This window comes from Idiotropiscis lumnitzeri, chromosome 9 (assembly GCF_059441095.1).
Source record: "Idiotropiscis lumnitzeri isolate Australia: NSW breed Sydney's pygmy pipehorse chromosome 9, RoL_Ilum_1.0, whole genome shotgun sequence".
Lineage (NCBI taxonomy): Eukaryota > Metazoa > Chordata > Actinopteri > Syngnathiformes > Syngnathidae > Idiotropiscis > Idiotropiscis lumnitzeri.
The window spans coordinates 2,217,122-2,358,375 of record NC_142399.1 but is presented as its reverse complement, the minus strand read 5'-3'; the positions used below and the strand labels follow the sequence as shown (position 1 = coordinate 2,358,375).

At 41.2% G+C, this 141,254-nt stretch overlaps 9 protein-coding genes across 13 annotated transcripts; 3 read left to right on the top strand and 6 right to left on the bottom strand.

Moving 5' to 3' along the window:
- Positions 1-2,359: 2,359 nt before the first annotated feature.
- Positions 2,360-8,355, bottom strand: kcnk1b (potassium channel, subfamily K, member 1b). Its single transcript, XM_088305544.1, has 3 exons — positions 7,880-8,355; positions 5,012-5,407; positions 2,360-3,912 (listed from the first exon to the last, which is right to left on the bottom strand). Exons 1-3 carry the CDS (start codon positions 8,232-8,234, stop codon positions 3,662-3,664), a joined length of 1,002 nt encoding a protein of 333 aa, XP_088161670.1. The 5' UTR covers positions 8,235-8,355; the 3' UTR covers positions 2,360-3,661.
- Positions 8,356-11,488: 3,133 nt separating this feature from the next.
- map3k4 (mitogen-activated protein kinase kinase kinase 4) lies at positions 11,489-31,284 on the top strand. 2 transcript variants are annotated; one of them, XM_088305295.1, is made up of 27 exons: positions 11,489-11,660; positions 17,305-17,492; positions 17,573-18,972; positions 20,676-20,936; positions 21,224-21,376; positions 21,468-21,625; positions 21,938-22,054; positions 22,376-22,475; positions 22,579-22,662; positions 22,744-23,013; positions 23,089-23,238; positions 23,382-23,543; positions 23,718-23,851; positions 24,425-24,503; positions 24,570-24,648; positions 25,463-25,556; positions 25,771-25,893; positions 27,434-27,534; positions 27,610-27,690; positions 28,123-28,314; positions 29,037-29,107; positions 29,371-29,487; positions 29,577-29,736; positions 29,807-29,929; positions 30,431-30,537; positions 30,726-30,905; positions 30,990-31,284. In XM_088305295.1, the coding sequence occupies exons 1-27, from the start codon at positions 11,629-11,631 to the stop codon at positions 31,008-31,010; spliced, it is 4,737 nt and encodes a 1,578-aa protein (XP_088161421.1). In that variant the 5' UTR covers positions 11,489-11,628; the 3' UTR covers positions 31,011-31,284. The 2 variants fall into 2 exon arrangements, with proteins under 2 accessions (XP_088161421.1, XP_088161422.1); XM_088305296.1 differs by lacking the exon at positions 25,771-25,893.
- Positions 31,285-32,284: 1,000 nt separating this feature from the next.
- Positions 32,285-35,517, bottom strand: LOC148329808 (lymphoid enhancer-binding factor 1-like). Its single transcript, XM_088305088.1, has 7 exons — positions 35,182-35,517; positions 33,957-34,022; positions 33,620-33,684; positions 33,269-33,316; positions 33,030-33,186; positions 32,736-32,843; positions 32,285-32,652 (listed from the first exon to the last, which is right to left on the bottom strand). Exons 1-7 carry the CDS (start codon positions 35,494-35,496, stop codon positions 32,587-32,589), a joined length of 825 nt encoding a protein of 274 aa, XP_088161214.1. The 5' UTR covers positions 35,497-35,517; the 3' UTR covers positions 32,285-32,586.
- Positions 35,518-37,969: 2,452 nt separating this feature from the next.
- On the bottom strand, positions 37,970-42,742 carry agpat4 (1-acylglycerol-3-phosphate O-acyltransferase 4 (lysophosphatidic acid acyltransferase, delta)). The gene is made up of 10 exons (XM_088305595.1): positions 42,375-42,742; positions 42,185-42,253; positions 41,688-41,869; positions 41,435-41,604; positions 40,839-41,000; positions 40,610-40,763; positions 40,420-40,522; positions 40,249-40,324; positions 39,559-39,757; positions 37,970-38,141 (listed from the first exon to the last, which is right to left on the bottom strand). The coding sequence occupies exons 3-10, from the start codon at positions 41,863-41,865 to the stop codon at positions 38,050-38,052; spliced, it is 1,134 nt and encodes a 377-aa protein (XP_088161721.1). The 5' UTR covers positions 41,866-41,869; positions 42,185-42,253; positions 42,375-42,742; the 3' UTR covers positions 37,970-38,049.
- Positions 42,743-51,336: 8,594 nt separating this feature from the next.
- Positions 51,337-66,568, bottom strand: thbs2a (thrombospondin 2a). Of its 3 annotated transcripts, XM_088304749.1 has the most exons (23): positions 66,441-66,568; positions 66,204-66,266; positions 65,574-66,127; positions 64,432-64,516; positions 62,340-62,539; positions 61,425-61,565; positions 60,878-60,971; positions 59,718-59,885; positions 58,937-59,113; positions 58,577-58,750; positions 58,328-58,455; positions 58,064-58,216; positions 57,234-57,452; positions 57,043-57,150; positions 56,795-56,954; positions 56,592-56,710; positions 56,288-56,522; positions 54,736-54,963; positions 54,371-54,642; positions 54,194-54,291; positions 53,957-54,096; positions 52,778-52,808; positions 51,337-52,411 (listed from the first exon to the last, which is right to left on the bottom strand). In XM_088304749.1, the coding sequence occupies exons 2-23, from the start codon at positions 66,259-66,261 to the stop codon at positions 52,408-52,410; spliced, it is 3,546 nt and encodes a 1,181-aa protein (XP_088160875.1). In that variant the 5' UTR covers positions 66,262-66,266; positions 66,441-66,568; the 3' UTR covers positions 51,337-52,407. The 3 variants fall into 3 exon arrangements, with proteins under 3 accessions (XP_088160875.1, XP_088160877.1, XP_088160876.1); XM_088304751.1 differs by lacking the exon at positions 52,778-52,808; XM_088304750.1 differs by lacking the exon at positions 51,337-52,411 and having other exon boundaries at positions 52,774-52,808.
- A 9,240-nt stretch (positions 66,569-75,808) lies between these two features.
- wdr27 (WD repeat domain 27) lies at positions 75,809-105,909 on the bottom strand. Of its 2 annotated transcripts, none has more exons than XM_088305642.1 (24): positions 105,563-105,909; positions 104,558-104,699; positions 104,199-104,323; positions 103,970-104,083; positions 103,838-103,889; positions 103,692-103,762; positions 103,513-103,600; positions 103,337-103,433; positions 101,804-101,895; positions 101,532-101,596; positions 101,044-101,156; positions 100,468-100,541; positions 97,344-97,413; positions 97,108-97,176; positions 96,913-97,016; positions 96,706-96,795; positions 96,003-96,124; positions 95,452-95,585; positions 95,052-95,149; positions 94,539-94,660; positions 91,937-92,034; positions 87,728-87,830; positions 85,474-85,572; positions 75,809-77,398 (listed from the first exon to the last, which is right to left on the bottom strand). In XM_088305642.1, exons 1-24 carry the CDS (start codon positions 105,725-105,727, stop codon positions 77,285-77,287), a joined length of 2,421 nt encoding a protein of 806 aa, XP_088161768.1. In that variant the 5' UTR covers positions 105,728-105,909; the 3' UTR covers positions 75,809-77,284. The 2 variants fall into 2 exon arrangements, with proteins under 2 accessions (XP_088161768.1, XP_088161769.1); XM_088305643.1 differs by lacking the exon at positions 105,563-105,909 and adding an exon at positions 104,900-105,027.
- A 766-nt stretch (positions 105,910-106,675) lies between these two features.
- Positions 106,676-126,087, top strand: psme4a (proteasome activator subunit 4a). Its single transcript, XM_088304479.1, has 47 exons — positions 106,676-107,279; positions 108,226-108,366; positions 108,439-108,555; positions 111,398-111,442; positions 112,523-112,672; positions 113,084-113,147; positions 113,236-113,310; positions 113,650-113,772; positions 113,858-113,950; positions 114,927-115,192; positions 115,340-115,526; positions 115,606-115,695; positions 115,783-115,847; positions 115,987-116,137; positions 116,229-116,327; positions 116,559-116,628; positions 116,732-116,799; positions 116,895-117,110; positions 117,471-117,628; positions 117,730-117,825; positions 118,018-118,073; positions 118,166-118,222; positions 118,302-118,357; positions 118,610-118,708; positions 118,823-118,885; positions 118,970-119,065; positions 119,189-119,320; positions 119,426-119,635; positions 119,734-119,870; positions 119,956-120,009; positions 120,081-120,210; positions 120,312-120,393; positions 120,483-120,639; positions 120,734-120,803; positions 120,895-121,020; positions 121,097-121,249; positions 121,344-121,448; positions 121,531-121,622; positions 121,730-121,861; positions 121,959-122,167; positions 122,241-122,326; positions 122,406-122,534; positions 122,758-122,913; positions 123,697-123,859; positions 124,247-124,380; positions 124,459-124,599; positions 124,748-126,087. The coding sequence occupies exons 1-46, from the start codon at positions 107,083-107,085 to the stop codon at positions 124,591-124,593; spliced, it is 5,490 nt and encodes a 1,829-aa protein (XP_088160605.1). The 5' UTR covers positions 106,676-107,082; the 3' UTR covers positions 124,594-124,599; positions 124,748-126,087.
- Positions 126,088-126,240: 153 nt separating this feature from the next.
- gpr75 (G protein-coupled receptor 75) lies at positions 126,241-129,784 on the top strand. Its single transcript, XM_088304480.1, has 2 exons — positions 126,241-126,823; positions 126,979-129,784. The coding sequence occupies exon 2, from the start codon at positions 127,057-127,059 to the stop codon at positions 128,692-128,694; it is 1,638 nt and encodes a 545-aa protein (XP_088160606.1). The 5' UTR covers positions 126,241-126,823; positions 126,979-127,056; the 3' UTR covers positions 128,695-129,784.
- Positions 129,785-131,066: 1,282 nt separating this feature from the next.
- erlec1 (endoplasmic reticulum lectin 1) lies at positions 131,067-135,839 on the bottom strand. Its single transcript, XM_088303923.1, has 14 exons — positions 135,507-135,839; positions 135,325-135,429; positions 134,864-134,944; positions 134,682-134,759; positions 134,509-134,572; positions 133,996-134,042; positions 133,696-133,919; positions 133,459-133,600; positions 132,904-133,065; positions 132,769-132,828; positions 132,297-132,421; positions 132,139-132,216; positions 131,976-132,051; positions 131,067-131,630 (listed from the first exon to the last, which is right to left on the bottom strand). Exons 1-14 carry the CDS (start codon positions 135,645-135,647, stop codon positions 131,559-131,561), a joined length of 1,455 nt encoding a protein of 484 aa, XP_088160049.1. The 5' UTR covers positions 135,648-135,839; the 3' UTR covers positions 131,067-131,558.
- Positions 135,840-141,254: the final 5,415 nt, after the last annotated feature.

Here is a 141,254-nt window from a genome sequence, read left to right as displayed (position 1 = left end):
TGCGGAGAGAGACAAGCGCCTACAGTATGTCTGCAGCAGCCAATCAGCATCCACCCTCCCCCTCCCCACCACTTTCTCTCCATCCCTCCAATCCTGTCAGTTTGTCTAACATTTACACATTCAACTGAGAACTTGGTGGGCCACTGTCTTGGTGTGTGTTTGTCTCAGCATATATGATACATATAGCAGAGACCACCTATTTTGAAATATATGCACTTTATTCCACGTATTGCAGTGATATTGCACCTTGTTATGCCGTTCATCTTGTCTTTGTTTTCCAATAGGTTACAAGTTTTCTTTTATTCAGACAAAAAATCTGACTTTGTCTGGATTAAAGAAAACGGGCATTCTGATTGTTTTAGTCCAAATGTGTGGGACTCCTTCCAAGACTAACAACCCATAATTGATCAATTGATAAATTCATTTTACATAAACTCACATGCATCAACACTCTCTGACTGTTACATCCTATTTTCTTTTCTTTTTTCTGCAGGAGCAGCAGAGAACTGAGAGCGTTGGCAGTGGCAACATTTTTGCTTCGGGCCTCTTTTGTATTTCCATCATCATCGAGTGTGTGACTGAATATAAATAGAGTTGCTTCAGCATCAGAAAGCATTGTAAGCAGCCTATAGGGTACATGTCAAACCCTGGGTGACCTCCGAGCCTCGGGGGTCGTGAGGAGTTAAAGTTGCGTGTGTGTGGCCATCATGTCACCAAAACACGCAACACTCGCGGAGAAACATATCCTCTATCATTGTGGAAAAGTGCAACTATACAACATTGCTCATTTTACTTTTAGTCTTTCAGAGATAAAAAGTATTAAAGATCTATGAACTGAATTCTTTTAATGTTCATAGCCGAAGCTCACGCAGGTGGTTCTCTGAGTGCGAATAAAAGCAGCACTGAGATCAAACAGCAATATTCATGACAGAAAGCAGCAGAGGGTTCGTTTCAGCCCAGCACATCCAGTACAGCCAAGCCTTCAGGGCCTAGTTTGAGTTCTGCTTTATATGTGACATACAACTCGAATGACTTGATTATCAGCCAATCTTTGGGGGATTTTAAACTATTTTTAAAAAGGGGGGGAAACTACACAAATTGCGCATAACATTGGAGATGCCTTTGGGAAATATAAAAGATGCATAAAAAAAATCAACCTTAACAAAAACGTAATGTTCGGTTTTAGTTGAAAGGTTCTTTTTTCTTTTATCAATGTGTTTATTATTGTGTCCGTAGTGGCGTACAACTGTGAAAGTTGGGTTTTTAATATTTTATTTTGAAATGAATTTACAATCAAATAAAGTGGGTGGGTGTGATTCACTCACAAATTCCAAAACAAGATTGTTTTACTTGATTTAAAATATTTTCAAAGGACAAGGTGTCAACTCTTGAGAAATCAACAATAAGGGTGGCACTTTTAGGAGAGAATGTCGCCCCCTACAGGCAACCAGAACGTGTTTCTGCTCCTTATTTAATTGTCCATTTTATCCATTAATAAATAATTCGCCTCGTATTCTGTCCTACCAACCAAATATTTTAATGAGATTATTTATAATTTCTCATGACTACATTTTGCAAATGAACTTTTATTTCATTTATATGTGTACTGCTGCGTCTGAATGTTTCCCAGTTATTTCCAATTAGTGCAGATCCTCGGGTAATTGTGGTCTCATGATGTGCAATAAATATTTCGCCAGTGGCTCAAAATGATTCATTTAACTTCAGTTGCTACGAAGCGAGGGAGGCCTGTAATTGCACCGCTGATATTTCAAATAAAACACAAGACCTTCAACACTATGCAGAAGAATTGCATCTCTTTTTTTGGATAATGTGTCTCCTAGGGACATAAAACACGACATAAAAAGACAGATCAGAACATTACAAACTAAAAGGAGAGTTGTATTTCAACAGATTCTGTAAATCGGAACGATTTGGGTCATAATCATGAGGATACAAATAAACCGGTCTTTCAGCACTTCATGTGCTAGCTTACTTTAAAAAAAAACAGGCTCATTTAATTAGTTTGGATGGGAAAATATTTTTTCTATGAAAGACTTTCGGCTCTAAATGTAATCCTCGTTTGCCCTGGATAAAATTAAAGAGGCTACGAAACAAAGAGAAAATGTGTTTTCAAGAAATGACTAATGAAAATAATGCATTCAAGTACCACCGTTTGTTTAAAAAGGATTCCTAAAATCATGCTATTAAGGCCGTCATTGCTTTTCGACCGACCTTATTTCAGTTTCAACCACACACCATTTTAACCATTCCCATTTCGCTACATACAGTAAACCTGTAGCTATAATAATGAAAGTACACCCCAAGCAGGTTATAAACCTTTAAAACACACACACACAAATAAAAAACAGCACTTTATTTTAGTGACACAAAAGTCAATCAGCAAATTGTACCTTAGAATGAAATGATTTCAACACACGTGAACCAGAATCTACATTTGCTGCTGACTTGTCTCGTCAACATCAGGAAATTGGTTCCATTCGTAATCCTGTTCACTAATGTATTCACTCTGTGCATCTACATTTTACGGCACCGATGAAAACAACATTTAACGTTTCCTTTCTCCTCCAGCAGACACATTAAAAGAGTTTAGAAATAAATGAAATGTCCGATACAAATACACGAGTAACTTCCATGATGGTAAAATTGTCGCAGTCAACATTACCCTTGTGAGCTTCGTTAGCTGAGTTGTAAACTACAAACAGAACAGAATATCCAGGTGAACTTGGCTAATCTCTAATCTCGTTGCACACTTGAGTACAATGACAATAAAGGGATTTCTAATTCTAAATCTAAAGGCGTTAACCGAACATTGATTTCAACATCAATATGTCTGCCATATCAATTAATACCCGGCTAGAAATCCCTTTAAAAATACACTTACAAGTGTGTTGTCATAGAAACTTAGTTGCTTTTGGTGCCGTGTTTTTTTTCTGACTTCAGCTGTAAGAGGACTAACGTTACAGCTGCTACCTGTCCAACATATTTCATAATACAGCTGAGATATTTACAACCACGTCTAGCATTAGGGCTGTTACCTGTACATGTGCAAACGATGTCCCTTACGCTGACTAAAGGTGAACCTCACATCCCTTTTCTCCTAAATGGTGTCGACATCAGACAAGGCAATAAATTAAAGTGTGGACAAACACACACAGACAACGTAAATAATCACAAGCGCATGAGCGCAACACATTTGTCCTTGAATGACGTGAAATTTGACACCTTCATTAAAGATAAAGTAGCACTGACATCGAACCACCGTTCTTAAATTACATTTTTAACAGCTGCTGTCCGTTTCTTACAACGGATAAAAAGATACAACTAAACTGTCAACTAGGTAACCAAAGCAGTACAGAAGTCAATACGAGCATTATAGAGCAACCGTCAATGAAAAACTCGGATAATCACAAGACCTGTTTTGAAATCAGTGATGTGCGTCTTAATTCCCAAAGGACCCGATCTGTACACGTTGAAGCAAAGTCCACCGAAGTAGGACTTGTTTAGGTTGGTTATAAGAAGACTTCCTAAAATGTTTCAACATACACTTTAACGAACGGGCAGCTCATAATAAAGCTTTGCTCCCATGAGCTACAACTACAGCAGAGATTTGCGATTTTCTCCATATTCCCTCGGTCTGACACTACTGGATCATGAAGTCGTCGGTTCGGGAGGACAGACTTGAGACACTCATGAACATGTGGGCCTTGTCGTCGCCGTGCGCCCTGTCTGTGGCGGAGGTGTAGGACAGGTGGTCGTGCTCAAGGATGGCCAGGCGGTCCAGCGTCTTCTCCTTTTTCAGGTAGAACATCTTCCTCAGCTGCTTCAGCTGCTGCAGCTCGCAAAATGTCTCCAGGACCACCAGCATGACGATCAAGCCCAGGATCAAGTACACTAAAAACACAGGCCAGGAAAACGACTCAATGGAGGCGTCAAAACGAAGGGGGGAAAAAAGAACTCATCACTTGTGTGAATTTGATTACAAAAACAATAACGACGCAAGCTGTAGTTTATACATTCAGACACAAGGGGGCGGTGTCCCCACACAATGCACTTATGTATTATTTTGTGGCGAATTAGAACCAGAAAAACTGTGTGTTCATATTTTAAAATTATAAGTGAAAATAAGAATAAACCTTATAATAATTGTGGCCTAAGATATTTTCACACTATTGTAAATCAAAAGAAAGTCACCATACGAAGAGGCCCCCTCATCTAGCAGCTTCCAGCCCGTTCGTGAAGTCTGCTCTATAAATACACAAAACGTTTTTTACACACCCGCTGACGTCACAACATGCATAAATTTACACAGTGGCAGTTGTGCACCCTGCAAACTGAATCACTGAATGACGTGCACACACTCTTTTCTATCCCTTTTTGAATGACGTGCACACACTCTTTTCTATCCCTTTTGTCGAGGTTGGATCTTAAAAGAACCATTCAAGGGTGATTCATTGACAATGGTACTTATCTTTTGAAGAAAAATAGCTTAACCATACTTGGAATGTGAGTGTAAATGAATGCAACACGGTTTATTTTAAGGTTACAATAAAAAAAAAAGATCATTTAATATAATCGAGTTGATTAATGTTCACGTAATGAATGTACAGTTTCCATAATTACAACGATTACTCACGTAAACAGGTTTTAAAATATGTCCTGAGTTTGAAAAGCAACATGTTGAACCTTGAGCAGATGTCATTTTCATTCTCCTGGTTGTAATCTGATTAAGGTATTTCCCAAAAAAATCTTTCAATACTGTCAGACACAGACCAATGAAATAGATTAGATTTATGGCTCAAAGGAAGTGTAAATTGTTCCAGTACTGAAAGTAACATCCTTCTTCTTGGAACAGGAAGTTATGTGATATAATTATGAGTGGTTACGTTGACCTCATTTTACACCACACTGTCAAGTACATGTCATACATTTACAAGTTGCTAACGATAAAATGGACCAGGATTTATTGTTACAATGTTAGCCTATTACTCACAAGTGATTCCCAGCTTGTAGAACTCCCTGAACCGCTGGTTAGCCGCCTCTCCTGGCACGTAATCTCCCAATCCAATGGTGCTGAGCGAGATGAAGCAGAAGTAGAAAGACTCCAGGAAGTTCCAGTTGTCCTCCAGGGCTGAGAAGATGGCCGCAGGGATGAGGAAGAAGCAGGAGATGGCCAACAATGCGAGAAGGCAAGAGTGGACGATGGCCACCAGAGGTTTGGACAAGCCCCAGCGTGTGTGGACGTACAAAATGGGCTTCCTTGTGCTGTAAACCATGATCCTTTGCACCACGGCGGTGAAGAAGAGGAGGGTGAACGGGATGCCGAATGCAGAGTAGATGATGCAGAAAGCCTTGCCGCCCTTTGACAGTGGTGCTGTGTGACCATAACCTGAAGACAAAAGCCAGATAATGCTTGTGAAAATCTGGTGCCTTGCAAAATTGATACACATCATATTAACAGGAAGATAAACACCATTTTTTTTTGGGGGGGGGGAGTTGTTATTTCATGCAATGTGCCTTGACCACTTCCTCTCTGAATATGGTGCAAGTCGTCAGGAAGCACTGACTGACTTCTCCCCTTGTCGAAAAAGGCGTTCCTTTCGGAAATGTTTCTGGTACTGCGGTTTGGTAGAAGAATGATAAAAAAAAAATATTAAAAAAAAGTCTGTGGGAGAGATAAAACTAAAGTACACATTTTGCCTAAATGAATCTGTTTCACTGTAAACTGCAGAGATGGCGGGCCACTAGTCGGCTATGTCACTTCTTAAAAAGACTCAAGGATATGAGTGAGCACTCAGTAATACTTTGAGAGTAATGTGTATGACTATTACAGTTTTGGTTATGATTTAGAGTACTTACGCATTCCCAGGCTGAACATGTTTCAATTTCTTCCTTTTTAACACTGAAAGCGAAATACTATACCACCAGAATTTAACGGCTTACCCTTCAAGACCCGTTCGGGCTCCAAAATGACTGTTATTGTGTAAACAATAGGGCCTACATGCACACGCAGGTGAATGACAACTCCACAAACTGCCCCTTGACAAATATATCATAATCATAGTTTTTCTTAATCAAAAGCTGAAGAAGGCGTTGCCCAGCTAAAGTACTTGAAGCGACATGTAAACGTGTAACAAATCAAACTGTGGTGTGTGTTTAAAGTAAAAATAGAACAAATGGAACGTTATGCTCAAGCTATATATGCTTCACAACATTAAAACGTCACGCTTTCTAGTTAACCTCGCATTAGTGTGTGTTACCTTGGCCCACTCGCAAGAATGTTGTAATTATCAGGAAAAGGCATTTGTTTGTCTTGGTGTATATTTGTCACGCCACACTTTTAACATTGAGCGTTCTGAATGTTGAATCTACAAATCACCATGGTGACTATTATGTAATGTCGCATATATTTGATGGATTGTCTCTCTCGCTCTTTGGGTGTGTTTTGCCAGCAAACATAAGATCGCTGAGGACTTCAACACGAATTACGTGCAGTATGTCTGTTGAAACGTCCGAGATAACTTCTGCTGCCATGTTGGCAGACTAAAGTTCCTTCAGGAAGTCTCAATGCATATGCATACACTCGCTTTCGTTTTTTCTTTTCTTTTTTTTTTTTAGATAACATTGAATGACAATGTGCTAAACTGACTTCTTGCTTCCAAAAAAACATCTCTATTTGTATAAAAGGTTTACTTTAACAAATGCTATCATTTGACTAAGTAAAGAGAGATGTTTTTCGATGTGGAAAGAAGTTTGGTAGGTTTACTCTCAGGAAATATTCATTGTTAATCATGATGTTATGAACGTATTCTTACTCTATTACTTTTTATTCTCATTGCATTTTTATGTTTTTTATTTGTGAATAGACTGTATAATTTTGTTTTTGAATACTGTAAATATTTACAGTTGCTTTTAACTCATTCTCAAACTTTGAAACATTATTTATAGAATTTTTTTTAACAATATTTCAATGCAATTTCAGGTCATATGCTCTCAACTTTGTAAAGATATTTTTTAAACAATCTAATTAAGTGTGGCACATCAGCCTTTTGAGGATGGGGGTTCGAATCTCGGGTTGTCAAACGGTGCCCGGGTTTCTTCGATTTGAAATGGCATAAATGGATTAAGAGAAGTTGGTGGTGGAGTGGAGCAACTCCCAAACTATGCTCCCGTGGGGGCACAGTGTGGGATATGGAAAAAAAAAACACCTCTAAACATAGCGACATAAAAACAAATCAACAGATCAACAAAACGACAGTTCTCAAAGACTTGTACATGTGGTAGGAAGGTTGCTGTCGGGGAAGCGGAGTTACAACGTAGGGCCGACAGTGGCTGCCACACTAGGCACTTATATAAATATAATTATCATACAGAATTACATTAAATAAGTTGATTAAAAAGAGAAAATGCAAACAAATTTGCACATGCCTGTTGTACTGCTCTGTAACTATGCTAATGGAAACAGATCATAGAGTGGACCTGAGGAGTAGTATCTCATATTGTGTGCAGGTGTAATAAATGGCTAATTACATAAGCACTGACTGATAAACCAACATGTGTTTGCACACCAGTCAGTGAACTGTAAAATATGCCGGTTCCCGTTTTTTTTAGTGAGGCTAATGAGGTCTAGCAGCATGGCAAGCCTAACAACTGATTATTTTCCTACACAAATGAATGAAATATGGCGTCTCTTAAACTGTAGGGTGTGTCTGATAGACCACAATTAATAACAAGACTTTTTTAAAGGTACGGGAGATAATTGTGTGACATATGGCTAGGAGATCAGATAAACAACAAAGAATTATAAATTGAAAATAATGCATGGAAAAGGTAGTGCAATTTTCTTTGTGAGCTATCTCACCTGTGGTGGAGAGCACAGTGCTAGCAAAAAAGAGAGCAGAGGTGAAGTCCCAGTTCCAGTTAGTGGCAGTGTTATTGAGGATGGAGACGCCGTAATTGCTGGCGTCGAGCGCTTCCCTGAGAAAGTGCTCCAGACTCTCCTCGGTGATGCACTGGTTATCCTGCAGGAACTGCTTTTTCATGGCCATCAGGTCCTGGCGAAGGGCGGCTTCGTAAGGCAGCTCGACGGACGAAAAGACGATCGCTCCAAAGATCAAATAAAGGATGTAGCCCAGCACCAGAAATACAAAATACCACGTCGATTTGTGGTTCTGGATGAGCCGCACGCACGAACTACTTGAAACGGACTGGAGCATCTTAAAAATGTGGGAAGGTAACGGAAACCCTGTAAAATAAAGAAAGGGATGTTTGTATCGCGGCCACGCTGAAATGTTAATTCTCTTCCCTCTCTACGAAACCTGCAGCCGTGACGTGTAACGTTCAATGACATCACGGTGTTAATAACGTTCATGATGCGTATACGGAAGTAACATGTAACGCAGCAGTTACTATTCAAATTATAATAATTATCTTACAAATTATCATGTTTATTATATATTAATAGTGCATTCGAACGGAATTATTCAATTAAACTGAAAAAGAATCAATGGAAGTTTTACAATTATCAATTGTCGCACTGCTCTTGAAGGCAACATAAACGAGTCCGAGACAATGGCCGTGTGACGTCACACGTTCTTGTTCTCCTTTCAGGTATGTCAGTCGGAAAAAAAAAATTAAATAAATGAATAAACGTATACCTATCGGACATCCACAAATGTATTCCACACCGCTATCCAAATTATTTTTGATAGCGTTTGATGATTATTTTACATTTTTTGATCTAATAACAAAAAAAACAAAAAAAAATGATTAACAACAAACAGAAAATGTAGTTCAATAATTAATATACATTCAGAAATTTTTAAAGAGCAGCTCATGGATATCCTTGTTTTGAAAGCTGAATTTCTTAATAATTTTCTTTTTTTTTTTTAATTATCACAGTTTTGGTTATATATTTCACTATATATCTCACATTTTTTTCAATCAATAACAGATATTAAAATATATTTCCCTATCGGGGATTATCATTGGTGATATCAACAAATTAATTTTTTTCTTGTTTTTTTTATTTATTTATTTTTTATATAAATTTGTTTTCAATTTAACTATCACTAGTCGAAATGACAGAATGAGCTCTTGAATGATTTTTTTTTTGTTTTTGTCCAGTAAAAATGAATTAAACGTCATTTCGCCCACGACATCACATTTGCCACTCATTTATTTGGGCTTTTTTCAAGAAATCTGCTGTTCAGTTGCAGGAAGCTGCAGCTGAAATACCGAATGCAACTGAATTGTAGATTTCTGTAACCACCGTTTGAATTTCCTTAGACTCTGGTTTGTCAAAATTGTATTTGCAGATATCTATATTCTCTCATATATATATATCACGCATGCCTGCAACACTCTTGTAACTCAAATGTTAAAATGGCTTGCCTTGCACTTTAGGATTGAATTCACCTCTGGACTGTCCTTTCCGCTTCTGTTATTTTACAACTGATGTAGGTGGTGGGGCGAGGGTTTTACACACTGAGACGTGGGACATTCATGTACTGTAGATAAACACCGTAATTTGTTAAACCTTGTATGTTGTTAATTTGTGCACATAGTACGGTATATTCTTCTACTATCCACTTACTATAGCCGAACAGCATTTCTTTCTGTTTCATGGCCGTCATTTCTGTGCAAATGTCTTTCCAACAGTACAGCAAATCTCACTGGCAACAACTATTATGAATCATCAGCGCATCACAAAATTCTTATGTGACATACTCATCTGACACTTTCATTTGGAATGAGAAGTACTCGTTTGGTGGTAGGTTGGGTCAGCTGGCGTCATCCACGCTGAAGTGGCATGGTTTTCGACTACTGGAATGTAAAAACATGGCAGATGATGTAAGGTGATTTATTTTTTCACAATTTTTTTTTTTTACCATGTGAGTAGGCTTGTAGCTGCCCGTTGTGGAAATCCAGAACGGAAGTTGTTTGAGCAGCAGCCAGTACACCACGTGGCACATTCAGAATGAATGAGAGATGTGGGTGTATGCAACGTTGAGGAAGTCAAACACTGCTACATGGGCATCGTTTCTTTATTAGAATTACAAAACAAATCACTTTGGGGTTTCACCTAATGATTTATCTGTCATTACTTAAAAAGAAACCAACATTATTATTCCGCAACCTTTCGGACCATGAGCCATACTGGGCCCAAAATAGCATTTGATGTAGAATAAAACCGCAGAAGGAACGGTTCTAAAATGCCCATTTTTTTTATTTTTTTTTTATCAACTGTAACAAATTTTGACATGGTCATTCACTTGTTCCTGGGTGATTTAGGTGTTGCGTCATTTTATGATTTTTGCTGATTTGTGCCGATATATAACCTGATAAATTGTATTTTATTGTATTTTTTTTATTAAAATAGCATGCAAATTTGTTGCATTTATTGGTTGAGATGAGTTCTGATCAGTTGATACGTGAATTTATCAACCACAGATTGCACACACGGTTGCGTTCTTACTAAGCTCTCCCCCCAATCACTCCCTCTCCCTCTACGCCATTCAAACAGGCCTGTTCCACAACATCAGAATGATTAATTTGGTCTACCACATAACAGCCCGGAGCTAAAGTATTCCAGAAATAAAGTAGTCAAAGTAAATAATGCAGTTCTTTCTGCTTGACACATGCACACACTGGCGAGACAAATATGGCTAATTGTTGTTGATTTATTATATGGAGGATTTTAAATACCTCATGCAATTCATAAATTACAAGTGAGGAACAATTTATCTTCCACTGATCACTCCTTAAGACATCACATGTTTGAAAACATGAAAAACATACATAACTATTTCTTTTTAGGCTTTGCAGGCTACTCATTACAGCATACACTAAAGCTCCTTTGTATGAAAGCACTGCACACAACCAGTGGGTGTATTCAAGTGAAGTGAATTAAATACATGCTCTGTTTTAAATGGGATTTAAGGAGGGGTGGGAAGGATTAATATTTATTATTATTATTATTGAAGGCCGCATTAGACCAACAACCATTCACACCTACGAACAGTCAACATGCCTTTTGGAGGAATGTGGGATGAGGCTGGAGTAGATTCAAGACCTGAACATTAGAATTGAGTTGTTCTGTCCAGTTCCAGGACATGATGATTTTAACGCAAAAAAAAAATATTGAAAAAAAACGATTAAATTGAAAAGCCATTATTTTTTTTTATTTGGGATGTACAAAGGAAGGTTTTTTATTTATTTATAACTAATATTGTTATTGTTAATATCATTAGTATAACTTTGATAGTGGTTTGAGAGCGAGAAAGAGAGAGAGAGAGAGGGTGAGAGGGGGATGAGAACGTGACAGAGCGTGAAAGAGTGGGGGAGAGCGACAGTGAATGAGCCATCCCGGCTGCCGTAGCTCAGCAATCGCCTTGTGAGCTGTGAGGCACTCCTCTCGTCAATGAACGTTGGAAAGATGGCGACGGCATATGCACAAGCGAAAGTCCACCTTGCCGGCGGATCGAAAGTGCTTCAAAGAGACTCTTAACTGTCTTTTGTGCAAAAAACAAACGGTGCAAAGTCCGTTCGGCGTTGCCTGGACATGGTTTAGTCCATGCACGACGAAGAATAGAACGCCGCTTTCTCGCCATGGAGCCGCCGGATCGCTCCAAGCCCAGCAGGTATGCGAGATTTGTCCAACGGACCACCACACCACCAGCGTTCGGCGCTTGCCAAATAGAGAGCCGAGCGTGACGCTGCACTCGCATTGCGCACAAACTCGCTTCCTGTCAAATTGTGAGACGCGTGCATTCACTCGTTGCTTTTGCAACTAAAGAGTTGCAAACTTTTTTTGTGCAATATTCAATCGCCGGAAGATATTAGCACGCCACTGCCTAAAAAAAATCAGCGACAATGCATGCCGAGTGAGAAGGTAATTGTACGAATGGCTGCAGCATGTTAGGGAGTTGCTAGCCTGCCACCACTGTTAGCGTTGTTTTATTGTTCACAAGTTTACGCACGGTCTCTGACAAAGTACAGTAGTTCTATTATATTTAATACACGGACGTGTTCTTAGTCACGTGTGATTACTGAAAATAAGGCACAAACTTCCTTGCCTTTAGCTAGCATTTGCTCCACTGTTTTCTATTGTTAATCCCTCAACTGGATTTAGCGCTTGTGTTGTTGTCCTGTGTCGCATTTTTGCAAAGTGTGCACGTCCACTTGGTAGTTTAACAGGACATGCATGATCCTTTCTATTTCTGTTGCGTGTCTAACTCGGCTGACCCTCGAAAACGTGCAGCAACAAATACCCCAGTGGTGGTGAAGGTTACCGAGCGACTTATTTCGTGCACGAAAATGCACATCAGCAGGTTGTAAGATGTTATTGTGCTATGCAATCGACATGGCGCAGTTTGCCCCTGACTGTAGGCGACAGGGCGTCAGGAATCTGCTGTTATGTCTTCTCCTCGCTTGTTTTGCACTTTGCCAGAAAGTGGGGGAAATCACGCTTTATGTAAAAACTAGAATTTGCCTTTTGTCTTTAATGCGTGCTGTGTTGCAGCCAGTCCGAAGTGAAGTCGATGATTGTGCAACAGTCGCCTTATTAACGTTGCATAAGGACAATGCACAACTTGATGTGACCATAGTGCATATCCTGACTGGAAGTTGACAAGACATTCCCCCCCCCACCATCCCATGTTTGTTTAGTGCGTGGGTGGAGGGTAACACATGCTATAATGAGCGCAAATCTACACTATGCCCACACAAAACTTCACAGTGCTTCCATGTCTTTGATCAAGTCTCACAACTGCTCTTTGTTTTCTTGAAATGTTCTGCGTGACCCCCCCCCCTCCCCCTCACTTAAATACAACCTGTTTCTGGGTAGCTTTGATTTGTTAATGTTTCAAAACCAAATATAAGGTAATGTGCATGAATTTGGGAATGTTTAAAGTAACATTTGAAATGTGGTGTTCAGGGGGGATGAAATAGAAGTGCTGTCATTCTAGTATTCAGAGAATTTTGTAAAATAAAGTGAACCCACACGCTTTCACTGACATAATGGAGATGGGACCGTAAGGATGCTGTCATCTACTTGCACTATATTTTATGTTGGGGATAATGTCATCTTTTGCAGCAACACTTTTTTCATTCCATTTTCTGTTTAATGTTTCCTCATAAAAGCGGGGACAAAAATGTGCATGACGATTGTTTGAACTGAAACATTTTGGATTTAAGGCCCATTGTTCCAGAATGTGTTCCATTGTATTTACATTTAAGCGGCCTAGAATCGCAGTTTCCATGAACACCACGTTGTGTGCGTGCATGTGTCGTTGCGTTCTGCCTGCATTGCTGCGCAATTAAATGGAAATGAAGGCAGACGTTACAGACCTTAATCTTCATAACAGAGGGAGCAGTGTACGCTGCTCATGTTTGCACTTAATATTGTTGAGCAAAATGAATGCTATCATTGCGCCGACAGAGCTTCTTTTGTGCAAAATGTCTTGTTCCCCAAGAAGACATGGTCACTAGCGAGAATTCCTGAGATTTCAGGATGTGGTTTAGCAGTGCGCGCGTTACTGCGCTGCAGACGCTCGTGGCTACCGGGCTCATTAAAAGGCTGCGTTTGCCGGGAGCACAGGCGGTGTGAGGAGTGCAGATGGAGCCTCCTCGTCTTATTTCCTAACTACATCCGCTCTGTGCCTACACCTGCTGTGCTTTTGCTGTCATCTGATGCTTCAATTGAAACAATTGATCTTTGCACGGAGTAAAGGAGAGGAGGGGAAGCTTTTTGAAAAAAATGTGATGCAACCTATCCAATCATCTTTATTATCTTTTGGTAGCAGTATCTCTGAGGTTGTGTTTTTAGAATTGCATGGCAGGCCAGGTCAAATGCTCGTGCAAGGCCGTATATGGCACGCAGGCAGTCGGCAGAGTACTGCCATCGTTCTATTTTAACAGAGCAGCACATGCATGCATTGGCCCGCTGACGGTTTCTCTCCTGACCGTCAGATATTCTTTCAAGTTGGAAGAGAAAATTGCTCACTTTGCATTCATGGCGCGAGGCTAAGACGTCATTACACGATTTCTCTGGGTTGCCGTGTGTAAACAGTGGCTACTTTTAGATCCATTTCATCATGTGACCTTTTTGCTACACTGAGAGCTCTTTCATTGACTCTCGTATGCTTTGTGCATTTGCATACAGGAGAGTCTGGGAGGTCCACTCTTGGCTGCGTGCTACATAAAGAGAAGGGTGTGGTCAGGTTCTTTGTGTTTGTTGTTTTTCCCCCAACTTTGTGAGCTTACAGTACCAAAGTCAGGTGACTATATCTGTGCAGCGAGTTTCGACAAGGGTAAAGGCAAGTAGACCAAGATTCCTGCCGCAGTATGTATATGTTGGAATTTCCGAGTGATTTGTACACAGGTAGGTAGATCGTCAGCAGTAAACCAAACAAACGCACAAGTTGAGTTTATCCGAATATTTTTAGACTCGTGGTGAAGCATAGAACTTATTACTGTGAAGAAAATTTGTGACTTGACTTTCCCTTTAAGTTTAGGGCGTTAAAGTAAGCCCCAAAAGTGCAACTTGTCAATCTCATAAAACTTGTATTGCTTTGTCCATTTTGGTCGCCGAGCATTATTGGGTGCTCCGGTGGAATGTGTTTTATTTTCTTTCCGCCTTATTTGATAACTTGGTTACTTAAATGAGAAGCCAGGAGCGCCTGTGTGGCCTGCCGGGGCTCAATTATGCCAGTCCTAATTAGGAGAAAGTGTGCTCTTTCCAAACAGGCTGACTTCTCCTCCTTTCATCCCCTCAATCGCACTGCACCCCCCCCCCCCCAAAAAAAAAAGAAAAAAAGGCCCCTTTAGTTTGGTCTTTGTGAGCAAGCGTGCTCACTAAACAGCTGTGTGCTATTCAGTGGTGGGCCTCACGGGCCACGTGTCAGGACTATACAATAGAGTGCCCCTTCCTGATACAATAGTGTGGAAGGTTGGGTGTCAAAGGTCAGCCCCTGCCCCTCCCTTCAGCTGAATGTGGCTGGCCTTGGTATCTGTGCTTCAGTCGCTCCGCAGAAAAGGCTGCGTTTTGTGCTGTTTATTATGCATGCAGTGTTCCTGCCCAGGGGCTGCAGCATTCCACTGGCCTTTATGGGGGGGGGGGGGGCGCGGCGCCCAGTGCGCCATCAGATGAGCCATTGAGAGCAGCCAGACACCATCTGCAGTGATCATTTACCCCCGGCAGCCAGGCGGGCACAGCTTGCAGACAGTGGGCCACACCGGGCCCGTGACCCTCTTCGTGACCCCGCCCCATGCAAAAAAAAAAAAAAAAAAAAAGGATCCAGAAGATGAATTTCAGCACGTGGGGGTGGGCGAGCAAACATGACGGCCGTCGCGGCGTCATCGGTGTTGCTGTCATTCCTGAGCTATTCTGTCATGCTGTTGTCTTAAGAAGAAAAAAAAGATCCGGTCGCCTCTCACATGCTTGGAGTCTTGATGTGCCCTCGCTCTGTTGCACGCCGTTTTGCACACTGCAGAACAGTTCTTTTGAATTGTTTACATTTCTCCCAGGCACCTGCTTCTTTTTATGTGCATTTCTCTCCCGTGCATTCCTAATCAACGCTTTCATTGTCACTCCGGACATTTCTTACTGTGCCTTCTTGTGCAGGCGTACAGAAAAGATGGCTGTCATTTCCTGCTCCTGCAGAACAAGCCCCTCCACAGTTCCACCGGCGTACAATGCGCTCATAAAGGCGCCACTGTTCTTCTTGGATGCATGCAAGACTCACTGTTATGTCATTTGAGGACTGGCTGCAGTGTTGATGCTGCGCTTGCACTTGCAATATTTCATGCACGCTTACAAGGTTTGCAGCTGGTGTCTGTCGGCCATATTGTGGTTCCATAGCAGCTCTCAGGGGATCGGGATTGTGATGCAGGGCAGATGGGCTGTACAAGTCTGCACTCCTGCTGGCAAGTGATTTCCAGATAACCCCTCCACGTCCACCGTCCCCCGCCCTCGTTCCTCTTAAACACTCACTCAGCGAAAGTGAGCCAGCGACGCCCCTCTCCACACAAACAGGCACGTGTTGCGTCAAGACCATTCAATCCCATGATGGATGAAGGCACACATGGTGAGGAGCAGGCAGGTTTCATGCCCACCACCACTATCTCCCCTTCCTGCTCTTTTTGTCTTTGCCGGCGGGGTCACGCGATCCAATCTTCCCCACTAATCCTTTTAAAAAAAAAAAAAAAAAACTTCAGAAAGGGATCAGGTGACAAAGGGTGGACACTGTTGTCTCATGACGTATTGCCCGCTTACACTTGCGTTCTTGCTGCTTGTTTGAAAAATCCGATGTCCGTTTGCGCACGCTGTGAGATAGAAGCGACATTGACCTCATGCATTGCGCTTTTTCGCATTCATATTCCAAATGTGAAAAATAAAACCACGACGACTATATAACGTGAAAACATAAAAGCCTCAAGTACGAGCCTTCAACTTGCATAAAGATCAATCTTTGCTGTTGACAGTTTGTCATTATTATTCTTTGATTATCCAGTAATTGTCGACTAAGCGAAATTGTACTGAACAGCCGGGACAGAGCTGTCCGTCCCACTTTCGTTCAAAGCTATTTCCAGGTTTCATTTCCTAGTGTATGATAATTTTTTCTTCTTCAGAATACGGCAGTGGAGGCGTCACAAAAACTTGGAAAACATTTAGACGAGTGATGTCATGCATGGTGGCACTTTTGACCTGTAAAGTTTGGCGTGACTTTGGAGTTGCGTTTCTTCCGGACTTTTTGATGTGTAACATCAGAGCCAGTCAACTTGAGAGTTTCCACTCTTCTCCTGAACATCTCCTTCTCTTAATGTGCTTTTTTTTTTTTATGTCGCTCAAGAGAGAACTCAGAACTGTGCGTCTGCAGGCCTGCGGTTGTGCACATGCATGGCTGCTCTGCAGCGGGAGAGACAGCCAGTCCGACTCCAAAGGAGGCACCACTAGTCGGATGTCAGTCTGTTTCGGGGAGGCGTGCGCATGACGAGTACGCTCATTTTTTTTGCAACTGTGGCATTGCAACTCATTTGTTGCACACTTTCGACTGACTGAAGACATTCCTGCACTCTCCGACCTTGATAAGTCTCTGTGGTTTGACACGGTGGAAGTTGCTTTTAAAAAAAAAAAATAAATAAAAAAAGGCCAAAGAGCTTCTTTGTCGTTCGTGTCGGCCTGCGGGCTGCTCTGCTTATTATAAAGCTGCCAGCATGAATAACTCCTTGTGAATAGTTTGACTATTTTTTTTGGCCACTAAATTGAATCATAAATGTTAACAGGCCGAGCAACCCAGTGGGAGATGAATCCCGGCAGAACTCTAAGACGGCGGAATCCTGGGATTCGCCCAGCGAGGAAGAGGAACCTCTGTACGCTACGTCACCCCCTTACACCCACCGTCAGATGAAACGAATGTCCAGCAAACAGAAAAGCAGCCAATCGAGGAGTGGAGGACGTTCTCCCAGCAAACGTGAGAGAAATGAACTCATCCTCGTATACGATCATCGTGTTGGCGTTTTTCCCCATTAAGCGCTTCGGTGTGTGTTTCAGCCGACGTCAGTCCTTCGGTCCAGAAAGAAATCCCCCGGCCGGCGGAGACGCCCGAGGAGCACAGCTACAAGCAGGGCAAGAAGCAGAGGGCCACCCTGCGCTCCACCGAGAGAGACCACAAGAAGACCTTTGAGGGCTCCTTCATGCTGGACCCGCTTTCCAAATCGGGGCCCTTCAGCGCCCTCAACATGGACCCCAGGAAGCATTACCTGAGCTTGGGCTGCAGCAGTTGCAAACTCCCCGTGTCCATGCCCCACATGGCCCGCACCCACCGCCAAACCTCTCGGACGGACTGTCCCGCGGACCGCCTCAAGTTCTTTGAGACGCTGCGGCTGCTGCTCAAGCTCACGTCCATGTCGTCCAAGCGCAAGGAGAAGGAGCAGCGGGGCCAGGAGAACATGGCCTACATGGGGCACAACAACGAAGTCATCTGGCTGGAGCTGCAGGCGTGGCACGCGCGCCGCTCCATCAGCGACCAGGATTTCTTCCTTTTCACGGCGCGCCAGGCCATCCCCGACCTCATCAGCGAGGTGCTACATTTCAAGGTGAACTACGACAAACTGAGACAGGCACCGTGTCCGGGGTCTCCCACACTTCACGCCGACTGCCGGACTATTAGGACCGACCCGAATTTTGACTCAAAAGACAAATGCGAGGCCGCTGCGGTGGAGCGCAACCACTGCGGAGCGGATCCCCGGGCCTTTAGCGCCGGCGCCTCGGCTGCCGTGAATTCGGCCGAGCCTCTGGGCTCGGGCGCCGACTGCAGGGATCACCTACAGAGGCAGCGGCTGGCCTTTGAGCAGGTCAAGCACGTGATGGAACTGCTGGAGTACGTCGAAGCGCTGTACCCCTCGTTGCAGGCCCTGCAACGGGACTATGAGAAATACGCGGCGCGAGACTTCCAAGGCAGAGTGCAGGCACTCTGTTTGTGGCTCAACATCACCCAGGACCTCAACCAGAAGCTGCGCATCATGGCCACCGTCCTGGGCCTGCGGGACCTGTCTCGCATCGGCTGGCCCGTCTTTGAGATCCCATCGCCTCGTTGCTCTCGTGGCAACGAGGAAGACGACAACGAGGAGGAGGAGGAGAATGACTCGACGGCCACGTTCACGGCGGAAAGTGATGCGGAGGAGGAGACGGTGAGATGTATCCTAGCTGAGGCGGAACTTTCTCCCACTTTGACTTCCAAGTTTTCCCAGCTTTTGTCCGAGGAAGAGTTTCTTCCCGAAGCGGCGGGAGGAGAGGACGTGTTCTGCCCCACGGCCATCTACAGGCCCTTTGTGGATAAAGCACTGAAGCAGATGGGACTGCGCAAACTCATTCTGAGATTGCACAAACTGATGGACCGTTCTCTCCAAAGGTCCCGGGCGGCCTTGCTGCGCCACACGCCCGCATCGGAGGTGAGGACCTCATCGTTTCCTTCACGTTGCACAGACACATACGGTACACACAACAAGACGAGGTTCTATTGATTCAGTCTCGACTAGTTTGCTGTCTAAAGAAGTTGTCTATTATGGGAAATTGAGGTAGAGCCATGCAGACCTTTTGCTATGGCAACAAGTTCTCCACGCAGCATTATTCTGCAACACTGGACGCGGGAGTTCAGAGGATTCACAGAGAAATTCTCCCATCACATCAAAAATGATTCATTTTAAAGGATTTTTCGGGAACGGTCAAGTTTTTCTCAGATTTTTTTTTACTATGCAAACAGTATTTTTTAACATCATTTTCCTTTCATCAATTGTTAGAGAATAATTTGAATGTTTTTAAACCAAAAACTATACACTATACTTGCAAGAATACTATGAAAGAAAGACCACAAATGGACACCAATATTTTTTTTTCATGTTGAAGGTAGTGAAATCATATGAGTAAAATTAGGAAAATGCACCGCGATATAGAAAACAAAATATTAAAACTCTTGAATTGATTTTTTTATTTTTTTTAGCTTTATATTACGTTACATTGAAAATGTGGTACGTACCTGATGTTAAAACTAAAAATCCTTTAAAAATTAGGAGAAAGGTATTTTATTTTTTTATATTTTAAATGCATATTTTAAGCAGTTTAAATCAGTGAAACGGTTGAAAAAAAATATTTCAAGCAGTTTGCCAGTCAACAAAAGATATTTCGGATTATGTCGGCTGTGATTTGTTGGCTGTCATTTTTAGGCGGCACAATGAGGTTGGCTTTGACCACTGTGACTCTCAGAAAGATTAGCAGGCATCAGCAGCCAGTCTTTGTACAATTCTTGCCATGCTCCAAACTTAATTTTCTGCGTTGTGCAACACAAAACAGATGAATCTTTTCATTTCTCTTTTGGGAGCAATTGTTTTCGCTGCACAGAATGTATTTTTGAAATGGGTTTGAACTATGATGGCATTCACTGGAGTGCAAGAAAAGGCCACCAAAGAACAATTTTAACCAGAATGCACCGCTTCCGACATTTCCACCACTTTCATGTCTGAATTTTATCCTTAGGCTTCCTGATGGCACAATGAGTGGATATAAAAAGTCTACACAGCCTCATTCAAATACCACATTTTTCTGTCATCTGAAAAAAAATTAAACCGAGATCAAATATTTCAAAAGTATGTCCACCATTGCAACCTATAACCCGAACAACTCAAAACCAACATCTTAAATAATGTGCTTTCACATGTGTGTGTGTGCACCTCTTCTACCCATTGTCTTTGCCTAGTCACACGCCAACCACATTAAAGCGCTCCCGGTTAAACCCAAATAAATTGCTGATCTTCTATTAGTCCTTTCCTGGAGTTTTGCTTTTTTTTTTTTTGCTAGCAGAATCGTTTTTTTTCCTGACTTGGCCTATTTTGAACTTGTTCATAATTCTTACCATCCTACGGCCTTCCCCTAACATGAAGTGGGTCTTCAGACAAGGTGGAAGGAATTGAAAACGGTGCAATTTAAAAAAAGAAAAAAAAAACTCGAGGCAACATGACTTGCGGGGCCAAACCCAGCAGTCCCCCAATACTGAGAATAGTAATGAAAAAGAAACTAAAAATAAATTCTGGTTGCCGTGTGCTTCAATCATCCTTTTCCTCGGTAGGTTGAAGTATTAACCCGTGTTGCCTCGATGCAGATTGCAGACTTCCCAGACCCCATGCTGTACAACGACTACCTACCGGAGCTGTCCCGCCACGGCTCTTGCGCTGGTTCGGTTGACCCCGAACTAGGAGCGGACCAGGTGTCCTGGGAGGATCTGCTGGACATGGACCTCCCATCCTTCCGGCCTGCCTTCCTCGTGCTCTGCAGAGTCCTCCTCAATGTCATCCACGAGTGCCTAAAGCTGCGACTGGAGCAGAGACCTGCTGGCGAACCTTCTCTACTCAGTATCAACCAGGCAAGAAGATAGGGAAACCCGAGTCCGTCCATGCAGCCAGAATCTTATTGCTAGTCGATAAAAGGGCATGTACTCTGCGCACTTATTTTTCCTACAATGAGGGGACCGTTGTTGACATATATTATCACTTCATGTACTTGTCAGGGTCATGTTTTTCAATATTTTTGACTTTACAGATATGATCAATCGTAGTATAAAATAATTCCTGGCCACTATAGATTAAAAAAAAAAAACACAAAATCAGTGTGCTTCATTTCTTTTGGTATGGTTGTGTTTACGCATTGCAGTTGGTGCGTGAGTGTAAGGAGGTTCTCAAAGGTGGTCTCCTGATGAAGCAATATTATCAGTTCATGCTGCGCGGCGTGGTCACGGATGCTCAGGGCTTGCAGACCAACACCAACATTGATGAGTTTGAGGAGGAACTGCACAAGATGCTTGTGGTAAGAGGCGCCACCTCCCTCCCTTACTTCTTTGAGAACGTATGTATGCATGATTGTCAGTGTTCTGACCACTCCAGCGTATGTTTTTCAGGTTTACTTTGACTACATGCACAGTTGGATCCAGATGTTGCAGCAGCTACCTCAGGCGTCTCACAGCTTGAAGAACCTACTGGAGAAGGAGTGGCACTTCACCAAAGATATCACCCCCTATATCCGTGGAGGGGAGGCCCAGTCCGGGAAGCTTTTCTGGTTAGCGTCCTTGCGTGGCTATTTCACTGACGTACTCAAAGCATCTTTGTCATGCACGTGGAATTGGTGGAATGGAGTTAAATAAAGAAAGAAAGAAATTCATATTTAAAAAATATGTATTTATTGATTTATTTAATAAACATGTATTTATAAATATTTATTTATTTAATAATATTTATTTTTAAATATTTATTTATGTATTTGTTTAGGCAAATATGTTTTATAAAATAAATGAAGTCCAAGTTTTTTTTTTTTTCAATCTGAAAAATCGTTGATTCGAACCGTGACTTATAAGTTATTTTTGCTTTGAAGTGACATCGCTGGGATGCTGCTCAAATCCACTGGAGAGTTCCTTGACGCTGGCCTGCAAAAGAGTGGCAATGAGTTCTGGGAAAGCGCCGACGACAGCACGGCCTCAGATGAGATCAGGTGAGGGCTCATCACCTCAGAATCGCAGCAATTGACCGTGAAACTATCTCCACTGAGCTTCTGTTTAGAATTCGATACCTGCAGGAATTGTTGGTTAGCTGAATGTAGGCATGGAGCATCTTCGAGAAGTAAGGCAAAGATTTGACTGTTGCTCTCGTAGCAACGTTTACATGCTGTGCAAAATTGTTGATGGATTAGAGAAGGAAGAGGAACGTCACTTAAGTCTGCACTGAGCTATATGATTTTTTTTTATTGAATTATCTTTGTAAAAGCGAGTTCTTCTAGTAGACTACTCATGTTTTGCTTTTCAAATCCTCCAAGGCGCTCGGTGATCGAGACCAGTCGGTCACTTAAAGAGCTGTTTCATGAAGCCAGAGAACGAGCATCCAAGGCTTTGGGCTTTGCCAAAATGCTGCGCAAGGTAAGATGTGATGTCACCCTAAAAAGGGGACGGTGACTGTGCAGAATTTGTGAGCGTGTGTGACGCTGTGTGTGTTCTGACTCCGCGTTTTTTTTTTGCACAGGATTTGGAGGTTGCCGCAGATTTTAACATCACAAACGGAGTGGCGTCTCTCCTTGAGGCTCTGAAGAAAAGAAACTATGTGAAGGTCGGTTTGGCTTCACTTACGTCACTTTGAATCGCCGTCATGAAAGGGAAAGCATGTTCCTCTGCGTGTTTTGTCCCTCAGGTCCAGATTCCTGGCCTGGAGGAGCTGCAGGTGTTCGTTCCCTTTAGCCTGCTGGCTCAGCGGCCACTCATCCTGCAGCTGCTCAACGCTGCCGCGGGAAAAGACTGCTCCAAAGAGCCCGATGAAATGGCGGAGGATGAGGCCTTCCTGCTCATGAGCAAGCACCGCACCGGGGACCCCACGGCCGATTCAGACTGGACCCGGTGGGACGGAGAGCTGGTGAAAGTGGTTCCCACGATGGAAATCGTCGACACTCTGCAGGCCATGAAAGTATGCCAAGCATTTTTGAGCGTAGAGGAGCGCGACCTCATCGAGCCCCCCACTCCCCCCCGACTGTGACCTCAGGTGGAGAACATGCTCATGATCGTGATGCAATCGGCTCACCTGGTGGCTCAGCGGAAGGCCGTCCAGCAGTCCATGGAGGATGTGCTCACTCTCAGCCGCGAGCAAACGTCCAGCCAGCCTCTTATCGCCAGCGCTTTGGAGGAGCTCAAGGTGCTTACATAACCACGACCTTTGGAACACACATATCTGCGCGCATCTTTGAAAATCAAAGCACCGCGTGTAAACATCTCATATAGACTATATAAATGAATATTAGTCGTCATTTTTTCTGATTTTTGTGCATGTTCACGCAGGATGAAGCCCTGCAGCTCTGCATTAAGATCAGCTCAGCTATCGACCGAGTGGAGTACATGTTCACGTCGGAATTTGAGGCGGAGGCGGAGGAGTCCGAGTCATCCACTTTGCAGCAGTACTACCGAGAGGCCATGATCCAGGGCTACAACTTTGCCTTTGAGGTGAAAAGCAAAAGGGGCTGATCTGTGTCGTAACACGAGCGTAAACATAAATATGCAGCGGGGATTGGAAAATTATAATTGAGGAAATGAGTTTGCATCTTTTTGTGAGCCCATTGATGCGTTATTTTGTGTCAGTGATGCGTTACGTGAAATATAATGTGTTGTTTTTCACAGTACCACAAGGAAGTGGTGCGTCTCATGTCAGGGGAGTACAGGCAGCGAATCGGTGAGCGCTACATAGCCTTTGCTCGCAAGTGGATGACATACGTCCTGACGAAGTGCGAAAGTGGCCGCGGCACCAAGCCCAGGTAAGCCTCCGATGAGTGTGACGTCATGTCTCACGTTCTGCCCTTTCGGGTTTTGAAGCATGGGGGCAGAGGTCAGCCAGCCTTTGTGTGGGGATGTTGCTTGAAGTCTTTTAGTGCTCACAGCAAACTCCACCCAAAAAAAAAAAAGAAAGAAATACACATACTGGCGCGTCAAGTATCGCTATCTATCTTGGACTTTAAACAACTCCCAACTCACCATCCACTCTCATGAACTCATTAGTTGTCCTGATGTGTCATGCTTGGAATTTCAAGAAACAAATCGTATTATCTTACAAGGGCCAATACGACTGGTCCAAAAAAAATGTCATTATTTTAACAATTGTGCTGTTATGGCAAAAAGGTTTAACATTTAAAAGCCATTTTTGATTTTCCAAAATGAATTATGAATGAATAATTTCGTCATAAAAATATGATCCTAATTGATTATCTCCTGTTTTGTAATCACGGTACCGCTCTAACTAAAAAAAACATCCTCAGGACGGAAGCAAAACAATTCTTGATTTTGTTCCGAATCCGATTTGCATCTTTAAATTGAGACACTTCTTTCCACAGGTGGGCCACTCAAGGCTTTGACTTTCTTCAAGCTATTGAACCTGCATTCATATCAGCATTACCAGAGGATGACTTCCTGGTACAAGAAAAAAATGATAATTTCTCAGTATGCGTAAAATGATATTGACTGGTTTTCTCCCTGCAGAATTTGCAAGCGCTGATGAACGAATGCATCGGACATGTGATTGGCAAACCTCATAGTCCAGTCACCGGCCTATACATTGGTGAGATATTAAAAATAATCCACTCAGGTTGTTGTTGAATTTTGTTTCTGTTGGCGTTTTTGCGGTCAATCATTGCCTGTGTTGAAATATGCTTTATGTAAAAAAGGCGTGGGCTTGATAAACTTCAGCTTCATTCTCCGCCTTTTGTTTGGCTTGGCTGTTCTTGAGGAACTCTGCTTTGACTGTTCTCTTCTCTTTTGTTCAATTTATATAATTCATACATTTGTAGTGTATTTAATAATGATAGCAATGATATAGCAAAACTGTTATTCTTTATGATAAGTAAAAGTACATCCTTTCCTCAATATTTGTTATTAATTAAAAAAAATCTAATAAAATGCCTTCATTAGCAAAACTACAGACAATTTGCTTGTACTTTACTGTAAAATAATCAGATTTTCATTTGCAAAAATTTGCCCAATATGCATTTGGATGTTTTTACTTGAATACAATTTATTGATTAATGATATCTATGTGAAGATAGCATAGGATGATGACTAAACATTATTTTATACATTTAATCAATACATTTGAATAAAATCAATCATTCAAATTTTCCCGACCATTAAATAAATTCAAGTATGCTTTTGTTTTTTTTTCTTGAAGTTTTTTTTACATTTTAATCTGCTGAAATGTAATCGCATCTTTTGTGCTTAACTTGGGTTTGGAAGTTGCAGTTGATCATGAATAGAACTTTCTTTTAAGTGTAGATTTGCAACTTCTCCGAACGCTGAGCCCCTTCGCCCATGAGTTGCTCTCATTCATTTCCTTTTCAGGATTCCCAGTTCAACTCTGCATTTGTTTGTATTTCCAGCCCCCAGAAATAGCCCTCGACCTGTTAAAGTCCCTCGCTGCCACAGTGACCCACCAAATCCCAATCTTTTCATCCCCAATGCCGAAGGATTCAGGTTGGTGATTAGTCGGTTATTGAAGAAAACGGTGTTTTCGTCTTTCCTTCTTTGCTTTGCTGCTTCCGCCTCTCTTTGCTTCTAATAGCGGAAGTGTGTGTGCTCATCTAAGTGTGTGAGCGTGTGTTTGAGTGAACCACCCAGCCACATATCCTCGCTCACGTCGGCGAACATTCCACCCCAGACAACTGGCTCCACTGTTTGTACCACGCAGCTCTCGAAGTCTCCCCTGTGACCTCCGGAATCAGCTTTTCCCCAACGGCCCTCGGCCCATCCCGCAGGGCCCGGGGGAACACGGACACACCAAAGCGCCCGGCGGCGCCGCCAATGACGTCAGGTAGCCCCTCTCCCCTGGTCGCCCGCTAGAAAAGAAAACAAAAGGCCATGCCATCCTCAACCAAATTCTATGCGGAGCTCTTGACGTGAAATTAAAAGACACGTTTTAATGTGCAAGCAAACAACGCCGTTATTTCTTAGATGGTTCGTTGACTTTAGCGATGATAGCAAGGAAAGCACATTTCCATAGTGCAATCGTCATTAACGCAATCCCGGATGGGTTACGATTGGATCACTTTATGCCCACCGCTAATGCATACGTTCACCAATTTGTGAACAACATTTTTGCGATGACATTGTGCAGAATATGTTTTTTTCATAGCTGTGGAGAAATAAAAAGTCATGTTTTTAATTCTCATATAATTAGGCCCTGTGCATAAGCAAAATAAAGAAAACCACTCATAAAACCCATCCAGTCCAAAGATGGATTTTCAAAGCAAATTTGAACTCTATGGTTAATTTTTGTACGCTTTAATATCACAATGTGTCTAAATCAGGTTTTATAAGTCACTTTGTATCAATGGAAGCAATTGTGTGCTGCGTTTTGTGTGGGAATGGAAAGAATGGGCTGAGGCATTCTGCTCTTTCCTGCTTTAATGCAAATCTCTTGCTTTTGACGCTGGTGACACGCTGCCATTAGATTTTTTTGCTTCTGCTGTTAATCTTCTGATTTTATGCTGCGCGCTCAGTAGACTCCTCTGAGGGTCAACATGGACGCGGCTGCTTTCATGGCTGCAACGTGCATGCCTGAATCAGAATTCATTTACTGCATACTTTCAATGACGTTTTCATTATTTGATTGGAAAATTGATACAAGTACAGTGAACTCCTGTTTGATGTGGTGGATATGTTCCCGGAACACCCGCAGTAGGTGGAAAGCCATAATGAGACACCTTATACAAACGGTATATTTTTTTTAATTGTTATACCACTTCCAGGGGCTTTAAACACATTTAAGCGCATTAAAACACAATTGCCAAAAAACATCACCAAAATATTCAATCAAACCATGTTTTGATCTAATAAAAGTAAGCTAGCTTAATGCTAACATATACTGAAAAATACTTTTGACAGGCTAATGGAAATTAGCATCAATGTTGGAGTAATTGTAAACCTCCGAACATCTGCTTCTTTAACACACACACACAGCAAAACGTAAATAAAAATGACCTTAATCATATTTTAACAAAATTATCCTGTTTTTCTTTTTGCCTTAAACATCTCAGGATGCTTACTAGAGTCAGTAGGAGTGAGTTGAGGACCTCCTGTGTCTCTTACTTTTGCTACTAATTATGTGAAATCTCTCCCAACAGAACGCACTGCTGCCTGGCGTGTTGTGGCACACGCGGCACTACACTAAAGACGCGTTAATTTAAATTGAGACATGCCTCGATTTTGTAAAATCCCATAAACATTGGCGTAAAAATCTGTGATTTCTCAAAGGCGCAAACGATAAACTGCGATGTAGCGGGGGTTCACTGTATCCCAAATGTTGTCAACCTACACATTGTTGTTGAATAATGTGTACTGTGTCCTTGCAGGGGATCCAGTTTCCACGAGAATGACCGGCTCTCATCAGTTGCGGCAGAGTTGAATTTCAAGTCGCTGAGCCGCCACTCAAGCCCCACAGAGGACAGAGAAGGTGGGCGCACGTCGTTGGACATCACATGCTGCTTTAGTCCTTAAATATTCACTTCACCCCGCTGTTTTCCGACAGAACCTTCTTATCCGAAGGGAGATTCCAATAGCAGCATGCGCAGGAGTTGGGAACTTCGCACTTTCATGAGTCAATCCAAAGGTGAAGTGAATAATTGGATGTGCTTGTATACAGCTGTGTTTCTCAAACTATTTACACTAATTGCCACCTAAAAAAAGACTTAGCCCTCCAAGCAACACCGTTGTGAGCAATAAATGAAATATAAATATAATATTATAAATAAATAAAATGCAGTAGTGTAAGTGTGATACACTTCAAGTCAAATAAAAATGATACCTTAGTAAAAGTGAAAAAAAAATGGCTATGCATTGCATTTAAAAGTTGGCTGTGTTCATTCCCACAACGATGCAGACACCTCTTTCTAACTGCATGCAGCTACAAAAATACCACAGGAAAGAAAACTACACACATGTGCACAGTTCAACTTGTGCTGGGCATGACAAAGGGGCCTAAGAGTCACTGGTTTGGAACACTCCACATCTTTTTGACTCCATTTGACCTTCTCGCCATCAGACTCTGCGGCCCGACAGAGCCCGTTGGAGGCCGTCCGCCGCTCCATCCGCAAGTTTGAGGAGAAGCGCTATGCCGTGATGAAGCAGCGCAACATCATCGGCCAAGTGTGTCACATGCCCAAGTCCTACGACAACGTGATGCACGTTGGCCTCAGGAAGGTCACCTTCAAGTGGCAGAGGGGAAACAAGATCGGTGAGGACGGTTCATTCTTTTTCTACATTGTTACCTCATTCACTGCCAACCCAGGTAAAATACATTTTTGGCTTCTATAGCCGTCAATGGCAGTGGATGAGTTGATGAGCAACAAGGCTATGATGTATTAAGTATTAGAAGCATTCACAAAACTTCTCTTCTTTCACATTTAATGTTACAGCCGTATTCCAAAATTGATCCCCCCCCCCCCCCTCCAAGTTCTACATACAAAAAGTGTAAAAAGTGAAACACGGTGAATACTCTCCTCATACTATATGTAAACTTTTTTTTTTTTAACTTGTAAGTTCGGACAGACACAAATCTTTCGTAATATTCTACAGACGAATAGATAGGTACTTCAGTCATCGCGTGAGGGAAATTAAATTGCCACAGCAAATACTCTACATTTGTATTCATCATATAGAAACAACCAATAAAGTAACAATAAATGCAAAGCGCAGCATTGAGGAGGAATGAATATATATTCAAATGCAATCACAACTCTATCTCTATAATCTATTGTGCTATTAATCCTTGTAGCCGTGTTACCCGACATAAATTGCACACTTCATATTCCTTAATGAGTTTCTGTACTTTATAAATGAGTGAACATGTCTCGACTATGTATGAGACCAACTACCAGCGACAAATTTCTTTGTCTCAACAGTGAAGATGACTCTAAATCTAATTCTGATGCCTGTGTTTTGTGTTTATGTGAACAGGTGAAGGCCAGTATGGGAAAGTGTACACTTGCATCAACGTGGACACTGGAGAACTCATGGCCATGAAAGAGGTTTGTAGCCCCGCAAGTGCTTCCTCAACTCCCAATTACGATTCGTTCAATTCAATTTGTTCCTTACAATATTTTGGCAGCGAAGCAAAACATAAATAAACCTAAAGTGTCAACATTACTGTTTAGTGTTATGTCACGTCTGCTGACTTTTAGTGCTTGTGAAAATAGCGTCAATGAATGGAAATGTGGTGTTCTTGGCTTTGAAAACTAATCCCAAACGTTGCAGTGACAAATTCTCTTTTTTTTCCCCCCCGTGTCCTCAGATCAGATTCCAGCCAAACGATCACAAAACGATCAAGGAGACTGCGGATGAGCTGAAAATCTTTGAAGGCATCAAGCACCCAAACTTGGTGCGATACTTTGGAGTGGAGCTCCACAGGGTAAGGCTTTGGCTTTGGCCGTTTCTCACCACTCCTTCCAATTCAGTCTGCGTTGATTTGTTAAAGCCCGCTTTGGTGTCGCCCTTCAGGAGGAGATGTACATCTTCATGGAGTACTGTGACGAGGGCACACTGGAGGAGGTGTCCAGACTGGGTCTGCAGGAACACGTCATCAGGCTCTACAGTAAACAAATCACCACCGCGATCAACGTCCTCCATGAACACGGCATTGTCCACAGAGACATCAAGGGTCAGAGTCCAGAAACTCTCAAGAGCACTTTTCTGTCTTGTCCTTCTCCTAACAATGGCACTCTCATCAGGCGCCAACATCTTTCTGACGTCTTCTGGCCTCATCAAACTGGGTGACTTTGGCTGTTCTGTCAAGTTGAGGAACAACACACACACCATGCCCGGCGAAGTCAACAGCACCCTTGGGACGGCGGGTAAGACCGCGTGTTCGTTGATACAGTAAATACAACTACTACCCGAAACAGCAATCCATACTTTTGTTACATCTAGGCTAGATTACTGTTATAAACTTTACTTTGGATTCAGCCAGTCCTGCTAATTTATATTATGGAAAACGTTTTGTTACATCTCCAGCTGTTGTGAAATGTGCTATGGAAATAAAGTTGTATTGTATTGTACTAATGCTAAAGAATAATAAAACATTTTATTTTGGGTGCCTTTCATGTCGCTCATGTCACCATACACAATTAAAAGAATTGGTTAATTATAAGAATGGTAAGCACGTCACAAGAGTGTATTTTCTGCAACACTGCCAGCCATGATAAATCTTTTCTTTTTTTTTTATTTCAATCAAAACTGAGCCTTGTCATCTTCGTTGATGGCAGATTTTTGGCTACGTATGGTTGTAAAGTATATTTCTGTGGATGCTGTGCAGTCAAACTTGTTCCTCTTTTTTTTCCCCTCACGCCAACCAGCGTACATGGCGCCTGAGGTCATCACCAGAGCAAAAGGGGAAGGTCACGGCAGAGCGGCAGACATCTGGAGTTTAGGCTGTGTCCTCATTGAGATGGTCACAGGAAAGGTTAGAATGAATCACAAAAAATACAATCTACCTGTATATTGGTTTCCATATACGCAAAGCCACTAGAGGGCAGTGTAGTAATTCTGTGATTAACCCACATCACGGTATAGCTCTTAATTTTCTTTCCCTGGGATTTCAAGCGGGTGACATCTATTTCATTTCCTTCCTTTTTTTTTCTTTGTGCGCAGAGACCGTGGCACGAGTATGAGCACAACTTTCAAATCATGTACAAAGTGGGCATGGGCCACAAGCCCCCCATCCCAGAGAAGCTGAGCACAGAGGGCAAGGACTTCCTGGGCCACTGTCTGGAGAGCGAACCCAAACGACGTTGGACGGCGAGCATGCTGCTCGACCATCCTTTTGTCAAGGTCAGTGGGCTTGGGATCCTCAAGTTCTCACGGGCAAATTCAAAGTGTTTAATAGTAACGTAATCTGTCTCCTCCCTGCTTCAGGTGTGTACGGATGAAGAGTGAACATAATTTTGGACTTTCCAGCACACACTGTTGACCACATAACTGTGGAGGAGTTGCCGTTTTGGCTCAAGGCACATGCAGTTAAACTGAGGAACGTAAATCCATGCAGAGGACAAGCGGACTTTTGTCTTTGATGATTTTAAGTGTAAATAATGTAAGAAGAGCATCTGCATTCGTTCTTGTATAAACAATATTGTAAAGTTCAAATTCTTGTTCTCACTGGTGAAGCGTCCTCTGAAAAGGCATTGAGAGGATTAACTTTTTTTTATTAGCAAATGGGGAGGGGGGTCTGGAAGGGGTGGGGGGTAGAAAACCTTATGGCACTTTTAAACTGTTTACCCAAGGGGGCAGTTAGTTGAGTAGAGGGGGGAAGAATCTCATTTCAGTTGACCTTTGAGAGGCAGGGGAAAAGGTGTTGCTGAATGGAAGGAACTGCAGCTTTTACGACATGAACGCCATCCAAATATTCGTATTAATTTATCACTTGCCAAGTGTGAGCTACGGGAAGGATTTTGTTTTATTATTTCTTTGATTTTGCTGAGGCTAAATGTCAAGTTATTGGCAAAAAGCTGATTGTATGACCCGGTGCAGCCCAGACCAAGAGGAGAAACATGGCCTGCCCCCGCTCTCTGCTGCTTTACACACACACACACCCACACACACACACACACACACACACAATGGTCCTCTGCTGCTCTTAGTGTTTGCTATGTACAAACAATATTAATAAACCAATCTTTTTTTTTTTTAAAAAAGGCTTGTGTATTGCTTTCAATACAAAGGCATCTAATTTGATGAGGGATGCCACAATAAGTCTTTCAACATCTTAATTCAGAATCAGAAATACCTTTATTGTCATTGTTTATCTAATTTATATATTTGTCTGTATTATTGTTGTATTGCACTGGAGAGGGGAGCCCTCTAATCTCGTTGCACACTTGAGTACAATGACAATAAAGGGATTTCTATTCTATTTCTATGTACTCAAGTGTGCAACGAGATTCATTTATGTATGTCAATGAGCGTTATTAATTTATGTTTTGAATACTTATACCATAATGAGCGTACGACACTTGTGGAGTAACAGCTCGGGTGTTTAAAGAGTTCACCTCAAAATACTTTCCTTAAATGCATTCTTTATACTGTAGTGTCAAATAATGCCCGGAAGGGGGCGCCGAAAACAAATATATTAAAGATCGAAATATCCTGACGCAGTCAAAATAGTTTTCATATGTATACATTTATTCATGGAAATGTGGACATGTTGCTTGGTTAACAGCTTGTTCACTTTCTTTGGAAATCATTTGGTCACGAAACAATATTTACGACAGTACAAGAAAACAGTGATGAAGCATCGTGTTAAAGCTATCATTGCACAAATAACAAAACATAACTAAAAATGCCCGTTTTTTTTTTTGCTCTCGTAACAACGAGGTTTAATATGTCCCTGTTTTAAATTAATGTACTTGCTGAGCACTTTCCAGCTCAGTTGGTATCTTGTCAATAGAACTTCAAGTTACTTATTTGTGATCAAGTCAAACACTAGACCAGTATGTGTCAAGTGATATTAAGAGCCTCAGCAATTTGCTTGGAGGTTTTCTTTAGGAGCTACTCTGCTCCTCTGCTTTCTCCTCTTTCGACCCTGAAAACACACACGCAGGTAACAGTAACAGAATAACACACGCTTCACTTTGTGCCGGACATATTCATGGTGGTTGGACTTACATAATTGTCTGTGCAGGACCAGTTGGGGTGCATCTGGGTATGGAGGCGTTTTTCGGCATCGGCAAGCTGGTAATACTTCTCCTGCTCCTTCTCTGACAGAGATTTCCACTGTAGACATATCAACACACAACTTTTGTCATAAAACAACACACTCAAACTTTCCCAGATTGACACTGAATGACTAGACAAAGTTTTACATTTTTTAGCTTACAGTAAGGTAGGTTCTGCATCTCCTCATAGGAGGTAGGCGTCTTGCATGAAGGTATCTTGCGTGAAGGTGTCGTGCACACTCACCATGTGACCCAGGACTTTATTGGCCACAGCACTGTCGCGGATGTTTAACTGAGCCATAACATTCTCTCTCTGCTCCTTCCGGAAGATCATAAACGCGTTAGGTGGCTTTTTAATGTACACCTTATCTTCGTCCTCCTGGCCATCACGTTTCCTTTTTCTATTGGAAAAAAAACAACAACAAAAAAAACAATTGAATCTTTATAAATCATATTGACACTTCTAAATTGAATCTTACATACTTGGTGGTTGGGACCTTTCTTGATGGGGAGCTTGGATCTGTAAGGCTCCTTTATCAAATAACACAAAGCAGAGAAATTGTGTTGATAGTCAACCGTGTGTGTGCTGTATGACACGCAGGTAGGTCTCAATACATTTGCCTAGTGATATATATTAAAGAGTGAAATTTATAGAGTATCCAGATGAATTAAAGACAGGAAAATTATTTCCTAATTTCTAGATTGAAAACCATTTTTAGCCTGTTCTAACTGACTTTGGACGGCAAGCGGGACACCCTCGACTGGTCCCCAGCCAATTGCAGATAAATATTCCAATTTAGTGAGTAGCACCTGTATGTGAATGGCGTTACTTACGGCATTTCAGCAGGAGGCAACTTTGCACCCTCCGGTAGTATCATCATGGCTTCTTCATGGAACTGCTGGAGACGCACACGCACAAATAAAAATTTAAAAAAAGGCCACATAGGAACTGCAATGATGCAACATGTCCATCGGGTGGCAGTAAACAAATTTGACAAAAGCTACAGTAGGTGTGTGACACATCCGGAACTGCTCAGTCGTGCTCATTGATGTTAAATTAAGTGTTTTTATCTCATTTGAGAACAAAACTAAGATATTCTATCCCTCATGCTGTTCTAGTTGTGACTTTTCACGGATTTTCGCGTGCGTGCGTGTGCGGCAGGGTTCTTACCGACGGAGTTGGAGCATGCGGGTGATTGACAGGCCACTCGTAGGGTGGCTGCTGATAGTTCATATACTGTTAAAAAAATGTAGAAAGGTAAGCATGACTGACATTAAAACCATATACTTTATATTTTTCTATATTAACACATGTCCTCCACATAGCGCCCCCCCCCACCCTTTTCATTTGAATTCATCAGAAATAGTTGTAAATTTTGAAGGAATTGGATCCGAAAGCAAAATCTTAAGTTGTTTGCCCTCACTGTGACAAACCTTTTAGTTTTAGCTCTTAAATGACCAAGTTTGCACGCAGCCCAGTCGGGAGCTTCCAAAAAGTCACAAAATATTTTTAGGTTTCTTGGCTGCCACCTGGAAACTCAGTTTCAGCCACTCCTGTAGGTTGTCCATTAACTAAGCTACTCCACTTCCTTAATATTTCCTTTTGTTACCCTGGCATTATGTTTTGGGATTTATTGTCATGCTGGCAAATGCACCCATGACCAAAAGTTGTCTTGTACCATTTACTGGAAAATAGACCCAAAATAAAAAACAATCCACCACCATGCTTGAATGGAGATTCTGTTCTTTGTGTCATACTCAGGATTTGCTGGCCTGCACATGTGGCTGACTCGACAAGATGAGACTTGCATGGAACTTCAGACCGAGTGCGATTTAGGTGTCTTCCATTTTGCAACGATAGTGCCAATAGTTGCTACTTTCTCACCAAGACTATTTTGTAACCAATTTAGCCCATTCAACAGTACAGTCGGTCGCCACTATTGACGGGGGAGCAGGTCTGAGCCCGCCCACCAATAGTGACTATCTGCCAATTTGATATCTATTAAAATGCATTGACATTTTTATTTTATTTTATTTCATTTAATGCTTCAAAAACACTTACATTCAGTTGTTTTCCATGACAACTGGGTGGAAATTGGGAACAAAATACCTCCAAGTATTTTAAAAATACGTGCATACACGACTCTGTGGTGCTTAGCCAAGAATATCTGAGGGTAGACTGTATTCTGATTGGAAGGTAATATATCGGTACACGCATGACAATCAGGCTTATTGGAATTTGTTGAATTTGCACAGCTGTGGTGCACAAAGACGCCATCCAGGACTTCAGGAGACCGATTTCCCCCCCCCCCCCCCCATTCAATAAAATGCACATTTACTGAGAACTTCAAGTCATTATTTCCTCCACCGAAGTTTTTTTCATTGCAAATGCTCACCTGCTTGGTGACATCACCAATTGGCCCAATGTTCAGGGGAGCCGGCTGCATGTAACCCAGATGCAGCGGCGCTCTGTAGTTCATGTTCATCAGATTGTCTCCCCGGATGAAGCAGTCACCCGAGCCTGCATAGTGACTTCCTGTAAACATGGAGAGGTTGTCGAGTGGCATGTCTGCGTGGTCGCAGGGTGTGGGAAGAGGTGGGGGGCGAGTGTTGCACAGGTAGCCGATCTCCTCCAGGGGCTCGTAGAGCGGAGTGAGGAGCTCGTACCATTTCATCTCGTCCACACAAACTCCTTTTGTCACCGGTTCCATTTTGGTGCAAAAATGGAGATTCCTAAAAGGCATGCATTTCATTTTTAAGTTTTACTATTAGCAGTTAATTGTTTTTAATGTAACACGTTAAGCAGCAATGTTAAAATGTTACTCAAATTACCAAGTTAATAAAGGTTTTATGTACATAGTTTAATTTGTACCAAATGAGCTATGAAAGAGTTTTATGGTATTTGACCTTTATAGCAGTCAATGGCAGTGAAAGAGTTTATAAGAAAAGTGTCACTCTAAGAACTGTTAAATCTTAAGCGGTTCCACTGTATAAAACAATTACTTTATTGCTACAAGCTAAAATGGCAGCAAAGAAATGTCAGACCTCTTTTCCACACAAGCACACACATCATTTGGGAAAACATTTTCAATTATGAAATCAAATCCAGTCTAATACCACCAATTTCTCTTGTAATTAGTTACACAGGATTCTATACAGCAAAATTATTTTACTGTCCTATTATCCAAAAAAAGAGTTTTGTAAAATTGATTTCACTCAGTTTTGAGAATCCAGAAATTTTAACACTATTATGCCAATGGAAAAATGAGTTCTTTGTATTAGACATCCCATATTTCATTCATTCAATTTTCCTATCCTTTCAAAGCAGCATGGCTTCATAGTGAGTACTATTTGTTCTTCCAAACAATCCTGAATACAATTTGTACTTTCAAGTACTCATGACCTACATCTTGCTATTTGCTCCAACATTCAAATACTGATGGAGAAGTATGCATTAGCGCAAAATTTATTTTAAAATTGTTCTTGAAATGTTTTCACAAAGATCATTTAAGGGTTCCATTAATTATCTGATCAAATCATCAAAATCGTGTAAATACTCACCAAAAGTGACTAATAAATAATTTTGGGGGTTAGCAGCTGAATACACCCTGAACATGCAAATGACTAATACAGCAGTGACTGCAAAGCTCCAACTTGATGGTGAAGCTGTTTATGTCACGTGTTGTCAAAGACGTCTTTGTAACGTTTCATGTTGCCATGGTTACTTCAGCGCCTGTGCGTCGATCACGTCCGCACTTTCTTTGATCACTTCTTTGAGTTTAAAGTAGGGCACCGTTCTATGGCAATAAAGTCAACTTTTTGAATAAAAAAAAAAAAAAAAGATCAGAACGCAAGCTCACTGTACGGCGCCATTTTAGATCAGCTAGCAATCGGGCTAACATTAGCTGCTAAAGTTAGCAAATGGAAATACATGAAATAAAATCACATTTCTGTTTGAATGCACTTCGCGTTGAACATTTGATGTTCATCCATGGACTTTGACGGATGGCAACTAGATAGGAAAAGCATAAACATAACGAGCAGTTATAAAAGTTAAAAACAATTACTATGTTATTACAGCAGACACTATATTCAAGGCATACCAATAACAATTAAAATATATAACAATCCCACTGTCCAATAAAGCCATTTACATGATTGGACACTTTACAGTTTGAATACTAAACTGTTATGTGCTGGAGTTCTCCTTGGTGTTGGTAAAGTGGACAACTAGTTGGAAAAATACAATCAGGAAAATTATGACACAAGAAAAAAAATACCATGCATGTGTATCAGCATATTCTTTATATATTATGTTGACGCGTTAGTACACAATATTCATTGCAGATTAGAGAAAACTGGTCTTTTAAAATTACAGACACAACAGAGATTTCAAAGATTAGATAATTTTATTTTAGGACCACAATATCGCATCATGTGCATTTTCTCAGTTACAGTATCAGTGAAAAATATCACAGTGAAGCCATTTCAACCAAGATCAAAATAAAGCATTAACCACATGTATTCAGCAGGTAAAATATGTTCTCATATTTTTACCGTATTCTCCCAAATACTGTCAGAGGCATTAATTTAGCAACAAGCAGCAGGCATTTAATTATTTTAGATGAGCTCTACATTTGTACTGTGTGTGTGTGTGTGTTGGGGGGTACTATGCATACACGCACACACACTTAAATCAACTCAGACACAGGACCTCAATGGCAATATTACAGGAAACGTCATGTGCAGTAAAGTAATTCAATTTCAAAATTGTGTATTTTAAATTAAGTCCCAGGGAGGAAGTGTGCTTGTGCTGGATGATTGTCACACGAACACTTATTTTTCCCGATACAACTAGGGTAACATATACACTTGCAGAAGTTAGCACTAGCAGTATTTAAAATTTTTGATTTTTTTTGTGAGATTATTAAACAGATTTTCAACCTAATTTAATGTTCTCACTGTGCTATTTCTTTATTGTTTTGCATCTGATTAAATAGTTGCTGTGCTTTCTGTGACTTTAATTTGAAAGTCATGGTATGTATGCTTGCCTGAAAATGACCAGATCTTCATAGGAAGTTGAACGGCATCCTTCTGAACACTGCCCACTTCGTTCTCGAGTGTACTCCGCCTACATTGTGCTTCAGGGAAGATCGCCACTTGTTGCGGCAGAAAGCAGCGGTGTAGTCATAAAGCTAGGAACTTTAATCTTCATTTTGCAGCAGCTGAGCAATGACGCATCTCCAAGCACTTTTTTGGTTTCCTCAGTTGTTGTTTGGACGAGTCGTCTTGCTCCCATAGTTTGAAGATTTGTTAATCTCAGTCTGGCCAATCATCCAACGAACTCCCACCGAAGCTGTGAGATAAACATTTGTTGTACATTTAATGTGTTACTACTAGATTGTACTTTGTAAAACAAACTCATACTTGGGGGTATTGTCACAGATAAAAAACCTTTTCAATTTTTTTTATTTATTTATTTATTTTTTTAAATCAACATTCTGCACGACTAAGACTTGATAATGTGCAGTATATTTACTCAACTCCAAATATATTTGACTTCAAGTTTAACAGAAAAAGGCACATATTTATTGTGGAGACTGGCAGATATGCTTGTTGAACACAATGTGAACTCCCCTTGTCCCAGGGAAAGCAACAGTGGAACCTTTAAGGGAAAGCACAATCTTTTCCTCCTCCCATTGGAAAGTAAATGACATTTTTTTTAAAAAAACGTTTTGGCTGCCCACTTTACAGGAGTGCGGATGTTGGATTTTTCTCATCCAATCAGATTTTAGTTTCTATATGTTGCAATGTAAACGAAATCTACAGGGGCCTTCAAAATCAGGAGTGCTGGCTAATGTCGCAACACACTATGAGCAAAGTTTTTTTTTTCTTTTTATAGCAATCAGATTTTATATTCACCTAACAGTGCCAGGCTCAATGTGACATCGGCATTTTTCCGTCCTTTGATTTGTTGATCAGAGATAAAAGAACTATGATGTAGTCATTAGTACATGATAGCTAACATGGCCGACAGGGGGACAAATCCTCTTGGTGTCGGCTATGAATAAAAATTCATCTTCGAGGTGGACTTTTCATGAAAAACTGGAAATTGTGAGGAGCGAAAGCTGGCTGGCTCGTTTCAAGCGGGTAATAAAATGTTAATCACTGTCTTAATCATTTTTAATTATGTGTGAAAAAAAAACATACCATAAAAAGAAGTTAACCACTGTTAATGTCGAACGTAAAATCATTAAAACAACATCTTAAATTGGATAAATAACTTTTATAGTAACAGAACATAAGTCTAAGATGTCTCTGTAGCGTTTATGCTGCTTTATCTATGCTTACTTTCAATGATTTTCTTCCTGTTTTTCTTATTTGGAAAGTTAACCAAGGTTGGTCAAGTTAAAAAAAAAGCCACAAAAAGCCCAAACAGATGTCCATTGTTCAACCTTGAACTGAGGTGAGTTCTTGTTATACACTGAAGTCTTGGGGAATATGCAGACATTTCACATGACTTAATATTTATTATTTAATATTACCAGAAAATTATGGTGCTCAACCTTTGTTTTCACTTTAGAGATTCCACCGTATTCAGAAGGAAGCAAGCGCATAAAACATTTTCATGCTTGAACGGCATCACCACTGAGCATGACTTTAAAAAAAAACAACTTACATCACAAGTTTGAAACAAACAGGAGCAGGTTAGATGCATGGCGGGTCAGTTGGACCTTTAAAACAGGGCGTTGCCCCGCCTCACTGAAACCAACCTGCAGTGCAGAGTATCACCGTCGACAAGATGGTCACCACCGATCCTGAAATGATGAGCTGCGCGAAGAGCAGGCCGAGTGGGTATAGGAGCACGCAGGACCAGAATAACCAGTTGATCAATGACCACGGGCGGCGTGGAGGGCTCACGATGGGGCCCGGGTACCGCCCCATCTGCATGTAGTCCTCTTGAAAGCCATCCTTCATATTGATACGTACAAATAAAAGGTCAGTAAAGAGAAGACGGGAATAATAATTTGTCACAATGAGTGACATATTCAACTCAACCAAGATTCTTAAAAAAAAAAAAAAAAGAGAAAAATTTGATACATGTCAGTAATAGTGCAAAAACTACAAAAATCAAATGAAAAAACGGGAAAATGAAAGTTGTCTTATAAAGACTAACGAAATCACGAAAAAAAAAATTGAAAAAACATATTCATTAACAGAATAAAATTTGAACAAAAATGAAAACTGCAACTATATTTTACATTTATGTAAATATATATGAATTTAAAAAAAGTGAAAACTAAATAAAAACTAATTATAATTAAAATTCCAAAACTATAATTGCCTTGTCTGTCATAAAAGAAAAAAAAAGATTTATTTGTTTGAGGTATGTTTTACATATAAAATAATCAAAGAGGAGAAATAAAGCATGACTTCTAACCTAAACACAAGAACCTTCTCACCTTTTCCTGGTAAAGTTTGTGGAGCCAATCAGCACACTCAGATTCATCTTCTGGGATTAGGTCCAGTGGGATTCTTCTGCAAGTAAAAAAAAAAAAAAACTCTCTCAGGTACAATCATGATGATCACGTTGATCGGAAAACACAGCAAAGCTGCAAAAAAACAGTCTGTACCTCACATATAAATCTGCGTGGTATTTCTTGCCACTGAGGATTCCCAGCAGAGTTGGCATTTCGTTGTTTCTGAAGTTGAGCGTGGAGTCATACACAGCCGCCACTGTGCCGAAAAAGATACAATGTTTTTAACGGTGCAGTCGTTTGAAAATGAAGGAAGTGATGTGTAGTGATGGTGACAGATGCTCACCAGTTCCTCTGAGGTTTTGAGCAGTGACCCAGAAGCCTTTGGTTCTTGGTAGAAGATGATACTTCAGTTTGGGCAAACCTTTGGACTCGGCCACCTGCATGCTGATCTGGTGCTTCTTTGGTGTGAAGCGAGTTCCTTCACAGTAAAGCAAAAACTAGCACCGGAAAATTATTGATCAATGGTTTGATTCCAAGGCGTTAATCACTGATAAAGCAACTCGCACACACACCCAATAGTTTTCAGGGTAGTCCCTCAGGTTCTGAAGACTTTGAGTCACCGTCTTTCTGTCCTCTTCCCACTTCCTCTTGCAGAAAACGATCTCCAGGAAGTACCACATCCAACCAATGACTGGGACATAGGCCAGCTCCTTTTTGGCAAGGACTTTGGAACTCTGAAAAATATTCAGATCACTTTAAAAGAAGAACTTTGTGAAGTGCAACACCACTCAGAGGACTTGAATGTAGAGGCGTGTCGGTTTGAGAACAAGAAAGAAAAATACTTCAAATATGATATAAATATTACAATTTAAAAATTTATTTTTTTAACATGATTGTATATATATATAATATATAAGATATAAATATATAAATAAGAGGGAGAGAGATATTTAAATGTGCTAGTCTAACTTGAGCTAGCAGAAAACACCACAAAACAGGATCCAGAAAAGAGGATGTAAATGAAAGTTGTTATTTAAATATGATTAACACAGTCGTGGGAAATGTAGCACTCTACTGTCGCGTATATTAATGTATGGCGTAGGGAAAGCCCCTGTAATACTTCATTAAAGGTGGCTTATTTATTTTTTATTTTGGTTAATTTACATACCCCGAGAACTCCGAATCGCTCACAGAAGGTCCAACCACACAGGAAGTCTATCTCAAAACTATGGTTGAGAACCACAATTGCGTTTTCCTTTCCGTACAAAGGGTACGACTTTGGGTCTGTATAGAGGCTACATTCCGTTCCAGACCACCACTCCAGTGCTGCTACCAGCTCTAAAACATCATATTGACAAGAGATTACATAATGAGACCAAGATGCTTTTTCCACTTTTCACCAGGGTGATGTCAGTACGTACGGCTGCAGATGGAGTAGGCAAATCTGCAGTTGACCTTTCGGGCCAGCTGCTTGTTGAGGAGCCACAAAGGGAAAGTGCAGAGCTGCAGCAGGTTGATGATGAGGCCGCTGACCAGAAACACGTAGCAGATGATCAGGTGGCTCAAGAAGTGGCTTTTCAGTAGCTGGACCAGGCCCATCGCTCTGGAATAGTTGAACATCATGATAAGTATAGCGAACAGGTTGTGTTGCCCTCCGCTTGGAACTACATGCAGCGCCCAACCAGAACCAACATAAGGCATTTCTTTCATTACAATGTCCCAGTTTATTTGCTCAATTAATTATTTCATTTGAAGGCAGAATAAAGGAGGTATTGTGTTTATTTGTGAAAGTAGTCAAGACCCTCGTGTTAGATTGCATAAAAGTCCGAGTGCAATGACTTTACATGCAGGCTAGCAATTATGTGAGAGGTCAGGTCAACGTGGTATATATTCAACAACAAAAAAAGTTCTTACTCACCCACGTCAGCCAGCAAAGTAAACTGTACCTTGCTGCGTGCAGCAGAAAGCTGCCTCCAACTTCTCCAAGCTAAGGGAAGAATAAACAAGAGTGTGTGTTTTATAAGTGCATTGCGCTTGAATATCTTGTTCTTCTGCTCCTGTTTTCAAGTCCGTTTGACGTGTTCGTGTGAGTGTTCGAGTGACTTAACAGTGCGTCGGTACCAGCCTCGCAGTTGCTCTTCGTACCACACCCATTTCGTATGATTTCGCAGACACGCCTGGATCACCGAATGCAAAGAAACGAATGAGCGGGTGGCTTGTCCTCGATCGTACGAGCGACCGCCTCCAAGGATCGCTTGTGCAGTTGAAGGTTCGCGGCCACGGCCATGGTTCCAACCGCTGTCACTTTGGTAGAGCAAAGTTACGCCTTCGGTCAGACTGCTGCGGGTGTGGTCCAGGATACTTTCTATCGGAAACATACGGAACCCCCGAAGTTGACATTGAAGAAAAAAAAAAAACAAATTTCGCAGTCCTTCTCAATGTGCGCATTGTTTTGTGAGACTTCTCGTTTTTTTTAAGAATGGGCGTGATCTACTTCCGGGTAAACAAACTTAGATGGAGCCCACCATTGTGAGCCCACACCCATTGTGTCGACCTGTAGCTAATTGACGCCACACCGTCCCGAAAGTTTTGGGAGGTTTAAGTCCAAACCATAAATCAACATAACAGAAATGGCTCGTACAGACAGAAAAAAATAACAATAAAACAAAAATAACAAACAAACAAAAAAGCCCCCCCCCCCAAAAAAAAAATCGGAAAAACGTTGAATGCAATATGCCTCATTAATAAAGTACATCTCAGTTTGGGGGGAGAAAATATTGGTAAACGTGCTGCTCTTCATTTGTTGGCGGACAGCGGCCTCTAGTGGTGGCTCATAAACGTACAGAAATACTCAAATAGCAGACGTGCCATTTAATTTCCACACCAGTGGATCTCAAGTGCCTTCGCAAAAAACTCAACTCAAAAATATTGTTCCCCAAATACCACCATAACTACCAAGAATAAAGTAACGTAGTAGGCCCAAGTCTTAAAAATTGTAAGCCACTCTAACATCATGCATAATTTGAATATTAGCATTGCTCTTTTTAAAACCTCCCCTTCCTCCCTTTTAGGTTTAGCGGGTAAGCACAGACTTAAATTCCCAGTCCCCAGCACTTTTTGTGCAACTCTTTCGGGGATATTTTGAGTTGTTCCCAAGCCAAGACAGTTTTTTTGCATGGCCCCCGTAATGGGCATCTGTGTGTCTGGGACCATTCCACTTTGCAAGCTGCTTCAACACTCGTATTCTTACTCTGTGTGTGCGAAAAGGCCCAAACATTCTGTTAAGATCCCCCTAAAATAATGTGCGGTACAAGTGTTGTCAAAGACAATGAGTGACGACCACAAAACTAGACATGGCACTTTCTGCCCCGTGTTATTATTTAAACTAATAATTGATACGTGAACTGATTGTAAACACATTTATTTCTACCAAGATGACACAAATACACGTTTTCTAAATCTCCTGTCCGCAACACTCCCTATAGTACCTATATGACACCACTAGGTGACAGTATTGCTTTGAAAACATCCTCCTCTTTCCTGACCTCGAGTGTACATTTACTTCTTACGTTTTATTGAGCAGTGGTTAATCTCTCTAAGCACAGTTAATGACATTAGATCTCATTCACTGCCAGCCTAGTTGAAATGAATGTACTTTTGGGCTTCTATATCCGCCAATGGCAGTGAATGAGTTAAAATGTCACTTATTAGTGCATGCACACTAATATTTTTTGCGGGAATTGGATGATCCTTGAACAAATAAATTCACTTTGCATCACATATTAAAGGGGGAAATTCTATTTGAAGTAGATAAACTTGAATGTCAACCAGTGCAAGAGTGAGTCCATCGAAATGAATTGTCGATGCTGTGGCGTTTGCATCCATTGTAGGAATGTCCAGTGTGCGAGTTAAAGTTGGACCCTGAGCTGTTTTCCATCTGTTTTTCGAGGGGTGAGTCACCTCAGGGAAGTGCTAACAAACACTCCCAATATTCCTCCTTTCACAATAAATGCTGTCCCGCTGGACGAGCCATATGAGGAAGGCATTATATAGAACAGGATGCACAAATCCAAGTCAACAGGGTTCTTGCAAGGAGAAGGACATTTAAAGGCTCATGGACATTCTGAATGCCTTGGAAAAAAATATATTTTGTTAGCTCCCACTGTCCAGAATGTGAAGATCAACTGTTTTTTTTCTTTCTTTTTTTTTTTTTTAGCAAAACTGCATTTTCTCCTTGGAAGAGCGCAACATAATTAAGATTGTCACATGAGGAAAGCCGTCTCTATGAAACATCTTCAACAACTCATGTCACAAGTAGTCCCTCTTGGAGTTTGTGCATTAGTTGAGATTTCTTATAAAAGTGAGTGATGGTTGTAAATGTCTTTTTGTGGCGGGCACGATACAATGCTCAGAGGCCTCCGAAGTCATGACAGCAAGTTTATTAATAAGTTTTGGACTTTAACAAATTAAACCTACGTAGTTGCCATGCCAACAAGGCCACCATGGTGCAAGTGTAACCTATTCAGTCAGCATCAGTGCGGCTTAAAAAGTCGCCAGCCGCAGCCTGACGTCCTCCCTTCAAACTATAGAAACTTGTTGAATTGAGGTTGTGCATCAGTGGAGAGTCCCAAGCTAGTTAGTATAAAAAAAAGAATGCGTTGAATAGGGCTGTCAAAATAAAAGATTACTTTAAAAAAAATCATGTGATTTAATATTTTAACTCAGTTAACTCAGTTTTACTTACTTCAAAAATGAATTTGCATATCTTGCAAAATATTGGCTGTTCATCTTTAGCACATCATCTCAGAACAAAACACCCTGCTCAAGTTTGCAAACCAACACTGCCTCAGTGTGGCCCTTACAACAAAATGTATTGTGGTAGTTTTTAGAATTGTTTCCAAGAAAACTTTCTGCAAAGATGACTCCATTTAGATCTTATTCAAGGATCAAAGAAAGCTAATAGAAGAGTCTTTGATTTCAAATACACGTCATATTTGGTGAATTTTGCATTAATTACAAGATACGATTGGCGTAGATACCGGTTTAAAGCTTCACAAAAAATAGTAGTAGAAAAAATGTGATTAATCGCAATTAATTACAGATTTTTTTGCTTAATTGGTCACAAAATGTAATTGCTTGACAGCACTAATTTTTATTAATCAAATTAACAAATACTAAAAAAAATACTTGTGAGAGGAAATAGTTTTCTCTGCGCCCTGAACATACATGGCAGAAAATGGATGATTTCAGCTTTAAGATGTGTAACTGGGCCAATTTAATTCAAGTCACCACTTGAATGATTTTTTTTTTTTTTTATGACTGTCTCATGCTGTGTGTTAGTACGCCCTCGCCCTTCCTTTGGTGCTGCAGTGCATTGAGATAAACATTAGTTGGAGTGGCACACTTGATTTTTGTTACATGACATTCCGGCGCTGCGATCTATTAAATGCTTAAATCAACTACAAAGTCGAAAGGCTGTAAAACGTGATGTGAAAAAGCTCCCTTCCCAGAAACTGAAGAGCACATGTTGAGACTATGGAGTACATACTGTACTTTTTTTTGACATGTGGGCAAAAAAACGTATTTTCCCTAAGTTGAGCCTTTATTGTCCTGCTTGGGAGATGTCGGGTCAACAGTACAAACACGCGCATACATTTTACCCACTGACCAAAAAAGTTCAATTTCCTCACATTTTAGTTACAATACGCAGAGACGCACCAAATTTCCATGTGTTTAACTAACTCTTCGGTAATTGGATTATTTTTTTTTTATGTAGTTTAGGTCACTGGTGATCTTAAAGTTAATTTCGTGAAACATCTGGCGAGAAGATGGCGGAAAGCACGATTGAGTTATTATTAATCTTGTTTGTCACCCTTTTCATTGTTCAGAGAAAAATCTTTTCTACTTAAGACACCAAGTCCTCTTTTATTCATCCGCTGAATGGAATGTATAACCCTTGTAAAAATGCCTGTGGCAGACATTTTTCACAATAATCCTGATGCAATTGCCCACAGCCAACATCTTCGAGCCAGGAAGATGTATCATTTTGGCTCGCCATCACAGGATGGACTTGGATGAGCTTGATGTTTCAAGAACCCTGTGAGGATTCAAAGTAAAGTGACATCACTGCAAAAGTATGCCTTAATAGACATTATCTACTTTTAGCCAACACGGGTCTAACCTCTTGAGATTAACCCTGAAAATGAAAGTTTTATTTCAAAATGATGACATTAATTTCCAGTTTCATCAAAAAAGTGCTTAAAATCAGAAATTGAAATTCGGGTCGAGCGGCACAGTAATCGATTAAGTGTTTTATTGAAAAAGAGTCGACTGGAGGAACAATTCAACTGAATTTGACCTTCTATAAACTTTTGCACATTTCCAGCTGTTCATTGTTTCCGTGCTTTTTGCTCAACTTGATGTTCTTCCACCAAGAAGCTCAATGGCCAAAAAATGCTACCGGTGTTTGATCCGTGAACTGAACAAGAAATTTCCTGGTTCATTCGCAATTGAAATGTAAACATCTTTTTGTTACAATTTTCACATCACAATTGTGAATTTTGCCATTCAGCTCCTTGTTAGACGACAGCAAGTTATGTAAAAAGTGCATTTTTTGCGTTACATCAAATTCGTACTTTCTAAATCCAAAATTTCCTTTCGCGCGTTCCTGGATGGAAATCACCAACTGGATAAGACATTTGATGCAAATTATTTGCGGCACATTCCAAAGGAGTGGAAGTGACATTGCATATATCAGATAGATCCCAAACACGGAAAACGTGTCCTCATTCAGGCGAGCGTCAGGAAATCAAGCGCTAAATCTGATGATATCATATTTGATAGTCGCTAATTTGAACGTCATCAGTGTGCTCACATTTTCTGAATGCATGCTCGACATATTGGAAAAATGTACAAGTCCGAAATAATGACAACACAGCCCGAGGCCTAAACATCCTTTGACATCACGTATATTATGTGCAGTAAGGCCGTAATGAGATCCCGATGTACGCGGTGTCTCCTGCAGGCGACTTGGCACCGAAAACGTTCATCAGAAGAAAAAAAAAAGTGAACTCACTGGTGCTGGACACTCAACGACATTCACGGGCCTGAGCAACGTTAGCGTATTTAAGCGAACACCATCACCTCGGTGCAGAAAATGAAAATACTTTCTCTTTAATGTCGTCATGTTCCCTCTCCTTTGGCACATGTCAGAATTGAGCTTTGCTCAGGTAGGGGAGAAGCGATCCAACACGGGTTGACATGTGCGAGGCGCTCGATACTGCTTGTTGCACATGAGTGAGAGCAACTGAACGTGTGTTGGCTGCGTAGCCAGATGGGAAGAACTGCGATGATTTCTTTTCTCTCAAACGTCACGTCGATGTGAGAGCAGTGCAGGTACATCGTGTTCCCACGTTAAAACAAGTGGAAACAGCAGCAGGTTTTGTCTGCTGATGCTTAGAACATCGCGCAAAGAGATGACTCCCACGACGATATTTAAAACAACACGAAAGTGTACAGGTTGTGATATGACTACATTTTTTTTTAAATGTGTGGGAGCAAGAAGCCATGACGTCATGGTAGTATGCAGTATTGTCCGAAACTATTGTGAGTTTTCACAAAGTAAGTGGGGTAAAATAGAGAAACATGAATTGCCTCGTTCAAGATGTGCGAGTTGCATTTGATCCGATCCCATTTTAAAGAGCGTTGTCAGAGAAATCTGATGTTAGCGGGCCTTGCTGCAAAGTGCACCGCCTGACTTTGTGTTGCGCAAGGTTACGGCGAGGCCAAGACTTCACAACCTGATTTCATGAGCTCAAATGGATCTGTTCTCAATTTCACACAAACCGGAGTGGAAACAAGCCTCCGTTTGACACCACCTTGACAATGTTTCAAGCATATTATCTAATTCTTAAATCCATTTAAGCTTTTAATGAGAAGTCGAGTGCATTAGTCACCACTTGATTTTTTTGTTTTGTTTGTGTTTTCAGAGTACAATCAACGTTTGCTATCGCATGGGCTAGGAAGCAAGACCTGCAGTGCCGTGATAAGTAAAAATCTTCAAATAATATATTTCCCCCCCTCAAATGAATGTTTCACACTAAACGTACCTCATATTATGATCTTGACATAATTGAGTATAACTTCAAACTTTAGAATGAAATATCATTCTTAAAAAATAAATGTTGATTTCACATTTTTCTCTATCTCCCCGGCAAAAATGCCACCACATATGGCATACGGTTGCAAAATAAGTGTGGGAGAAGCGCTACATGCACATTTCTTTGGTACAAATCCGATTTGAAATGTTCTTTAATTCGGTATATCGCTTGAGTGCTGCTCAAAGATTCATCTGCAACAATGTAATGAAATCAAAGCTGCAACATTTAAAGCGAACCTCTGTGTCTCACAATTCTTCACGCTGAGATAATATACTGGAATGGTCAATGCAAAAGCTGAAATTTGTTCTTTGATTGGTTCACTTGAGAAGGCCGATGGCCGTTATCATGCTGCTAAAACAACAAATGGTTTTCTAGCCGAAAACCTTTGCACAATATATTCGTTGTTTTTCCACATTGTGAATATGAGCAAAGGTTCAAAAATGTGATGACCGCTATATGTTGGGAAACTCGTCTCTCATTTGCTTCTACTGCAACTGAACTCCAAACCACTTTACATTATTTGTCATGTCACAGAAATTGACTTTCTATTTCTTGGGCTTGTGTTGCGGGAGTTCAGCTTGCGGTCTCAACATTTTCACAACTCTGGTTTGTCGGGCGCCCGAAGACTGGCATGCGGAGTGGATATTTTCCCAGTGACTGCAAGGACTCATGCCTTAAAATAAATGACTTACTTGATTCCAAGTGACAGATCCACTTCTTTGCTTTGGCAGGAGAAGGAGTCACTTTATTTGATGGCGGCAATGGTCGAATTGTTAAAGCTGCCAGTGGGAACAGTGAATTCTGATTTATCTCGGATTCTGTGAAAAAGAAAAGCGCAGTTTTTCCTGTGCGTGAGTTTCTGCCTCTTTCATTCAAATGCTCCTGCACAGGAGAAGATGGATTTATTATGTAAAGCTGGTTATTCATTTATTAGGCAGTTAAAAGTTGCTTTACATTCGCCAAGACACTTCCATCACCTTTTGCTGCTCATGTGCTTCAACTATTTCCATGAAACCGTTGAAAAATAAAATCACATTGTTAGTATTGCAACATTTTCTGTTAAGCCAGAGCTCCTCAGTTATTTTCTGTTACGTCCCCCGCTAGCAAGAAGAAACCACTCACGACCCCCCAACCCACCCACTCTCCGCCGCTACTAAAAATAATAGCATTTTCGTTGCAAAACAAACCTACATCGTAGTGTTCATACTCGCTGGGCACAATGGGCAAGGAGCGCGCTACTGCCAACTACTGAAGTGGAGGTGCAATTACACTTTATTGTAGTTAAAAAAAAAAGCATGTTCCCCAGGTTCGTACGCGCCCCCCTCTGCATCGCACGGCGCCACCACCAGGGAAAAGGAAAAATTGACGTTAAATTGAGAGTCTGTCAGTGGAATATTATTTGAAGCTACCTCATATCGCCGGTTAGTATTTCACACCTCTCTCAGTGGAGAGGAACATCAAACTTGCGTTTAAATGAAAGCGTCTTCAGTTTTATGTATTTGTCTCACTGCTGTTAGAAGTGACAAGATGGTGCCGAGCGCCATTTCTTCGGAAATAACGAACACTATCTATCGTCTGTCTATCTGCGTTTAAGTTATGGACCCGGATGACAGTGAAGACGTGTTTCTCGGGGATATTCATCTTTTTGAGGTAGTGGTTAGTGTCTGAGCAGAAAGTGTTGGTTTACTGGGTCACACATTGACATCCTCTGGCAGAGCTCACAAAACCGATGTAGCTGGAAGGCACTCAAAGCGGTAAAGCAGCAGTGCCGTGCCAGAAGCCCTCAAAGCGTTGTTTGGTGCGCATGGGCCACGTGGACTTTTCCAAAAGCCTCAATCCAAATATTCTCTGCATGCCACTCCGCTTTGAGCGTTGACTTCCCCATTTTCCCCTGACACGCTATTTTCCTGGCTTGATCTGTTCCACTTATCCCTCCGCTGTGTTATGCAGGGACTGATGGAATTGCACAAAGCTGCAGAAAATAAATCCATCAATGCATTTTATAGTGACAAAATCCTTTTCTGTGAATTCAAAGTGTTTTCTTTTTTTTCTCCAGGAAAGTAGACTGTGACACATCAATTGAAGTATTGAATCCCTAGCGGGATGTCATTACATCAACATCCATCTAATTTCAGGGTGCTACCTGGGCCTTCAGTAATCAAGAAGGACTTCCCCATGTCCTCTTAATACCACCACTATCACGTCACTATCCAATCGAAATCATCTGGAGCTGTTCAGGATCAATATTTATGTTTATAAATGAAATATTTGGCAGAGATGCTGATTTTGAAATGTATTTATGCTCGCAGATGGCTGCAGATGTCTTTTGCTGATCAAACTTGGCTGGAACAAGTTTGGCTGTGCCCAACCAATCAGAGCCTCAGGGCCTCCTGTGAGAACGAAATTGAAATCTGATTTAAAAAAAAATAAAAGAATTTGTGGAACATGTACTGCATAAGGATTTAGGTTCTAAATGTAAGTCAGTTCGGCGGCATGATGGTGGACGACTGGTTAGCACGATGGCCTCACAGTGCAGAGGTTGTGGGTTCGATTTCAGCACTGGCCTTCCTGTGTGGAGTTCGCATGTTCTCCCAGTGCCTGCGTGGGTTCCCTACGGGTACTCCGGTTTCCTCCCACTTTCCAAAAACAGGCATGGCATGTTGATTTGTGTGCCCTGTGATTGGCTGGCAACCAGTTCAGGGTGTACCCCGCCTCAGCTGGGATAGGCTCATGCACCCCCCACGACCCTTGTGAGGAGAAGCGGTCCGGATAATGGATGGATGGATGTAAGTTAGTTCTTCGGTTTACTTGACTAAAACTCAATCCTTCTCAAAGTTTCACTTTAAAACACATTTGAAATGATGTTTTGCGCATCAATGAAACGGGTCCTATTTAATAACAGTCGGACCACAGTGGTGTACAAATGATTTATTTATGAAAAAGAACACAACAAAACATTGACATGAACATTCTGTGCAAGGGAATGACCGCCCGGAAGAACATAAAGTCTATCTTGGACAAATAAAGCTTTTGAAGAATTGGTTACCATACATGAATATTCAGTCTGTTCATGAAGACATTGCACATAATGGATGCATGTAAAACTCTGACTTGGTCGTGATTGTGATAATGTCTCACTGAGTAGCACATACCATAATGATGATCCCAAGAATGAAGGTGAAAAGGAGCCTTCAAAACATATATTTTGATTATTTCACTTCCTTTGAAAGAAATATTACTGCCGGAGTAAACTGCCGCAAAAGTCGCGTCGACTGACAATAATGAGGGCAGATGTAAACACATTATTATTTCTTCTGGCCATTTATGGTTCTCAATTATGCGCTTTGTCAGTGTGAACAAATAAATAATATATACAAACTCTAGAAAAAAAAATGCAAAAAAATACCCAAAACAAAACAAGCAACAAGCATAAATAATTTACAAAAAATGAATTATAATACAGACTTAGTATAAACATCTTTGGCATTTACTAAAATGGCTTTTAAAAAATAATTGTTCACTCAAGTCCACATTCAGGATTAAAAGAAATGACTTGGAACAGTAAAATTATGTTTTGGGTTATCGATGCTGTTTTTTTTGTGACAAGCTGTACACGAGCCCCCCCCAAAAAAAAAGAAAAAAAAAAGAGCCTCAAACAGACCCCAGTTTGTGTCACATATCATGTCGGAAAGCACATACAGAATCTAAGTGGTTGTACAAAGAATCCCTTAAAAATGTAGTCATAAGTACATGAGTTATAATGAAATATTCTGCCTAGTTTCTGCCGCCCGTCCACTCACGTCCGTCCTCCAGTGAGGCGAGCGCATACAAACAAGTCAGCCGGAAAACGGCAAATCCGAGTCATGGTTTCCTCTCCAGCGTGGAGACGTGGAAGAGCACGGAAAGTCTCATTTACATTGAAATGCATTCAGTGACGATGGGATGTTTACTCTGAGATCGCCCGCTCGCCATCTTGATTCAGTTATCTGTGGAAACACGGAGAAAATCGGGGCTATGACGTGCGTGTTTGGTAATCAAGACGCACAACAACGCGGACGGGTGAAAAGCGCTGAAACAAACGTGCGCACGTGGCGCACGGGCATCACGAGCGAGTGCAAGAAGGCGACAGGCTTTTCGACACTTCAATGCTGGACAGAAAGTTGGAAGTCCTTGGAACACACATGATGTACAAACACAGGCGCAAACGCACACTCACAAGGTCTTCCACAATGCATCTGGTGCATTGCACAAAAAAACAAAAAAAAAAAGCTGCCAAGCACAAAACAGCATGACAATATCTTTTAAAAAGTTGCTTGGGCCAACAAAACAACACATAACACACACCGTGTTACCTTGGCAACCTTGTCGGCACCTCCAGCTCATCTGAATATCAAAAAACATGTTGAAGGGTTTTCACATATCACATTAAAATAAAACAAGAGGTTTTCTGTATCTCTCGTGCGCTAATTTATACACACTCCAAAAAAAAAAAAATCTAAACGCTGCATACTCAAATATTCCCTCGTGCCAGTTTGAATGGAGCCAAATACAAGAGCTGTATAAACAATTGAAGGCTTCGGGCAAGGCAGAGCATTTTTGCATATGTCTGATTTTAAACACAAACATTGGCCCATTACCCACCGTGGAATTAGGCAAATGTTGAAAAGAGTCCTGCAACGCTAACGAGGGGAGAGCAAATCTGGACGCACAACACCATTTGCTGGATTGTCAGTCAACACGAGACCAAGTTCCAGAATTCTGATGATGATTAGACTCACCCTCGGGTGAATTGGAGTCATCTTTGTCGTCTGAAACGTTCGCTTTGCAGCACGGTCTTGAATGAACTGCTGATCTTTATCTTAAGTATTTGTGTGTTCACTTTGACAAATCTTATTTGGAAGCAATTGTCCACATGTGGGAGCATTTGGAAGTTCGTAAGCCATAGAAAATATTCATTTTGAAAAGAAATTCTCGGTCTGGATTTCGAACATCTGTTTGGCGCGTGGCCATTTATGTTGAACACCGCATGTCAATGTTGCGTATTGCAATACATGATGAATTGCTTTTGAAATTTGTGTAAACCGAATTTTTACTTTTGGGTCTGGAGATGAAACTTCCCTCTGGGTTCAAATGTTCTCTTTCAGTGCTTCACTTTCAGAAGGTGCACCACCAGGACGACCTCATTTAAACCCACGCTGCTAAATTCAGAGTCCAACTCTGGTGTGGGATATTCAACCTATTGCAACTACAGTGTAAGCTAAAGTAAACTTTCTTAAAAAAACACTTGGAATTCCACACTCAAGACCTTCCCTGTCGTTCGTTATCAAGAAAGATACACAGCCCCCCATTGCTCACACACGTCCTTAAAACAAACAATATATCCCCCAAAAACATGTTGCTATGGAGCCAGGCTAAGCTCATTATGCACAGGAAATGATTGCCTACAAGTTCATGAACTCATGAAAAAAAAAGTATAAAAGGCATTTGTCCATTTAAGGATTAAGTAGAGACTTCAAATCCTTTCTACTAACCTCTGCACTCATACTTGAGGTCCGAGAAGAAGACCAGCTCTTGCGAGAAGACAAACAATCCTAACCTTCCGCCGGCAAACGTCTTGTCATAAATTGGTCCCGAATCAGCCATGATCTGTTTACCCTCGTACACAACAACCCTGCAAATGTGACAAACAAAACACACACACACACACACATTACAAGAGCTGTATCAGAGAGGTATGAGTGCGGAAGAACTTGAAGTGAATAGTCTACCTGATGAAACCAGTTTTCGGTCTGTGGATGAGGTGCCACCTGTAAGCTGTGTAATCTTTCCAGCCAATATTTTTGGGGTCATGCCACAGAGTGCGTACCTACGTTCAATCAATAACAAGAAAATAAAAACATCAGCGCTGTTGAAGCCAACAAAAGCACGTTTGAGATGGCGCCTACCTCTCCAGGAGTGTTGCCCGTGTGCCACAAAGCATTCCTGAGGTGTTCTCCAGTGCCGGTCGTCGAGTTGACCACTTTGAGGGACACGCCAGAGATGCCGAAGGCCTTGGAGGGCTTGTCCTCCCAGTAGGTTTGTGTGATCTGCTTCCACATCACCACATAGAAGCGCCCACTCGACTGGTAGCCGAAAACAAAGCCGGCGTAGTCATCGTCCCTGTCTGTGTTTACGTACATCGTGCCGCTGAAGTCCACGGCACTGAACTCGTCAAAACCTGGCGGCACGAGACAAAAGCGTGAGCGGTCATCGTCATCATCATGATTATTCTGCTTTCTCATTTTACGCCGTGATGACGAGTGACGCTCACCGACGGCAATGCCGGGGTCGGAGTTGGCCGTCTGCACCAGCTCTTTGCCTTGGTGCCTCACCACCCAGTTGGGGTCGATTTGAGTGGTTCCCTTCGGGTCCAGGTGGACCATCTGGAACTTCCTGAAGTCTGTGCTGCTGATGTCGCTGTTCTCGGGACACACGTCCAAGATATCTGGGATGCTGTCATTGTCAAAGTCGTCTTTGCAGGCGTCACCTCTTCCGTCACCTGGTGGAAAAAAATAAATAAATAAAATACTTAATCGCACTGGAAATTTGTATACGGATGGACACAAATGGCATTTGTGGACGCTTCCTTGGCAGAGGTCCGCTCTCTACGGCGTGCCAAAGACAAAAGGATAATTGTTCCACTTGTGAGTATCGTTAGGCACATTTTCCAAGTGGTTGAAGCTAAAGCAGCCATCTTTTGTCATGGCGTGATAACGATCGGCGATGATATCCGAAGTCCACTTGAGCCAGACAGCAGGCTTGGAGCTCCCCGTGGAAAGGTTGCCGTGAGTCATGAAGGCCGGCGAATGGAAGTAGCTCGCTGCTTTCTGTCATCGTGTTTGTTATGGCACGCGAGGCTACACTTCTGTCAAATAAACACTATCTGACAAGCTGCGAAGCGAGTGAACGCATCGGTGACCAGGGCCTTCCTCCGCCGCAGTCTGTTTCCAGTTACACACAGCTGTATAAACTCCAGGTAACCCGCCACAATTTGGGCACAGCAAACTAATCAAGAGCAAAGCGAAAACTTAACAAGCTGGCATGTGCACGTGAAATGACATCACCGATGCCAACGCCGAACTTCACTCCCTTTTCCACGGTCGCACTTCACGCACGACATCTGAAAAAGTCCACAAGGCAAACTTGAACACCAGATGAGTGAGAGCGGCATCATCACAGGTGCATTTTTTTTTCTTTTTGTGTGCTGGCATTTAGGCACAGAAATGTGTGCCTTTACATCAAATTTTCTTTACATCGTCCTACTTGGATATTTTTGATCGCTTTGACAAGTAGTTTCTTCAAATGTTATTCTGAAGATGGATGTCAAGAATCTGGACTTTCCCTTTGAACACGCTCTGATCGCCTCAACAAACCTCAAGTGTGTCACTGAACACCGCGCACGAGTATATAATTAACTACAACCGCAGTTACTGAACTGGAAATACATCATCACGGACAATCAAAATGAATTCCACTCCTGAAATTCTGGTGTCAATCTATTCATTGGTTAATTTCTTTATATGGAAACTTCCATGGCGTTACTTCTTCCTCTTGATTTTAGTTTGGTTTAAAATGCACGAATAAGGGACGATGTGAGTAGAGATGTGAAGAATAGGAACATTTTTTCTTAGACCAGCAGAGAAGGCCTTGAAGGCCTTGACCGCTGGTTGCTCATTAGAATGTTATCAAAAGTTATGAGTTGTGTTCTGACAAAAAAAAAAAAGAAATTGGCGGATAATAAGTTTTATCGGGTCATAAATCATCATGATACTTTTCCGTACGTTCTATATCACGAAGATGATCAAACAACTTCTGATCCTCACCGTCAGCATCCAGCTGGTCTGTGTTGGGCGTCAGTCTGCAATTGTCCCTGTCGTCGGGTATACCGTCGTTATCGTCGTCAAAGTCACACGCGTCTCCTTTGCCGTCTTTGTCGTGGTCGGCTTGGTTGGCGTTGGCCACGTATGGACAGTTGTCCAGGTTGTTCTGATGGCCGTCTTCGTCAATATCCTGGTTGTTGTCACACTGGTCTCCCACCAAGTCGTTGTCTACGTCCATCTGTTGGCACAACACCCAAAGGTTAGGCGTACCTGCGGCACCTTTGAGGTGCAGCGCGGTGGACGTTACCTGCAGAGGATTGTGCAGCAGGGGACAATTATCGCACTGGTCGCCAACGCCATCCATGTCCGTGTCCTTCTGGTCCGTGTTGTACACGAGAGGGCAGTTGTCGTTCTCATTCAGGATTTCTACGAAAACAAAAGTGGATTCTGGGTGAAGTGGAGACAAAAGGTGCAATGTTTGAAATGATCACAGTTTGGGACTTCTTTTACCGTCTCCGTCAATGTCCACGGCACAGGCATCCCCTTCCCCGTTGTGGTCCGTGTCGATCTGGTTCGGGTTGTGCTCATAAGGGCAGTTATCGCAGCGGTCACCCACTTCATCCTTGTCAAAGTCAGACTGACGAGGGTTGTAAAGGAGGGCGCAATTGTCCTGAGGTTCAAAGTGCACTTGTTAGAGAAATTTGAACATTGGGTCAAAAAAAAAAAAAAAAAAAAAAAAAATTGTACAAATCTCACACCCTCTCATCCAGGATTCCATCATTGTCGTCATCCTTATCACAAGCGTCTCCTTGGCCATCTTTGTCAAAGTCTTCTTGACCAGAGTTGGGCAGGCTGGGGCAGTTGTCCTGGAAACAAAAAGCAGAAGAGGGATTTCTAATTAATGACTGGTTTCCATGAAAAAAAATTGTGTGTAAGGACATAAGGCTACCTTCTTGCAATGGTAGGTGGCATTGGCTCCACACACAAGGTTCTGATTGGGCCAGCCATCGAGGTCAGAATCCTCCCCGCAGATATAGCCATCACCGGCATAACCGGTGCGACACTCACACTTGTACATGGGATCACTGAAATGGCTGAGGTAAATACATTCGGCAGATCTGTGACAGTTGTGCGTCTTGTCCTTGCAGGGATTCTCCGGCTCGCACACCTGTTAGACAAAAAAAGAGGGTTCAGGATGATATGCTCTGAGATTATTGTCATCTGGCCATCTGGAAAAAAAAAAAGCATTTCATCACAATGTCAGCTCCAAATTGAGCCAGTTAAGCAAGACATTTTGGACAAAGTACTTTAGCGTGTTGCTGATTTGATTGAATCCCACTTAATGCATCACACATCCCGCTGTGGCTCACCACTGCCTCATAAGGTACTCACAGCTGCCGCTCATTACCGGCGGAGCAAAATATGACTCTGTTTTGAAAGCCACTCCATGAGCTCAAAGAGTAGCGCGTGGCAGTGGAAGCAGGCCTTTGATCAAAAACTCTGAAATGGAATCATTCAGTGCCAGCGGTGAGACAATCCCAGTATGCCCAAATCAAATAACTGAGCAACTGGGGCATGGCGTCAGAGACGAGCATCTGCAAAAGCCAATAGAGGGGCAGAAGCTCGCTTGGCCAAAGGGACAGTGAGACAAATAGATTTGCTGCATGCAGCAAACCTACAGTGCAAAAATTGAGTCTTAGAGATGGCTTTAGTCATTTCATTTTAATAGCTTAAAAATACAACCGTCGTATATGAAATTCCGGCAAGACCTCCGTTTACCTGCTTGTTCTTCTTAGCCTCCTCCACGCCCATCCCGAAAGGTTGGGTGCCCTTGTAGCGTTTAGGACAGGGTAGGCAGTGGAACCCTGGATCGGTGTTGACACATCGTTGCTGTCCACCCAGGTTGAAGCAAATGTCAGATAACATGTCACACTGGATCCGGAGGGAATGAAATAAAAAAAAAATTATTAATGATGATCATGACATGGATCAATCGTAAACATCTTTCTCATTTATGTATGTGATCAGACAAAACACATTTACCTCATTGATATCTTCGCAGTGGGTACCATTTCCACGGAAACCAGCAGGACACGGCCCACACTCCCAGGAGCCATCTGGAGCGCTGCTGCAGTCCACTCCCGCGAAGCACGGGTTGGACAGACAACCATCTGCAAGGTACATTTCAAAATGGGTTGAAATAAATATCATTTCATATACTTAAAAAAAATGTATCTTGACCCATCATCAGAATCCTCATCTCCAAATGACCGCCATAGTCCAAGATCTTACCAACAGGACAGTCTTTTTTGTTGCAGCTGTCTCTGTCGTTGACCTCTCCGTTACACTTCCTGCCGCCGTACTGAGGATGAGGACTGTTGCATTCACGTTTGCGACTTTTGATCCCTCCACCGCATGTTGCTGAGCAGGTTGCCCACGGAGACCATGGCCCCCAACCTCCATCGACTGATAAAACACAAAAGTCAGCGGTGTTTGCAGAGTCTCCCACAATACTAATAAAAAAAATTTCATTTCAAAATTTCAGAGGGACTAACACGGCAAGATTTAGGTTAATATTTCTTGTAGGCGGCCAGTCCAAAACAGACGTTGCCTCGGGCACAAATAAAGTAGTAGCGCTGCTGTGATGCTCACTCGGACAAGGCTCCGCAGTGCAGCGCTGAGTCTCTCGGCCGTTGCCTTCGCAGTCTTTGCCCCCCAGCTGAGGCATGGGGGCATTACAGTGTCGTATCCGGGTGATCTGACCGTCTCCGCAGGACACCGAGCAGGACGACCATGGTGACCACAAGCTCCATCCTCCATCCTGGCGAACTGAAACATCCGGCATATGACGCGAACAGCACAAATGCAAATCAGATTTCCACAAAGTAAAACAAAACCAAAAAAAAAAAAAAGCCAAGGTTTAAAAAGAAAAAAATGGCAAGCACGTTTTCTCGGAGTAAATATGATGTGATGTTGGAGGCCATGGCCATTGCGCCCGTGTTTGCATCACGCTGTGTAAACTATCATCCAGTGGTTAGACTGAACCAGCCGCTCACGTAGACGCAGTGTAATGTTCGCCTCAACCAATAACAGGATAATCCCTCTCAAGGAGCCAGTAGGCTCATTTCATTCAACAAAATGTAGCAAAAAAAAAAAAAAAAAACAGACTCTTATATTTGTAATCAAATGAATAGTCATTACTTTTGCATGACAGCCCAAAGTGAGTCATTTTGGTTTATTTGGAAAGAACTTCTACTGGGTGGGCACACCCTGCAGTCCAACCTCATTTAGATTCAACAACACTTTTGGAATGTTGCACGGCAGGAGATCTCATTGGTGGTTTTTGCAGGACCAATTTACAGTCGATCACATCACTCCCGTCACATTTTGTGCCAAAATAACAATAGATGGTCAAGATTAGTCATGTCCTCACCGCGACTGTCGCATTTTCCTGGGTTGCACTTGCGAGTCTGTATCGAAGGTCCCGTGCAGGGATTACTGGTTGCGTCACATGACCTTCCCCTCTGTTGGGTTCCTGTCCCGCAGGTGACGGTGCACTCTGTCCATTCGGACCACGGGGACCAGCCATGCTCACTGCCTTCTGCTTGACAAAATTAAAAGCACAAATATAATCAAGAAAATGTTTCAATTGATGTCTGTGCATTTCTCATCTCTTTTCATGTTATGCATACATTGATGAAATCATATGCACAGCAGTGGACTGTCAAAGGGACGGGGCAAGATGTCGGGGGCAGAGCAGCTTCGTACGTGCTATTGTTACTCATTTCACTATCTTGTGTGTTTAATATTAGCGTAATGCGACTGATTCCATTAGCATCTTGACATGCGTCAACTGCAAGTTTTTTTTTTTTTAAATTGTAAAAATTCATCTGTACGGCTCGCCGCGGCCCACGGACCAGTACCCGGCCACGGACCGGGGCTTGGGGACCACGGATGTACATTATATGTTAAAAGTGAAAAATCTGAAACTATTTATTGTCCCTTAAATTGAAATTAATGTTGTAGAGGGAGCACACAATGACAAACAGAAAATGACACAAGACAAAACGTAAAAAATATGCAATAAAAACAATACAATAAAAGGAAACATTGTACTTGTACTCATGATTGCTAACACATGTTCAGTCCGTTACCAATCATGTGTATGATGTTTCCTTTTATGTTGTTGTTTTTATTGAGTCTGGGTTTGTTTTTTTATGTATCTCTCATGCCATGTGTTTGTCACACTAAATTGATAAATAAAAATAAATGAATCAAGTAAAATAAAGTCTGGTTACATTGCGCAACAATCAAGCTTGGTACCGCTTTTGAAGACAATAGCGTGCCGGAAAGCTTGCACCGATGAGCCTTCATCATCATCATGAAAAAAATTGTACAGAATAATCAGGAATTATGGGGATTAACGAATTGTGTTAGCATCAAGTGGAGGGCAATTACAAATTGATTTAAAAAAAGATTTCTTACACAAAAGATAAATTCTGCACATCAGCAAACCGAGCAGAATCGAATGCGTGTTACCGTGCTGGTAAGCAGGAGGACGATTCAAGCCAATAGTTGCGGCTAAGTACTTACGCAGACACACAGGACAACACTCGCCATCGACGAATGTAGGGCTGGCACACGCCACGGCGGGGCAGGTAATTTGGTGACACACGACCTTGGACTCCTGTCGTCAAGAAATAATAAATTCAAGGCACAATCGGGGTAATTTCAAAGAATAGTCAATTGGTATAACCTTTCATGTCAAATATTGTCACAAGAATTCATAACAAAAATTCATGAAATGTTAAAAATAAAGTTTTATTTTGGCTTTATTTTGGGAGTTTTCATTGTCGTCATATAAAATAATCCAATCTATTTTTGTTTTTTTTAATATATTATGGCAGAATCGTATTTTAGTGGAAAAAGAACTCGCCTGCCATTTAATTTTGTGGTGGAGTGTGGATTCAATATATTTTGGATATCGATGTGGGGGTTGGACTTCACAGAGGCGATCATTCTCATATTTCCAGAAAAAAACAATCCAGCTTCAGCCCAACACACACTCGTACTTAATTTATCAAATCACTTTCGACTACATTGTGACGGAATGAAGTAGTTCCACTGCAGTCAGCTCTACCTGGCAGGTACATTTGGTGCAGCTGTCCACAACCCAGTCTTCCTTGTCGTCGAACAGTCGGCCATCCTGCCAGCACATGTTCTTCTCTTTGGTGTTCTTCATCTTTCCGAGGGCCTCCTTCATGACCGTGTTCTCCTCCGTCTGACATACAGATAAGTTTGAATTAAGACATGCCACAATCATCACTTCTTTAAGGTAGGCACTTGCAGCTGTGCTGAGCAGTGAATAATAATCAAGAATGAGTAACAAACAATTTTTTCACCCAAAAAATAGTGGAAACATTTAGGGAGAAAGCTATCAATCTGCTTTGAGGTACCAACGGCAAGAGGTATGATTGATGAGAAAATGCGAATACTTGTAAATGTGGTTGGAATTACTACAAATAACAAAAAGTGAAAGAGTTCCGAAATGTTCATTGTAACCTCCAACCCAATTGGAGAGCCGTAACGTCTGTGGCTGGACTCCTGCACACTTGGCAAGTGTCGCTAGATAAACGGCTGCCAAAACTTTGCGTCTGCGTGCTGAAGGAGGGGAGGCAGCAGTGTGCGGTGTTCAAATGGAAGACACCACTCGGTCTGGAAGAGCCTCAGGGACCCTTCTCATCTCGGCCATTTTTTTCCAAGCTTTATGCCCAGACTCTCTTATTGCTGGGACTGGGAGGCTCCCGGAGGAAACCCGTGGGCTGTTTAAACACAGCCAGACATTAGACTGGACCCCAACGCTGCCAGGGGAACACTTCCTATATCCACATGCAGCATGTCATAAAATCCGTCTGACACACAATGCCACGCATCACAAGAGTCATATGGGTTGAGCGAACCGAAAATACACTGATTTTCGCCAAAGCATCTTCCGGTCATCCATATATCATCGGGAACAAAAGCTGGCTTCAACGTTCCGTACTTTGCCACTTACCACTTTTTGCAAGCCGTCAATGAGGTTACTGACAACCACTCGGAGGCCATTGAGCTCCTGAAACATGGTGCTCAGCTCCTCGCAGGAGCGGTCGCACATCTCCGAGCCCATGTCATCTCGCTTCTGGCCAATGACGTTGGTGGTGATGGAAGGACTCACATCCACAATTTCTGTGCTCTCGCTCACAAGATTGGCATCATCTGGAAGAGAAGAGAACATCAGAGGGATGGAAAGCTCGAGTAAAATGATCAGGCCACGCAGGGATTTCTCAGTTGTTCTGGGCCAAGCGTGACAATGTGAGGCTTATTGTGTTTATTGTGTTCCTAAAAAACAGATGCGCCGTCAGCCGTGAAAGAGACGGTTAATCATTCCATTGTTATCCGAGGGACGGTGTGGGAACGGCTGGGTGTAAACGGAGTGGGCGGCAGTGGAGAACTCTGAAATGTGGGTGTTCTCCTCTATGATGAGAAAACCGTATACGCCATAAATCTTCATGACCATTCGGATAAGTGAACTGAGCACACAGACGAAATTTACCAAGGCGGACTATTTGGAGGTTCCAGTGAGATCGCAAAGCAAAAACAAGGACGAGTTCAGTCAACGCTGTCCAGGCTTGTGAGACCGACACTATGGCAGGCCAAGTAAATAGCGACACGATAAAAGTTTAAGACAAAAAAATACACGTCGGCATCCACTATATTGTCTGTGTTTCTCGAAGCAATGCGGGGTGGGATACTTTGTCATCGAACGTTTGCAGCCTTTACAACTTCTGACCTAAATGTAAAAGTATTGCATTCTGCCACAAAACCAATCTGACGTATATCCATCCAAAGAAGTGAGAAGATGTTGCTAGTAGCTCGCTGAGATCTCAGCAGCATAAAGTGGAAAAACCACAGATGCCGTACATGCGTACTGTATGACATCTTTACGGCGCAATAAGTCACATGACATTTTAAGCTTCTGCTTCCACCCAGTTTAGGTTTGCTTTTCTTCCTGGAGCCAAAAAAACGGGCGTCATGACAAGATGACTTGAGTGAATGCGGCACACAGAAAGTAAGAGTTTGGATCAAAGCTTACAACGAGGCAAAGATTGATGGCAGGCCGAGACACTCTAAATCAAAAAGTCACCCAAAATCGCCAGACAACAAAAGTTGTGTTTTCCTTCCTGCTTGGTCTGCTGGATTCATTCAAACCTCCAGAGGGCTTCATGCTGCGTGTGCATGACAAGTATGAACGCATTCACACACACACACACACACACACACACTGCATTTTTTTCCTCTCAAAAAAATCCAAAAATGATTAGCTCATCACCCTCAGTCTGCGTAGGACAAACATTTTGAAGACAAAAGCTGGAATTTTAACCCCGCTTGTGGCAACTGTCATGCAAAGCTCACCTCATATGGATTCACTTTGTCCCACAGAATCCAGATCAGGTGATCGGTAACATGATTAGATAAATATTTACCGCTGAGGATCAGCGGCTTCAATTTCTCAAGAGAGTTGAGAAAAAGCAACCTAATTATCCAACATTGCGACTTCACTGCGTGTGTGCGTGCGTGCGTATGTGCAGCTGCATGTCGACGCTCACGCCGCAGCGTAGTATTCACTTTCCCTTTCGGATTTTCTTTCTCAGGGCTTTTCGCGAGGTCCTGTGCAGTGGAAATAAGAGTGCGTGCGTGTATTTTTGCGGTCCACGCTACCTCACGACCTGCGGGCCGCTTTTTCTTCGTAGTAATGCCGGGAAATGTTGCCACACATCTAATCTGCAATTCCTTTGACCCACTTTAAAAACAGAGTTCAAATTGTGAGTCAGCTGAGTGCACACAGTGAAACCTTTGGTGTGGGAAGTTTGTGCGGTTCTGATGCGACTGCACGCTCGCACGTGAAAGACTGGTCCACATCTGTAAATATAACTTTATCTGACACAACCTTTGGCTTCTCAAGGTCACACAAATAGAAACCATTCTGGTTGAACGTATTGGGGAACTTTTTGGTCTGCTTTAAGCACCAAAGGACCGACTGTACAGTAATTTAAGAAGGGTTAAAAAAAAAAAAGAGCGAGAAGAAAGAATGGAGAAATAGGCTTTACCTTGTTTAGAAACTTCACAATCTCGACTCAGCAGGACGTCCTCGATTGTGGTATCAAAGATGAAACGCACATTCTGCAGGAGACCCTGTTTGGAAACACAAAATGATCATTATCCTGTCATGTCTACTATCTGTCTGCATCATGCATCTATCGAAATGTCAACGTGGGTTTTAAGCATCGCACAAGATTCTACAGGAAAGTCGAGGACCAGGAAGTCACTTTTGAAACTTTTAGGACTTTGAAAGCCACTTTCGTCCAAATTGTTAGCAGGATTCAGTGCATATAATTAATACTTTAATTATGGAGATAATGTTGAAGAATTTTTAAGGATTAGTGGACATGTTGTTCTTTCAGTCACTTCCTATGTCACCATCATCTTATATTGTTACTGTTGATTTGAAATGTATTTTAATTCAAATGCTTTTTTTTTTTTTTTTTTTTACACGTCCTTGTTTAGTTGCCTGGTCATGCAGATCGGTCGGTCGGTCTGTATGCCTTTTTATGCTGGAACAGTTTATGATCATTAAATGAAAATCTTTAAATAAATAAATATATAAATAATAGTTACAATTTTCACATTGTTAAGAGTTGGAAGATTTACACAGCATCGGGTGAAAAATGGGGGTTACAAAATGCTACTGTATTGATGAATAAAAATGTCACTCTGCTACATTTTTACTGCATGCAATATAAGGAGTACAACACCTTCAAATTCATACACAGAGATGCAAGGAGAAATGCAAGCGAGTGAGGGTACATCAAAGGTGAGATGTTTGTGGCTTCAGCAATTTGCTCAAGGGCACTTCAACAGCGCAATTTGAATCTTCTACCTTTCAAGCTCAGAGCTAAGACGTTTTGGGTTAAGATACAGACACCAAGTTCTGGGAAGGGAGCCACTGAGAGTAGTATAGGCATAGTTTAATTTCTAGAAGCTTGCACGTATTAAACAAGTGAAGGCTTCCTTCTTGCACGAGACACACGCATTCACTCATTGAGGAAAGTTGCAATTTTGAGTCTAAATGTGGAACAATGAGTTGCTCTGGAATGTACAAACTGTTGGTTTAAAATGAACATAACCCATAATTGAAAATCAAAACAGCAAAGTCTCAAACAGCACCAGTGCATGGGAATGCCGAACTCACCCTGAAGTGGTTCTCCCGGATGGTTCCTTTGGCCACAAACATGCGGCTGCCCTCGGCCTGCAGGTGTTCGTAGAAAGGCTCGTCCAGGATGACGCTGTCCACCAGATTGCAACCCACGTACAGATTGGCGTTCTCTCCGTGGACCTGCAGCGTTAGGTTCTTCCACTGGGAATCGGACAGGTCCACGTCCTCGAACGAAACGATGTTCTGGGCTCCTTCCAGCCAGTAGACCAGGTCCAGGGAGTTGGCGCGTCCGTTGGACACGATCTCAAATTGGCGGCGGCCGTCGGCATCGTCGAAGCCCAGCAGGGTGCCTCGAGAGCTGCGATCCTGGCGGATGCTGGCCACGAACACGAAGCCCTCGTTGTTTTGGATCTGGCGCACGATTTGCCTGAGGATGAGGGGACTCACGGGGGGCAGGTGGTCGAAACGGATGAAGCGATACGCGGGGGCATCGGAGTTCTGGCCCCGGAACTGTTTGGCCCCCAGCGTCCTGCGACTGATGTGACTAACTTCGAACAAGTCGAAGGAGGTGTCGTCCTCCTGCTCGCCATCTACAAATTTAACACACAGTTCCGATTAAAAGGGCTAACTTTTAATGAGCTATTTCATGAAAAGTAATTTAATTACCTTGAGCGAGCGCGTGGAGGAAGAGGAGCGATATTGGTAGCAAATATCTGAGTATCATTTTGCCTTGGAACATAACAGAAATATTCTTATTAGTTTGCAGCCTTCAACGATTTTAACAATAACAATTAAACGAATTTTTTTAAATAAATGCAATAAAATTGTCTTCTGACAAGACACTGCATCTTTTATGAATTATTTAGCAACCGCACGTGACCTTGCAAAAGCACCACAACTTACCTATAAATGTCTTAATCCAGCAAAAAGATCGCAAAAGAAAGGCAACAAGTTAAGGCGGTATGACAGCCTCGAGAACCGGAGCAGGAGAATCCCACTCCGAATGACTTCATCCACCAACTGGAGGACAGAGCCACTCCTCCCTCCTCTTATAGTGGGGCCTGAAGGAGGGGGGTGCTGTCAATCAAAACTAGCCACTGTGACCGGTTTGTGATGAGCTGCGAGGAGCCACGGTCACATAATTACCTTCCGGTGGCGTCATTTGCACGCCGGCACGTGACTCTTGTCCCATGCTCATCCTCCTCATGGCACACTGTCTCCAATTCACTTGAATTCACTTGCACAAGTGTTTCAGTGCTTCTCGGTGCACTTTCTGATCATTGATCAATGTCTCTGCTCAACTAAAATGCAGAAGATTTGATGTTTGACTGATTTGTCCACATCAGGAAACATCTGTCCCGATCATAAAATATAAATAGGTCAAACAGCACAACACAAAATTGATATTGAATTGACGTTATTGCAAATTTATGACATGTAACAGGGTAACATGTACCTAAAGAAATAAAAGTTTTAGAAGCAAATGAAACAAATAATACAAAAAAGTAGGTTGAATGTATACAACTATATGTGTATCCCCTCACTCACACATGTTGCTGATTCTCCAGAAGTATAACATAGCACAATTGATTAATAAAGGAAAAACATTTCAGTTTCCTTAAATTTAACATTTGAATCTCAGGCATTGTCCTCTTTTGAACTCAAATGAAACAAAAACAAATAGTGCGTTGACTTGAAAATAATGTAACTTAAAATAAACAATGAATCAAAATAAAGAAAAGAAAATGCCTTTGTTATTTATAACTCTTACGACATTCTGATACAATTGGAGCTCCTTTGAGTAAATCCCTTCAAACAGGCATTTAAACGTCAAATATCAGGAACAAAACACGGAACAAGAATAATATTCACAACCACCAGATCAGTTTTACTTTCTTTCTCATCAGTCATCGGACATTTATTGAGACCATTGAGTTGACATTTGGCAGTTGTGATTTTGGAGAGGCTGCGCCACAGGTCATTGATCTGGAAAATAAGAAGAACATGTTTCCACGTACCCCTTGCCATGTGCTCACCTGCCCACAGGGCCAATATTGGACAAGAATACAAACCTTTTTTTTTCTCAAGAAGAACATGGCATCTTTGATGAGAGTGCACTTGAAGAAGTTTCCAATGAAACGCTATCCGAAGCCCATAAATGGCCCTCAAATAATTCTTGCTATTTCTGCAATGTGACGCTGGACAAAGGGGGGGGAGATCTGACACAATAGATACTTTGGATGTTTCCACTTTGCTTGGTAGCAGCATCTCGCGTCTGAATATCGTCAGGCTTTTGCCAAGGCTTCCCTCTGTGGTGTCAGAGAAAGAAAAGCTGATATTGCATCTCATTCATGGAGCCCTGCAGAGGGGCTACAAGGGCCGGACGTGGAGGTTACGTCTCAAGAGCGGTGAACGCCACTGCCAATGTGCATTCCATTTCAGGAACAAAAGAAAGTACAGACAGTTTCTTATTTGTCTTTGAACAAGTTGGATTGACTACAGTGACACAAATTCAAAGCAGTAGTGAATAATTAGATGTGGAAGAATGGAACTCGGCTCATGCGCGATGAAAAACATTCCACAACAAGGAGTGGGAACACTTCAAAAAGGGGTTTGAAGAATAAAAAGTGGTATCACAACTGTCAGTTTTAATCTAAAACTCAGAAGGCGGCATCGGGATCTTGGCGTTAGGACTTCTGCGCCACAGTTCTGAGGTTTGGGGTTCAAACTTTGCTTGTGTGGATTTTCTTCAAGGGGAAGTCAACCCAAAACAATTCTTTGCAATATGTTCTATGTGCTTTCACTCGTCAAAACACGGCATATTAATTAAGATTGCATTTGTTGAATATGAGTTAAGCAGCAAAATCCGCCTGTTTTTAGCCATCTCAGGCGGCGGATGGGTCCATCCTAACAGCAGGAATGCTTGACACTAGAATGCACACAGTCATAGGACACTTAATTAGGGACACTTCCACGAGTAATATTATTATTCCATTACAAAAATACTAACGTGCCATTATGAATCACATCGCCAGGGAGTTATCCAGTTGACCCTTTTTTTTTATCAGTTCAATGAACAATTCATTTCTTTTGTAATTTATTCTGTTCAGGGTCACAGGTGAGCTGATGCCACCGAAATTCTAGAATGACAAATAACGTATGAAATGGTCACGAATGAAGCTTTCAAGAAAAGTGACAGATCTATATATTTGTAAAGAACTTAAGTCACGTACGATCTATGAAAGATGATAAAAATGGTTTGTTAATCCTAAAGCAAATAGTAGCTCAAATTATTTCCATCTCCGTTGCCATAAGATCATTCAACCACCAAGCCGAGATCAACAGGCACAAGCTCCGGAGATGAAAAGTGGCGTCACTTAGGTTGATAAACAACTGCAGATTCCATGTGTCTTCTCCAAACTGTGACCTCACCATTGAGGTTTTTAAGTGTTTTTAACATAAAAAAAATGCCATCACACAGAGAGAACATTTTGGTACGACTAAAGAACAAACGTTTGGCTCCTGAGTGACTTGAAATACTGCAAGCAGGTGAGAGACACACGTGTGACGTTCGAGTCAAAAATATAATCGTTTGGGGAATGATGAGAATCATTTATTTCATGAGGATTTACTTCAAACGGGCTTTGGATAAGGATCCTGCCAAATAACTCAGCAATACCAATGAACCACATTTGGCTTAAAGGGCCTGCATAAAAAAAATTCTTGCACAATCACAATCTTCCAAATGGATTTTCATCTCTTGGTGCATTTGAAGTCAAATGTTGAATATGTAAACATGATACATGTGACTCCAAATGAGACTTCAAAATGACACAGTCGATTGTGCATAGCAAGAAACCTGCACCAGCCTGACAACCAATCAAATCCTCAAGAGACCAAGATAGTGCACAACAACAATAATGTCGTAAAAACAAAAAAAGAGACAAAGTGTAAACGGTTCCAGTTTTCAAAACAAGCCACTGAATGTATTTATCTTCTGGCTCCCTTCGAAATGACATTTACACCAAACACCTTGGCTCTCAGAAAAAAAAAAAAAACACTTGTTCATCCCAAAACAAGCTTCAATTTACCCTGGACGGGTTGCCACTCTAGTCACAGTTCAATTGTAGAGAAACAAACATTCTCACATATGGGGAATGCCGACTCCAGTTAACCTAACATGCACTTTTTGGGGGCGGAAGCTGGTGTTTCCATTTGAACCCGGAACCTCCCGACTATAAGGCAGATGAGCTCGTCATGTGCATCACTGGGCTGCCTCGGATTCCGAACATCGTTGTGAAACTTGATACAGCGATGTCTTTCTTGCCCTCTAATCCATTTTGCAATCTGCCAATGGAGGACTTTGCAAACAACTTGTTGTCATAGTGACCTTGTAATGCTAAAATATACATGAGTGTATATGTAAAATCAAAATGAAGTGTCTACTTTGTGTACAATTACCTAAATCCAGGGTTCTGTGGGAGATTAAAGTAGAACAATCACCATTTGACTTGTTCTACTCAGCCCCCACCCCAATTGCATTTTCATTTGTGAGATGCAATCATCCCATAATGACTTCCAGACTTCACATTTCCCTGCTCGTGCTGATGGGCTGTGCGGATTTACTGTAAGGCAGAGTTGTGAGATAAATGGTACGAGTTCATAAAAGCTTACCAACTTGGAGAAGTGTGGTCTCTGTCTATACAGGGAATCTGGAAAAGAACTTTCATCAACAGTGATGATTATATGAGCGGACAAGACGAGACTGTACCATGATGTGTATTATGAGAGAGAGAAGAACGTCAGCGTGGTGATCTTATGCGGCAGAGGAAGAGGAGGAGGAGCTTTGGCCTTGGGTCCCTGGGCACAGGAGGTGCTGCAGCCTCGCTGACGCTCAGATCCTTCATAAAATCGTCATACTGTATGTGGTCACGGAGTACGGAGGCGAATGATAAAGCTGTCTGCTCAGTTATATACAGACTCGAGCTGTATTCAACCACATTTACTTCAAACAACAATGATCTTTTATTGACCTTAAAATAAGAGCCCTCAACCATTTCACTGGCTTGAAATAAGCATCTCTGTCATTGCTGTGGCAACCCCAAGAAACAAGCATATATATATATATATATATATATATATATATACTCTCTGTCTCTCGCTAGAGAGGGAGATAGAGAGAGAGATGGACAGCTGAAAATTATTCACATTTTTTACAATTTGGAGATTCCACTCATAATCTTTTAAAAACCAGCTATAGAAGCCCAAGTACCCAAAAATGATAAGAGGTGATTATCGAATTAATATTAAACACAAATTTGACTCCTTTACAATTTTAATTGCTCGTCTCCTCGTCTTTAATGAGGTTCATTTCGGTTCAGTTAAGAAGAATCATATGTTGAATAGAGAATGTTCTGAGTGAAGAATGTGCCGCTTATTATTGACTCCAGGTTTTGCAGTTGGCTTCTGTCGGTACACTGAACGTTTTAAACATTCAAGGTAAATGAGTGTGTGAGTCACATTTGTCATTTGGAGAAATGAGCACAGTGGGAAGCTGAAGAAGATTTTCCTTACTTAAGAAGCGGAGCTAATTTGAGGGGATTTCAAAGCTGGCGCCGAAAAGAAATAGAGCATCGCCAAAACTTGAACTTGTCAAGCAGGTGATAGTAACCACACGACCTGAAAAGAGAAGTTCAAGTAGGAAATGCTGAGGCTGAGAAACGCTACTCAATAAGATTCAATTACACTTTTGCTCTATGACTTCTAGGTGGTCCGTCAATTAAATCACAAGAGATTCTGTGTCCCGATTCTGGCGACGCGACCATCAGAAACTGGAAACGAGACAAAGTGCGTCATAAAGTTGTTTAAAAAAATGTCCCATTTTGCAGACTGATGGAAGAGCTTCATTAGTCTTGGGCCAAAGTATCTTAACACGTGTTTTTTTTTTTCTTCCCAGAAAGAAATCTATCAGTATCTTACAGACACAATCAAATACCAAAGGATCGGACAAATCAAAAACGTAACCTTTTTATTAATAGGGCGAGCTGCCTGATGCTAACCAGCATCAACTCTGGCTGTCAAGGTTTCCCGGTAACAGTAGTTGTAAATACACATGCAGTTAATTCTTCCAAATACATGCTGAGGAAGCGTTTGGCAAGCGTAAGAAGGAATAATTAATAGTCGAACGAGCAAACGTGTCATCGAGGGTGTCCATCTGCCTCCATCGGAATGAGAAGAAAGAAGGACGAGTTCAGGAAGAAGCTTTTAAAAATGGGTCCGTGTACTTGTTAGTTAATCCCCCAAATGTGATTGAAGAGGAAAAACAAAGGTTGGAGTTAGCGCGGATTTTCACTCACGTTCCAACAACATGCGTGTTAGCCTAATTCAAGAATATCGTGGAAAATAAAAGTTTAACGTTTAAATTTGGGGACCTCAGTTCATTCAGTAAGCACCAACCAAGCAACTCTTTCAAAGTGTCGTTTTTTTTTTTCTTTGGCTTTTGGTAAGACTCGTGTCAAAAGAAGGCTCGAGCATCAAAAAATTTTTAAAAAATAATAAAACAATTAAAAATGTTACATGTTCTTCCTAGCTAAATAGGCTCAATGCTAAACTATAATTCCGCCTACTCAACATGTTGACACCGGTGGCAAAGCATTCGAAACTCATATTTCCTTCTGACTAAATGTAAATACAGTTTTGATCGATGCTTATTTCCAACGTATTTCATCAGGTATTTTTGGAAAGTAGGTCAAATCCATTCAAGACGCAGGGAGCAGGTTTCGGTGCACACAGACTCAACATGCAGTACTGTAGGTGCACAAGAAGTATCAAATTATTCATTTTATTATTATGTTAATATCAGCCAAATTCACGTTCCCTGTATCCGGTTGGTATCAGAAGCACAAAACCTGCCCCCCTTTCACACTGCAGCCCATCACAGCGGTTTGACATTCTCTCCTTTGTCACATTTATAAGTTCATCTTGCTTGGCAAATAGTTTATTGGTGCAATATCTCCAACAAAATGGACTTGCATGTCTCAAATTGTCGGAGCACTCCGATTGGTCATTTAATTTCATTTTCCGCTCAGTTTTACATACGTTGTCTCACATTTTTAACTATAAAGTAGCAAAGGGCTTTAAGTTCATATCATTACTAACTATACTTTATTTTAAGCGGTTAGCTGTTACCACCCACTGCAAATTTTCCTTCATCATCTTGAGACGTTTACCAACCAGCTGTCTCTTGAATCAACCTCACAAGGAGCCTCACTACCAACAAATAGTTAGCTTCCATAGATTTTTTTTTCAGGTAGGTTTTATGGTGACTCATTAATCGGCAGGTGTTCATTGAATCTGGAATCTGTATTTTGATTGTACAATAATGACAATTACAGAGGGAGAGTTATTTAAATTCCTATTTCTGAAAGATGCTAGCATGCCATGTGACGGTTGTTAGTGTGATCAAACACAATCTGTGGGTGCAGTCGCAAGTCATTAAAGTCTCATGACATAACACGAGAGGAGATGAGATCGCTTGGCTGGACCTCTCTCATTTTTTTAAGATGGAAGCTTCAACCAAGCGACTCCCAAGAAACGTGACATGCTTTGTGGTTGGGGCAAGGTGACATATCCCAAACAAATAAACATCCAATCAAAATACTGATACTTGTTAACTTTATTCATACATTTTACGACGACTGGAAAGCTTTGTGTGAGAACACAATGAGTCACACTTGTATGACAATGTGTGCAAATATTCTCCCACCCTTCATTTTGACTTCAAGTCCAAACACTTGAAAAGAGAACAAATCTTCAGTTTGAAGGGTGATAATCACTTCAACGGGCCTCTACACTGACTTTCTACTTATGGAATGGAAGGACAGTAGACTTTTAACTCAACGGTCCCTGAGGTCTTACAAACTACTAATTTGGCAAACAGTTATGTAAAAATATGCAGAAAAAAGAAGAATTGTTATGCATGACATCACCGGAGACTCGAGTAGCATCTTGGGAGAATTGTTTTCTTCTTGCTGGGAGGGGGTAGGGGGGGGGCCTAACAGAAAATAATTGAGAAGCACTGGCATAATGCAACCAAGTGGATTGATTTCAACATTGGAGGTCTGCCATCTTACTGGGATGCAAGGCCACAAACCAGAGTGCGAGTAAACGAACCAATAGTATCACCTCATCGGAATTATTGCTTACGTGTCTCACAATGTGACCGCCCTGTTGTCTATATCTGTCAATCACGATATCCGTGTCCTATTATTTACCAAACTGGAGTCAAACAAGATTTTTTTGTCATTTCAATGAAAACAATGCAGAAGATGGAGCAGATGTTAGGATGTTAGGGTGTGGCGGAAGGATAAACACATCATTCTTTTCTTATGACATCAATGGAGAGAGTGCACCCACAATTACCTCACACAGACCAGGAATGCTCTCGTATGCCGTAATATCACCTAAATCGCCATCTACGATGTTAATTCGTACAGAAAAAAGAAATGCGGTCGGCCTGCAATCGCATACACTGACTAACACATGCACATTCCAACACAATGAATTGGAGGAGAGAGCCGGCCACATAAATGGAGTCCAAAGACAATTTATGAGTGTTTGTCCTAGCAGAAAGCTGCTGCTGTATGCAGGAAAACTAAAGCTCACTATGACAAGCTGACTGTGACATCTCGTGGCATAAATACACACACGCACGCACAACGTGGTATTAGACCTAGTCACCCAATAAATCTCAAGCGTCTTCAGCGCTTCTCTCTTATTTTGGTTACTACCTCAAATAGCACCGCATCTGCTTGGCTTGCCATTAATTATGCGCAAATAACTGGATGAGGCAGATGGCAGCCGTTTTTTTCAGAAGAGACAAGTGAATGACTTATCACTGTGTAAATAGTTTGTAGATCAGATAACGAGCCAAATCAAAAACAGTAAGTCAAAATTGCGGACAGTGGCTGAGGGCTGCTTGGTTTTTGGTTGATGAGCAGATTGTTTCTTTTTAGGATCTATAAATAGTTTGCTGTTATGAGCTGGGATGAGTGTGGTAAGACACCACTTAATCTTACTTTAAAATACAATTATAAAATGAAGTGGTTGTCAGTAAAATGAAAATTAATTGCGCATCTTTTCTTTTGGTGGTTTAGTGGTTGTTAAAAGTCGAGTATTGTCGCCGACATTGTTGGAAATGGAAAAGTGCTCATGGGTTGGCGTTTAGTAGTGAAGAAGCAAAACACTAAACGGGGCATTTGTTATTTGGTGTTGGATTTCTCACAGTTCAACTTTTGTTTGTAGTTTGGAATTAAACCATAACGCCTGACAGTTTGAAGGACATCTTCGGAAAATTGGGATTGTTCCAGCCCTGAAGAGACGACGTCGCAATTGACTAATGTCGCAATTCAGTTATCTGTCTGCTTTCTACATTCTGTTTTGTTTTCCCAGTCGCCGGAGTGAGTGCGGATTGGCGGAAGCTCCTGCGCGCGCCTGTGTTCAATAAGAGTCAACCAGCTTTTTAAACGCAGAAGATGTGCAAGGAAGACACCGGCCTGTTTTTTACTTGCTACCATTGCCTGCTTGTGATTTTCTGGCTCAGTCAAATCTTAGTTGATTTCCATCGTTAGTTGTGTAACAATTTGCTTGTGTTTCCTTGGTTATTCTTAACTTGTTTAAGTGAGAATATTTTTTTCACGAAATTAGTTTCTAATTGTTTTAAGATTTTGTTTCATGTTTAGTGGTGTCTTCATTCCACCGTGGCTTCGTTCAGTTATTTGTTCTTATTATTGAGACACCTTGGCCATTTGTATAGAATATAATTCAAAATTGATAAGGTTCTTGCTTCGATATAAAACAATAACCACACGAATGAGCTAAAAATTGCAACCTGGGCAATTTCAGATATCTTTGGTCACATATTCAAACCCAATAGGCTGATAGCTTTAGCATACTTCAAATTTTTCAAGTTCACTTGAAAATAGCAATTGATATCGACGCTGAAGTTTGAAAGAAGATCACTTGAAAATTGTGATCATAACATCCCAATTCCACTTTTGACCTGCGCTACCACATTTTGTCATTGTCAGTCAAAATAAATTCACAGGCTTGCTGCTTGGCAGTGAAATCACATCTAAAGAATGGATTAGACACAAACCTGATTCAGTTCCAAGATGAAAAAAAAAAACATTTTGTAACGTATGGTGCATATTGTTAATAGTGAAGCTGCAAGTCAATCCAAGAACAGTAAAATGTTCGAGGGAAAAAAGTCATCACTATTAGGCAATGTTTTATTTCTATCCATCGGCAACCCTAGCAACACGCAGCATGTTAACTTGCATTGTGAGCCCTCGCAGGCAGGTGTGACACTTTAGTTTGAGCCCAATGTGACGAGCAGTAGCAGCAGCATCTGCGGGCCTGGCAGCCTCACAGGTTGCACCCAGTTGACGTCATGGACCTCATGTGCTAAGTGGTGATCACAGCCAGCCATGCACGACTACATCTGTTCTACATCATTTTGATCCTTGACCTGCCCCAATGCTCATTGTGGGGAAACGGTTGGGAGCAACTTGATGGGATTGTTTTTGGCTAATGTCGCGATAATGATGTCTAATTGAGGAAATATTATATCAAGAAATTAGAGTTAAATGAGGCGGGTGAAAACTTAAAATAGTCAATCAAGCTGAGGATTTACAAAAATACAAATTGGGGCCATTTTGGTGGACATATGTGACAATCTGGCATACAGGAAATCCACAAAATTCTACACACCCCTGTTCATATGCCAAGTTTTTGTGACATTAAAAAAAAAGACCAATTTAAATCATTACAAAATGTTGGTGCACCATAAATGTGACCTATAACTTCACACACATTGAGGGTAACTTCTAAATGGGGATGTGACAATTTTCAAACACATGTTAAATAGGATTTAATATTTAATTAATTTCATTGATATATTTAATTAAATTATTTGTTATTTTGCACTGGAGAGGGGAGCTCTTCAATCTCGTTGCACACTGAGTACAATGACAAGAAAGGGCATTCTGATTCTGATTCTGAGTCACTTTACACATGCCACCATTTAAAGCACCTTTGAAGCCATTTCAGATGTTCTAGTAGGCTTTTCTTGACTTTGCTTTCTTGCAGAAGCCTGTAGATTTCGTTTCGTGCTAACTGGTATTTTGGAGCTGTTCACAATCCCAGTCCAAACCAGTTCTAGCTGAAGCAAAACAGATCCAAAGCATGAAGCGTCGCTGTAGGTATGGTGTTCTTTGTTGTGTTTGCATCAAACAGCTTTTGGATCACGCCTCACAAGTTTAACCGTGGTTTGAAAGTTGCAGTTGAAATGGACCAACTGCATGTGGGAAAAATTGTGTCATAATTTTCATGAAACCAAGCTTGAACTTTTTGCCCATAATCCCAGAAGGTATTTTTGGTGCAAATACAACAATGTTCATCACCAGTGTCATGCTTTGAGAATGTTCTTCAGAAAGAACTAGGGCCTTAATCAAGGTTGGAGGGAATTAGGAACAGTTCCAAATAGCAGACTGTGTCAGTGCAAAACCTACAGGAGTCTTTTTCTCAAATTAATTTGTACAGGTTATATATATCTTTTTTTTAATCACAAAAACCTGCCATTTGAACAGCAGGGTTAGAATTTTTATATCCACTGTAAGGTGGATAAATAAATAAACTAATAAATAAACACTGGCCAGTTTGGACTTCTATGATCTTTCATCTTATGATCACAAGGCCATGCTGGAGATGTTATGCACAGCAGAGCTGGTGTCATGAGACAGACGGAGTCCACTGCTGGGATCAAACAGGCTGATCTTCCCATCCAGCGTCCCGGTCATCAGCTACAGAAAAAAAACAAAAAAACAACAGAACATTTTATTTGAATTGATTTCTGATTAAAATAGCGTTGGCATATACATTATGGCCCAAGAGACAACTAGTTCACAAGGAGGTCAAATTCCATTCTGGTCATGCATCCCCCATTGAAAGTTTTGGCTTGATTTTATGTAAATGAGTCAGCCTGAGCTTTTTCACATTGTACAATTCAGCTAAACTTTGCGTTTATTTTCTATAATAAGCCTCAGACATGTTAGTGACATTTCAAATATTCAAAATAGCGGTGATGCGGTTTCGAATTTATGTAGCGGGGGATTATTCAATCTCAACAATTAAAATGGAGCATCAAACAAATGCTGAAATTTTGAGGCAGTAAAGTTTTTCATTCGGCTATTCAACAACTTGCAGTACATGGTAACAAGCTACTACTTGAAAATCTTCCTTTTTCCTAGAAGCTTGCACACGTGTAAACGCACACACACAAAAGCACATGTTTATGCAATCACTGCTATATTTCTTAGGAGAAGGAAGCATTACCTCACTCTCACAGTCATCAGAGCAGCTCTCATCTCGACACTGAGTGAAAGCAGCACTTTGACATGGGCATTATATACTGTTATTATTCATATAATTTCTGGAATTTACTTAAACTAGCAAGAACGGAAAAATGCATTATGTAATATCCCAAAAAGGAATACCTTGATGTGAATGTTTAATAATCTTACAGAGCACTCAATGTACCCTGATAATCATCGCAGTCCATTATGATACTTATTTTCTAATTATAATCAACAATATTTCATTATAAAACTTCATACAGAGACTTGTGGGGCCATTATAAATACCAATATTGCAACCAAATATCATGACTTATCCAATTAAGGGTTAAAGTCTCCCTTTAGATATTCGTCAAGGTCTGCTGTAGAGCATCTTTTTAAAACATACGAACAGCAGGAATGTGTGTGTGTGCGGGGGGGGGGGGTGCGCATACCACAGTAACTGCCAATTAGTGATATGAAACACATTTAGCTCAACAACAGACCGCCATCTTTCTCGTGCGCAGTCCAATGTTTTTTGATGCACACAAATCTTCGGCGAGCAAAGCAGATGCAGATGCAAAGCCGGCCGGGAGCAGTCTGAAGAGGATTCAGACATGTGATCTTACTGTAATTCAGTGCGGGCCACACAACCATGTGGTAGGCCAGTTTACGGACACGAAGGACAGTCAGGTCCATGAATATAAGAACATGGACACAATTCTCATTTTTTGACGCTGAACACGCACATTGGATTCAAATAAAATTAACAAGACATCCTTTACCCGTCCACATTCAGATTTAGTCGAAGGGGTCTTAACATTCAAATTGTGAATGAATTATAACCGTTAGTTTATGCCTCTGACTTTTTAAAGGACCAAAAGTAATAATACAATAATTATGTATCCAACGTTTGCTTTTTAATACGTTGTAAATTATTTGCAGTCAACGACAGCCGGCCGTCAGCAACACAGACATGACCAAACGCTGGATTTCATCCCTAGTGATGTAACCGTCCTCAGTTTGGCCCGCGTTTTGATCTTTAAACAAAATGAAAGCTCCATCAGATTCAGACTAAGTCCATCACAACAGATTCCACTTTAAAAGTCTTTGCTTGCTGTCTCAGTAAGCTTTGGGTCATTGTCCATTCGCACTGTGAAGCGCCATTTAATAAATTCGGAAGCATTTGGCTGAATAGGAGCAAATAAACACTTCACAATTCATCCTGTTGCTTTAATCAGCGGTCACATCTTCATTCAGCGAGCCGTCATTCTCTTCCACCACTAGATTATTTTCTGATTTTCAGACCAGCTTTAAGAAGACTGTCGCCTTGTCGGCCGAAATTTTCACCATCTTCAGTTTTTGATCTTGCTGTATTAATTAACAATAATCAAGCCTAACTATACATTTCGCTCATTTTTCAGTATGCTTGGAGCCTTCTTTTGACAATAACCTCCTGTTCAATGACCTTAACTCGAACAACAAAAACAACAACGGCAGTACATGACATCATTCAAAATCACGACTCTAGCAAGGGTTTGTGCTTAGAGGGGTTAAAAGGCTCAGCAAGCAGCTGCATTACAGAGAAGAGCAACAGGCCTGACATGCTACTCATTGTGTTGAAGCGCAAACCGAGGTGTTGAGATTGTTTTACCCTTATACACTTGCAGCAAGCAGCTGTAGGCCGACGCATTCCACCTAAGCGACCTCCAACCTTGTTCACTGAGGCTAACTCAAGCGAAGCTGATGGCGACTGGCTTTTAAGGGTCACAGATCAGAGATTTTTTTCGCACTGTTTCAATGAAGATGCGGGAGTCATGCTGGGCTCCCGGTTGTGTGGCTTCCCTGAATTTTGAACTTCTAAAAAAAAAAAAACACAGCTTATATAGATTTGAACTTGTATGAAAGATTTACCAGCAGGGTGAGAAATCCTTATGCAATAAATGAAGCCAATGTCTGATTAAAAACTGTAAAAAGTTATTGCATGTTATGAAATTAGTTTTTCCCATATGAGATTTTTACAAGACTTGGACATTTCTAATGTCAAGAAATGGGCTCGTGGATGAGGGGAAGTTGCAATGATTTTAATAGTTATACTGAAGTGTCCCTCAGAGTGATAAATCAAAGTAAAAAGTTGCCTGGAGTATCATCTGTATTACACAATCTAAGTTATTGTTGGGCAAGCTTCCCGGATACCACTGAAAAAAAAAACAAAAAAAAAACACCGCAAAGACACAGTTCAAAGAAAGAGATAAAATGTGGTATTAATTTTCAGATGGGTGCTATCCAAATATTGCCAAAAGCATCAGCAAAAAAAGTGTTAAATGCTGTCAATGTGAATCATTCAAAATGTCCCTCAAGTGAGGTTCTGACTGACTAAAATGCAATATTTCTCCATGACCAAAGTAACAGGATGTTCTGCTGACGGAAAGCAACATGCACATGAGAGACGGAAGACGACGCCTTAAGTCATGTGTGAGACGTGCACTACATCACACCAAGATATTTGAAGTACTGTTGCATCTATACATGAGACCACAACGACATTTGTTCAACGTCGGTATTTTGATGGTAAAACAAACACAGACACACAGTCCACACTTGGAGAGTCGTTCCATTGCATGTTAGGCAAGCACCCTCCCTGTCCACATTTTACAACTCTTTTGAAGAAACATTTCTAATTTATATAACACCATGTAGAAAGTGCTTTGTTACAGCTCCAGCTGTTATGAAATGCGCTATTCAATAAAGTTGTATTGTATTGGATGGTATTGTAAACACTAGAACACTTTGAGACTATATTCATACCGCTGGACAAACACCTGCGTGCCTTAAAAGGCGTAAAAAGTGCAATATAAGCGAAAGACCAAAGACTATTTGGGATGAACGAGGTTTGGGAATATACTCCGAATAACCTAAGTTCCACTCCAACCATTCGTACGATCAAAGCGTTGTTGAATGAGCCGTTCGGTTATTCAGTGTGCCACAAAATAGGAGTGCCGGAGCGCGCTCTTGCCGCTCTGATCGGGCGACACGGAGTGGCCAGAGCGTCAAGCAGGACAAATGGACATTTTGAACGCACCCTAGAACAGATAATGTGAGCCCTCACTCAGGTCCGGAAGAAGTGACTTGCTACTGAACTCAATTTTATGTCCCAATACTTTCACTCCGATTTTTTTTATCTGCTTTGACGTCTTCTTGTTTAATGCTGTTCCACCGCTATTAAACACATGACTGCTGCGCTCAGACAAGTTCTGTCTCAGCTTCGTCTGAGTCTCACTCGGATGTGACATTCTGGAGCGGGCAGCTCTGTTTGCTGTCTGACCATCCAATGGAGTGCTTCCTAAAGGCAGGAAAAAAAATCGGGGCAAAGTAGTGGGAATCGTTTCAAATGCCAACTGGCCACAAATGAAATAATAAAGTGAAGAAAGTGGAGTGGGACGCCAGCTGCATTCTTTTTCCAGGCTGGAAAGAGCAAAGATGATACATGTGGACCCTTGGAGATGAGAGCCAATGGATGATTCACTTGCTCTTCCAAGTTGGGGGAGGCTGACAGAACAGCTGCTGGTGTCAGTAAGCGGTCACAGATCTGCACTCCGGCACTCCGAACACTACGTGCAAATGATGAGCACTAATTGAAGCACAAAAGGGCAAATATTCTCACTTTGCCAAAAGACTCGGTGGGGTCACATGCATACTGGCTACAAGATCAATTTTTTGCTAAATTTATTTATTTTTACTGATAAGGACAAAATAATGAGTCACTTTTTCATTTTTTACATGAGTTTTTCAAATGCTAAATGAATATGGAAAGACCGAACGATACACTGATTAGCAAAGGTCAGCGGGATAGATTGGAGAGATGCTAATTGACAAGAGAATGATACTTTAGGCGCTAATAGAAATGACGAAATCAAACATTACTGCATGTTCCGGACTACATGTCGCTACACTTTTGTGTAGGCTTGTCGTATTTTGGAGGATGTGTCTGATCTCTGACTTGGTGGACCTTGTTCTGGGAACTTTTCTGAATATTATAATCCATGTAGTCTACTGAAGTCTGCCAATGCATAAAAACACATTTCATCATGTATTCCTTGTTTTTTACATTATGTAACTGATATACAAAAAAAACAAAAACAAACAAACAAAAAAAAAAAACAGCATTTATCTATCTCTCCCACCCCGATGTGTCAAACCTTTTATTAAGCCAATTTTTTTTTCTGTGTTGAATCTGGGAATGGATCAAAAAAGCTCTTTTCACTTGAACAGGGAGGCGGCAAAATATTAATGAAATGAACTGTGTCATTTGACAAGTGTGTTTGCATGATTGAAAGCTTTGAGCTCCGACTGGCTCGGGCTTGTCCAGAATCATCCCTCAGTAATGCTGCTGTAGGCCGAGAATGTCTGTGATATCCCATAATGCTCTGAGCTCTTTCCTCGTGCTCTGTTCACATTCATATCCAATTATTCGACAGCCCCAACACAGCATTTTGCTTCTGCTGATGTTTTCTGTTTCACCCATCCCATGCGGTGGTATTTAAGTTACCAAAGTTACCAACATTGTGGTGAAAAACATGCCCCAAAGGTTAAGAACATTTTCAGAGCTTGGGCAGGTATTAGTTGAAAGGATTAACAGTGTTATTGATTTTATTTGAGTAGATTTGCAGTTATTCATTTACCAGTTCATATAACCACAGACTTTCGGGTGTGCATTTTTTCTGCAACTGACTAATTTTCCAGAATGTACGTTTCAATTTCATATTCATTTATTGATAGTCATTTGTTTTTCAGGTGAAATTAACAACAGCAACTATGTACATTAAAAATGTTAATTCAAGCACTCTTGCATTGTGTTTCGTTGTGCACGGGATGGGACAAACAATGACAGCACTAAAACCCCAATCCGAACCACACTTTTTACTGTCAACGGCAAATAAAGAAAAGTGGGACACTGCATCGAAGACGAATAAAACCAGACGGCAACGATTAGCACACTTTTCCAGCCTATGGTATAGATTTGTAGATGTTTTCCATCTTTGGTGTGGAACAACACGAGTGGAGCTATCAACAGCTTCAGATTTGAAAACACAGCTATCACAGTAACCCAAATTAAGCACAGTTTTGTTTAACCCACTAACCTGTTTTTCGGAGCTGGCTGTTCATTTGCCCCAGGCTAGCTATAGCATTTTTGCTTTGCCTTTATGTATGATACAGAAGCAGGTAAATTCCATATGAGGGAGCGAGTGCAGGCACAGCATTAAAACTGCTTTCAGGCATTGCTTACATTGGAAAGCTGTCTCGCAAGCAAAAAAAAAAAAAAGTATCAGAATAACAGGAGAAGCTTATAAAAAGGTACATGAAATTACAGTCACAAATGTATGCCAACTGAAATCCTTAAATTGTGAAAGACTTTACAGGACATCTAAAAAAAAAAAGTGACATTAACATGTTGACATCGGTTTTGGCTGTTACAATTTTTTCAGTTGTTTACAGTTAAGAGACTGTTTGTTGCAATTCCCCTTTAAGCCTCAGTTTAGTGCTGCGCTGTCCCTTGAGGAAAGTGAAAAAAAGTCCTCTGTCGTACATGAAGCTAGTAGTAGTAGTTAAGTTGTGTCTCACGCTTAACCCCATAAAACGGCATTCCCTTTAAGTGTTTTTCCAAATATTTAACAATAGATTGATGTTAGTTAGTCGAGGTTGTAAATCGCAAATTAGGACGCAAGCTATTTGCATTGCCGACGATGCCGCCGTTTTATTTTGCAAGTGTTAGACTATTCTTTTTTTATTCTGTATTTGTTACAGTTTCACACCTGCCATATAAAGTGAAGCTCTAAACCCATCCTGGCGTCAGTGACTAATTGCGTGGAGGTGCTTAACTATCTGGTTAGTAGAAAGGTTTTGCAAGGCCAGTTCAGCATCTCTCATGAGAGTTTAAGCAAGAGCATACGATAAACCTGGGGGGAATGAACCACAGACGTGATCGGCCTCCTTGCTGGTCTTCCGAGTATTAGGGTGGAAAGCATGAGGGGTAAATGAGTGGAAAATATGCATTTCATTATCTGTCTGGACCTTGCGGTGGCGAGTTCTCACAGCAGTAAATATGGACAACATCTGGCCTCGAGATATGGCCTCAAAATAGCAAGATGAGCACAGGTTGAGCAAACTATTTTCATGTTGTTGTGGAGTTTAAGTTTGTCGTATTTAACAATGGGCAACTTCATTAAAGAAGGAGCTCCTTCATTATCACATAATCTGCTTGCAAATATTTGGAGAAAAATGAAATGACATTTTACAACTGCTGTGAAAGAGGGGCAATTTTGTTAACTGTATGAGCAATTCAGCGGGAACGCTGTGGCACGACTAAAATGATATTTTTTTTATTCAGCAACATAAGAGGGTCAGAACGCAATAGTCCTGTATACGACTAAAACATATTCTATACCGCTCAATCAATACAATTGTGTGAGCACGATAAGCTGCGAACTTCCCCTGGCCAGTGAAAAAACGTTATTTTTTGGTTGCATATGATTAAAATGTGGACATAATTTCCCCCTATTGCATTTGAAAATAATCAAATGTTGGTTTAACACATACAACAGACTTGTATGTTTGAATTAAGTAAATCCAAAAGACTTTCTTGTCTTTGTACAATACATTTAAAGTGAAATCAGGTTAAAAAAAAACAAAAAAACATCCATCCACGGAAAAAACAACATATTGTATATGGGATGAAGCAATTGTCCCTTCAGGGTTCTCACATAAATTATCTACCATCTTTTGTTTAGTTTGAGTGATATTAACGACACATTCTGTATGTTGACCAGTTTTGTGGAATCTGCAAAGCCAGTAAAATAACTACACACGTGTAACATAAATAACATATCTGTCAATTGAAAGAAGGAATGTACAGTATGCGCTGACAGAATTTTATGGCGATAGGGTGTGTGCGCATGTCTATTTTTTCTAGGTATGCTGGTCTTCACTGAAAAAAAATGCTATCGTTATGTATGATGAAATAAAAGATTCTTTTGCCGCCTGATCGCAATAAAGAGTGAGCAATTGATTGCTTAATAACACTGCTAAGAAATAGTTTTAAGCCCGAATGGTAAAATAGTGAAAGATTTGCCTGAGTAAAATTCAAAACACAATTTCATCTTTGTCCAACACTGAGAGCCTGCATCTGCTGATTTTCTGCTAGTGCAGCAAAATAAAAAATGTAGGCATTATGACAAAGAGCAAGCAGGCGCTGATTGATGAAGTGCGTCTCCAGACTATGCAGTTTACTGTAAGTCAGCCAGTCGGTGGCCATGGATCAAACTTTCCACGAGGGAATTTGAATGTAGCATTGTGTTTGCAAAAGTAGCGTTATACTCGAGGACCGGTAGTGGGAACGGTCAATGCTATAGAAACGATTGAACTAAATTAGATTGACATTAAATGTCACACATTGTACACGTCTCATTTGTCATTCTTCAAAAGTTTGATGCTGTGTGTGTGTGAGTGTGTGTCACAGGGTTAGTTAACTCTAAATCATCTCTTACCTGCGGAGTAGCAGGGTTGAAGGCCACACTGAGCACCGTCTCAGAATGTCTCTGGAGCTTGTGAAGGTAGCTGCTGCTTCTTATGTCATACACGTAAGCCTGAAATGAAGACGAGGACTAAATGAACACCCATAACTAGTGCCTTTTATTGATCACAGAATATGAAAGAGAATATTTGGAGAATCTGCTACCAAACGGGTTGGCCCAGCAACTGCAAGATGCATCAAAAAAATGAGTATGTTTAAACAGCGGTTGAGATTGCGTCGTAACATCAGTAAAATTGATTTAGAACTTTTTTAACTTTTCCAAGTGACTTTCTAATGACATTCATTCAAATTTGATGGCCTTTAGTGTTACCAAAATGTTGTCTAACCGTGTGTCAAGAAAACACGGGTCCTCAAATCTGCTATGCAGGAATGTGCAAAATGCACAAGATCACTTTAGCAAAGAGTAATATAGTATATGACATAACTTTGGTTATTAAGATATGGAGAGAGGTACATCTAGTCCAAGTGGATTCAATAATGAAAGCAAGAACCAGAAGACCTCTCGGGACTCAAACATGTAGACTTATGAAAACAACTTATACTGTAAGTGAGTCAAATCGGGGGAATATAGCAAATTGCTTGAGAGGAACGAAATTGAACTCCAGTATACTGAAAATGGGTAACGTGGTCTGTTGGGAGCACTCTACTCAAGAGTGTTTGACAGGGAAAGATTTTTAAGAATTTAAGTTTTTATTGGGCCTCTAATTGTCTAATTTATTGATTTTGACCAACATGCATTGATTGATTCATATTGCGGTATTTATCCTAAATGTCTATATTATTTTCAGCCACACATTTCGAATGACATTTGTAATTTGAGTCTTGAGCTAAAACAGAAAAAAAAAAAAAAAACGCGGTATCAGGTTAAGAGATTATACCGTGATGTTCCCCTATTGTTGCAATGTCAAATCAGAATGCAAAATGCCCCTTAAGGTCAAGGACAACCTGTTAGGTATTTTTACACGGAATACGTCATGATGACAGTTAGAGATGTGAATGTGTGTTATCAGTCGCCCAGCTTTTTTTTCCCCCCCTGGCTGCAATCAAGCTTTGAGAGCCATTAGTTTGCTTGAGTGCCACAGGCAGATAAAAACAGATGTGGAGATAGATGTTCGTTACGAGACGACGACTCATCAGATTCTTGCAGCTGTTTTGTATCGGGATTCTCCGAAAAAGGCTCAAGGAAAACCATCCGTTTGATGCGTGTGGTGTCTAACAGGGCATGACTTGGCTTGGGGGAACATTTGTCAATACAATGTAACCTCAGATGTCTCCATTAAGAAGTAGAGTAAAGCAGCAATTCAGCTTTGGTTTCTTTTATTATTTGGAATAGTTTTTTTTATTTTTCATTGCCTGTGACACTTGTCCTCATTTTGGCCGCCGGTGAGCTATTGCTGACTTTGGGGAAGAGATGTGGTACATCGTGAACTGGTCACCAGACTGACATTTAAATTGTGATTATTGTGTAAATTCTCATTTGCTTAGTTTTAACATAGAGATAAATAAGCACTTTTGGTAGACTAAAAAGAAAAAATCACCATTGTGTAATTTCCCCCAGCAGTGCACATGAGCCCACAAATAGTCTTTGTCCCAATAAATTTTAATGAGTGAATATTACCTTCCACTACTTTTTACTCATACAAACAGCATAAGAAGAAACAGGATATTTTCCAAGACATTTTGAAGGCAAGTAAAAGTCACTGTCTGGAAAAGTAATTTAAAAACACTATTTCAACATGATGTTGAGTTGGACGCTGGAAAAAGGTCTGAGTCCAATTAAATGCGTCTGAGTCAAACGCAAAAAAATAAAAATCCTTGGTGTTATAATGGACCTCCGAACACCTCACAGTGGAGCAGTAGAATCTTATGATTTGTTTTCCCCCTTCAATTCATATTAACGATGACAAAGAAGAACAATGTGCTATAAATGCATCTTAAAACTCAAATTTCTTTTGTATTGATACATTGGAAAAAATTCAGATGCAATTATTGTTTAAATTGCATGTTATGAAAATCAGAACCACACAATGATGACACAGGTCTTAATCGCCCCGTAAATCAATTTGTTCATCCAGAAGCTACAATGACTTCATTCATTGGCACTCTGTGGGCTTTGATTTTCGTTTTACTTTGTTAGCTTATTTTCACGCACAATTCATTTGTCACTTTGAAGGACACGCGGAAAACTTAATGCGTCTAAAACTCACACATTTGTCCTCTGAGCCGCACGCTATGAATCGACCACACGGTGAAACGGCGGAAGAGCAGGAATGGCAGCGGTTCACATGGTTGTTGTACCGGCGGACACACCTGAGGAGATGTGGACATTGGTGAGGAATTCAGGAGCGTTATACAGAAACAAGTATTTTTATTCCAGCTTCCATTAGTGTCAGGTCACAAAAATCTTGAAAATCATCTGGGTCCACTTTAAAATTTGACCCAATTTGTAAGGGAAATAAATTTACCCCAAAATCTCAAGAGTTCATAGTTGCGACATGACAAAGTAGCTTAAATCACAAGACCGAGAGAAACTATCATCATGTTTTGCTTTTTCTTTGGCTTTTTGTGATACAAAAAAGAAAACACGTCTCAGTGTTCTACAAAGTTTATTTTTTTGGTAGGCTATTAAAAGTGTAATTGAAATAGTTTTCTACTCCTTGCAAACTACAGTATGATTAACGTCTATTCTCAGATCACGGCAGTGCACAAACAAAATCTGCTAAAAAGCTAACTGCTGCGGAGTCAATATTTTCTTTACATTTCACAAAAACCTAAATCTGCAGTGGTGAAGACGTTGTCCCAGGTTAACGTAAAACACAGGAAAAGAGGAGGTCGTAGATGACAAATGGCTGCTTCTCACCACATGCTGGCCTCCAAGTTTGCTTTGCAACAGCATGAAATGTCTTTACAATGCCACTGACAGCTCGCTCAGCAAAAGGTCTCGCTATATGAGCTGAAATGTTGGCAGATCCAAGCCTTAACCGGATCTGGTGAGAACATGCCTTTGACATTCAATGTTGTAGTAAACTAACTGAGCTGAAAGTAGGTCAAAGACAAAGTTAGAAAGTGGGGGACGATAATGTTAATATAAAGCATGTTTTTTTTTTTGTTCAGAAAATCGCATCGTCAATTCTGGCAATTCATTGGCAATTAATCATCAATTGCACTTATCTGCTCCATGAAAATTAATAGTGATTGCGAGTACATTTAACGTTGACACTTTGAAAGTCCTCAAATTATTAAAAAAAAAAAAGACACCTCAGCCATAGGTGTCAAATTACATTCACGATGAACAAGTCACCAGTCAGACCTGAGTTGAGAATTGAGAATGAGACCCAGGAGTAATTTACAGACGCTGCAACTCAAGTTTGAATTCGACCCTCTGCTTTATGCAGACCAAGTCTTTCTGACAACACCGTATAACGCACAAACAAATGTCATGAATTGATGTGGAGGAGGACCCAAACACAGAGACGCAAGGCAAGGATGCAGTTTCGGAATCATTTCATTTAAAGACAACAAAAGGCAAACAATTCAAAAATCCAAAAATCCAAAACAACAACAAGCAAAGAAACAAAACACACACTAGGAAAAAGAACTTGGACTACAGACCCGGCAACCGCAACTGCACATGGACAAGAAACTGGCCAAGACCGAGAGGAAACAGGGAAAGTGACGAGACAACTAGGAACACCTGGACACGACAAAAAAGGGGTGGAAGGGAGCTGATTAAACAGGCACAGGTGAGCGCAATAAGCTAACAAGACAAAGGAACACCGGGAAAACATGAAACAAGATTCGAAGTCAAAAAGCAACACACTTCGTTCGCTGCCTCTTGCCTAAAGTCTTTTGGGATAGTCTGCAGCTTCTCTCTAACCCGAAGAAGGAGATGTGGTGCAAAATGGATGGATGCATTAACGCTTCTTAGCCAGTTCCACACAATTGTATTTATTTATTATTTATCTTTTAAATGGGTTTATTTTAAAACACTATGTGGAACAAGTTAACAGCTGCAAAAAAAAAAAAAGATTTCTTTAATCCACTTCAGGGATCTCCCTCGGAACACTAAAATACCACCGCCGTCAACTCTGCTGACATGAGGTCAAGCCCAGTTAGAAAAAGGTATTTCCCAGCACCGTGACCCAGTTTAAAAACAGTAAATAGACAAAACAGACACTTCAAGATACAAATGGGAAGTGCAGTGACATATTATCGCAGTGACAACATGTCAAGAAATTGGCAGCTCGTAAAAACTGGTGGTATGGGAAAAACAGGAGGGGAGGAGAACTGTTGGGAGTGAAATCTAAATTCTGAATCAGTCTCTCGTTGTTGACCTCACTGAATAGCTTCACCATTTGGTAAAAGAACTTTGCTAACATTTATTCTTCACATATCAAATGTCAAACGTGACCCAGGTCTTTTAATATTGTCCAATAATAATAATATTATTAACGCTGGCCTGTTGAATTGACAACATGTGGAGATGTGGTGAAAAGTGCTGACACAAGCTGCCAACACAACACCGACAATAAGCAGTGTAACGAGTTCAAGTATAAACACTCCTCTGGTTTTCTAGGTCAGAATCAGGGACGGCGCTAGATGGTGCCTCGGTATTGCTGTAGCTCCATTAGAAATCTGCGTGGAACTAACTAAAATCCACTCCTGCATTTTATTTGATATTTCATTTTCTCAGCCGCCCTCCGCATAGTCAAGCCACCCCCCCCTTTTAGCAAAGGGAGGGAAAAATCCTGGAGTCATGCTGAGTCAGAATGTGGACTGAATGTATTGACTGAAGGATGTGCATGGCTGTGCCTCCCTACACACACACACACACACACACACACACCCACGCCCGCACACACACCCCTGCACACACGGCATTATGTGAGTGGTGACTGTTGAGTATTTGAGTGATGACTAACAAACTGCACTGGCGGGTCTGATCTTCTTTGAGTGGCAGCCCTGGGGGTCCGTTCATGCACCTGAGTATTCAGTGTCAGGCATCTGGGTAATGCTGAACATTTTGATATAAGATGACTTTTAACATTCATATAAACACTGGCCTTCCAAAAATAAAGGCACCACCTAAGCAAATTCTGTAGGTAAAAGTTTTCCATTGAATAATTATCGCAGTGATTGATGTTTGATCTGGTAAAATGTTATGAACCCAAACTGATGCAGCGACTCGCTTCTTCTTTCCTAGGTAATCATGTCAAAAACAACTCAGGAGAAACTTCTCAAATTGGGTTAGAACTGTCAAATAAATGATTCAATAGTGGTGAACCATAATTTTCTGGGAAGATGAGCGGTTGGAAAATAATCTTGAGAGATCATTGCAATGTTTGGTGAGATCGGACGGTACAAAGTCAAGAGCTGTGTTTAATAGAGAAAGTAAGCGTATAATGCAAAGAGAACTCAAGGGATTTTGTGCAAAACAGCTGCGTCGTCTTAAGAAATCACGTATCAGTGATCCAAATGGGGGAAATTGCTCCATTTTGCTCTTGGGAGGAGACATATTTTTATACTTTGTAGCAATGCAAAAGAGTTAGGGTCTAATAATTCCAGTTTTGACCTTGTTTCATAGTAAATCACCGCCCAAATGCTTACAATACAAGCTTGCGGGATCATTTTTGATGAGGTGTGCTTGTTCTAGTAGGTCACATACAAAACAAAATGAGGACATTTGATGGAAAAGTGATATCATCTAACTATCTCTCGAAAGTGAAACATCACACCCCCACATAACTGATTACAACTTTTAAATAGCACGCCGCCTCAATGCCTGCGTTAGAAAAGGAAAAGGCAAAGAGTGCTGGAGATCAAGTTGTAGGAAAAAGAAATTATACGATGAATAGTAAGTGGCACCACTTGCAGCATATTCCTAAACATCCCCGTTGAAGTTTTTTTTTTTTCAATAACGTTGTCCAATTTTATCAAAGATAAATTGCAGTTTGCCCTCTAGTTGAGAACACAATATACCATCCTGTAGAGCACAGGTGTCAAACTTTCCTGCATGTTTTCTATCGCTCCCGGCAGCAACACACCTGATTCAAATGAGCAGGATACTTATCAGGCTCCTTCAGAGCTTACTGATGATCATTTGAATCTGCTGTGTTGCAGCCAGGAGCGATTGAACGCAAAAGCGTGATATTTGCGAAAAATGGTGCCAGCAGGCTATTAAAACAAAACTATAGAAATCTGAACAAAGAATAACCAAAATACACGATAACTCCACGACAAGAAAAACATGATTTAGAATACATTATCACTGAACTCTATACATTTTTTGCTTTATACAATTCAAACATTTTTTGCTTGATCTCTCCGTATTGAATTGTGCTGCATTTGCCTGATTCAGAATAGAAATGAATATGGTCACCTCTAATTATTCCAACAGCAAAGAATCTTACACGAACCTAAGTGTGCGAAGGTCCCACATCTTCAAGCCGTCCGTGACTGCACTCGTGAGGAAAAGGTTATACGATTCGGGTGCCTGTGTGCTGAACATTGAGCCCTGTGAAATATACACAAAAGGACAAAAAAGCCTCGTCAGGACACGCATGACTGAAATAGTTTGCCACTTAGATTCTAAGAAATTCAAGAGCTGGCTGGAAAGTACTTTTGCAATATAGCCTGTATAAGCAAACGGCTTCCAAATATTTCATTCCACTTTGCACAACAGTGTGTGCAGCGGTAGAATTAAAGCCAATGCTAGTGAAGCTGGAATGTGAGATGTTTTCTTTTCAACAATTTGTTTTCCATCCTTGATACACCGCAGTGAGATAGCGCTCGGTTATATATACACTTTCCACAGCACACACACCAATTCTATTTGACACCCCTACCAACTCCTCAGACGATGCATAAAGGTGTGTGTGAAATAGAGGGAGAGGGTTTTTGTTTGGATTTCCATTAAGAGTGTGAGAACGGGAGTCTGAGAGGGCATTTCCAGTTCAGTTTTTCCGAGAAGTCCGCCGCGCTTCTGCTGTGATGAGTTCCAGGTGAATTTTTGCTGAAGAGGCGATGGAAATTTCACTGGGGAAACGTTGCTTCCCATGCAGCAGGTCCTCGGAGGCAAAAAGACGAGCGAGCGCACTCAGGCAATCCCTGCGATCCTCTTTGGTATTATCCCGGCTGTACTCCTCAGGCCCTCGGGCACTCATTGACGCAATAACTCAGCTGAAACAACACAGTCAACATTGATGGCGCACAAAAGCTGGCCTGACAGTAGAGAGGCACCTGTGAGGGCGAGGCGCGATGTCAACTGAGTGCATCACACTTGAACGCATGCATTTGATCCATGCCACTAGCTGCTGTTTATCCAGCTAATCCAGACGACCAAAAACGCATCGGTCAACGTACCGAAGCGAGGGGACGCCACAGCATGGGGTCACTGGGTACGTGCGCTCGAACGTTCACACGCGCGCTTGGGTCAAGATCTTGAGGACTATCAGTATAAATGTCACACTTTCACTTGACAAGGGAGAGGACTCTTTGTATTATGTTCAAGACGCTTGCTTTATTGAGTGTAAATCATCTGCAGACATCGGCAGTTCTAGTTTTCATTCTGATTGATTCACAATTCTATTCTGCACAATAATGGCTATGAAAGCAGGCCCAAGATGTCCACTTGTTCGACAACAGCAAATTGGGCCCGCACCGGTCCAAGGCAGTGACGGGGGGGAGTAAGGCTGCACAAACCAAAATTGGATCATGGAACAGCGTCGTTCCAAGGCCTTCATTTTGCGTGGAATCTCCTCCAGCCATCTCATATGGCATTTATCATCCCAATAAAGCAGAGGTTCAAACATACGACTGGATGAATGATAATGACCAGGAGTCTTTTGCCACTGGCTTGCCTCATTCACACCACAAGCTTACACGTTTGCTGCCTCACAGATAATGTGCTCCTTATGTAACCACCCGAACACTCATAGACATCTTACGCAACATCAAAACATCTGCCAAATAGTTGACCCTTCACGATGTCAATGGAACTCGCTCGACCCATTGATGCCAAGATAAATCAATTTTCCTTTGTGTGGGTCTGATGGAGACACTCGTTTGCTTTGCCGCTTTCCAATCACAAAGCTAATTGCCTATATTGCTATATATGCATTTTAGTTCGACGGCGAGAGAGAAAACTGCGCATAACATTGTATTGACAGTTGGATGACTTTTGGGGAATTTAAATGGGTTTGGTTCTTAAACAGTGGGATATAAATTAGATAAGGGGGATTAATTGTGTCAAAGTGGAGCATTTGATGATATTTCATGAAGTAAAGGTTACTCCTTTCCATATAAATTTCAGCATTTCTTTCTTGTAAAAATGAAAAGCACATGACTTAAAAATAGACGTCTGTAGTTATCATCGGTTATTATATTGTTACTTTTATCATTTTATTTTTTCTCATTGGGAGATGCGGTGGACAGTGGCCATGGTCCTGTCCCATAGAGTCCCCGATTGCTGTGTGTGCATCCTCTTACTCTGCTGCTGCACCGAGGGGCACCTGCCCTACCGCAAGCGGTCCCTTGAGATGGTCACCTGGATGTCCTCTGTTGAGCCTCACGTTTCTTAGGTCATTATGGTATTATTTTTAAAGGGACACTTTATTGACGTTAACGTTGACACTTTTATAATAGGTTTGCATGTAATAGTGACATCAGTACTAACATTTCACACCTATGGATAATTTAGAATCTTCGGTTAACCTAACACACGTTGGGAAGAATCTGGAATACCCGGAGAAATGGTAAAAAGCCATTTCCACATGGAGCCAAGATTCTAAACTTGAACCTCGCAAACTGTGAGGCAGATGTGCTAACCACTCGTACACCGTGCTGTCTAGTGTTAGTTATGTTATTTTAAAATCATATCTGCGAACTTAATTTTGTTACACTGTACAAGTGGATTGACATGACACTATTCTGTCCTCAATGACACTAGATAATAAGATAAGTAGCGTCAACAGGAAACAGAACTTTTAAACAGGAACTGTAAAGTTGTGAGATGCGTACCTTGTTCTGTGTGATACAGTGGACGGCTCTGCTGTGAGCATCAGGCACCTCTGCAGCGACTATACCTTTGTTCATGTCAAACACTTGAATGGAACGATTGGAAGCACATGCCAGAACAATATCTGAGCCAGGAAAGTTATGGGAATTATTGTGGAATCAAAACAAGCATGGAATTTTGTTGAAATTAAGGGAAAAGGGCTGCTGAAAAAAAAAAGAGCCTGCGTTATTTTCCATTACATTACTTTGCCCATGCATGTTAGCGAAAGCAAAGAATCTGAAGAAAGTATATCAATGGTGGATTAATTATACAGCATTGTTAAATTGACAAGAGGTTAGAAGACAGAAAGCCCTGAAAAATGAAAGACAAAATAATCCTAAGTAAAACCAGCAGTGGAAGATTCAGAGGCAGCTGTTTACATGGCTCCGATTCAAGTGGCTCGATTCAATTTGTCCACCAAAACACTTTGGTCTCCATATCACGTTATAAGAACAAAATGTGAAATGAAAGGATACAGGCGAAGAAATCATTGATAGCAGACAAGTCTGTAATATCAGCTCCTGAGGAAGTTGGAAAGCAGCTTGACAAATTGACAAAACTCCGCGGCTGATATCTAAAGTAAAAAAAAAAATGTTACAAAATGTACGCATATATTATTTTTCAAAATTAACATCAATGTATGGTGTTATGTTCAGTTGTTTTCTTAACCAGTCTCATTACAGCTTCAATAATTAATAAATAATAACCTAACTAAAATGTTAACTTATTCCAACACTGTAAATCAGAGTAGCATAATCAAGACATTGATACACCACAGAATTAAAAAAAAAAACAATTTGTATTTTTCATTATGCAATATTGAGGAAAAATGACGAAACAACTTAAGAAATATCGTTCAAACCAAGTCCACATTACCTTTTGATGTCATCATGCGTGACATCCACATGATACAAATACAAGTGGAGTGAGTCTCCCGATGCAAGAAGCAAAAACTTATCCAGGTAATAAAACTGGGCAGCTTTGATATGTTTAGGGAACATATTTTTCCCCTGAAAGAAAACAATATACAAGAGAAATTGATAATCTCAAAATATGCTGATACTGACACTGAAAATTTAACGCATTTTGCCAACAGTTCTAAAAAAATTATTGCACATTTCTTTGTGCAAATACAGCACCCAACATGGAGAGTACGGCAATACTTTACAGTCCTTGTCTCTAAGCTAGTAAAAAGCCAGTTGTGGGATTTTTATAGACAGGCAATATATAATAAATCTTGAATGTTTGCTTACTTTGAACACATCTGCATTGAATCTCTCCATTTGAACAGAACTACAGAAGACGTTGTTGAGCAAGTGAAAGCATACAACATCTATTTTTATCTATTTTACATCTATTATTTGTATTTGAGAGGAATTGCATTAAAGGCCACAACTATCACTGTAGGATGGTAATGAGACATTTACCATGATAACAGCAGGTTCTGGGATGTCGTGAGTCCAAAGTCGCAGAGTCTGGTCATGTGATGCGCTTAACCAGTACTGCCTGTTGAGGCTCCAACTCACACTGCTCACTGGCTTGTCGTGTCCTGCAGACAAAGACAGCGTTTCATAATCACCTGGAAATACAGTGTGTATTAGCAACATTTACACTTATGGAACTCCTCTGAGATGTGGACAGAGGCAGGATTACAGCATCCCTTTGTAACCTGACATTGGTCATTGTATCTGTGCTGCCCCCTTCTGGTGCTTTTGGTATAGGATAGACGGTGCCTAAATCCCATTCTCGAAGTAGCACTAAGAATGTGTAGAGTAAAAGTCTTCATCTACAAGTTTGACAGTTACGGTTGAAGCAGTAAAGATCTGTGGAGTAAGCCAAACATCCATCAAAGTTATTTACAGTAGCCCAAAAATGGCTTTTCTCTTGATTCGTTTAGTACCAAATCAAATTCATCATTCTCCTTGACTCGTAAAACGATTACAACTTAGAGCACAGATGCAGTATATGTTGAACTAGACTGGAATGTGTGTGCTGTCATTCTGCCAACTGAGCAAAAAAAAAGAAGAAGAAAGAAAAACCACCACTAGTGCCTAACATGAGCTCACGTTTGTAAAATAGCACAAAGTGATCTTTGGTCACGTGGTTGGTGATTGCGAAGGCACGACGTACCTGTATAAACAGCTGGATTGCCAGTAAGGGAAGACTTGTACATAAACACAGAGTTGTCACCAAGACCACACAGAATTTGCTTTCCATCACCTGGGAGAAATGCAAGAGGCATAATCTACATGTATGACACATTTAAACGGCTGAAACATTTAGAAAATGGTGAGTATATTCTTACATTCTTAAATGACATAAAAGACTAATACTCACCTGAATACTGGAGGCAATAAACTGGCTTGTTTGTAATATTTAGATGGACGCGAAGAACTGAAGGTGCTGCAGTGTCATCTGGGTAATCTTTGAGAAGTAAACCTCTGATTGAAAATGGTTAAAATTAGAATAAAAAAACTGCTGTCGTTTTAATCCTGTTTTTTTTAAAGAATAATATATAATAATAGCACTTACTTCTTCTTATTGGCCTTCAATGCTGACTGACTTTTCTGAGCATTTTTTGGGGCTGAAAACATCATCTTTCTGTAAAAAAAAGTAAAAAAGTTGATGCTGTTGTAGTAATGACAGGAGGTTGACAAAAGATGAGCAGAGCTGTTGGATTCCTCCACCACCAATTTAGGGCAAAGCAACACACTTCAATTCAAATTTACAAGCATACATTTTTTTATTAATCATCTTTATTACGCTACCTGGGGGAGCTTGTGTATCCAGATGACTTCACCTTTGAGTGGAAGACAAGCGGCTGTTCCTTTAAACCAACTGTGAAAAAAAAAAAAACACCCCAAATGATCTCCAAGCCAGTGAAAAGTGAAAAAATAGTCTTTCACATTGTGCTCCCACAACAAAAGCTGAACAGTTTCACAGAAAATCACTTCCTCCATATTTTTAGAATTTCATTCATTTTAATTGCGCAAACCTTCATCCTGGTTTGCATCAATATGTAATAAGAACAGTACTTCCTTTCCCGGGTTCTAGTCCACCGTAGTTTTCAGGAAATGGCTCAAGCCAACAAACATGCACACACTTGATGTTCACTGGACAGCAATAGGGTGTCATAGTTTATACAAAGTTGCAGAACGTATTAATTATGAGCCACACATTAAGATATGAGGCGTTTGCTCCCGTTTGTCTGTCAAGCGCCTCTACATTAGAATGAGCTATTATTTTCTAAAGCTATTAAAAGATTCAAAGTCAAAAGCAGAGAAAGAAAAGAATACACAAGGTTGCAAACTCAACTTGCATTACATTCATTGGTATCCCAAAACCAGAATCATTTTCTGCGGTAAAAAGTATATCTGAATGACCAATATCGACAAAATCCCTTTAAACGCCCTTCATAGTTTCCTGAGAGAAGTTAGATTCATGGTTTGCTGTGCTCGTTTTGGAAGATGAAGATTGAAAACTTTAAGGTTTGATTTGAAGACAGATTAGCTAATTATTTAAAAAAATAATAACAATGTGAAAAAATATACACATAGGGTTACAGATGTAAAAAAAAAAATAAATAAATTACCACGGACCACAGCATCAGCCTTTAAATTTACAAGCGTTATACGAAGGACTGGAAGAGAAAAGAAATAAATCTGTCAGTGTTATTTCAAAGACGGTTCTTTCCTGGAAAACACACTCAGTTGCCCCAACAATCTACGGCATCTGTGGGACTAAAAGTCATGAGTCATTAAGCTCTTTGGACACACGTAAGTATATTAAATTCTGGGATTTTCAAGAAGTGAAAATGATTAATGTAACAGTGACTATCTCAGGAGACATTTTCCCAGACAAAGCCCAGGAGGAAAATTAACATAGTGAAAGAAGTCCAAGAAAAAGACAAAGATAGACAAAGATAATAATTCAGGCTTCTAAAAATGTAGAAATCACCGCATGTTCTCAAGTGGGCAATATTTAGCAAAGCTAATGGGTGTAACAAAGACTAATTTGGGGATCACGGGTCATAGATCACAATATGATTCACTTATGAAACATTGTATGATGAATATATGACTTATTAACTGGGGTCATTTCCTTAGCATGTCTGTCTGCGTTACTTGTCGCATGTCTCTATTCTTTTATGTCACAGGTAAAAGCAACAGCGGCATCTGCCCCCCATTTCTCAACGAACAAAAGGGGATGACATCAAAAATAAAATAAAATTGCAATTGAATTAAACAAATATAACTTGTATAATATAGAATAAGGTTGACTGTGGAAATGGAAAGAACAAATTGTATGTTTAACTGTTCGTGCCCCAAAAATAACTTTTTAAACAAAACTGATTAATTTCAAGTCATAACATCAGTCTCAAGTTATAAGTCATCCTTTCCATCAGGCTGATAATCATGATCATAAGGGTCAAGTTAGTTGTCACATTCTTTCTCCGTCAGCTCTTTAAAAATGAGCCCCTGTAGCCTCGTTCCAGACTCGGACAAATGTTTTCTTTTCCAGAAGCCTGAGAACATGTTTAAATTCTGTATACTTATAACGCAGCGTGATTAAGGCAGCATTCGTCAGTAAATGCTTGTGGCTTTGGTTCTGACGTCGCATGCAGTACAGCTCGACTCCATCTCCACCGTGTGGCTCGCGGCTCTCCTCCACGCAGCTGTGGGGAGTCAGGATAATGTTGCCCTTTTCCACCGCTACAATCCCGTGAGAGCAACATGAAAACCACAGAGAACCACTAAACCCTCTTGAGAACAGCGTAAGCTTCTGCTCGAGCCTAATTATACACCTGGGTCACGAATAGGCTTATTTGACCATGGAACCACAAAGCAACCCCATTTGGATAATTAACATCTACGTATTGCTTGCAATGTGTTTGTGTCTGCTATTATACTTCAAGTACCTGTTAAAGTGTTCACATGGAAGGGAGTTAAATAACTAATTACCACCCCCCGCTGCGTGAAGGAAATAATGTGTTCCATTCCCTCATATTTAATGTGGACGTTTTGTGGAATAGACTTTGGAGGAACCAACAATTAATTAAATCTGAAGCAGAAGTAAAGAACAGTTGATTTTGCGTTTTGCTTTTTCTTTCAGGAATTTTTCTATATTGGGAAATCTAATTCAATTTCAAGGTAAGTATAAATTGAGAATGGAAACTTTTGGTCATGATCAAAGACGATGTCAGAAGCTTTTGAGTTAGCATAATGCACCAACGCTCGCATCAACTATCTGTTCGTAATCAACTGGGAGTCCAACAATGTTTGCACAAACTATCCACTTAAAGGGGAAGTCAACCCCAAAAAATGTCTCAATTAGAATATGTTCTATTCGCCTTCAATAGTCCAAATATGGCATTTTGATTGATATTGAGTTTGTGGAATATGAGTTAAGTAGTAAAATCCACCCATTTTTGTAAATTTTAGCGGGCAGCCATTTTGTAGCTTCTGTCGACTGAAAATGACATCACAGTTGCTCAGCGCTCAGGAAACGACCAATCGTGGCTCAACTTTAGAAAACCGGTCAAATTGGCCAGTGACAAAACCGCCCCCGGAGATGACTAAAAATAGGTAGATTTTGCTGCTCAACTCATATTCCACAAACGCAATAGCAATCAAAATGCCACATTTGGACTATTGAAGGCGCATAGAACATATCATTGTAAATAATTTTAACGCGAATGAATCAGACACATCCATTATAAACAGCTAAAATTTGTGACACACTGTCGCCATGGTAATGACGGAAACGTTAGTGTCCATATTACAAGCCAGCGTACCATCAAGAGGAGCTTGAAGCCCTGAGAGTCAAATTGCTATATATTGTTTCTTTAATAACAGGCAGTCATTTTGTAACCAAAAGACGACACGTCCTGACCTTTTTTCTTCAAATGATTGGGCTCCTTCTTCTTCAACTCAGCATTGAGAGGAGACTCCAGCAGTGGGGGGGAACTGGAAACAAGGGAGGGGTGAACCGGAGAAAACAGTTACTGGAATTGAATGCTTATAAGATTTTCCATCGCTGGATTATTAGTCGCTCTACCATAACGCTGTTGACTCATCAAAAAAAAAAAGAATTCGGCAGCCGCAATCAAGTCTGCAGCTTGCCCCTTGCAATTTTCCATTGTGCCAAAATTTCAGGGGTTAAACATTGATCCAACCATTGTTTATACTATACACTTTATCTTCATTAAGATCGCGGATGAGCTGGATCCTATGTCTGGAGGTGACATATTAACTTTTAAATTGTCTACATATACATATATATATATATATATATATACATATATATATATATATATATATATATATATATATATATATATATATATATATATATATATATATATATATATATATATATATATATATATATATATATATATATATATATATATATACCCATGATGTGTATATGAATATAGATTCTATATATACGAAATTTCAAGATTACCTCGGAAATATTGAAAAGCCTTGACTTCCAGCCTGGATTCTCTCTGCGTCACCCAAAAAGAACTCCAGCAGGCCCACACATGGAGTAAACAAAGAGCTCACTAAAAACAGCATCTGTGTGGCAAGAATTCAACAATTGTCAAGGTAATGATGATCATCTGTTATATTCCAATGTGAAAGTAGACACATTTATTTTACAACTTGAGAAACAGCATTGCTTTCCTCTGGGCAGGAATAAAAAGGATAATGAATACATTCTTGCTAAAAATACATCAGTGGATTGCAATCACATAATGCCCTACTTGCAAAGTTATAGAAATTTCACATTTAAGTGCAAGGGCCAGTAACACACTAACATTTATCAGACAAAACTAAATAAAGACATCCCCTCATTCGATTTACCGGGTACAGAAGAGAAAAGACTTCAAGAAAACGCATTATGTATGGTCAAATGTTGCAATGTCTTTTGATGATTTGAGGTATACTCACAGAGTTGTTCAGTTTTTCAGAGAAGACCCAAGACCCAGCCATTGCAATGCTCAAATTGGGGTGATCTAGAATCAGTTTGGAATAAAGTCTGAATGGGCCAAGTACACCAGAGTCACGCTGACTCATGTTAATATTTTTTTGCAATTGTTTGACATAAAACAGCTGTTGGTTACCATGCGACATCAAAAGCAACAGTTCTTGCCCTATTTATTACATCCTGTTTTCTACAAAATACTAAGCTGTTTTTTTTTTGTCCCCTATGAGCACCATACCTGTGAAACGTAGAACTGTCACCAGTTCTGCTGTTGCCAGATCGACTACATACAGACCATCAGTGCTTCCAACACATAACCAGCTCTCGGCCCTAGAAAAATAGGAAAAATGTTACATGAGTTACACCTCTAAACAAATAATAAAATCAGTTATTTTAGTGAACGGCTTCTTTAAAAAAGGCTATACCCAAATAGAAATAACCGACATTTTGGAAAGAGAGGAGGTTCGAAGATTGGAGTGATTATCCATGGTTTCATACTGAGGTCATAATAGTGTGGCAAGTTTGCGTGAGATGTTTTCAATTTTGGTTTGTCATTACCATCATGCTGAGCACATTTTCTTCTATAAGGTAATGGATACAATTAAAAATTATACACGACTGTTTTGTGGTATTTGCACTTTCTGAGGGGAAACTATAACTTTTAACTGGTGTGGAAAAAAGTTAACAGTTCAAAACGGTCTTATTTAAAAAAAAAAAAAAAATTCTGAAGTTCTATAAGACATGTGACAAGGTTTATTACCCATGCCGGTTGGTACGAGATGTTAACACTAAAATGACTAAAATGGTGCAAAGACGAATCTCAAGTGATTTTAAAGGTGATGACAACCCCAAATTTTTCTTTACAAGGATATGTTTTATGCAGGCCCACTAGTCGAAACACTGCATTCAGATTAGTATTGGGTTTGTTTGGGTTGGTTCGCCTTTGCTTTCACAATATATATATGTTTGGATGACATCCCAAGAAAAACAACATTTTTAGTATACGTCTGCTTGCAGTAGTCCAAATCCAGACAAACAGATTAAGTCAAACGCAGCAAATCCCCATCTGTTTATCCTTGTACACTAATGGTGTACGCTTTATTAGAGCAAGGAACCACATTTGGTAAGAGACTAGGTAGCAGAACAATGTGATGTTGTCATGCTAATCAGCAAAGAAAGCCAATGAAAATAATGACTAATTAAAAATAATGAAGGAAATTTGTTATGCAATACCATTACAGGATGAAATTAGAATCGTGTTTTTGGAATGTGGGAGGAAGCTAGCTCATCTGAAACCTAAACCTGAGATCATTTAACTATAAGACAGACGTAAATACTACACATCACGTTGCCCATATTGTCCATGAGCAATTCATTTTTTAAACCACTTGTCCTCAGTTTTGTCCTCACTTCTGGTGAGCTGGAACATATCGCGGCTGACTTTCCGGGAGAGGTGGCCTATAAACAATCATTCGCTTTCACATTCAAAGATATGGAAACATTTAGAGTCTTCAATGAAGCTAATCTGCATTTTTTTAGAATTGGGGGAAGGAAGCCAGAGTACTTGGTAGAAATCCTGTGCAAGCGCGAGGAGAACATGAACCCTCCACATGGGAAGGCCTGACCTGAGACTTTAGCCCAGAACCACACAATAAAATGCAGAACTCATTTAACTGCCCCAGCAAGAAAGTCAAGTACAACAGTTCATGTGGAGAGGATGGACAGATGGAACGGTGATGGATATAATTGGGAAGAAAGTTTTTCCACTTACCCTTTCCCTGCATCAATACTGTCGTGACATGAACCGAAAGAAACTATTTTGAGAACAGGTTTTGAAATGTCCACTTCTGATGATTTTTCTCCCACTCCTAAAAGAGTTTGAGTAGCAGCATTACGGTAAATGGACTTATTGGTGCTATAACCTGTACTCCGTGACTCGATTCTCACCTGCTTGATGTCTTTGCTCACTCTTGTAAAGGTCTATTTTGGTCACGAGCTGACACGAAAAGTCATCATGGAGAGAAAAGCACCACACCTGAAGCAGACAGAAAATAATTGTTCACCCAAGGCATGGAATTGCATTTTGTGAAGGTCATTTTGCTGCTATCAGGGCTGAATGTAGTAACCTGTCCATCCGTGGAGCCGGTGATTATGTGCCCATTTTCCTTCATGATGAACAGACTGAGCAGTGGAGAAGCTTAAAAATAAGAGTTTGGATAACTGCATTAAACAATTAAAAAGCTCTGATCTGTTTTTTTCCTAAATGTCTTACCTGACAGAACAAAAGATTGGTACAAAACAGATTCACTTTGAATATCCCATACCTGAAAGACAGTGTTGTACATTTGTGGCCCCAAAACATTTTATGCGTAATAATACATTATTCAGAATGTTAAATCAGTACTTTGAATGTTCGGTCCTCTGATGTGGTGACAAGAATGTTTTCATCCCACGGGCAAAACTCTGCTGATGTTACAGGTCCCAAATGGCCGGTTAATGTTGAGATTGTTTCCTTTTTCTGATGAGGAAAAACAATTAACATGGCTTACTATCTGGATCCACTGTGCATTAAAATTGGTATCTTCAGATCAGAGTCAAAATCCTAAAAAATGCTTTTGACATTGTCATAATACCTTTGAGCTGAGAATGTAGGCGGTGGCTCCACAGCATGCAGCCAGTCTTTCATCAGACAAACAGAAGGAAAGATGGACCACTTGACCTGGTAAGCTTCCAATAATTGTCCCAGCTGCAATTTGACCTTAAGTAAAATTCAGTTAGCGACATAAGCACATTATGATGCAGTACAGTTGGACACCAATCCAAAGTAAAATGACTATATCACCAATATGTGGGCTGCTAGATGAATACCTTTCTGATATTATCAACCACATCTCAGCATTATTATTGTTGTAAAGGGGCATTAATTCATTTCACTTGTCACTTGATGTCTCCTTTGCATAGATTTGCACTAAGCAACTTCCTCATTCTGTACCTTGGCTCACGTTTGTCTGGCACACTTCCACATTCCAGATGATAATGTAATCAGCAGATGCAGAGCAGAGAAGGACAGGTGTTTTACCTTTCCCAAAAGTCATGGCGGTGATGTCACCGTGGTGGCCAGTGAGCACCAAGGCCTGTGAAGACAAAAACTAGTGATCATTATGCCATAGTAATGGAATGCGTCCAATTATTTTTGCGGTAGCATTTTTTTTAGCCTTGCAATATCATGGCTTCCAAATCCCATTGTTCTCATTAAAGTATGATAGTATGGGAAAGAAGCAGGAACCAATAAAGTATGTCGAACATGGCCGAGCAATAGTGAATTAAAGTTTACATTTTTAATTTGTTTCAATTCCGGGTCTGGAGTTTGCAGTTTGTGCAGTTTGCGTTTTCTCTATCGGTTCTCATCACACTGGTACTTTGCATGCTCCTCAGCATGTCTAGTGAAGAATAACGTCTTATTTCTTGAGCAACGCAACTTTTTTTTTGTGTATTCAGGTCATGTCGTGGTAATCCTGTGAGCAACCCCAAAACATTAGGTTTCCTGTATTTCTTGAAATTGGCTGTTCTCGTCGCCAAGATTTCTCTTCACTGTAGATTTAAAAAAAAAAAAATCATTACTAGGACTGGGTGACAGGATTTATTTTACTTGTACTTGGTGTCACTTCAGCTTCAGAATTACGTTTAACCGAAAGCTTTGATATCTGCGCAGCTCATAGTAACCTATGTAATGTGATTGAAAAAAAGAAAAATAGAAAACAAAAAAGATGGGACGCACATTATTTTTTACGTCAACTAGGGGGCAGCAAAACCTCATCGTGCGGGATACAAATGGCTACCGGCCGGCCTGAGAAGCATGCATTAGTAAAAAATATCTAACATGGATAGTAAATAAATATTAAATCTATAACGATTACATTACATTCTCGACATAGAACATAAGTTAAGTTCGTACATAATATCACGTCATAAACGTGCAAAATTTAGGGTGACAAACCTTTTGCCCAACGTCCACATTACTGTAAACGAGAATGTCCTTGCCATTCTGAGGGATGCCAGTGTAACAGTAACTGCAAGCCAGCTGTTGGTACGATACAAGTCTGTCACAAGTCAATTTGAATCTTTCAACTATCATTTTCCTTCTCCACGGCAAAGCACACATGTACCCGCCTGAGCCGTCGCTTATTAGCACAACATGTGGGAAACTCAAATAATTGTCACGTATTCAGTATCTAGCATTCATTAAAAAAAACGTTTTCTTAAAAGAATACGTTTGGTCAAACTTAATTATTGTTTTCCACAACATTACAACGTCTCGCGTGGACAAACGTTTGCAGTTGCCAAGAGACCGTGGAATAGGCTTTGCAAAAGATTGTCTATTGAGTGATGTGTTCATCTCGTTCATTATGACGTAAACCGTAGAGAAATTCGTTTTAGAGTGGGACGTCTCCAGTATTTAAAGAGACTAGTATGACTAGTCTTCATGTTTGTACCACCACTTTCAACCACCAGATAGCAGTCAACCATAATTTGAGTTTGCAAAAATAAATAATCAATTGAAAATGCGTAATCAAGGCAAACAGAAATAGCCAAAGAAAACAATTAAATATCAGAAAACGTGCCTGTAATGATACTCAGATAATCTGCGTCAAGCAAATATATAGTTATCAACTGCAACTCCTATGTTCTATTGTCTATAGATTTTTAGGTGGTGAAAAACGTTTAAGAATCACTGCAGTAAATAACAAGGAGTTGTCGTTTGATTTGATTAGTTTTCATCTATTTCAATCGGTCCAAATTAGTCACAATAGAGCTTTGGTATAATTGGATGTTTGTATAAAGCTATAGTTAAAGAGACAGTTAAAACTGAGTGGGAAAAGAAGCGGGGAAAATACATTTGTCAATTATTATATTTACTTCAAAAAGGTGTAAGTGAGATGCTGTGTTTTTTTCATAAAATTTTTAAGTAAGCATAAGCGTCTACGCAATATGTTTTGTGGCGCTTAGAACCTTGGATAATGTAGTATACAGAGACAACCGGATATGACGTCAGGAATGCGTCTGGCGACTGGGTGTCGTCTGCCCTTGTGCTCCACTGTAGTTGGATGAATCAGTCGACGTTGTACAGTCTTTGCGAAATGACTGAGCTTTTGTAGTGGACCGCTTACTTTAGCTAGGCGGCTAGCTGTTTGTCATATTTAAGGATTCCGTTTGCCGAAGAGAAGAAGTGTTCGAGTGCCAACGCTTATCCTGATAAATAGTTTTTTTCTTCCCCAGATGAACGTATTCGGATCGGTTTTTGCTGACGTTTACTGTGAAGAGACGCTATTTTAACTTAGATAAATGGCTACCGAGTGTGTCATCAAGTTGTGACTCTCTATTTAGTCACATCGTGGGCCAACAACTGGGCAAGCTAGCGCAGAAATTCTTCTATTTATTGTTGTTGTATTGGACAACAACAAAGCCGATTGAAGTAAAATTAACAATTTAAATTCGCCGTTTTTTGTATTTGGTAATATGAAAGAGGCACAATCGGATGGATTGGAATTTGTTCCTCAAAAAGACATCGTATATAACAAACTTCTGCCTTATGCGGATAGGCTCGATGAAGAATCTAATGATATTTTGAGTAAAATTAAAGGGAACTTGGCCCGGGCTGTTCACTTTCGAGAAATATGGCCCGGTGTGCTGTTTTGGACGAGGAAACTTTCCACGTAAGTATTCAGAAATGTCAATGGCATCCGATTATAACTTCATTTGGTATTTTCCAGTAGTGAGACTGAGTACACGTCAATAGAAGTTAGCTCGAAACAATTGCTAGCCTTGTTTTCTTCTAATACTTAAACAAGTGCAGTTACGAAAGTAATGCTAATACTTTGAGGTTCTCAGCCAAGTCTGAACTCGCTTGAGATTGTGGAACAAATGTATCTAAAAAGTATAGCTATTAAATGAGTGAATACGTAGTTTTTGGTAATATGATCGTTTTGCTTTGTGTGTTTTGTGTTTTCTATATCTGTATAATCTTTCCGATTTTGTATGAAATTCTTTCTAGGAGCGTAGAAGAATTGCACTGATTGTAATTATTTTTCCCAAAGTATCAAGCTAAAGAACCTGCAGCACATTTAATCAAAAGAAAGTATTTTAAATTGTAACTAATGTATATGTAGATTTTTGCTGGACTGTGCCATTAACAAAAGTCTATAAATTGTGATGGATGGTTTCCACTTTTTTTTTCACCATGTGTTATTTGTTTACTTGGTGATGAATCACATGGTGGCATCTGTCAACATGACATAGGAGTACTTAGAGTGCTGTTTCAATTTGTACTTTGTTGCTGGGCTGATTAATCCGTTTCTGTCCCCATGTTGGCACATTGCTGTGTCCCAGAGAGAGAGGCACTACCGGCTCAGAGAGATGGAAAGTTCACTATGGGGTTTGACCCAGATTCTGCTCACTGCTATTAAAGCATACAAGTGGTGACACAACCATTTCAAAACAGTCAATTTCACAGCTCTGCGGGACTTTCATGGGACTAAAACACACATTTATGAAACATGGCTATTTGTGAACTGTGTCATGATTTTCTTTTGAGGGCACGTACACATGACACTGGAAGTCATAATGACATAACCTAAATGTTTTGTATTCCCTCTAATGTAGGTATATACGTCTATACGGCCGGAAGTTCAGCAAAGAAGACCACGTGCTATTCATCAAGTTGCTGTATGAGCTAGTTACCATTCCTGGTCTTGAGATCAGCATGATGCAAGGCCTGGCTCGCCTGCTCATCAACCTGCTTAAGTAAGAGCCACGCGGTCTGAAGCAACAAACCTGTTTACACATTAGCCTGACACTGTGTCTTGTCCTTCTAAGGAAAAGAGAGCTTCTCTCAAGGGAGGACCTAGAATTGCCCTGGAGACCTCTGTATGAACTGCACGACAGGATACTTTTCTCCAAGACGGAGCATCTGGGTCTCAATTGGTTTCCTAAGTAGGTGTTTGTTACTGCTTTTGCTGTGATGTAAACTAAAGCACACTCTAACTGATTTCACCTTCTTTTTACAAATTTTATTGCATTTCATTGATTATTATCGCCGTTAGCATTGGCGGATGCCACTTATAGCTAGAACTCACCTGCCAACTAGTGCTTGAATGATACAGTGTAAACAAGAGAGCCCCCGTTAAAAATAAGAAGATTCATTGACTTATTAAGTAAACATTTTCTTACTTAGCCTGCATCCCTCGATTCACCTAGGATGTTTTGACTACTGTGTTTTTGTGAGACTTAGGCAGGATAATTTGAAATTGTCCGACCTTTGTTTGGGGTGTTCAAGTTTGGAAGCGCCATTGTACTGTATGTCCTTTTTCTGTGTACGTCTGCCTACATTCACTTTTCTAAATAACACAATACAACTGTGCACAATTTATATATATATATTTTTAGCTCAGTTTGATTCTTATCTGGCCTTATTTGTAAAGGTTTGCATGTGTAAAAATTTGCACAAATTTGATTACTCACTCTGATGTTGAAGCTGATCTACTAAGCAGGCTCTCCCAGGATTGCATCTGCCAAATGAGCAATATGTTCAAACAGTACATTTTGCGTGCAAATAGATTAATTTAGCACGCGCGATGTGTTTAAATAGTTCATCTGAAAGGTAGGTGAAAATCGGCAAGTACTGTCGTGTCAGCGTAGTGTAGGCAAAAAGAGAGGCGACGGGGAGAACTTATACGCTCATGTCTACATATTTGAATCATCAGAAATAAAAATATGTTGCAACATCATCTATTGAGCGATGGAATTTTGGAGATTCCGGATAAACATAAGCCGTAGATTGAACTGAAGGGCTGACCTGGAGCCAGCCATAAGAAGGACTCATGCCATATTTTTTTGCATCTGCGTCATTTCAGAACGCACTGCGTCAATTGGTGCTGGCTTCTTCCCGAGCAGTTTTTTGTTGTGCTGTCCCACGTTTGAAATGCAATGTTACTCAGGATGTGCAGAGCCCTCCAATGTACATGCATTTGTGGCAAATTAAAATGTGGCTTTTATGCGGTTGCTGCTTGTCCTAATAGTATTGTCAAACTTTATTTTGCACATGCAGAGCTCTCCCAAATGTTCCATGGTGGGTGAAAACCATTCGAGTTACCTTAAGTGCAAAACCCTCTTTCAAATCCAACGGTCTTCACCGCTGTAATGCCTGTTGCCAACAGTGCACGCAATCTGTAAGCATGAGTAAGCACACAATTCAGCGCTCACTATTTGTGACGATCACAATTGTAGAAAGTCAAGAGCAGTACGTCCACCGACAGCAGCATGTGCAATCTGTTGGACGGAATTAAATCAGGCCCATGACGCCATAAAACAATATGGGTTGTACTTGTTTTGTCCAAGTGTTCGTGCTGTACTCTACTGATATTTTAACTAATTTCACAATGATATGCATGTTTCATGAAACTTTTGGGAGGCATTTAAATGTTGCTCATCCATTGTTGTCTTAATGCAAGCAGTGCGGGGTGCTCTTGTATGGTGCTATGGGAACATTGTGCGTTTAGCATGCTTTGCTCACATTTGTTTTATTAACGGCAATGTGAACAAGCTGCTTTGGCTGACAAGTCTGATCACCCTTTTCAAAACGACACAATTGCACTTTAAACCAGAATGTAGTTGGCATATATTCATATTTTGCGTGATTGACACTTTGCCTGGTGCTGAATGTGTTCTTTATGCCTTTGTCCCCCTTTCACATTCAGTTCTCCATGGCCCCGTTCTTCCTCTAAACTCATTATGATAAAATTGATTCAGAGGTGGTAAGGACATCGTTCCGCTTTGTGTTTTACTTTTGAATTTATTCCCCCCCACCCCACACGCACACACACACACACACATTGCATGTGAAAACTGGAGAGCCCATATGCAGCTTGGGATCAGAAGTTAAATCAATGTTAACATTTCACTTATACGTATTTGAGAGTGTCGCACTGCAGCTAACGTGTTTTCCCCACTAACATGTTTCATTCGGGGTTATTCTCAAAATGCAAGATCTGATACGACATTGTCCTACGAGTCAAACGCAACACTTCACAGTACTTCCACTCGTGTTACAGAAACAGGAACTCCTGTCACGTTTCTTCCCATCTTTGAATGTGTCTTGGGAAACGTGAGGGTTCATTCCTAACCTATATAATGAATCAGGATCTCCCTCCTTGAGTGTCTACATCCATTGAATGGGCCCCTTATGACAGGCTGTTGATTGACGCTTTTGAGACGCATGGGTCTATTTATTTTTTTGAACTTGAAAGTGTTATACATTGGCCTTTTGGGTTGATGCCTGCAATCTAAGTGTGTGAGCTCTAAAAAAAACAAAAAAAAAACATTGAGCGACCGACCTGAACATATGTTGTGCAGTTGGTGATTGAGTTTTGCAGGCCATTTCCAACAAGGCATGGCTTCAGCGTGCATGTGTGCACAGTTAGGTGGGATTGTGGGAGAGGCGCTCAAAAGCTCTGGTTATATTGGTCCAGAGCTTTCAACGCTCTGTGACTCGGGACCTAACTATTCTGTGTTTCCATTTAACGCCAGTGTTATCATACCACGGATGTGCAAAGTTATCAATACAACTACAGCTATGGTACCACATTTTACAAACAAGTGACATGTTTCTTTGTGTTTAAAAGCGAATACAGCCACAAAAATCCTCAAATCTATACAAGGCTTCTGTCTGTATGCATGGGGTCTGATTCAAACTGCATTGCTGTGAAGGATTTTTTTACATAGGTTACTGCAATTTGGACTTTAAGTTGATACTTTTTTTGTGTTTTTATTATTACAGCTCTGTGGAAGGTGTGCTGAAGACACTTGTGAAAAGATGCAGACCGTAAGTAGACCTTGATTTCCTGATATTTGATCTGCATGACCATATATCCATAAGTATATCACAAAAGGACAATGTAGTTGTTGTAAAATTTGAAGGTTGCTAGATCTGAACATTCATTAATTATATTTTTATCAATGTGGATTTTCTATCTTAATAAGAGGCCTATGAACCTTTTTAGGAACTTACACAAGTCATGCTTACACTATAGACGTTTATAATGTTTCCCAAAACAACAGTGAAGAAAATTAATGAACATAAAACATCATCAACGTAATAATTCAAATGACATATCACTTCAGGAATTCAAGGAAGCATAATAAATTAAATGACGGCTAGAAAGCTTATGTGATGATTGTGCTGGTTGTGTCAGCAGCAGAGAAATTTCTTCCTTTCATGCCCTAGCTTATTGCAGACATAACAGACGATCCTGATGTCCATAAATAAGTTGGTCCTTGACTTTGTCCACCATGGTTATAGGTGCATGCATCTTAGGCAAGCACTAGGATGTCCCTCACTTCGCACTTAGTCAGCTAATCCTATTATCTCATCTAATTCTGTCTTGTGTGAGAGTTTCCTGTCACTGGGACGAGAGAGTGTAATTTGTGGTCAGCTGGTACAGCAGCGGGAGGCTGGGCCAAGTCCAGTTCCCCAAAGGAGGCTAGTGACCTGACATAAACTGCTGAGTTTACACGCGCATAATGAACCATAGAACTCCCCCAGTGGGCTTATGGGTCCATTAGAACCACTGGATTGATGCTAACAGCCAGAATGTGCCAGGTGTGTGACTTATCGTCTCCCCCCTGCTGAACTTACATTTTAGAGCCGCTTGCTGGGGCCTGTTTATTGCAATCGTTTGTCAGTACAATATACCCTTTGTTAGAAACATGGACCAAAGTTTGTAGAAAACAAGATTTTACGTACAATTGTGCAGCTCCAATGTGGTGTTAAATGGTGTGTAAAAGTGTAATTTATTTATTTTGTCCGTCTTTGGTGGTGCTCCCTAAGCTGCTCTGTTGTTTTTGATACTTAATGATGCAAATATGAAGATGAATGACTATGACTCTCTATCCTTTCAAACAGATATTTTCCAGAGTCTGCAACCCAGGAGATGCTGGATGAGTGGAGACCATTATTCTGTCCGTTTGACGTCACCATGCAGAGAGCAATCTGCTACTTTGAACTCTTTCTACCCACAACCTTACCTCCGGAGCTGCATCATAAGGGCTTCAAGTAAGAGTGCCTTGACACACGTAGCTTGCTTTCTCTGGTGGGTTTATAAACTCAATCAGTTCCCACACGGTTAGGCGTATTTTCTGCTTTAAAAAAAAAACAAACAACAAAAACACTTTTATTCAAGCTGCGTGGTTTTTAGAGCCAAAGTTGTAACAGGAACATTTCATAATGCAGAGCTGTGAAACAGCGCTGTTCAGAAAAACCTGGAATGGTAAGTACACACTACACTAAAATACAGCCATGTTCGGGGGGAAAACAAACAATATGCCACGATCAGACATACTAACTGCATGTGTCTTAAACGGCAGATGTTCTTCGCTTCACGATACTATTACTAAGTAAGATTTATTTAAATGTTTTACAATTGACCGCCACGTGAATTCATATACCAATTTAATATTCCGACAGGTTGTGGTTTGAAGAGTTGATCAACTTGTGGGTATCTGTGCAGAATCTTCCAAGCTGGGAATTGGTGAGGACAGTAGATGTTTGTACTTTTCACGACCCGTACCAACAACGCACGTTTTCGTCTTGCTTATGTGTATATGCTCTCTTTGTAGAATCTGGTGAATCTCTTTGCTCGCTTGGCCAGTGACAACATCGGCTACATTGACTGGGATCCATATATCCCAAAGGTAAATTTTTAATGAATTACATCACAGCATATTTCATGTTTTGTATTTTTAGGGGTTACTGCATGTGATCAGTCGTGCAGCATGACTGGTGTGTTTGTGACTCAAGGTGTGTGGTTCACAGCCACCGCTGCTGGTTCCAAGCAAACTATCATGTTTCTTTGTTGATCCGGTTGGTCATAGTTATAAAACGTGTTATGTTCCAACTGTTTAACTGGAACTGGAAAAACAGCAACATGTAAACATACTTCCTTCCAACTTAGTTTTTACTCAGTCACATGTGAATGTATATTTTGTGTTCTTAATAAGTTACATTTCGTGTTTTTTTTTTTTGTATTTCAGATTTTCACAAGAGTCTTGAGGAGTTTCAATCTTCCTGTGGGGACCAGCCAGATGATTTTCCCACGATACTTGACCAACGCCTACGACATCGGCCATGTGGTGCTCTGGATAGCATCTCTTCTGGTTTGTCCTTTGTACATGCTTTGTGGCATCCTCAGTCAAAATATCCAGAAGAAAAGAATGTGTGACCACTTACTGTCATTTTCAGGGTGGACCAAGTAAACAAACTCAAGCACAGCTCACTGGCCTTTTCAACAGCATCACATCTTTCTTCCACCCATCAAACCACGGTCGCTGGTTGGTGAGTTCCTTTTTTTTGGTTTGTTTCCTTTCAATGACTAATTAGTGTACAGTATAATAACTATGGTAAGTCTCTTGAATTCCAGTAAATTATAGTTCTGTTTCCGATACGCAGTGGGCTCAAATTCATGTCTTTGGTAGACATTGATATTTTGGGCGAGGATTCTTTCCAACTCATGTCAGCAATATGAACTGCGTCAGAGGGGCTAACACATACCTCATTGCTTCTTGCATCCCATTGGCTGTCTATGTCTTTCGTGTCTAGTGCAGAAATAACAAGGAAACACGTGAGTGAGATTGCCTCCATCGTATTAAATATCCCCATGAGCAGGCGCACATGCCTTTCTGTTTGAGGAAGCCCCTCTTCCCAATTTGACGCGGCACTGGCAGCGACGTGTTACTTTTATTTTTAGAGATGGGATCAGTTGTGTGGCACAGTGGGCCAGTGTGGCAGCATGTCGCAATAAGGTTCTTAGGTTCAAACTCTACCCTAGGACCTTTCTTTTAATATGCAGTAGGGATCAGTTTGGTCCTGATATCTGGTACCGGGGAATCAATACCAATATTCAATAGTACCATTTTTTTTAATACGTTTGTGGGTGTGTGTGTGTTAGTGTGTGCTTATGTCCATGTGATGTGAGTAACCTTCAAACATTGCTGATGACAATATGCTATGACTCGTCCTGACTCAAATCCGAACAAATGTGTGTGAGTTGCTGCATTCAAGTGCCCCACAGAAAATCTCCAACTCTTCACTGCCATAATCACAATTTGAAAGATAGATTTCAGGTGAATTGATGTTTGGTAGTACCGACCCTACTGGTCCGTAATAAAAAAAAAAGCACTGACTTTAGTACTCTTGCACTATTTTTTGTAGTGAATGAGAAGTGATCGAAGTGGCCTTAGAAAGTATTTCATTTAAAGAGCTCAAACCGGTTGATGACTTGAACCATTCCTCTCTGTCTTGTCCTATTCAGATGAAGCTCATGAAGTTGCTGCAGCGTCTTCCTGCCAGTGTTGTTCGCCGGCTGCATTCCGAGCGCTACAGAAAGCCGTCGTGGCTAACACCGATCCCCGACACTCACAAGCTCACAGAAGACGATATCACACACTTTGTGGAGAGTATGATGCAGCCAGTTCTGCTGGCCATGTTCAGCAAAACAGGCAGTCTTGATGCCGCTCAGGCTCTGCAGAACCTCGCTCTGATGAGACCTGAGTTAGTCATTCCTCCAGTTCTTGAGAGGTAAGTTTAGTAATATTTATTTCATAACCTATCCAACGTGTGCCTTTTTCAGAGTCTGGCACACTGCTGCTAGTTTTCCGCTTTGCTCTAGAAACAAGAGCACTCTTTGGAATGAACATAAAGCGCGAATTGTTGTCTTTTCTGTAGAACATACCCCGCACTGGAAACTCTAACAGAGCCTCACCAGCTGACAGCCACCCTAAGCTGCATGATCGGCGTAGCGAGAAGTTTAGTGTCTGGTGGGAAGCACCTTCCGGAAGGGCCGACTCACATGTTGCCCCTACTTATGAGATCCCTCCCTGGAGTTGATCCAAATGACTTCAGCAAGTGCATGGTGGGATTTTTTTCCCAGTACTTTGAAATAATTTCTGATATGATTAGAAATTAATATCCTAATAATGATCTCCATACAGATCACTTTCCAGTTCATTGCAACATTTGTGACTCTTGTGCCTTTGGTGGACTGTTCATCTGCTCTACATGATAGAACAGACTTGACAGAGGTGAATTTCTGGTCGCTCATTTTTCTCAATTTGAATAATTTGACATAAGCACGCATATTGATTTGTTTTAAACTTTGCCTAACTAAGGTGGAAAGAGAAATGTGCTCGGCCTCTGCGGAATTTGAAGACTTTGTGCTTCAATTTATGGACAGGTATGCTAAAGGAGGATGATGATGATGACTACAAATAGTGTCAAGTACATTATCATTTACACGCACAGTATTTTGCTTGTCTTAGCTGCTTTACTGCGCCATCATCTACTTGTATTTGCTTGTTCGATCTTTTCTGCAGGTGCTTTGCCTTGATCGACAGCAGCACTCTGGAACAAACGCGTGAGGAAACAGAAACTGAGAAAATGACCCATTTGGAGAGTTTGGTGGAACTTGGCTTGTCTTCTACCTTCAGCACGATCCTCACTCAATGCTCCTTGGACATCTTCATGGTACACATTGAAGAAAATGTTGATGTTTTAAATTTAAAACAAACAAAAAAAAGGTCGCATTTAATTACACTCACGTTTGTCATTGTAACAGGTGGCTCTGGAAAAGGTTTTTAACTTTGCAACCACCAACATTTTTGAGACACGTGTAGCTGGAAGGATGGTGGCGGACATGTGCCGGGCTGCTGCCAAGGTAACTGGCAAATCATTAACAATACAGTTCATAGTATTGTTTTTCCACAAATAGTGGCCTCCTTTTCAACCCCCGTCATCCGCTTCAACACAATACCCCCCAAATAATACATTACCCTTAAAAGACGGCGTATACTTTTTACGGATAAAGACTATCAAACAATGTATGAGTTTATGCAGTTATCATAATGTTGAAGCTTACTGCTCACTTTCCACATTCTTGTTTTTTCAGTGTCACCCTGCCGAGTCTCTTAAAATGTTTGTGCCTCACTGCTGCAGTCAAATACACCAAATTGCTGCCAGTAAGTGCCCTGCTGGGCAAAAAAATGTTTCTGACAAAGTTTAGGACTGCATAATTTAGCTTTTTCGGTTCGGCGATAGTCACTTTGATTTTATTAAAAACAGATGAAGAAGTGTTACATGAAGAGGAACTTGACAAGGAGTTTTTATGGAATCTTCAGCTACTGTCCGAGGTGAACTAAACTCCTTTTCTGGTCTTGCAGGTATGCATTTCTATTTTTTTAAATTCCTCACCATCATTGGGTTTTCTCTCCATGTGTGCCGACAGGTTACTCGAGTCAATGGTCACAAGCTCTTGGCCTATTCCTCCGACTTGGTCCAGATTTTGCAGTTGACCCTTCACCTCAAGTGTAAGCAGGGCTACATCCTTGCATGCAACTTGTTGCATCACGTTCTGCGCTCCACTGCCCTCATCTATCCTACGGAGTACTGCAGTGTGCCAAGTGGCTTCCGCCAACCAATCACGGACTACCTACCCATCAAGGTGGTGACTCTTTACTGAAAATGTTTACATATATCTCGATGGATAGATAGAGAACTTAGTTGCATTAGTGTCCCCTACACTTTAGATTTGAAGTCTCACTTTTGTTTTCGACCCTTTCGGGGGTTCTATGGGTCAGGATGAGTGTTTAATGGATGAGTCAGTCGCTGTGTAAAGATCCCCTCAAAAAATGCTTAATAGTGATATATGTGAAACATCGACTATGTTTGGTACATTTTATCCTCACAGTTCATTAGTTTTGTTCGTGTTTTTCATTTAATATAAAGTGTAATCACAGGTGATGAAAATGTTGCTTGAACTTGAGCTTTTATTTATGCTTTTTTTTTTAATTGCCCCATGCAGGATTGGGGTCGACCAGGCGACTTGTGGAACTTGGACATCCGGTGGCATGTGCCCACTGCTGATGAGACCACCTTCACCTTTCATTTACTGGATCTGATCCTTAAGCCAGAACTGACGAGGCTTCAAAGTTTTGCAGAGGGAGAACAAGAAATGAGCAGGTAAAATGGAATACAAATTTAGAATGTGCAATACATTGTGATGTCCATCTTCATCGTTATGATGATGTGATGTTTTTTTTTTTTTTATTTCCCCGCAACAGGGATGACGTCCTACAGAGTCTGACCATTGTTCAGCACTGCCTCTTGGGGGCTGGTGGTCTTCTGCCACCCTTGAAAGGAGAGCCTATATCTGACCTGTGAGCAATTGTGCTATTTTTTGTTGAAAAAATATTTGACATTGGTTTCAATTACGAAGTCCTCAGCTTGATGGTTGTATTGTTTCTGGGGAAAAAAAATGCATCTTGTTGTAACTGTTATAAATTAATTTATTTGTTTTCAGCTCTCAGATTCGTCAAATGTCACATAACTGTGTGTGCTTTTTGAAACAGGGTCCATAGTATGGTGAATCTAGATGAGACCGCGCTGTATACTGGAACAAAGTATGGTAAGTGCAGCATTTTCATTTCTGTATATAATAATTGAGAAATTATGTTTTAAGGTGATTATCTTACAACATAATGTAATCTTGGATTCCAGATGAGTCCAAAGAGAACTACAGAGATTCCATTTGTCATGTGATGAGACGGTTGCTTCGTAAGTGTTGTGACTAGACTCCGACTCAATCACCTTTTCATAGGCTTAGTTGTGAAGACATTTTATAATTTTTTTGCAGATTATATATTGGAACACTCTGAGGATGACACAAAGTCTCTCTTTTCCATCATCAAGGTAAACAGACCGACAAAATGCTTTTGTTTAAAGTGTACTTTCAGGTCAACAATGTGAGTATCATAGTTGGGCTGTACAAAGTTGGTTTGTTGCGTATTGAATCGTTGCGCATCACCTGATTCCAAAACTAAATACGAAAAAGATTGATTTGAAGATAAATGAGTTTACTAGCAATCATAAACCAGCATTCTGAATTAATTAGTAATTTATGTAATCCAACACAAACCAGTTGTTGTCTTCAATGTCTTTCAGATCATCAGTGAATTGCTGCACTTTAAAGGTTCCCACAAACATGAGTTTGACTCTCGCTGGAAGAGTTTCAACCTTGTTAAAAAATCAATGGAAAACAGGGTGAGAATCTTTATTTTCCCGCCATCTGACATGTATGATTTAAATCCATGGAAATACGCTTCCTTGAGGCTCACATTAAACCATTGAAACTTTTTTGCTTGTTTTTGTGTTCAGCTTCATGGCAGAAAGCAGCACATCAGAGCTCTTCTCATAGACAGAGTCATGCTCCAACACGAAGTAAGTTCATCATGAGGGAAATTTGAAAGTTGTGTCTTGGTGTTGGAACATTATTTTTAACTTTGGCACTTTGTGGATTATTAGCTGCGCAAGCTGACGGTGGAAGGGTGTCAGTACAGGAGCATTCACCAGGAGTTGATGAGGGATCTTTTGCGGCTGTCCACAAGCACCTACAGCCAAGTGAGGACGCTATGAGTTGTCTCTGACATTGTTTTCATTAGTCTGTCCACATAAATAAGATGGAGACACTATACTCTGTTTACTTTTAGACTTTAATTCTCAAACATTTTGTTTTCCTTACAGGTACGTAGCAAAGCTCAAAGTGTACTGTTCACTGCACTTGGCACATACAATTTCTGCTGTAGAGATGTGATCCCGCACATCCTTGAGTTTCTCAACCCAGATAACAGCAGCGTCACACAGCAGCAGTTCAAAGTATGACCTTCCCTAACTATCATGTTTCTCTGTCATGTCTATTTATGATTTATATCAGCGTAGTTGTTAAGTTACATTTTGTCAAGCTTGCCACTGCCTTTCCAGGGTGCCTTGTATTGTCTCCTCGGAAATCACAGTGGAGTGTGCCTGGCCAATCTGCATGACTGGGAGTGCATTGCCCTGACGTGGCCTGCTATTGTTCGATCTGGCCTCAGTTCAGCAATGTCTTTGGAGAAGCCCTCCATAGTGCGGCTCTTTGACGACCTTGCGGACAAAATCCACCGCCAGTATGAGACCATTGGCATTGACTTCTCTGTAAGAGTTATTCTTCAAAGAAAAAATTTATATTTGAACCCATCAAACTAAATTCAACGAGTTACTTATTGTATCTAATCTACCTTTTCATCCTATAGATCCCTGAAGAGACCTGCGGTGTGGCCAAGCAGCTTATGGTCACTGGAAATCCCCTTCCGAAAGACCCTGTTCCTTCAGAAGAAGAAACATCAAAAGGTGTTAAGAGGCAGGAACTCAAGAATTTAGAGTCTGGCGAGTAAGTTGTTTCTAAAACAAAATCTATCTGGGATATTATTTATTGGAAGTCAATATTAAGCTTGATGTTTTTAACTGTTTTTTAGGAACTACCAGCAGCTCATTGGTGATTTACTGAACTGCCTTGGCAACAGAAACTTGTAGGTTGCTTTGCTATTTCCCACATTACAATTTGTTGTTTTTGTCTAGAACTTTGCTTTTAATGTTACAGGCCTTGGAAATTTGAACATATCGCTATTGGCTTTTTGTCATTGCTCCTGAGAGATGACCACCAACTCCCGCCAGCAGCTGTTTTGTTCTTTGTCAAAACCCTCAACCACGACTCCCTCTATGTCCGCAAGGTGAGTGAGCCTTGTCCACGTCCAACAACTGCGCTCAAATTATGGGTCGACATTAATGGATAGAAACTGGAGCAATTGAAGTGTTTTATTTCGTCCAATAGGTGGCAATATCAGCTGTGGCAGGGATCATGAAACAAATAAAAAGACCACATAAGAAAGTGCCAGTCAGCCCATCTGAACTTTGTAAGCCGCGCGCAGATATTCCTGTTCTTCTTTTCAAAAATATTTTATCAAAAAAATTGAAAACATGTTTTATCTTTGGTTGGAAAAAGGTGAACTTGAAGAGACGGGTGTCGGTATCGTAGCTGGTGACCGTCCAGACAACAAGTGGCTGCAGTATAACAGCAACAGCCTCCCAAGGACTCAGCAGGACTGGAATCTCTGTGTTTTTGTGGAAAAGACTCATTGGGGTTACTACAGTTGGCCAAGGTTCGTCTGGGAAACTTTTCCATCTTTTTGTTTTCTAGGTTGCAGATAGTTGTGTTGCATTTAGCCTTAAGATTTTGTTCACATTATTTTATAGGAAACTGATGATGTATGCTCCTGAAGAAGAGCAGCCCAAGCAGAACCTAACAAGAGAGGAAATGACAGAGGTTTGTGTAGATAAATCTGCACACAACAATGAAAATTATGAAACTGCATTTTGTTAACATTTATCAATCGTTTTCTTCTTTTTTTTGGCAGCGGGAGCAGATCATCTATGACCATTTCTCAGACCCAGTTTTTATCAATCAGTTCATGGAGTTTCTCTCTCTAGAGGATCGAAAGGGCAAAGACAAGTTTAGCACGCGCCGATTCTGTTTGTTCAAGGTGAGCACTTTTCTGAAGAGTGCTTTGAGTTTTAAGGAACGTTTGATGAAAGCCACTTTTTCTGTTCTGTTTCCAGGGATTATTCCGCAATTTCAGCGACACCTTCCTGCCTCTGCTACAGCCTCACATGGAGCGTTTGGTTGCAGATACCCATGAGAGTAAGCAGCGTTGTGTTGCAGAGATCATATCTGGCCTCATCAGAGGATGCAAACACTGGAGTTACCCAAAGGTGCAATTTCACTCCGGATCCATATTCCTCATTTTCACCTTTTGTTGCACAACATTATTTGGAATTTGCTTCAATTCAATTGCTAAATTTGCAGGTTGAGAGCCTTTGGGAGGTGTTGTGTCCACTCCTTCGTACAGCCTTGTCCAACATCACCGTCGAAACATATGCAGATTGGGGCACCTGCATTGCCACAGCCTGCGTAAGCCTTCCTACTCTGCGTTCATCTTGTTGAAAAAAAATAAATCTGTAGTTCATTCTTATTTGTTCTTTCCGATCTACAGGAGAGTAGAGACCCTCGCAAACTTCACTGGCTGTTTGAGATGCTCATGGAGTCTCCAGTCAATGGGGAGGGAGGCTCATTTGTTGATGCCTGGTCAGTAGAAAAATTGCCTGCATTAGTAATAATGTTGATACCGCTGACAAAATGCAGATTTTATTATTTTATTTGTTTTTTATTAAATTTTATTCCCCCCTCCCCAGTCGCCTCTATGTGCTACAGGGAGGCCTCGCTCAGCAGGAATGGCGTGTACCAGAGCTGCTCCACAGATTGTTGCAGTACCTGGAGCCCAAGCTGACTCAGGTTTACAAGAATGTTCGAGAGCGGATTGGAAGGTGAGGAGGGGAGGAACGATTGAAAAACAAACAACAACTTGGATTTGAACTTGAAAATGGTGTATAAATGGTGCATTTTTCTCTTCCCTCCCTCCAGCGTACTGACCTACATCTTCATGATAGATGTCAACCTGCCTTATACTCAGCCAACCACCTCACCTCGCATCTCTGACTTCACCGACAGAATTTTGTTACAGCTAAAGCCACTGACTGAGGGTGATGAGGAGATCCAAAACCATGTGGTTGAGGAGAATGAGGTGGGCGAGCAGGATGAGAGAACGCAAGCTATCAAACTTCTCAAAACAGGTGAGTTAATGTTGAGTTACTCATCGAAAGCTATTTACAAGAAATAACATCCTCCCTATTTGCATGTTTGCAGTGTTAAAGTGGCTGATTGCAAGTGCCGGCCGCTCCTACTCTACCGCTGTGCCGGAGCACCTGCGCTTGCTGCCTCTACTCTTCAAGGTAGCTCCTTCACTTTTACACACTTGAATGGAGTCAAGATGACCAATTCTGACATGCGTGTGTGTGTGTGTGGTTCCAGATTGCTCCAGTAGAAAATGATGACAGTTATGATGAGCTGAAGAGGGATGCAAAGACCTGCCTGTCTCTTATGTCCCAGGGGCTCCTCTACACAGAGCAGATCCCCATGGTTCTCAATGCCCTACAGGAGGTAGGCCATCGAGAAACAATGGCTGACTTAAGTAGAGTTTTCAGTTTGTTTGTTTTTTTATCTTTTTTCAGATGATCACTATTTAGTGAGTAAAAGTAGTATGTTCAACATTTAATAAAGGCCATGGATTTAAAACAACATCTAAATTGTGCACTGTGTTCCACTGGTGCGACACAAGCTCAGCCCATTATTGACATGCGATGATGCTGGCGTGTGTTCGCAGATTGCAGGCAGCAGCTCCTGGCACGCTCGCTACACAGTGCTGACGTACCTCCAGATCATGGCCTTTTACAACCTGTTCACCTTCATGAGTGACCAGAAAGCAGTGAATGACGTGCGGGCGCTGGTTATAAGACTGCTGGAGGACGAGCAGCTGGAGGTAAAAACCAAGCATGCATCCACAAACTAGTTCAAATGTAAAACCCAAAAAATAGGGGTTCAGGGGAGTCCGCCTGGACCTTATAATAAATACATGCTTGTCTGTGCTGGTGGCCTCTTGTCATCCTTTAGCTCCACGGTAGTGATTCAGCATTCACCTCCTGGCTCTCCACTCACATCCCCCCACACCCCTCCCTCTGGTCCTCTAACTGTTGCTATGGAAACCACAGGCTGCAGTAATCTGTTGCTATGGAGATAACTTTCAGATTGAAAGAGGAAGAGAGGAATGGAGTAGAGACAAAGAGTGGGGGATAGCTGGAAGTCATTTTTGTTAGGCCTCTGCATTATACATTTAACTGCTGAAGTGTAAAATGGCTTTGGTCAGGTTAGCCCGTCCAAATAATTCTTGATCGAAACTAAATGTTGCATGGATCTTGAATCCATCTCCATGACTCCTTTGAGATTTACAAATACAATTCATACAATGCATATTTATTTGTATAGCGCATTTCACAACTGCTGAAGTTGTAACAAAGCACTTAACAGAGTGTAACAGAAAATTGCAATAATTCAATAACAAAGACAATTAATTAATTTTAGATACAAATGAATGATATTAACATATACATTAAACACCAGAAAACAGCAGAACAGTGAACAATGCATGAGCCCTCTGTTAATACTAAAGTGTATATCCACCCATCCGTCTTATTTCAGATGCAATTAGATTGTGCTTCTGTATCTAATGTCTTGTCCCTACCCTATCCATCCACTTGCTTTGCAGGTAAGAGAAATGGCTGCCACCACACTCAGTGGCTTCCTCCAGTGCAATTTCTTGTGCATGGACGCCCCCATGCAGGCTCACTTTGAGGCTCTGTGCAAGACGTGCCTGCCGAAAAAGAGAAAGAGGGGCATTGGCTCAATAGTGGACACAATACCTTCTGGAGGTGAGTCATGGATGTTGCTTTGAAGTGCCCCTGCACCCAAAAGTTTTTAGGGGAACAATTACGATAAATTGCCATGAAGCGGTTTAGACCAAAAATGGGGGATGATGCACTAGCACCCAAAATTAAAAAAAAAAAAATATTGGAAAGATAATCTGCGAAAAGGTGAATCCTTGGGTGTTGATCCACCAGTAGAGTGGGTTTACTCTGTTTAAAATGCGTAACTTTTTTTTTGTCCTATTTTTTTAATTGTTTTGGGGGAGGGGGGTCTTGAACAGTTCAATGGCAGTTCATATCATTTCCAAGAGGAATGTTGATTTCAAATAAAGTAAATTGAGTTACGAGCGTTGTCACGGTGGAACTCATTATTATTTTATTATATCTTCACAGACCTGGTGCGGCGTCATGCTGGTGTTCTCGGGCTGAGTGCTTGCATTCTCTCTAGCCCATATGATGTGCCCACCTGGATGCCCCAGTTATTAATGGACCTCAGTGCCCACCTCAATGATACCCAACCTATTGAAGTACGTCTTTTAAACTTATCCTTTCACGTTTGCAAATGAACTGCAACGTTGGAACCTGGATGTTTTTTTTTCCTACAGATGACTGTGAAGAAAACCCTGTCCAACTTTCGAAGGACACATCATGACAACTGGCAGCAGCATAAGCAGCAGTTCACAGATGACCAGTTGTTGGTGCTTACTGACTTGCTGGTGTCCCCGTGCTACTATGCCTAAAACTTGGTAAAAAAACACCATATGCAAGATTCTTTATATTTCAAGGCACTTATACTATTTGGACAGAGATTTCCAGGAGATGATTGACTTGCTTTACCCCACCCTTAACCTTTGTGCTTTTTTTTTTTGTTTTGTTTTGCTTGGATTCTACCAGACTTTACATCCAGGCCAGTCTGCATTAAGGAGGTGGCTGCAATTCCAAGACACCGGAAAGTGGCACACAAAACTATTTGAGATGTTGTGTATTATCTGTGTAGCTCATTTACATTTCTTCTATACTTAATATTTAAGGATCAATCATGGCAGGGATGGATGACCTGCAGGATGTAACATTTCTGTACAGTTTTTTTTTTTCCTGTGGTTGTTTGATCGCGTGTGTGCACGCTTGAAAACGTGTGGCGTGTCGGATACATTTCTCAGGATTACATCCCAAGAATCAACTCTGAGCCAACACGATGTCCTTGTGTAGGACATGTTCTTTTATTATCATCTTCCTCAAGTTGAGCGTTTTATTTTGACCAGCAGAGAGTTGTCAACGGAATTCTTTGGATTAGACAGTGACACAAAAGTTGTGTTACTGTTTGATCAAGGTATAATTATATACATTGTCTGTGTGCGCGTGTATACTACATGCGTTAGCAAATATGCGCAGACATATTTATTTATTTATAAGTTCTAGAAGTTCATTTTTTTCCCTAAGCGTTTCAGCAGATATAGTAGGTGCGTGTGATTCTTTTTTCGGGTGGAAAGCACTACAGCCTATTTTTATCTCCTCTTGCAAAGAAAAGGGAGAGGGTGTACTCCCTGATGTGGTGCTGTCATGTTTGTTTTGTGAAGACCTGAACACTTTTCAAGGTTCTCCATTATAAAACCTTATCCGCTACATCCATCCAGCCATCCATCTTCTGTACCGCTTTTCCTCACTAGGGTCGCGGGGGGCAGCTGGAGCCTATCCCAGCTATCTTTGGGCAGTAGGCGGGGGACACCCTGAACTGGTTGCCAGCCAATCGCAGGGCACACAGAGACGAACAACCATCCGCGCTCACACTCATACCTCGGCGCAATTTAGAGTGTTCAATCGGCCTGCCTTGCATGTTTTTGGAATGTGGGAGGAAACCAGAGTACCCGGAGGAAACCCACGCAGGCACGGGGGGAACATGCAAACTCCACACAGGATGGCCGGAGCCGGGATTGAACCCACGCCCGATGTTGTCTCTCACTGTGAGGCCATCATGCTAACTAGTCGGGCCACCTTGCCGCCCTTATCCGCTACACCGATCCATAATTTCAATTCATCAACTTTTTTTCCCCCTCCTAGAACTTGCTGGATAATTTTGTTCATCTTATGTTTCCCCTTAACAACTTGAAATGAGTCCAAACATTGAAGCATTTAGTACCTCACCTTTGTATAGTGTAGTGCCAAAATTGCAGTGACTTTTTTTTTTTTAGATGTATTGTTTGCCTATTGTATGAATAAATTGTTTATAAACTATATTTACAGCCATATGTCATGAATATGAAAAACGTGGGAAGATGCAGCACGCCTGGACCGGATTTGCATTTCCTCCCTGTGCGACTCACACAATGCTTCTTGGGCCAACTGTGGAATGGTACAAAAATCACATTTTGGGTTAATTATGTAAGCCAAGCCTAAATGCAGTAAAGTTGTGTATAAATGAGATCAATTATTACTAATATTAGTCATTGGGGTTACTTGGGTAATTAACAGCACGTGCAAAATGGGTTCGATTTAGTGTTTCTGGGATACAAATGATAACCATATTTCTCAAATTAACAAAAAATGAATGCAATGAAAATGTAGCGTTAATATGTATTTCAATGCACTAGTTGGACGCAGTGCTGGATGCTCTCTTCGCAGGCGTCGCTGTGACTTCATGCTCGCTCAGCTTCTTTTTTTTTCCTTTTAAAACAGCGCACGTCCAGTGGTGGCTCCTGGGTAAAAAGAATGGATACATCGCGATGAAGACGCGAAATCCCCGAGCAACAAATGCACAACTAACAAATGGGATATTGCAAATTTGCTCAGTGCACGCGCGTTTGCGACGGCAACGAGGACGAGAGGATGCTCGTGTCTCCAAATGGCTTTTAAATTGATTTTTTTTTTTTGCTCCGAAGCTGCGGTCTGTTCACGTACCACAGAGCTGGTTAGAAAACAACGATGATGGGTTGCGTTAAATAATTATGATCTGCGATGGCTTGACTAATAACGGTAAGGTTTACGTAGTCGAGCTATCAAGATTACAATACGTCCATTTTTATTTTATTTTACGTGTATGTGCATGCGGATGTTATTTCATTGTTCCGCTAATCAGCATGAAGTGAGATTTCTTTTCAGAGAGCAAACAATCCGTTTTTCTCTTCTAGGAGGCAGCAATGGTGGCACCTGCGTCCTCGTTTTCAGAGGAATAATGCTTGGCATTTTAACCGTGGGCGGCTAATAATATGATGAACAGCACGGAGACGCCATCGGAGCTGGCCGATGTGCCAAAGCAAGTGAATTTAAATGGCACGCAAACGTCACACAGCCCCCCAGTTTGGGCAGTGGTCCACACGGCCACCTTGACCTTTTGTTCCCTCCTCCTCGTCTTCATCTTCTGCCTGGGCTCCTATGGTAACCTGGTGGTGTTCCTGTCGTTCTTTGACCCGGCCTTTCGCAAGTTCCGCACCAACTTTGACTTTATGATCCTCAACCTGTCCTTCTGTGATTTGTTTATTTGCTGTGTGACGGCCCCAATGTTTGCGTTGGTACTTTACCTGGATGCGAGTGGCGTAGACGGTGTGTCCAAGAGCTTCTGCTTCGCCTTCCACCTGACCAGCTCGGGCTTCATCATCATGTCGCTGGAGACGGTGGCAGTCATCGCCCTGCACCGGCTGCGCATGGTGCTAGGCCAGCAGCCCAACCGGACCGCTTCGTTCCCCTGCACTCTGGCCCTCACCGCCCTGCTGTGGACGTCCAGCTTCACCATGGCGGCCTTGCTCACCATGCGGGCGTACCCACGCAGGGATGGACCCTGCTTGCCCCACTTTGGTCTAGGAGGGGGTCGGGCCCGGTTGGTGCTGTACGCGTACCTTGCTGACTTTGCTTTCTGCGTGGCCGTAGTGTCCCTGTCCTATCTGATGATTGCCCAGACGCTGAGGAAGAATGCGCAAGTGAGGAAGTGTCCCATTATCACCGTGGCGGCCACGTGCACTCCACCCCTGCCACCTCTGGCAGTCACGGGCTTTGAGGGGGTTCCGTGTGATGCTCAGGGTCCCTTGTACCGGAATCAGACGTATAACAAGTTACAAAATGTTCAGACGCACTCTTACGCCAACCGGGCCAAGCAACCGGTGGTGCCGGGGGCGGCCCAAGGCGCGACCTGTTGCCAGCTCGTCTCCACAGTCAACTTGGCCACCGCCAAGGACTCCAAAGCTGTTGTCACCTGTGTCGTCATCGTGTTCTCTGTGCTACTGTGCTGCCTGCCGATGGGAATCTCTTTGGCGCAGGACGTTTTGTCGCCGGAGAGCAGCTTCACACACTACCAGTTTGAACTGTGCGGCTTTGTCCTCATTTTCCTCAAGTCGGGCATCAATCCCTTTGTGTACTCGCGTAACAGCGCCGGCCTGCGCCGCCGCGTGCTCTGCTGCATGCATTGGGCCGCCCTGGGACTGCTGTGCTGCAAGCACAAGACTCGCTTGCACGCCATGGGCAAGGGCAGCCTGGAAGTCAACCGGAATAAATCCTCGCACCACGAGACCAACTCGGCATACGTGCTCTCGCCCAAGGCGCAGAGGAGGCTGGTGGACCAGGCATGCGGGCCGAGTCAGTCCAGAGACTGCGCGGCCAGTCCCAAGGGTGCGCAGAGGCCGCGCCCCGCCAGCACGTCGACGCCCATCAACACGCGTATCGAACCCTATTACAGTATATACAACAGCAGTCCCTCTGCCGGACCCAGCTCGCCCACTAGCCTTCAGCCTGCCGGCTCGCAGACGTTCGCCTTCGCTAAGGCCTATGTGGCCATGCACTACCACACTCACCAAGACACCCTCCAGGACTTTGAGAGCACCTCTGTGCAGCAGATCCCCATCCCCTCTGTCTGAACCCGTTCAGAATCAGTGTCGTATTCTGCAGTAGGAGTACTCAAGGCTACAGTTGCGGGTGAAGAGGGACAGCAAAAAGATCTTGGGTTTGTATTTTCAGGCCTGCCAGGATGTTTAGTTGGGTTCTGTTTGGCTATTTCCTCCCATAATCCAAAAACATGTATATGTACAATGCAGTGGGTCGCATTTTTTTTTTTTTTTTATAGGTCGTATAATTTTCCCTGATCCTGACACACTTTTCCCTTAATAACTTAAATGTGACCTGTTATTGCAATTAATTGCTTGTATTCAAAGAGTTGGTTCTTATCCATCAAATGTAGAATTTTTCAACCAAGAACAGTGTTCCCTCATTTTTAACAGGTGATACGATTTGATGATAGCAATATAAGGTGTACTGTAATTGGAAAATGAACAATGTGCTGATTGATAACACAAGCACGAAAGTGTTTTTTTTTTTTTTTTTTCGTTTTTATTGAAATGTGATTTTGGAAATGGGATAATTCCACCCAACGGCGATGATTTGTGTGCAATCTATTCCCCAAAAATGTCTGAATTTTGTGTTTGGCGATGCGACCACTGCATGCACCATATGCACAGATCCATGCGGTATTTGACTGTAAGTGGACAGCTTGGTGATGAAGCGCAATCTCATCGAGGGAAAATGCAAAGCTTTTACTTTGATTACGGGGGCTCACACGTTTTGCTTCACATTCTGGGCTGAACGGGTGGGGGAGATGAGCCATGTTGTCAAGGTGACCAATGCAAATCTGAAATTAGGATTGTTGTTATTTCTACTACGACACCATGTATATTTGAAATAAATACTGTAGCGACCTTGTATATAGTACACACGTTCTATAGTTTCCTATTGTTTGGCGAGTCCGTGAAGGCAACAGGGGGGCAGATGTAGGAAGAGGAAGTCAGGCTGATTTTTACTACGCACCGGTTAGCGTTGTGTTGGTTGTCTTGGTGTGGTTACGGCCAACAGTAACCGTTTCTGTTATTAATTAAAGAGTTTGTTACTAGCTCGCCGTTTGGCCTGATTACATCTGCAACGCGACAATATATATCTAATAAAAAAACTACAGTACACTTTTACCTTTTTTTCCAGTCAGGTTATGAACCAGATCACCCAGAACAGATAAAAACACCCAGTTCACCGAAAACTAAATTGTTCCTAATGAACGAGCGTAAAATGATTGTTTCGGCACGTGCGCGTGTCAGGTGATCGGCAAACGCCACTAGCCAATGTGGTATATTTTGTCCTTGGAGTTTGGGTCCGTCTCAGAGGCAGCCCAGCATGGCTGGATTGGTGATGGAAAAGAACTTCTCTGACACAGCCATTTTGGTGAGAAAAAGATTCGATTCTGGCCACATGCTAATGTCAAAAGAAGTCTCCCCAAAAAGTTGTGTGTTTGTGCGAGCTGGACCCTTGTTGCAAATGCATTCTTTAGATTTCCCTGCAAAAGCCCCCTTGGGTGTTGCAGATGCGACTCTCGGCGCCACCCAGTCTACTAGTGACCACATTTAATGACTTCCGTAACCTGGAAGGTCACCAACCTGGCCAGAGACCTGGCCCATCATCATAAACAATGTTCAGACCTGTTTTCCCTCAGGGTTTATCTCTTTATATTGGAATAACAGCACATAGACAGGTTACTTCTAAGCGCTCCAGCCCCTTCATAGTTACATCAAGAGAATTGCTTCCAATATCTAATTTGAAAATACAAAACCTAACAAGTGATATTGAAAATAGATGTAAAAAAACTGTTGGACTTTTCGACTACTTAGTAATGTATCTATAAATTTCCCTGCTGTGTTGCACATGTGCTGCTAAAACCTCGGACTGGCGACTTTGGTGATTAATTTGTAAACCTCGTGCACACTTTTTAACCTAATAAATGTTTGGCAAGGAGTGTGGGTTTTCCACTGTTGGCAGTTTTATTTGCCGTTGGGTCGCGGAAACTTAATGTTGTTGTTGGTATTTTGTTTCTTTATATTTGTTTTTGTCAGAGAAGATTGAGCGTTGAAGATGCAATCATAAAATGGGGTAGGGTTGGCGGAGGTCAGGTCATGTGTGAGAAATAATTGTATACGTCACTTCAATATTAAATTCCGTTCTGCCTCAAATTTGCATTGCACAGTATTTCAGAACACGATTCGCTTTGCAAATATTAAGACAGGAGCAACAGCACCCCATGGCGGTTTAAAATGTTACTACATCGGTGCAGGAACGCCAGTTCCTGAACATAAGTGCAGAAGGAAGTGTTGTTCTGTCCAGGCCACCAAATTTGGTAATTTGATTTAATATTTGCATATCCGCTTATTTGAATGTGGAAAACAAGTCATTCAACAATATTCAGAACCCATCATGAAGTTACAAATACATTTTATTCAAACTTGCATTTGCCATTTCAAAACACTCACGGATGCATAAGTTACACTCACACTCCATAACACGAATAAAGCAATCTTCTCACTGTTGCGTAAAAATGTAAAGACTTCAAGTGCAAAGTTTCAACCCATCATTTGCAATATTTCTCACACGCACACACACACAATCATCATCTTATACATTATAAAATCCTTTAAGCAGAGATACAAAATTTAGACTTAGAAAGTCCCTATCTCCTCGAGTGATTTATTTAAGCTACAACCCAGCCGGGTGAGGCAGTGACGTGATTTGATCCACTGCTTTGATCAGGACGTCTGGATCGTCGCGACAGCTCCTCAGCAACCTCAAGATCGCCACAGTTTGAGTCTTTGTTGGTCTTAAGTCTTGCATCATGACCATTTGTCAGCCAGTCTCTTTTGCAATGCTTGACCACATGGGCTTCTCCTCCTTGTTCTCATCTTTGGGCCGTTTAGCTGGAGATGGACAAAAGTCCGTGTTCATCTGCCGAGTCAAGAATCCTGCAAATGACTGACGATTCAACCTGAGACAAGAAAATGATTTTAGAGAGTATACATCAATGGCCACAGGCACATACTGTTCTTTCTGCGGGAACGACGACAATAACTAGAGAAAGTAGGAGTAAGTTAGGGATGTGCCTTTATATGTACTTTTTCTTCTTGCTCTTAATCACAATGCATTTCCCCCGACAGACCTCAGTGCTGCCCGGCATGTTGCAGCACAAAGTGGTACTACAGTGCAGGCCTGCAAAGCTAAATTTAAACGGGCTAATTAATTGGTCTAACTAACATGGAAGTCGTATTTAAAAAAAAACAAAACAGCAATACTGTGGAGGAATACTGTTTAACTGCATGATGAGCACACTTACTCCGAGGACGTATTGGCAAGTCTGAGGTTCCAGCATATAGACCGTGACCGCATGGGGAGACTCGGAATCTTTACATCTGATTTGAAGAGCAAGAAGCGGGAGTCAGGCAGGAAACATCTGGTTCTTATTCAATCAACTACTAACTGTAACATTATTCACATACTTTAATTTGACAATGACTTGGCGGGGTTTTCCAGTCAGATCGCACACGTCGCCATGGCCGTAGAAATGGGAGACCAGCCTGCGGAAAGACGCTCGAAAGGTAAACATGGATAATAAGGTTTGGTTTTGATTGCAGCGCAGTGTGGAATGACTGCATACTTGACTTTCTGCACTCCACTGTCTTTTAGTTGGTAAGATCGAGCCACGTTCTTCTTGGACCACTCCACGTGCTCCTCGGCATTCCAGCTGCCAACGACCACAATGTTCTTGGCTTGCTCCTTATCCTGAAACACAAAAGCAATGCCAACTATTAGATGAAGGTGCTCAGAAGAAGAATATACAATTCACATATAAAGAGGGACCAGTTGCATCCTGATGTCACATATTTGGCCAAAGTAAGTGGTTTTCTCTGTATTTTACGATGTATTAATGTATTTCCTTTATTAAACTGTCTTCATCCTTCTATTTTTTGCATTACTTGTCCTCAATGGTTGCCAGCCAATTGCAGGGCACATTCAGACCTAAAGACAATTTAGAGAATTCAATTAACCTATGATGCGTGTTTTTGGATGTGGAAATCAAAATCAGCGTTCCCCAATAGACACTTGGGGCTAACAAAAGCAGGTCTCACCTCATGATACTGATGAACGTGTTTCCCATAACAGAATTCGTATTTCCACCATCCGACCCCCTGAAAAAATACGTCATGGTTCAACGTCTCGGTGTGCCGACGGAATCTCCTCCAGCTCAGCTAACAATGCCTCACCCCGTGCAAACAGTAGGAGCCGCTAAGGAACTCTTTGACGAGCTGCTCATCTGTCAGGCGTGAGATGTGAGTGGTGCCGACGGCCACCTGCGCCTGCCCGCCCACGGCGATGGGTTTGTGTGTGGAAGTGAAGGCCTCCTCTCTTGTAGGTGGAGCCTCCTCCTGTAACCATCGCACAAAGTGTATATCAACTTGGAAAGCACGTGAAAATGACATCACAGTTGCTCAGGGCTCAGGTAATGACCAATCACGGTTCAGTTTGCGAATGTCACATGACCAAAGTCAGAAAACAGGTGAGCTGAGGCCTGACCAACTGTGAAGTCATTTTCACTCAACAGCAAGTGGCAAAAGGGCCTCTCCCAGAGAAGGCTAAAAACAGGTCAATTTTGCATACTTAAAATTCTACACAATGTTCAGACTAGTGGGGTTGCACAGAAAATATTGTAATTAAAAAAAAAATGTAAGTCACGTTCTACACTAGAGGTGGCCAAGATACTTAACTTTTACCCAAGTATTACTTTCTGGTACGTCACACAAGACGGGCGAATAACCGACCTCTCTGTGCTCTGCAGTGGTGCTGAAAGGAGGTTTGAGCTGCTCCTCCTGCTCCTTATCCAGTTGGGCGAGTCGCTGAGGCCGCAGCGGCGAGCCAGCCAGCGCCTGGCACAAGATGGCGTTAACCGGGGACGACTTGAACCTGCACATCACATCACATAAAGTGGGAGGAGGGTCACGTTTAGTCGGCTGTACCTGTTGTCTTCGATGATGAACAGCAGTTTGCTGAGTTTCTACCTGTATTTGGGGTGCGCGCAGAGCAAGGGGGTGAGCACCACCACCTCATATTCGCAGGTGGTGACCTCAGCTATCGACATGATCTCATGTTTGGCCTCTGGGTGACAAACGTACAGCACGGATGTGGAGCGCGGCTCGTTCTGCTTCAGCACACAGGGTGTCCCGTTCCCCATCTCCAGTGAGTAATATGGAGTCAGCTGACCTTCTATGTTCTTCGACAGAACCTAGAAGAAAACACGCAAGATGTGTGTCATACTTACAGGGGCAAATGTAGTGCACTGATCAATTTGTGAAGCTTACTTCTGTTTCAGGTGTTGACTGAGCCGTGTCGATCTCTTCGACTTTCGCTAACAAGGAAACATATTGCTTTGTATTAGCAGAATACAACATAAATGATGCATCAATGAATAAGAATTCACACACAGCTCAGACCACTGCCAAGCCTTACAAAGTTAGAAAATATACAGCATAGGGAGAAGTGTTTCCCCCTTCAGGAAGTCAAATTAGCAGAACAATGAAGTGTACTAAAGGTTAGCACGTCTGCCTCATTGAATCTGTGACGTGTCTTAAAACAGCTGATCGGGTTGGGGAACCTTCAGAATAAGGCTCCCTGACCCGATGCAGTTTTATTTTTTTTTGTCTGAATAAAAGAAAACTTGAAACGTATTGAAAAAGAAGAAAGGATGAACGCCATAAATCTATGATCCAAATAGTATTTTCAGCATGTGTACAATAAGGATAAAAAATGATCCAGACTATTTTTCCATGTACTTTCCCTTTCAAAGACCGTTGGAGGATGAAAATAAAACATACCCATTTCTTTACTTTTTCTCATCCCAGCTAAATTTCCCAAGAAGTACTCCTGAACACTTATTTTCTGTGGATACACACATTATCAGTATTATCATCGCTATGCTCTCAAAGCAGTGGTAGATACAATACAATAAAACTTTTGTTTTTAGTTTTTTTTTTCTGAAAACACCAACCTGGCCCGTCTCCTTCTCTTCATGATACTGTCTTACATGTTTTCCGTGACATACTTCATACGTCCAGTAGGATTCAATCTGCCAGCCAGTGAAGAAAAAGGCTAGTTACACTCCACCAATCTAGCGCATTCTCTGCTGGTGTAACCAGACACAAGCAAATGTGAGAGGATGACTGAGATTACTCTGTATGAGCAGCTGCTTCGTTTGAACAGAGGCTCCAAAAGTTCGGATGGATTTGGCCCACTGTATTCCTTGTCATCATCCTGAGATCAGTAAAGAAAAATGATTAATATTGAACATGCATGCACACTCTGCTAGTATATGGTCAAATGAAATAGCATCTGGATTATTATTTTGACAAGTATTGCACGTTAAAGCTAAATAAAAATTGTACCGACATAAATGTCAGTTGAAAACAGTTCTAAAACACGAAATTAAAATGCATGGTACTTAAGTTAAGTTCAAGTGAACTGTACATAACAAATGTAGCCTGCTGCTGTTAAAAAACAAATCTTTACGTCAATAAAACATTACCGTGCACAGTGTGTAATTATTCTGGACTGTAAGAAGATTTTGCAATAAATGACTGTTGTCAGCTAAGGGAGGTTTCATCCCAGGAAAATAAATTAAATGCAACAATTACCTCTTCTCCAGATGTCAGTGAAGGTAGGAGGCATTTGTACTTCTCTTTCTCCACGGTGGTCATAATGACAAAGTTGTCTTCCTTGTAAAATGCACCCGAAGTTGGCTGCAATACACAGATAGATCTCTTGTCAAAATACTTTGTTCATGTGAACAAAAACGCTTAAAAAAACGGATGCATACCAGCGTGAATTCGGCCCCAGGCCAGGTAATTTTAAAAGGAATTTCATCTGTGAAGGAGGGATGGCCGCCCCCTTGTGCTAAGACTCCGACGTAGAGCTCCACAAATCCACCGAGCATCACCAACATAAGCCCAGATTTCATCTCCCTGTCCGGCCGCTGAGCGCCAACTGGCCGCTGCTCATGTACAACTCCCGCTTGTTCCTCACACTGACCGTAACCTTCGAGGCCAATTCAGAACTGCTCCAAAAAGATCCGGGATGATATCCGTTTGGGAATTACTTTCAATATTCGTAATGTCAACACAGTAGCAAAATACAGGAAGTGAGCTGTTCACTTGCCACGTCCTTTTCCGGTTACGTTTTGTTCGTGTTGAAATAAAACCAGCAACACCTGGTGGTAGCATTCCGCCAACACACTCAACTCAAGTCAAACACGTTTATTGTTCCCCTCGAGCGGTAAAAGGGGACAAGAAATCACACAGAAATCAAACAAATTTAAAGAAAAAAAAGAAAAAACAGTTGCAGTGGACGTTGGAATGCATTACTTGAATAAATGCTTACGACTTTAAACACGTATTGCCTAAGCCCCTTGTTAAAAATATCCATAAATTAAAAATAGGATAACCAACACGTTATGAATGTCGTTGCTGCGTCAATAACACCCCCCCCCCATTAATGGGATAATGAATGATCACGTTTGTTTTAGACGTTATAGAGGTGTTACATCAACGTTTATTATTGTTCGTCAGTTGATGTCAGGGGTGTTTAAAACAAATACGTCACTAATACTACTGCGCTCGTCATCACCATCATCATCATCGTAATTCTCATTAATACATAAATAAATGTAACTTCCCTCATCTGATTTTATGGATAGATTTATGTAGGGTGTCCAGGCGTGTATATAGTCTGTTCCCCTTAGGTATGCCTTAGTTTGTGTTCGTCCCTCAAAATGTCACAGTTGAACCGCTTGTAAAATTAAAGCGCATTCAATATATTTTGGTGACGAGTGTATTGGGCGTCTCGACTATATCATTTTATGTTTCACCTGATGGTGGCGCTGTTGGTATGGGAATGAGCCTCCTGTGAGTGGGACGTGATGAGAAAACTGTCTGTGATACAAAGAGAGGATGAGAAGGAGGGCATTTCGGACTATAGCAGAGAATTCAAGCAAGACGAACGTCCCACAAAATCTTTCTAACACACCCACGTTCCCCTCATAGCTCTGACTCACCTTTGTCCATAGTGTCGATATTACTTCTTGATTTATGTCGGTATGCACCTATCATGGATGAATCTACGGCAAGATGCAACCAGATGAATCTAGCTTGTTTCCATGGAAACTATTGTATCATTGAAATAGGATATATCAGGGTCACTTCTGACAATTAAGTATTGCTGTAGCCGAGTCTGTCTGTAAACTACAGATTTTTGAAAGCACCTTATTGAACTCAAGTCTTATTTCTATGGTGCAAGCCCTTGATAGGACACTTGTTGTGCTTCTGCTATGCTGTTGTAACAGTTTATAATATATTATTATATATTACATATACGATAGTATACTATTATTTATGCCTATGCAATTATGACTTAATTGGTGTGTGCGCTGTGGAGGATGTTTGTGTGCTGATGTCATGCTACACAAAAATTAAAGATATAAACAATACAAAATTATTGATTGAGTAATGTGAATCCCGGATGGAATTGTTACACTTGAACATTGCATATATCATTGTTTACCTTAGCAGAGTCACTGAGGACTGACTTTTTCTCTCTACATTTTTGTTTTGTTTTTATTTTATACATTTGAGCATTATCACTCTCAATCTGGCTGAGGAGAGTCGGCGAGAATGTTACAGTCGCACACCGTGCATGGCTGTACCCCAGTAAACAAAAAGCACGGTCGAGAATGAGACGTTTGGATGAGGCTGGTGTGGAAGAGCCTGACCTCCGCCATCAAACAATGCTGGGGTAAACTAAAACAAATATTTTTTTTGCATGAATGGACACATATCTCTCAGTATAGGAATGGAAGCGTGTTAATTATTAATGAATCATTTTTTCATCCCTGGAGCCCAAACTCAACTCTCTAAAATGAACATTTGAATTCCTTCCACTTTGCGATCCATCCGATCGACCTGCTTTGCATTTGATGCCTTTCGTCCTTACCTCATTCTATGCATAATTGATACAACTCTCATTTCTCCAAGTGGATTAACATAATTACAAGAGGAGAGGAGGAAAATGCATCCTGACACTTGATGGTCTCCAGCAAGATTAAGAGATGTTCTTGAGCCATCAGCCAAAAATAGACCTGACGGTGTCAGATGACAGATCAATATTGTCACTTTCTATATGCCTTCTTAATGACATTTTGTGTTGATTCATCTGCAGCCTTTCTTTACGTGGAGGTATGTATTGTAATATTTTCCTTGTCAAATATGACAATATTTAAATGTCATATTGATCATTCCTGACAGATTTGTCGACGTACACTCTAGAATGTAGAAAAGCCTCGCATGAAGGAAGACAACTTATTATTTATCGCAGGGCTACAGCGTATCTGCTATTTCTTTAAAATGTTTAATTGCTGAGTTTGTCACCAATAATATCCCCCATAGGATTAATAAAGTACTCTCTAAAGTACTCACTTTTTCCAATTTTTTTTCATTTTACAGCCACATTCCAATATAGAATAAATTTGGGATGCAGCTATCCAATAATACATTATCCGGATGGAATAAAATTATTATTATTTTTTTAATAATGATGACAAAACAAGAGAAAATTTAATAAACTTAATAATTAACAACTTATTGTTTCTAATTCATTTTTAGATAATCAACATATTTTCCTTACATTTAAACTGTACATTACAGCAAACTGTATTTTCTTATTTCGAAACATTCACAGGCTAAGTAAGATTTCGGTCTGAGGGATGACGTGATTTCAGAACCACAGTGGCGATTTTGCCAGTTAAAACCTCCCATTTGCATAAAGCTGCAAATGTGTCGGGCTGTCAGCATCCAAGTGTGCACAGACATTTTTGCCTTTTAAAATGCCTTGGAAAAGTCGTCCTCTTGTCAGCCTACTCCATTAGCGAATAGCTGCTAGCTACTAGCTGCTAACGTCGGTTCCAGTGGGATTAAATTCCAAAGTAAATCCAATGTAAAGACGACACTATCACTCAAAACTTTTTTTTTTATTACAACACTATAGTGGCTAATCTCGAGTCAAATTGCCAGCTGGCTGATTTTTATTAAAGATGTGTTTTTTTTTTCTAAGTATACATCTCCAGCAATTCAATATGTGTGTCCTGTAAATGAAATGACGCATCAATGAAGCCGTGATTTGAAAAGTCAACGCTACTGGGGACAAGTCTGTTACAAAGAAACAAAACAAGCTTAAGAAAGATGAATGTAAGTATGCCAGGAGCTTTCGAACTCCCCGCAGAGAAGATAAGGAGAGAATATTGATGCTTACCCAAATCTGGATGGGCTCGCGAATGAAGAGATCACGAGTGAAGGCCAGTTAAAAAAAACTTTACGGCGTTCTAATGTCATGACTGCTGTGAACATTTTTGTTTTAAATGAGTTGGTGGTGACTTGAGCGCATGACAGGAATTTGCGGCGTTGACGATGTTGAATTCAAATCTTCCTCAGTACAGATCTGCGAAGGTAAACACCCAGATGTGCTGTTAGGAAGAAGTAATTTGATCAGCATAGCTCTCCAATCTGCAGTGGAGCACCTGGCGTCTGGTCTCAAACCACTGCTGCGGCGTGCTAATGATATGGAGATGGCTCAAAGCAAGCCCACAACAGCTGACAGGATTGCTTCTTCAGATACCAGTCGACACACACACACACACACACTCAAAACCTTTGCTGGGATTTTCACACAGTCCTTTTAGCAGCACCGCCACGATGCTGGTCGGATGCATTTCCTCGATCGTATATATTTTTTCCCTGGAAGAAAAATAAATACATCTCGTGTGATGTATTATCACGTTATGAAATGTGATTTGCACTAGCAGGTGGATGTTAAGGTATGGAAAGCAAGTTTTGGAATTCTTTGTTGTATTTTCCAAATCGGAAACCATTTCAAGTGATATTTCCTTATCCATATTTATTGGCACGAGACGGGATTTATTGTCACTAAATGAATAAAAAAAACTTGCTTAGACAAACCCATCAACTAAGTCGGTATGCTACGGCGGTTTACTGCTCCAGTAAATGTAATTCACTAGAGAAACGCTAATTAACTTCAGACAATCCCAAATCAAAAGATGTTTAATGAAACACAATTTTTACTCTCGTATGACTTTGAATGTTTGTATTGTGACATTGGAATGGAAACATTATGGCTTTGTTCTTAAAGTTAAGCCGATCTCAAGATGGTTTTCAATTGCACAGACGATTTCGACAATTAATGTCCACTTTGTTACATGTGACTATATACTTACTCGTTTAAAAAATGTTTCTATGATTAGACTTGGTGAATCAGCATGTGCCTCATTTCCCAAGGTTAGTCTTCTAAGTTTTGTTGCAAGTAAATGCAAACAATTGTGATCATGAGGAGGCATGTGTTTAGTGGGACAGCAGCTGCTGTGTTAGTCACAATTATTTCTATCCTGCATTCCATGAAACTCCAACGATGACCCTTATGAGTTACGGGTGGTATTGGTTCACTTATAGTTAAAGTCGCACCGTGTGAATCTCAGCGTCGATGCTCGTCAGTCTATATAGTCTTGTGATCAAACGGCTACTAGTCCAGAGTGTTGACTATCTTTTTCCGAATGTCAGCTGGCGTGGCTGCTCCCTGTAGCGCTAAAAAAGGAGTAGTATAGAAAATGGATCGAAATAATTCGTACTGTAGGACCTCCGGAATGCAGCCACTCACATGCTCCCGTCCCTGTGAAGTGTTTGGCAAACAACGTGTGGTTTTAGCACAGTGATGAAAAAGACAAGCAGGACACGTATTGGCAGCTCGGTATCACGCCGCCTCTTTTCCAAATGGCACAAAGCGTCTGACCTTTTGGTTATTCGGGCGCTGTCAGCGGATGACCTTTGTGCACACGGGTCAGTGCGCTCACAGTTTGCGCCTTTAGACAAGGTGCGAGGCAACGCACTTGTCAATTGGAACATCGTGAGCAAAATGATAACTGAAATGATCCGCGGTAACTTTTGGAAGGAATTACATCACGTCATGTCAACGCTCTAAATGGGCATTGAAACGGGATGGGAAAATAAAAACAACATATCGCACATGACACATTGCTCACGCTAAATGTTAATTACGTGTTCCAGTTGAAACTTTGAAAAGGCCGTTTGACCAACAACGGCTAATCTGTGTGAGTTGGAATCTGAGCTCCGGCCTTCCTGTGTGGAGTTTGAATGTCGTCCTCGTGCCTTGCGTGGGTTTTCTGTGGGTACTCTGGTTTCCTCCCACAGTCCTAAAACACCAATGGTAGGCAGAGTTGTACCGGAACAAAAGTACATGAGCTTGTTCACATTTTGGGTAAACGTGAACTGAACTTCGCATATTTCAGCCTGATGAAGGTTTTTGCTTTGTTTGTTTCTGCCGACTGTGAACGGCTTTTGAACGACAGTCCTTTTTTTTCTCAAGAGCCTTCTTATTTAGGGGGATAAGGTGATTATTTATCAACCCAAGCTGTAGAGCCGAGCCTCACACGGCTGCCTGCGTTATCAAAAAGCAGGATGGATTTTGGAGGGGGAAAAAAAGATGGTGG

Coding starts and splice junctions, on each gene's coding strand:
- map3k4 (XM_088305295.1), top strand. CDS start 11,629: ATGGAGCCGCCGGATCGCTCCAAGCCCAGCAG. Junction 21,377..21,467: donor AACTGCACAAGATGCTTGTG/GTAAGAGGCGCC, acceptor TATGTTTTTCAG/GTTTACTTTGACTACATGCA. Junction 30,906..30,989: donor TCGACCATCCTTTTGTCAAG/GTCAGTGGGCTT, acceptor TCCCTGCTTCAG/GTGTGTACGGATGAAGAGTG.
- kcnk1b (XM_088305544.1), bottom strand. CDS start 8,234: ATGCTCCAGTCCGTTTCAAGTAGTTCGTGCGTGCGGCTCATCCAGAAC. Junction 5,408..7,879: donor CACTGTGCTCTCCACCACAG/GTGAGATAGCTC, acceptor TTTTGTCTTCAG/GTTATGGTCACACAGCACCA. Junction 3,913..5,011: donor CTACAAGCTGGGAATCACTT/GTGAGTAATAGG, acceptor CTGTGTTTTTAG/TGTACTTGATCCTGGGCTTG.
- gpr75 (XM_088304480.1), top strand. CDS start 127,057: ATGATGAACAGCACGGAGACGCCATCGGAGCTGGCCGATGTGCCAAAG.
- LOC148329808 (XM_088305088.1), bottom strand. CDS start 35,496: ATGGAACCGGTGACAAAAGGAGTTTGTGTGGACGAGATGAAATGGTAC. Junction 33,685..33,956: donor CGCATGCTCCAACTCCGTCG/GTAAGAACCCTG, acceptor GTGCGTCTCCAG/CAGTTCCATGAAGAAGCCAT. Junction 33,317..33,619: donor TTGCCTCCTGCTGAAATGCC/GTAAGTAACGCC, acceptor TATTTGATAAAG/GAGCCTTACAGATCCAAGCT.
- psme4a (XM_088304479.1), top strand. CDS start 107,083: ATGAAAGAGGCACAATCGGATGGATTGGAATTTGTTCCTCAAAAAGAC. Junction 122,535..122,757: donor TTCTCAATGCCCTACAGGAG/GTAGGCCATCGA, acceptor GTGTGTTCGCAG/ATTGCAGGCAGCAGCTCCTG. Junction 122,914..123,696: donor TGGAGGACGAGCAGCTGGAG/GTAAAAACCAAG, acceptor CTTGCTTTGCAG/GTAAGAGAAATGGCTGCCAC.
- agpat4 (XM_088305595.1), bottom strand. CDS start 41,865: ATGGGCCTGGTCCAGCTACTGAAAAGCCACTTCTTGAGCCACCTGATC. Junction 41,001..41,434: donor AGCGATTCGGAGTTCTCGGG/GTATGTAAATTA, acceptor AATATTTTTCAG/AGTTCCAAAGTCCTTGCCAA. Junction 40,764..40,838: donor ACTACCCTGAAAACTATTGG/GTGTGTGTGCGA, acceptor TTCCGGTGCTAG/TTTTTGCTTTACTGTGAAGG.
- erlec1 (XM_088303923.1), bottom strand. CDS start 135,647: ATGAAATCTGGGCTTATGTTGGTGATGCTCGGTGGATTTGTGGAGCTC. Junction 134,945..135,324: donor CACTGACATCTGGAGAAGAG/GTAATTGTTGCA, acceptor TACTGATCTCAG/GATGATGACAAGGAATACAG. Junction 131,631..131,975: donor CTTGCCAATACGTCCTCGGA/GTAAGTGTGCTC, acceptor TTCTTGTCTCAG/GTTGAATCGTCAGTCATTTG.
- thbs2a (XM_088304749.1), bottom strand. CDS start 66,261: ATGATACTCAGATATTTGCTACCAATATCGCTCCTCTTCCTCCACGCG. Junction 54,292..54,370: donor CGGGCAACACTCCTGGAGAG/GTAGGCGCCATC, acceptor GATTGAACGTAG/GTACGCACTCTGTGGCATGA. Junction 52,809..53,956: donor CCTCAAGTATGAGTGCAGAG/GTTAGTAGAAAG, acceptor TTTGATATTCAG/ATGAGCTGGAGGTGCCGACA.
- wdr27 (XM_088305642.1), bottom strand. CDS start 105,727: ATGTGTGCTTTGCCGTGGAGAAGGAAAATGATAGTTGAAAGATTCAAA. Junction 97,177..97,343: donor GGATACACAAGCTCCCCCAG/GTAGCGTAATAA, acceptor TTTTTTTTACAG/AAAGATGATGTTTTCAGCCC. Junction 95,586..96,002: donor CAGAACCTGCTGTTATCATG/GTAAATGTCTCA, acceptor GTTTTCTTTCAG/GGGAAAAATATGTTCCCTAA.